The sequence below is a fragment of the Convolutriloba macropyga genome, chromosome 5 (genome assembly GCF_964194025.1).
Source record: "Convolutriloba macropyga chromosome 5, txConMacr16.3, whole genome shotgun sequence".
NCBI classification, from domain to species: domain Eukaryota; kingdom Metazoa; phylum Xenacoelomorpha; order Acoela; family Convolutidae; genus Convolutriloba; species Convolutriloba macropyga.
In genome coordinates, this window is record NC_134472.1 from 57314160 (window position 1) to 57421029 (window position 106870).

General features: G+C 34.1%; 3 protein-coding genes across 4 annotated transcripts in view; 2 read left to right on the top strand and 1 right to left on the bottom strand.

The window, feature by feature from the left end:
• LOC142339497 (uncharacterized) overlaps positions 1-4260 on the bottom strand; it is a 67058-nt gene extending 62798 nt beyond the window's left edge. For both annotated transcript variants that reach the window (XM_075389560.1, XM_075389558.1), the window contains exon 1: positions 3625-4260. The gene's annotated coding sequence lies outside the window, so the exon portion shown is untranslated. The remainder of the gene's footprint in view (positions 1-3624) is intronic.
• A 7700-nt stretch (positions 4261-11960) lies between these two features.
• LOC142340428 (uncharacterized) lies at positions 11961-41971 on the top strand. Its single transcript, XM_075391003.1, has 5 exons — positions 11961-12096; positions 20837-21248; positions 36313-37070; positions 38212-38405; positions 41488-41971. The coding sequence occupies exons 1-5, from the start codon at positions 12042-12044 to the stop codon at positions 41848-41850; spliced, it is 1782 nt and encodes a 593-aa protein (XP_075247118.1). The 5' UTR covers positions 11961-12041; the 3' UTR covers positions 41851-41971.
• Positions 41972-64200: 22229 nt separating this feature from the next.
• On the top strand, positions 64201-69152 carry LOC142339498 (uncharacterized). Its single transcript, XM_075389562.1, has 2 exons — positions 64201-64658; positions 68401-69152. Exons 1-2 carry the CDS (start codon positions 64364-64366, stop codon positions 68802-68804), a joined length of 699 nt encoding a protein of 232 aa, XP_075245677.1. The 5' UTR covers positions 64201-64363; the 3' UTR covers positions 68805-69152.
• Positions 69153-106870: the final 37718 nt, after the last annotated feature.

Sequence of the window (106870 nt, forward strand, 5' to 3'; positions counted from 1 at the left end):
GAAAATCCAAAGCGACATCACAAATGCATTGAAGACTTTGTTTTCATAGGCGACGAGCCAACTGATATAATTGCTGATGTCATTTAATAGTTCAATTTTGTTTTGTTGTGTTTTTTGTTCCGACCCGTCCTGAGGGGGGGGGGGAATGTATACTCAAAGGGGTTTCTTTTTGTTCAGTAAATTTTGACCGCTCGATATTTTAATTGTAGAGAGTTGTGAGTGATATCATTGAAAGCCCTTCCAGCGTAGAACATGGAATTAAAAAGATTTTTTGAATTTCGATTTCTAGAGCGAGTTATCGTGGTATAATTTTTCGTGAGTATTAGACCGAATTGCGTTAATTTCATTCACCTTTTCCAGAATTTTTGCCTAACATTTCGACAATCTTGCAAAAATTTGCTCGAGTTTTTGACAATAGTGTTGTTGATTTATTATTAAAGTAAAAAAATTACAATTGAAAATTTCGATATAATTATGTTGGCAAAAATTTCGGCTAAATTCTTCGAGTTTCTGCATCAAAAGTTCCCGAATTAATCTTCTTTAGTCCACTTCTTTAGATCAACAAATTTGTTGTTAGTACACACCCAAAAACAATACACACAATCTCTGTAAACTACAAAAGGAACTATTCTTACTTCCACTTCCACTGAGAGTAGTCTCGGCATAAATATTTGACCTTTTTGCTAACTTTAATATATGATCATCAAAAACGCAGCATTCATTTTTTGATCTCTTAACTAACAAGTTAACAAAAACAGTTCGAATTTTAATCATTTGGTCTTTTTTCAAATTTTTTTTTACTTTGCTATCTCATGTTAATTAAAAAAAGAACAGTTCAAACCACATCTCACTGTTGATAGATCCAATTGGCTTCCTGAGAAGTTCGAAATTAAGTTATCTAGTTTCTTTACCGAAAGATTAAGGTCGTTTTTACTATGAAAGTGCTTGATTTTTAAATAAACAATGGCTTATTGAACTTTGCCAATATTTTTTGCCTAAATTGGTTAACTTATAGCTTAGTGACAGCAAAAGTAATGAACGCTTCTTCTTCCTCTTCTTTCTACCAAGATAAAGTTTATTTTTTTTGCGGTTTTCCACCTTACGGTTTTCTGGCCTTGATAATAATAGATTTCACATTTTTCTTTAATTTTTAGGCATTAGCCCATTTTACACGTTTTTTCTAAAATTGATTTTTTTTCTCAAATTCTCAAATTCTCAAATTCTTACAGTATCACACTATTGACAGTTAACATATAACATTATTGGCGTTCAAAACAAAACGCAATTGAACATGTAAAAATGTTTAAAGGCAGAAATTACGGTTTTAACGTCTTAGCAACCCCTTTCTCGAAGAATTTAATCAATTTTTTTACATTTGTCTCTAACTGTCGTTTTTGATTTGTCTTTTTAGTCGCATGAAAATTCCTGCAAAATTACAAAATGTTTTCAAAAGTAAAAATAAAATACCTAAAATTCATTTTTTTGTTCTTTTTTGTCAATTTGTTACCTAGTCTCGTTAATTACAGGTCACATATAACATATTTGCACTCAAAAAAAGATGCAAGTGTTCAGAATGTAATGTGTTCAAAGAATTTGTTATGAATTTACTGGCTTCGACGAAGTTTATTGGCAAAAAAAATAAACTATTTTTTTTGTGTTTATTTGACGTTCCTTTTGTAAAAGTAAGACACTTTCAGAATGATTGCAGGTGCGGGTCTCAAGCGATTCATTTGGCCAAAAAAAACGAATATATTTAATTTTCTCCATTTGGAGCTAATGGCTTTCAAGACTTGGAAAAGAACTGTTTTCGAAAAAAAAGTATTACCTAAATTTGACCATTTTTTCTCATTTTTTTTCGGTGTACTTGTTACCTCTTCTCTCTAATGAAAGGTCTTATACCACATTATTGACGTTCGAAGAAGATTTAATTCAAATGGTTTGAGGAGCAAAAGTTGGCTTTACGGCTCCGATAGCGTTTTCTTCCAAGTTCCAATTGAAGTTTGGTTGTTGTCTCTTTCTGTTGTTCTTTTTGTAACCGCATAAAATTTAATTAATGGCAGTTCTTAATATGCCTTCCTATAGAGAAGTTTAAAATCATAATTATGTTGGATGTTTTAATTTGTAAAAAAATGGTTTTCATTACTTTGAAATCGATTGTATTCAAAATATAATCCTACTTTTTTTAACTATGATGTTTTTTTGTTCTTTTTGCCTCTTTGTTACCGAGCCTTATTATGGAGTGGTTCCATGTCTTTTCTAGTAAAGTGCAAGTCATTTCGCTCAGTTTCATTTTCATCTGACGCTATTTTGACCTTCTTCATAGGTTTTTTTAAAAAAAAATGGACAAAAAGTCTTGGATCTAATTTATATTTGTTATTATTGTTGTTTGATTTTGTTGTTCGACTTGACTTGCTTTCTTAATAATAGGCTGATCTCATTAATATATTGTGGCATTTTTTACCTCACTGAGTTATTTGTGTTAGATGCAATCATTTTGTTCATTAATTTTTTTTGAAAAATACTTTTTTTTGGGGGTCTTCCATCGGTTCCCATATGGTAGACATTTATGCTAAAGATGCAGATGAGGGGGGTCGGAACTTTATGTTGGAACGCACATTAGCAAACCTCCTTGTTTGTCCGAAAATTACATCATCGTATCTGCATCGTCAAATGGATATCGAGAGTGACCTAATTCGAGAGAGGGAGAGAGAGTTCAGTTTTTTTTTCTGTTTTTCCTAACTCTTAATGTTAACTTGTCCCGTTTCAGATGTTGATCCGCTTTTGTATCTTATTTTCAGGCCTTACATGTCTTTTGTTTTGCGTGACGTTTGATAAAAATTTCTGCTATGCAGCTTGTTTGATCTCACAACTCTTTCTTGAGGAGAACAGTGATTTAGAACATTCCAAATAGATTGTTTAACCCCATTTCTCATTAAATATTTTCTATCAGATAGAAAAAAACTTCAGGAACGCTTTTGTACTCTCTTCAAAACCAAACATTCAATTATAAATTTAAAGGAAAGCGCTCTGATTTGATTAAAAAACCAATATACTATGAGAGGATGAAAGTAACTTTGATTTCAATTTTTTTTATCTGTTTCGAAAATGAGCGTGACAACAATGTTTATAATGTTAAAACAAAATTCCGTTAACATTAATAATGATAATTAACCATTTAACAGATCCCATTGTCACTTTAAATCTGAAAAATTGACGAATAGTTTTAAAATTTAGGTGTATCTAAAGTACTCCTTCCATTTCTCCTTAATTAAAACATAACATTGCACATCGATAACATCGTACGCGAACGCTTCCTCGTTGCTCATCATGTTTCTAATAAATAAATTTTGTGACTGCGGCGGTCATTTTCTTCAAAAAAATTTAACACGCTGTCATGCTTGTGGAGCATTTGCTTTAGTGATAAGCTAATCTACAAAACATGGTCAACATATGAAGGCTTAAGCTTTCAAAGCTCTTTTATTTAAAAAAATGTGGCTCTCGTTTTCGAAAATTGTTTTTGCTATCACAATATCGAAAAATTTGCGCTTAATGTTTTGCTTCATCACAAAATCATAAGAGAAAAAACATTACTCATAAAACTATATTTTCAACGCACAATCTTACCTGATTATGGCGAGCTTCCTCAATAACCTTATGACGTAATAAAATGCACGCAGCAAAACGTACAAGCGCCTTTCCCCAGAACTGAAGCAAATTGTTGCGTGAACAACAAACAATTAGGCTGAATTATTTCAAGAATGCTGTGGAAAATAGTGAATGGGTTGAATTGATTTGATCTGAAGAGAAAGAGGAAATCTATTTATTTAATGAATGGTCAAAAAGGCACAATGGTCTTGCCAAGCACGGACATACAACACTATGCGCGATTTAAAAACGCAATGAGCGTTAAAAGGGGAGTGAGCTAGCTAGAGGCTTTCCACGTATTGTTGTTTGTGGTCTGATGCGTTGAAACGTTGTTTACTCGTAAACAAAAAGGGTGTAAATTTATTGAAGGTTTAAAACAAAACATAGCATGGCCATTCCGAAATTAGTGAGCGCTAAAGAGGCATGATTTTGAATTTAGTCACGAAAAATAAAAGATAAAACACAAGAGCCGCAATGTCCATTTTGGGATCTGACTTTTTGTTTTTTTTCTGAAAAAAATGACAAAAAGAAAACAAAAACAAGTGAAACAAAACAATAAACTGTGAACAAGAACTATCAAGTAAAATAGAAACGGTTTACATGCAGAGGCTGCAACTAAATGCTTAAAATGATGTTTTTATAAATGTATAAAAAGCGATGAAAGCGAGTTAAAGAGCCATAAATTGTCAATTGTATGGCTTTTATTCATCAGTTGGCCAGCCTAATCTGGACATAATGTACAAAGGTATACACGTTTGGCTAATTAATATTTGAGTGACACCTCTTGTTAACATAATGGCTCTATCTAGCAGCTTTGTTCATCAAATTTTAATTCTTGAACCAATAACAGGCCAACTGTACATGAAACAATCAACAAATAAGAAGTATAAACGAATTCGTGATATTCGTATCATTAATGAAAAATATTTTCCGCTCGGTTTTAACTGACAGATCTTGTCAATCATTCGACCAATAACAGGTCTAGAATTGAATCTTTTGTGTTTGTGAGTTTAAGTGGATTAAAAGAGGCGCCGATCTGTACATTGTCAAAACATTGAGGAGTTTTTTTATTCGCCAGGAGCTTGATTTTGTTCTAATAACGATATATGACTTTCTGTATCTTCTAACAACTAGAAACAGTCGTCGGCATGCGATGCGGTCATCACTTTTTTCAAATCTTTCAAAAATTAATTTAACCAATTTTTGAAAGCTATAAGCGATAAGCTGCTGACCATTTTAGACGAAATTCGTCACATTTCTCAGTCATGTGAAAATGGGTTTTCTCTTATACCACAGTCAATCAAGCAACGCTGTTAATGAGCCTTTCGCAAATAAAGTTCTGACCCGTTGTATATCAAACAACTTATCAACTGTTAAAGCATGAAATCTTTTAAACTTAAATGAATATCCCGCAATTACAATTGAATATCCTAAGTTTTATTTGAAATTGTTGTTCTAGTACAACAAGAGCGGGTCGATCAGTCACCGTAGATTCAATGTCTCTTTTCTGTGTTAATTGATGCTGCATCTTTTTAAAATAACAATAACAGCAAGTAATTTCAAAAATTCAGCAAGGTACTACGATTTTTAGTCAGTTGAACAACTAACATTTCTCAAGTCTTCCCCCTCAAACCCCTAAAATCTTACCCCGCGAAATTTAAAAGCTGCTCAGCAGCAACATTTTTATGAGACATTTTTATTTTCTTAGTGAGCATTGGCGGCAATTGAACAACAAGTTACGCAGAGGAAAAGAGCAGGAAAATCAGCTGCTTCAGTGTCTTCAATACTTTGAACTAGAAATACTTACCGTATTATCAATACTAAAGTAGCCTCAAAACAACTTCTGTACACCGAGTCTGTAAAATATTAATTCCCAAAATAAAAACCAACATTCTGCTAACGCGAGGACTCACATATAAATACTTTTAAAACTGTACTGGCTTGAAAAAAATGATTTCTGGCAAAATTTCGAAATTTAAGAAAAAAACATTAATTGAAAAAACAAATTTTCTCCAGATTTAAAACAAAATACATCAAGAATTGTTTCAATAAATTTTAATCCCATTTTTTTCCAAAATGAGAAAAAAATAAGGTTCACAAATTTAAGTAACAACTTAAATGTACTCTTCGTTAGAAATTCGAGATAAAAACCCGCCGTTGAACCTTCTTTGAAACTATAGAAAAGATCATAAATGGTTCTTGGAAACCAAACATAAGGCCATAAATGGTTCCATGAAGGGCTAAAATTTCTTGTATGTTCCTGCTATGGTTTCTAAAAACCATAATAGATTTTATTTTCGGTTTCAAAAAGTCCATACAAGATTGATAAGAAGCGAGTGGCAAACAGGTGGAACCATTAATTTCATTTATTGTCTTACTTATGGTTTCCAAGAACCATTTATGGTCGGCCAGACATATAGTATCCAAGAACCAGTTATGGTCAGACATATAGTATCCAAGAACCAGGTATGGTCTTTCATATAGTCTCCAAGAACCATTTATGGTGTTACATATGGTTTCCAATACCCATTTATGGCCAGACATATTATATCCATCAAATCAAAGTTTCAATTTTTTTTGTTACTGTCGTGGTGTTTTGCTCATGCTTTCGGAATTTTTCAAAAAAATGATACGCCTTTTCAGTCCAAGATTCTGAAAACTTACAGTCTCTATGCAGTTAATATCATTTCTTAACAATCTTTGTTTGAAAAGAATCGAGGTAGAACGGAAAGAAGCAATGATGTTGCCTAGTCAACAAAATTTTCTTACTAAAACATCCAAATTATTTTTAGTGTTTCGTCTGAAATCTCCTTTAGGTGTTGTAAGAAGTTTTTTGGAGTCAAAAAATGAAGTTGCAGAAAAAGTTTCTTAATCTTGTATGGGCAATAAATTTGTCTGGTCCTGGATATGGTATCCAATACACCATAATTTTTTTCATGAGTAATTTTTGGATCTCCATTTTTTCGTCTGAAACCTGCATAGGTTGTGAAAAGCATTTTCGAGTCGAAAATTGAGGTTGCACAAAAAAAGGTTTAATGAACATGGATGGGCCATAAAAGTCTATGATCTTGGATATAGTATCAAAGACACCACAGAAAAAAATTTTCGTTGAAGATCATCTAAAGCGTGATTATTTTAATCTGAAGCTGTTCTCAAGGCCCTTAGCAAAAATGAAAAAACAAATAAATTAAAGTTCCTAAGTGCCGAAGAACATCATATTGATCTTCAGGAAGTGATAACACATAGCTACAAAGATTTTGTCTTTGTTTTTCACTATTATTATGTTTTTAGAAATGTGCATAACAATCGTGTTGGAGTAAAAATGTTGGAGTGAAGCTAGAAAATGAATGACAATAGAGATAAGCTAAGGGTTAGACCCATTTGGTTGCAAAAAATTTAGTATTACATTTTAGAGAATTATTTTAATATATAGACTGCATAAACCTCTATATATACCACTAAATTAGTTATCAGCAAATATTTGTTTCAGAGTTTGAGGAAGGAAAGTAATTTATCAATTAAAAAATAGAAAAATAGTGATCAAATTGGGATATATCCGTTTTATGAGCTGGTTTGTAGTAATTATTCTTTAGTTTCTTTTTATATTTGCCCCAATCTTAAAATCATCTGAAATGCCACCGAAAACAGGCCCGAAAAAAGAAGCTCTTGTTTTTGCTCTCAAACAATATTTCAATAACTTTGGAAAATTTTAACGGGAACAACATTTTAAGACATCTCAGTTTGGCGGTTTAGAACAAACTAATTTGAAGTGTTGGGAAGGCATTCATTTGCGTAATTTACTGGCAGAGCATTTTTTCACAAGCTGACATGGCGATACTCCGTTTTGACAAAGCCGACTCCTGAATTTTTTATTTTTAAATTAAACTAAACCTTTCTTGTTTCATAAATCTGAATGAGCATCATTTGTTTTAAATAATACATAAATTAAAATGAAAATATTGTTTAATTAGCCACCAAAAATACCTGCAGAATTTTGAAATGTCTATTTTTAATCTATGCCAACTTTTAGGCTTGAAAACAATAGATTACTGCTGGACTTAAGATGGGCCTTTAAATAAATGGACTTGGTTTATATTTTGCCGTGTACAGACGTGAAGTTGGTCACGGGTGCAGTTAAACATTGGTTACGGGTACAGTTAAACGGTTACAGTTGGTTACAGGTTCAGTTAAACGTTTAAAGTCTTCTAGGTTTTCACTTTTTTTATAGAACGAACGAACAAACTGCTTGTGTTTAGGAGGTGAGATCAATCAATAATTGGTTTCCCTACAAATATTGACAATTTGAATAAGTCTAAATTCAAGAACGAATTAAACATTTAAGAAAAATCATTGAACTATCATTCATCTATATATCCTCGGCGCTGAATTTTTATGACTTCTGTAATCGTTGACCACATGGCTAGCAGTAATGTTTTTAAAACGTGGTCTAATTTTTAATGTAACAAATTTGTAGCAGAAGTATGTGTGAATTACTTGACGAAATTAGTTATTAGCAAATATTTGAGTTTGAGGAAGGAAAGTAATTTATCAATTAAAAAATAGAAAAATAGTGATCAAATTGGGATATCTCCGTTTTATGAGCTGGTTTGTAGTTATTATTCTTTAGTTTCTTTTTATATTTGCTCCAATCTTAAAATCATCTGAAATGTCACCGAAAACAGGCCCAAAAAAAAGCTCTTGTTTTTGCTCTCAAGCAATATTTCAATAACTTTGGAAAATTTTAACGGGAACAACAATTTAAGACATCTCAGTTTGGCGGTTTAGAACAAACTAATTTGAAGTGTTGGGAAGGCATTCATTTGCGTAATTTACTGGCAGAGCATTTTTTCACATGCTGACATGGCGATACTCCGTTTTGACAAAGCCGACTCCTGAATTTCTTATTTTTAAATTACACTAAACCTTTCTTGTTTCATAAATCTGAATGAACATCATTTGTTTTAAATATTACATAAATTAAAATGAAAATATTGTTTAATTAGCCACCAAAAATAACTGCAGACTTTTACAAAAAACTGATGAAGAACAAAACAATTGTTTTCACAGTTAATCAGGAAAAATTTAATCACCGGATTTCTAAAAAATTCTCATTTTTTAATGTCAGCAAAAAACGTTTGCAAATTTGCTAAAGGTGATCATTACAGGACAGGAATATGGGAAAATGGTTTGAATTCCAGTGGGGCTCCAATTTTTTCGTCGTTTTGTTCTTACATAAAATTAACGATGAAAAAACGATCATTTCTCACATAAAAGAAACGACGAAATAACGAACAAAACGGCGATTACCACGTAAGGGCTTTGATCGTTTTTGTCTAAGGAAAACGATTAAAAAACGACGATTACTTACAAGTGAAAAATAAAATTCCTCAATACCGGAATCAGCAGAAAAATTGCCCTACAATGACAGTTGTAATAATTTTGCAAAAACAGTCAAATCCAATTTCGTTTTGAGTTTTTTTTTAATTTTTTAAAAATAGAAATGAATAATAATTGAACTGATAGAAAATAGTGTAAATTTTTATTGAAAACGTTAATTCATTTGAATTTCTCATTTTGCCTATTTTATTTTGGAAACTGAGACTCATTTCAAACATACTGGCGAAGAGTAAAGAAAATGCATCACATTATTGAATGCCATGTAGACTACCTACAAACAGAAGTTCTTATCAATTATTGGTCAACTTCACCAGTAGCAAAAAAAAAGTTAGAGAAAGAAAGGCACTGCTAGCAGTATAACTTGCTTCATCTTCCTTTGTTGCTATCGAAAACGCAACATATGATACTGAACATAGTTTTAGTTAAGATGTTCCCATTAGTGATGCAAAAGTTCTCATTTCTGTTAAGAATATGCACCGTTTTGTAGTTATTGCTCCATAATGAGTGTTGATTGGATGAGCATCATGTAATAGCCACGTCAATTTTCTTTGATTTTTTTTTGATGAAAACAAAATTACAAGGAAAAAAACTGCTATAAAACGTCTGAAAATTGGCTTTTGAGAACGATTTAATAATTTTTCAATGCAGAGGGCTCATTTCGGCTCTTTTTGATCTCTGAAATGCGTTTATTTTTGTGTCAAGTCTTATTGACGATTGGATAGAGGATATATTCATAATTTTTGAAGGTTCCTTCTAGAAAAATATTGAAGTTCCCGAAATAGCCTATGTTCATGCAATTCTTGAAGGTTGAGACAGATAACTTCATCTCTTCCATTTTCTTGATTCAATGCTATGCCCCTCTTCTTTACTTGGTACAGCGATGACACAGTACCATAAAGTTAGACAGAATACTGAAATTTCCCAAAAAATTATTTTTAATGGGAACCATCTTGATATGTCTATTTTAAATCTATGCCAACTTTTCCCAGGTTGAGGTGCCATCCGGAAACAAGTCCAACGCACACGGTGTGTTCCCAGACCAAAATTACAGGGTCTGGGATTTGGTTCCAGCGCACAATAGTATGATCAGAGGTCACTTCGGTCTGGGGATGGTATGATCAGAGGTCACTTCGGTCTGAGGATAGTATGATCAGAGGTCACTTCGGTCTGGGGATGGTATGATCAGAGGTGACTTTGGTCGGGGGATGGTATGATCAGAAGTCATTTCAGGATGGGAATGGTCTGATCAGAGGCGGATTGAAGCGCACATTAGTCTGATCAGAGACCATTTCGAGCGGATTTTTTTTTTATTTTTTTGTTTTTTACAGAAATATGTCGGCTCTGTCAAGAGGCAACAAAAATCAGCATTCTGATCACCGACAGATCTAGAGTCTGATGTCTTTGATCAGAACCAAAGGGGTCCAGCTGATTGAACATATCAGTCCCCTTACAAGGAAATTTTGTTTAACTGTAGAATACGATGTTTTATATGGAAAACTGTCTAAATTTATCCATTGAGTTGGAAATATGCACTAATGTATACTAAATGATTTTTTACTCAGCAGTTGGGTTATCTTTTCTTTAGCAATAATACTTTTAGAATGGTCTTTTCTTTAGATGAATACAATAATGCAAACATCATTTTGTATGAAATGAATATATTATAACAAAATTCGTGCGGTGAGGTGATTTCGAGCGCACAATAGTCTTTTCAGGAGTAACTTTTGAGCGCACAATAGTCTGATCAGAAGTGATTTTGAGCGCACAACCGTCTGGACAATGGTCTGGGCTTTGACTGGGCCATGGTCGCACAATCGTCTGGACAATGGTCTGGTTATGGTCTGATCAGAGGTCCTTTCCGTCTGGGAAGGTCTGATCAGAGACAGTTTCGAGCGCACTTAGAGCGCACACGGTGTTTCGAGCGCACTTTAGTCTGATCAGAGGATACTTTGGTCTGGGAGGGTCTGATCAGAGGTAAGATCAATCAATAATTGGTTTCCCTACAAATATTGACATTTTGAATAAGTCTAAATTCAAGAACGAATTAAACATTTAAGAAAAATGATTGAACTATCATTCATCTATATATCCTCGGCGGCGAATTTTTATGACATCTGTATTCGTTGACCACATAGCTAGCAGTAATGTTTTTAAAACGTGGTCTATTTATTAATGTAACAAATTTGTAGCAGAAGTATGTGTGAAGTACTTGACGAACAATTCAAGTCAAACTTTTGGAGAGTAGGCCTTGAGAGAGTATGTTGGAGGACTCTTGATGATGAAACTTGGTTTCTCAAATGAAGACAAGCAGAATGTCATCAAAAGATGCACAATTTGGCCTGCAGATAATATGTTTACAAAATATGACGCCGAATAAAAGAGCGAGCCAGTAATGCAATTAATATTAATATGGCAAAAACATAGGATCTTCTTCCAGCTTAGCGGTTACAAAAATCCCCCCGTGTATCTGCAGTTTTTTGCATAGTAATCTGTTATTTAACAATTCCTATTCTTAATTATTAAGTGGGGGTCATAAGTAATTATAAGGGTGAAGATGGTTTGAAACAAAATAGATCCGAAATACTTTATCAATGAAAATGATGAGTGCCCTAGCAGAAGTACTGCCTTTTTTCTACTAGCGTCATTCCGCTGAACTTGAAATCTGCTCGAATTAATCCTATTCCATTTGACAGACACCGTTTTGATCTATTCTTATGTGCAGGGTGCGTCGCAGAGAACATCATTAAATTCACCATTGTGATTTCTGTTAAATTGTCAAGCATAAATGTGATGTTGGTCAAACAAACTTGTTTTGAAGTCAAGAATGACATTGTCCTAAATTAAAGTTAGCCATAGACGTCCTCTGTCGCAAGTGACATTAAACAATAGCTAGCTCCACTCGAGACTAATATTTCTAATCAAAGTCGGTCAATTTGGAGTTGCATTTGAAATTAAATTTGAAATTGCTTTTATCTCAGTCTGGATAAAACGTTAAAAGCATGTTGTTTCGTCGAATGGTATACATTTTGGCGCATTTCTTCCGATTCAAAACAGGTACACGTAAAATTTTATTGATTTTATTGTTCGGACCTCACTTGCGGGGGGGGGGGGGGGGGGGGGACTAGGGGACTATATGGCCAACTATTATTTTTTTCAGTTAATTTTCCCAATCGATATATTCATTGTAGAACGTTTCGAGTGGTATCATCAGAAAACCCTCCAAGCGCAAAATTCGAAACGTAAAATAATTTTCAATATTTTTGGAGGAGTTATCGATGTTTTAAGATTTTGTGAACATTTGGTACTTGAAGTAATTTTTGCTTAGTTTAAGACCTCGCTGAACCAAATTGTTGTTTTGAAATTAAATTTTACGCTTAAAAACCGAACAATTAAATGTTCCTAATAGGTGAGCAGCAACAAAAAAGAAAGTTTTGGTCTCATTGGGGAGCTTTACAATCAAAAAGATTCGAATTCCATTGGAGAGCTGGTACTATAAGACCAACCCCATAGAGGTTTCAATGAGACCCAATGAACATAATTGTTGTTTTCATGGATTATCTCAAGGACCTTATGCCTTCAGCAGTATGTTTTTGTATTTTTTTTTAAATTTAGATTTTCAACTTCATTTTTCTGCACTTGGTTTTCCTATGACTTAAACTGACAAGTCAAACTTCTAGTTGGCAAACTAAGAAATACCAAGTGAACTTCTCGATGCTTTGAGTTGTTATGACTTCTATAGGTTTTATGACTTTGACATCTAATAGGAGTTATGACATCTAATAGATATTAAATTTTTCAGAGAGGCAATTTTTAAAATCTACCATTTTTTAAAGCTACTTCTGAGCTGAATTTAGGTAAATCTAGGGCAATCCCACGCTTATTAAATCAACTCCACTCATTATTTTTAATAGTTTTTATTAATGGTTGTTTTCTTTGTTTTCGATATTGGTTTTGTGACTTTGATTCTACGAGTTTTAAAAAAAATTTTCAGCTTTTATGAATTTTTGTTGTTAATTATGGTTCCTGATTCAATTCTTGTCAGATTATGACAAAGTTGACAGTTCCATTAGCTTTAAAAAATGCTCGACACAACATATTTTAAATTTCTCAACAAATAGCTTATAGTTTTGATGGACGTCTTCTTCTTGCACTTCTCCGTTGATTTTTTTGTTTTCTGTCTGTAATAATCTCTCTTTTTTAAAGAAAATCCTGAGCCCAACAACAGATTAATGGCAGCTCTCATTGACGTTCTAGCTTCCTATAAAGGTAACGGTGAACATAGAAAAAGCTAACCGTTGAAGATCAATAGTTTTAAGTACTTTGATACTACGAGTTTTCTTGAAGATTTTGTCATTTTTGTATAACTAATCGTATTTGTTAAACTTTTTTGAATTAACATTATGAGAAAAGTATTAGACTCTATTATTGGCGGCAACATTTGGAACAAATGATGAAAAGTTTTAACTGAATATCTTTTTTGAATGGCTTCAAAATTTTTCTCTCGCATTTTTATTGATTTTATGTTTTATAGTAAGAACTTTTCTGAAAATGACAAACCTCAAAAAAATTCCATTGAGTTTTGAATGAACTTAATCTTTGTTCAAAGTGTATAGCTGATGGTTCTAGTGAATTTGATTTGATTTTTTTTTTCAAATATAAAGAAAATTTTTGAAAACGTTTGAACACTTTTTGTTTTTCCTTTTGTCAACATGTTACTCAGTCTCATGACTGAGAGTTTTATGCACTTTCCAGCGATGCAAAATCCAATTTGTAGCTTTTCTTTTGATACCTGTATTTTTAATCGATGTTTTATGCAAGTGACACTATGCGTTATCCTAAAAGTTTTGTGAGCGGTCAATATATCTACTTCATTTTGTAGTCTTTTATTCCCTGCAGCAAAATTTCGTATCGGTTTTCAAATGAGACCCAAGTTAACATGTAAACTTTCTGAGTTGAATATTAACTAAACTGATATAAACATCCAATGAAAAATTTATATATTAGGTTAATTGCTAAGGATTTTAATTGCTTCAATACTTTTCTTGTGCGTTTTTCTTTTTGTCCTTTTGTTACCTAGTCCAATTAAAAACAGGTTCCATTTGCGTTTCGCAATGACAAGTGAACGTTTAATTTTTAGCATTTATCTAATGCTAATTTTATTTTGTCACCAAATTCATTTGATATTACGTATAGATTTTGCCGTAAATAACTTTTTTTGTTGTTTGTTTTGTCTCTTAGTTTTATTGAGGGCAGTTCTCATGGACGGACACTCTTACGCGGCATGAATTTAATTATGTCATTCAGCAGTTTGTATTTGTCAACGGTTTTTAAACTCCTGGTTTCGACCATATTTTTTTTAGACAAATTAATCCAAAAATTTGAATGAGCGAGGTCTCAACATTATGCGCGGACGCAAATTTCCAAGCCTTCCCGTTGAAAGGTATATACCACTCCACTCATCTTTACTCAGTCTTCCACTTCAATGTGCTCAGATTTACTACCCAGGCTAAGGTCACAGGCCAAAGTGACCTCTGATCTGATCATTACAGAACGAGGTGATCTCTGACCAGATCATTCAAGACCAAACTGACCTCTGGTCAGACCATTCCAGACCAAATTGACCTCCAATGAGCCAGACAATCCCAATACTAAAAGGTCTCCAGTCAGACTCAACGACCATTGTCCAGATTTTTGTGCGTTCGATCGGAGATCAAGAGCCCCTTTTGCACAAGAAGATGACTTTATCAAAGGGCGCTTTGGTGTGGGACCTCAATTTGGGTAGGGAGGCCGATAAATGAGCTTTATTTTGCGTTCCGAGTCTGCTTCTTTGGTTATGTTTAGACGCAAAGCTGGACGTTTTTAGCCATAATGCTCACACTAAAAGCACATCCACAAATGTTTAATCTCTCGAGGCAGTTGTGAGGGTAGGAAATTTGAATTTCAGTGATATTAGCTATCAGTGACAAATAAACGTTTCTCCAAAAAGGTTTAACATTCGAATTTGAATCACATAGCTCCAGAATTTCAAAATAACAATTCTGTAAGAACTGATTGTTGAAAACCCGAGTTCTTGAAAGGTTTCTGAAGGATTCCAGAATTGAAAGTGTTATCATAAAATTTTCACTGGGTCCGAGTACTTCCTGATAAATGTGGCTCTGAGCGGTCAAATGAGACAAGGAAACTTGGCTATGAGTGTAAACCATGGTTTCCAATGCGAACGATGGTCATTTGAAGATATTCAGAAAAAAGACATTTGACAATTTAAAAAATGAAAATAGCATGGATAACGAAAAACTATGTTCAAATAGTTTACCTGATAAAAAAATAAAGTGTACTGTTAAATTTAGGAAAAGCAATAAAAACAACACAATCAACACATCAAAACACTCCAACATAAGTGGCATATTTAAGATAATAATTTAAGATAACCCAATGAACCAAAACCTGATACACCTTGATAAGAAACATGCTAAATCTTGCCAAGATCTTGATATGGTACTTGCCTTGAAGATATTAAGATTTGTACAAACTTTTAAGATCTTTGCTTGGGTACCAAGTCATAATATCTTGGCAAGAGAACCAAGAATGATTAATCATGAAATGGCACGATATACCAAGTTGTAAAAATTAAAAATCACCTTTAAACAAGATTTAGCACGAAAAAATGCATCAAGAATTATTATGATTTCTCGGAAAAATCTGCTCTTGTTACTTTAGTAACCAACAATTGAGCCTAATTTTTCCAGTGTAATGAAATTTTTAAGTGGATGCAAGCTCGCTTTGTGTATAATACACAAACACAACTTCTACAGCATCTCCAACTAATACTAAACACAGAAAATTGATATGTAAAATGTTATTTAAATAACACAACTTTTCTAGCAGTTTTCCGATTCCTACCGATTTTTTTTAATTAATCACAGTTGATACAGTTGTTACAGCAGGGGAGAACTACAAAAAATAGCAACAACAAAGAAAAACAAAAAAAAGTTATAGCACACTTTCTAATTCTCGAGAATTGAAGACTTTAGAGAGAATTTTTAGACAAAAAGATAATAGTTTAGTTAGAATTTTCCATTTCAAAATATTAGTTATTCAGCCTATTTCAATTGGGAGTTCTTTTAAGCTCATATAAAAGGCCAAAAACAATCCAACAATGTAAAATAGTAGCAAAACACGTTTCCAAATTCTAAAAACAGATTTCGCTAAAAAAAACTTGTAAGCAAAATCCGATTAATTCGTTCAAGTATTTTGAAAGGACAAATAAAGCCGATTCTGAAGTTGAAATTTGAGTTAGGTCCGCAATTAAAATAAACCTAATTCGATTTTTGCGCACAAGTGAAATCCAAACGTCCGCTATCTTCTGAGGTCGGAAGAATTGTTGGCAGTGAATCCCGATAACTTGTCCTATAAATTGGCCATAGAGCCATAGAGACAAGGAATCAGTCATTAAGCAGAATTAACTTTCCATCAAGTTAAACTAGTGTTTCACATATTTTATGTGCAATTGTAAATTGAAACTAGAATGAAGTGAGATTGAAATTTATCTTGAAAGATATTCAAAATATTAAATTAAAATCAGAACAAAGATAGATAAAATGGTAAATCTCAATTTTAAAAAAGACAGAAAATGTATATTCAAATCAAAAAGTGAGGTAAAATGTTAAGGAAAAAAATGTAATGATATTTTTCAATCGGACGATTAAATGACAAGATCAAATTTGACATATATTCTATTTGAACACATGCGGAGTGGAACTTCGTCTTTCTGGAGGTTTAACTTATCAAAATCTCCAAACTCAGGAACTTTATGAAAATTTATATTTTTCAGAATTTTCAATATTAATATTTCAAGCCCTGAGGTCTCCTTTTGAACTCACGTTCAAAGTTTAAAATCCAGTGCAGGGTTTTCAACTGACGTGCGACTCGCGATTTCGAAACCAAAACCTTTATCTCTGAGGGAGATCCGATTTAGCTAAAAAAAATTCGCTGTACCTCATTGTGCCAATTCAAGCCGGCCAGCGTTGCGTTTTGAACTGAGACTTAAAAAGATATTTAAAAAATTAGTAGTAATAAAAATCATCAAGTTACTTTTGTGATTTTTTAGACGTAAAACTAAAAAGATGGAAAAACCTTTAAAAACGGAAAACAAATCGATTGCTAAAACAATTTTAAACAATCCGAATACCTTAAGCGTTGTATCAAAAACTCAAATTCAATGTTTGGCTAAAAATTAAAAATAATTGACAATAGAATCACCTTTAGTTAACCGTGGAAAGTCAATGATTTTGAAGACTCAAAACAAAATCTTATATCTTATAGTATTTGCAAATCTCTTACATTTTTTATACATAAAAAGTGATACATCAAAAATAATTGTGCAAAATTTCTTATATAACTAACAAAATTATTGTTCCGACCCCTCTTGAGGGGGAGAGGAACTATATACTCAAATGGGGTTTTTTTGTTCAGTCAATTTTGGCCGATCGATATATTCATTGTAGAGAGTTGAGACTGGAATCATTAGAAAGCTTGTCCAGCGTAGAATATGGAAATAAAAAGATTTTTTTGATTTTCCTTTTTAACAGGGAGATATCGAGGTTTAAATTTTCGAGAAAATAGAGTGAATTCCGTTGATTTCATTCACCATTTTTCGGAATCTTTGACGAAAATTTCGCCAATTTTGATAAAATTTAATAACATTTTTCATGAAATGTTGTTGATTTTACGTTTAAAGACAAAATAATTTGTCGGCTATTTTCATTGATTTTTTTGTCACAAATTCCGGCTAGAAATTTCACAAAATTCAGACTTTTTCATCAAAAACAGCACGAAATAAGTTTCTTTAGTCCACTTTGATTAAATTTGCAGGAAGCGCACACCCAAAAACCGCCAACACAATATATTGTAGAATCAAAAGGGGGCTATTTCTACTTCAACTTCAGTTGAGAGTGCTCTGTAAATAAAACTTTGCCGTTTTTTGCTAACTTTATTCGTTGATTATCAAAAACGCAGCATTTACTTCTGATTATTTAAAAAACAAAATATCTATATCAACGACATTCCAAAAATTAAATATTCCTAATAGAAAATTAATACTAGCAGGACTAGTTCTGTACCAATCCTGGACCGTTACAAAACGAAAATAATTCGGATTGTCATCAGTCGGTTTTCTATAAAAAAAAAGTTCGATCTCTTTTATATTAATTAAAATATTTGATTTTTATATAAAAAATGGCGTATTGAACTTTGCCTCCATTTTTCTCCTACTTTGGTCAACTTGTAGCTTAGTGTCGGCATTCAAAGAGTGCTCTTTCTTTCTGCTGAAATCAAATTTAGTCTTTATTGCGGTTTTACGCTTGAATTTATGGTGTTCTGGCTTTGATACTACTAGATTTCACAAATTTTTTTTAAATTTTCAGGTATTTGCCCATTTTTCATGTTTTCTAATTTTGTCAATTTATCACGTTATTTTCGTTTCATATATCACATTTTTCGCGTTTAAAATAACGCACAATTGATAATATTTAAATCCTTTTATATATAGATTGTGGTTGTTTCGACAATACTTTCCCGAAGAATTTAATTGAATTTTTTAATTTTGTCTTTAACTGTCGTTTTTACTTTGTCTTTTTAGTCGCATTTAAATTCCTGTACAATGACCCGGTTTGATTGGATTTTCCTGGAAGAGTAGATGAGCCGATGTTCTGATATTAGAAGGTAGATTATGGCTTTCATGACTTTGAAAACAATTGTTTTCGAAAATGAAAAAAAAAAAACATTTCAACTTGACAATTTGTTCTTTTATTGTCTGTTTGTTACCTCTCCTCGTTAGTTAAAGGTTAAATATGACATTTTTTGTCAAGGGAAGATGTCAAAAGGGATTGGTGTCACAAAATCTAATGTTTTTAAAGAATTCGTTTTGAATTTACTGGCTTCGACACGGGTTTTTCACAAAAAAAGTAAATTAATTTTTGATTTTTGTCATATTTGACGTTCTTTTTGTAGACGTAAGACATGTTCTGGTTATTTGCAGGTCTCAAGGGCTTCTTTTGGAAGAATAAATGAACCTAATCATCTTTTTCATTCTGTAAGTAATGGCTTTCATGTCTTTGGAAATAAATTTTTTTCGAAAGAAAACAAGTGTTACATAATTTTGCATTTTTTTCTTTTTTGTCTAATTGTTGCTCATTTTCATTAAAGAGCGGCCAAATAATACAGTATCGGTGTTCGAAGAAGGTGCAATGGAACATATTTTGGGGGCCAAAGTAAGGCTTTACGGCTTCCAACGCATTTTCTGGCAAGTTTTAATTGATTTTTAGTTTGTTGTCTATTTGTTGTTCTTTTTGTAACTGCATAAAAAATTGAAAACCAAGAGTTCTTAATTCCCTTCTATAGAAGCATCGGTAATTGTAAACCTATGGGATATTTTAGTTGATTCCTAATGGTTTTCATTACTTTGAATTTAATTGTTTTTTTAAATTCAGCGAATTTTCTAACTTAAAAGTTTCTGTTCTTTTTTGTCTAATTGCTACCAAGCTTTATTATGAACTGGAGAATAACCATTTTTTTCTGATGAATTACAAGTTATTTTGTTTATTTTCAGTTTTATCTGACGCTATTTTGTCTTTGTTTTTAGGTTTTGTTGTTTAAAACGGACATAAATTTTTTGATGTAATTAATGTTTGTTGTTGTTGTTTGATTTTGCCGTTCGTGTTCGCTCGCTTTCTTAATATCGGCATATCTCATCAATCTAATGCATCATTTTTTACTCCACTGAGTTATTTGCTTTGGAGGCTATCTTTTCGTTCATACACCAGTTTTTTTTTAATAATACTTGAATTTTTTGTGTTTTTCTATCTGTTCCTCATTTGGTAGACAATTATACCGAAATTGTGGATGAGCGGGGTCGGAACCTTATGTGCGATCGCACATTACCATGCCGCCTTGTTTCTGTAAAACTTGAGTTCTTTTTCCATATAATTGAGACAAAGTATGAATTGTGCTGTAAAATTTTGTGTGAAGAACTTTCTTTCAATTTTTTGTTTCACTATAACGTTTGGTTGCTATGAAGTTGAAAAAGAATTGGATTGTGCAAAACATGACTATTAACTCCAATTAACTATCCAATTAAATTGATTTTTGTTAGCTTAACTTATTAAAAAATATATTAAAAGATGACTCAAATCGAGATGGCTCTCTCATTGTATGTTATCAAAGGTCACAGCCTTTCCTTTTGACCATTGTCTTATGGTACCAATAAAAACCCAGAATTTGAAAATCGAAACGTAGGAATCTGGAGGAACTAAAATTATTTTAAAAAAGCACTTTCTAATTGATGGCTACAATTGAAAATCTCTTTTAGGATCGTGACAGTAGAAAAATAAATGTTTGTTTGGGATATAGATTGTTGCTCGGAATCGGTAGTTGAGATGTTCGCTTATCAAAAGACCATAGGCGACCAATTAGGGACATTGAAAATTTATACACAACCAAAATAGGGTTTAAAAGCCTTAAATTAAGGCAGACCGAAAAACTACGTGCTACACTTCGGAGGGAATGAGAAAAGATAATAAATTAGCCCATGAAATGGTAATAAATTAGCCCAAACTGACTATGACACTATGATCTGCCTGTTTTTGTCTAATTTGTTGGCATAGTCTCAAAAGTGGTGGAACTATACCTGACAATTTTTATATACCATTAAAAGAATGAAAAGAATCAATTGACTGGTACAATCTACCGGGGAAATGGAAACAGTTCTAGGTACTGACAAGTGCTTCTGCATTTTCAGCTTCAACTTCGAATGATTTGACGTGGATGAGCCAACTTGACGATGATAAATATATCTCCCAAGTGACTATTCCAGGCACTCACGACACAGCTGCCAACTTCAGAAACTCACACCTGTGCACCATCTTCTGCTGGTGTCAAAATCTGTCAATTCCAGAACAACTGGATTCCGGAGTCCGGTTTCTTGACATCCGACTGAACCACTACCACAACATGCTCCGGATAACACATGAGTTCATCTATCTCAACATGAATTTTTCGCATGTGTTGGATGAAATTGGTGAGTTTTTCAAAAAGGGACCGAAAGAGACAATTGTGATGAGGTATCGCGAAGAGTATAAGGACATTGATTGCAATAGAAGCTTCTCAGATACACTTCAGACGTATTTGGACAAATATTCAGGGCTCTTTTGGTTCTTTTTAGTTTTGTCGAAATTTTTGTACAGGATTTTGGGTTCTTTGTGCCAGGATTTTGTTTTTTCCCGATGTACAGAAACCCATTCTTATAGTGAGCATAAAGCGTATATCCCTCTCCCTACGCACACAATTCCCCCCCCCACATTTATAATTGGTTAACATTTAAGCCATTTTATAGATTTATCATTGGCATGTAAAAAAGTCAAGAGTGAAGTTTTGGAATTCTTATATTTATGACTATACAATGTTGAAAATGACGTTAGCATTTTGAAAAAATAAGTGATTAACTTGTTCGTTGTTATTGGCCGCAAAAAATGGTTCCATTGATTAAAATTTTCCTGCTCCTCCCCTTCCAAAAATTGCTTGTTTCGGAGGAGGAGGAGCGCGAACATATTTCATGAACATGGCTAGGGTGGGGCATCCATGAGCTAGGGGTGGGCAAAAGATCCCATATTCATTCTGGGTTTTTGTGAACAACAGTAAAAAATGCTTCAATTAGCTCCAATTAATTTAAATTGGAAAACAAAATTTCTGGAGAGTCATCTTATTAATAAGTCCTAATTTGCGATTGGTCTTCTTAACCCGCAATTGGTAATGCTAGAGCCTTTAATGCCCTTATTTAAAAATTCGAATTTCTTTCAATCAAATTCAAACTTTGTTAAGAGCAATTGCTGAAAAGAGTAACAAATTCAATTAGTTTACTCGAGGGAAGTAATTCTTGTGGCCATAACAACAGTTGCATAATTTATCGATGGATTATTTTTCATAAAATGTTGTTGCTACATTCTCAATCCAGAGCTGTCAGTTTTCTCGGATTTGTGATCTAGTCTCCGCGTTAGTTAATCGGTAGGTTGTGCTATTTTTGTTTTCACATTAAGTACTGTAAGTAATTTAATCGGCCTCATAGTGGCGTAATTCATTAACAGTAAAATTTGATAGAACAGCTTGCCGTAGGGTTGTAATTGCTCTCTACAATTTACTCAAAGACTAAGAGATTGACATATTCTCGATTGCGGCAACCAAACACAAAAAACATAGGCGCATTTTTTACAAACTTCAGTAAAAGTGGCAACTGTGCAAATTGTAACCGCACAATAATCAAGTACAACAAACCAAAACTGAATCAGTTGGCCAGATATCACATAGTGATTTTGTTTGGTAGTAAGCAAGGGAGATTGGCGAATCTGGCAACACAGTTTATTGGCTACAAAGATGCATTTCTATAGCAAAGCATCGGCAATTTTTTATACAGGTTTCATTTAGAAATGTTGAAACTAACATGAAAAACAAATGCGTTGTTACATGGTATTTAAAAATTTCGCAGGGTCTACATCTAAATTACAAAAAAATGCTATTGTTGGAGCTTAGCTTGTGTAGGAAAGAAAAAATCATTATACAAAACTGAAAGAGGATAGCTCAATTGTAAGTGGCTTTTATCTTGATCACTTTAATTTCGACATTTTTTTGTGTCATAGCAACAATATACGTCAAAGTAGTAACTTTAATTAAAATTAAAATTATATTCTCTTGATAAAAGGAAAAACTGAGAGGAAAACAGCAAAAAGAACTCCTCTAAACAACAATAGCCTCAAAAAAGTGCTCTCTTCCTAAAACTCAGCATAACTTTTGCAAAAATAAACGAGCTTTAGCTGTAAATAACGTGTTTCTGTGTCTTGTACTCTATAAGATCTAGGTTAACGTTTATGTGTTCTGTGTTATTAAATCTTCTTTAGCAGTAATTTATATTTTACTGTGTCCAGTATCTAAAAGTTACTTGAGCTGCAGATCAACTATACTACTCCCATTTTCTGTTGCTTCCTAACTTCTTCAATTTCATGAAAACGAAGAGTGAATTTTGATTCGAATTAGGGTTTGAAAGACGTTTGCTTAAACTTACGTCTTTGTCTTCAATTTGTTTCCTTAACAGAATGAAATGATATAGAAAAAAAAAGATCTATTGTGTGAAAAGCTTCAAAACCCAGTCCCAATGGATGCAAAAAGAATATAAGAAAATAACAATAACGGAAAGACATAGCGGAGCTACAGTTAACAAATCGAAATTTGGAAGCTAATTTTTCGGTCAGATTTGGAACAGCTAAAACAAACTGGGTGGTGTGAGTGCTTTTGTGGTCATCACAAATGATTGTGAGAACAGCCGTTGTTTTTGGTCCACCTGCCCAGACAGTGCCTTAAAAATGCTGTCCAATGTAACGAGGCGCTTTTTAAGTCACCTTTGTTCCTGTACGAGACAAGACCATCACTAAGGCATCTAACTCTAGTATAAATTGCATATTGAATTGAAACAATCACAGAATTGTAGCTACCTGGAAAATCAGAAGAAGGTCTTCTTTGGGTAACTTTGAGTGGCCCCACGCGAAAGGTGCGGTGTAATTTAAGAAGTCATTGGACCAGCAAATTCACAACAGTATTTTGACAGATGTAAGCAATCAACAATCGCTTTCAAAAGCTCCTTAAAAAGGAAATGAATTGAATTGATTTTGTTTGGTGATCATAAAACCTATCAAAAAAGCTATTCAACGACTTAATTGAAGAGACAAAGAAGTTTTTCAAATCATCAAAGCCATTAAACTTTTCAGACCAATGAAAGAAGAACCCTCTACAAATAACCGATAAGGAAATCTCTGTCGATCAATGGGGAAGGTGAATAAGAGCTTTTTTAACGGGTTAAAAATGCTCCAGCGAAATTTCAAAGAAAGCAGGGAAACTTGCTTTTTTGGAGAATGGAGTTCCCCTTCAGGAAAATGGAGTTCGAAATGAAGCGAAAAATGTCTGAGCTAGAGCTGCAAAGTGAGTACAAACATTTAACCAATTAAAACCACCAAAATATTGAGCTCGAACTGAGGAGATGATCCTGCACCAAAATTACGCAGTCGCTCCCCATTCAAACACAAATAATCAAAAAGCCGAGATGTATCTTCACTGACTGCCGAATCAGACAAACCTGAGAAAACATACAACTACCTATGAAAGCGTTCTTGAAATGAACCAGAGAAAGCTTAACCGCGGGTATCATTTGATGCCAAGTTGTCATGCAAATCAACTTACCGATCCTAAAATAGAGAGCCTTTCAGTTTAACAAACTCTTGCACGACAATAACAGTGGAAGGCATTTCACTAAAAAAACTTAAGCTGAGCATTTTTGATAGAAATCACTGGATTGACCAGATTAATCAGTAATGCTATTTGCTGCCGTGCTTCGACGTAACGTTATTGGAATTGAGGAGTAATGCCCCTTGAAAACGCTCTTATGTGGTTAGTTCAAACCAATCATATCGGCCATGAGTTATTCGGGGTCATTATGCACTCCAACTTGTTCACTTCTACACTACTAGAATAAAAAATTGTCCGCTTAAATCAGATAGTTGACGCTCAACTTTAGAGCTTACGTCAACAACAGCCAATAAAATCCAATGATTCGCTTGATTTAATTATTTACTCAGTTAGATTGAGCAACTTCGTTAATGTTTTAGAGTGGAAAATTGATGACGGCGATCAATAATCAAACGCTACAATTCACCTTGCAAAGATAATCAGCCACCAAATATCGAAGAAACACTTGATCTGTTTATTCTTAAAAAATGTTACAAATGCATTTGTGCATGAAGGGCTATTGGCGTTTTAAAGAAAGCGCAAACAAGAATACAATCCAATACAAAAAAGAAAAGTTGTCGAAGCCATGGAGCATTGAAGCATTTCGAATGCCAAAGAACCTTTATAGCACAAAACGTTCATTGTCCACTAGCTCAAGGCACTCATATTATTTGAACTCTCAAGTGCACTCAGTGTTTGAACTAGTATTTGAAAGAATATGAAAGTCGCTTATTGGTAAGCAGCAGTGAGAAGACAATGCATATGTTATGGATGCCTGGGAAAGGATCATGTTATCATAGATTGCAGAGTCAACGCATGCAGTTTTATGGGACGAACGAAAAAGCAAAATCGATGGCATTACACATAACCAAACGGATGAGTGCAATCACGCATTCAACGTAGGTGCAGCAGCAGTAAGCCACATTAACGAAAACAAAAGTTTCCTCCAGATATTAATGTCTATATTGAGAGAATGAAGTTGACGTGATACATATATTTTTATTGATGGGGGATCAAATATATCATTGACTGATCAAAACAGAAATTGCTAGCCCCAGGCACTGAGGTGGCGCCTAAACTAGCTGTCATACAAGGAACTAAGGGTCTGAAAACAAAAAGCATTCCTCTAAAAATGAGGGCTTTGCATTTAAAAACAATTAATTCGCTTTATTCGTTTGACAATAATTAGTATAATTGGTAACTACATGCTATGAAAACAACAAACTGAAACGAAGTTACCACCGCTGGAATTTCCTCCCAAACATCAACTTTCATTTAATGGAAAATGGCATTATTTCAGATCAACATGCGTATAAACAACATGGACAATTGGACTACAGAATAAGAACACAAAGTGAAGATTTCGCTGTCATTAAAGCATTAGGATCTGCATTCAGTGGACCCATGAAAGGCAAGAGAAAAAGACGATTGTGATTTTCCCCGAACCGAGGACTGGAAAATGGACGAAAATGACCAACCTTAGTGAGACAAAGTAAATTATGCATGCTTCCGGAACAAACGCATTTATGCAGCCAAGAAAGAACTAAAGCAATGAAGAGTTTCGGAAGTACGACAAAATTAACACGCGAAGGATATCAGTTTGGAATGTTTTTAAGTTATCCAGCCGACACCAGCAAACAACCAGAGCTCAAACTTCGGTCAGAATTAGTTATTGGAGAGAAGAATTCAAAATTCTCAAGACCTAAGATCCTGCATCGACAGTTCAAATTCACAGGCGTAGAAAAAAATTATGCATTTTGTGAACAAATCAAAATTCGGAAGTAGTTTTGAGATGGAATCGTATTTACCGCACCATCTATTGCTATAACAGAACAAACGAAACAAACCTGTCGTGTTCGTAACACAGCATCAAAAATAAAGATTCCTCCCTAAACGACAAGCAAATATCGGGTCGTGATTAATTATATGGGATGATTGGAACAAATCTAATAATTCGTGAAGGATCAATAGCCTTGGCGGCCGATAGCGAATCAAAGCTTCTCCAACAGCCAGTTCTCGAACAAGACAGGTGATTCTTCAAATCATTGACCAGTGAAAAAAAGTACAAGTAACAGCGCCACATTATTTGAAGCAAACTTTTAACCAAGGTTCGCTAACTGTCTAAAATCTTCGCATCAACAATGCAGAGTAATGTTTGATCGCAGCAGAAGCATTTCACAACAACTTCTACATGAAGTCAATCAAATCTTTAGACCTTTAGAAACATCAAGAGAAGCTGTTGAAGAGTTCAATAAGCAACAAAATCTTCTCTCAAAGCACTTATTTGAGTTGAGTAAATAGATAGTATAGTCATCAATGATGAAGTGTACGCAGCAATCCGCAACTCCTAATATCATTGTGCAAAAGGAAACATGTTGATTATTAGACAAATAAAGCGGAATAATCTGTATCTTTGATCCAATAGAATGATGCTTACGATAGTCTTAAGGTGTGCTGATATTTCACCATATAAAATGACACTCCCTTAGCCAAATGAAAGTCATGTCTTGATATCGTCAGTATTTGAGGCAATCAGATTATTTGCTCTATTCAATGTTCACTTGAGACGACTTCTGGAGAACATCTGGACTAAAAAGGACAGCCGTGGGACAACGAAGTTGCCTTCAGTAAGGGAGCAGAAATCTTAAACTGGATGGAACATTTTTCTATTGTACAAATTTTTTATTGCATATTTTCCATTGATATAATCTTGTTGTCAAATTTTTCTGGTCCAACAGTCACAAGAACAATTTTCATCAGAATACTGAACATGTGAAAAGTCTTGCTAAGAAAAGTTTCCTAATTATTGGCGTAAGAAAAACCTTGCCCTCAACTTGCCAAAAGTGCGCAGCCAATCTACCTGCAAAATATGAATTGGAATGTTTTGAAACATTAAAAATGAGCGAAAAATAAAAATCCGATTGTGTTTTTGTTCCAATGTGTGACAGTACAAGCCGTACATATAACGCCATTATGCAGTCCACAGATCGTAAAAACAAAGCAATAAAAATCGTGGACAACAATGTTCATTTCGTTTGCGCAAAAAGGAGTTCAAAATTTATGTCGCAGCATGAAACAAAAAGAAGATCGAGCAACATTGGGTACAGCAAGAGACCAGATATTACTTCAATTCTACCGCCAGGGACGCTTTTCTTGGGAATACTGTGAGAACGATTGGTCATGAGTTTTAGGAAACCAATGTTTGCAGTGTAAGGGAGCCAAATAATTGCGGAAGATGCTGTTTCGACCGCAATGTGTATTGTTAAACAAACATGAATACAGGACATTTGATATCAACCCGCTCAGATATAAACAGCTTGGACTCTTTTACCCGGAACTTTTTTTAACCACAATCTATCTTCCATACTTAATCACAACAAACTCCGCTTTGATTTGGGAAACTTCGAAAAAAGTGACAATTTTTAACAATTATCACAAGCAGAAATCTCAAACCAACGAAAATCGCAGAGAGACATATCTCGTTTGGTTGACCAAAGACAGTGAAAAACGAGGTTATTACAATCTAGATCAAGTTAACAAAAACCAGTGAACATTTTGACGCAGTTATTCAATCTGCAACGAGTTAAACAAAAAATGGGGTAAAAAGCATGTTACTATGTCTTTTACAATAAAATTTTTTAGCGGAAAAAATTGTTTCTGGATCTTATTAAAAAATTTTCCTTGCAAAAAATTTTTTCTATCGTGTCTCTGTATCTGCAAATAAGTTTCGCTATATTTCAACTGTTGCTATCCGCAGCTTATGGCGTTGCGCCTCCACTATTTTTCTCCCAGTGGTGTTGAATTGTTATACAGAAAGAGATCCCGCACTGTGTGATCTGTAGCATACCTAGTCTAAATTTATATCGTTAAATAACTGATTTTAGCAAAATATCATAAATTGATTTTGTAATGCAACATTAAAGACAGCAGATTAACAGTTATAACAGCGGAAAAAGGAACCGTGTTATCCGGTATTGTTTGCAAGCGCTAAAACAGACGGCGTGTTGTAAATTTTTTGGTACGAAACATTGAGGGAGCAGCAATTACAGCTATGTTACAGCAACCTCAATCCTAAAGCAACCCCTTAAGAAAACCTGCAAAAATTTTTGAACGTAAGTCAGACTCTTGTTACAATCTGATGTTTTTAGTGGCAGGCCCTCTTCAAAGAAATTTAGTGTCGTGAAACTGAAATAAATTTCTCACCATTATATCCTATTCAGACAAAAACAAAAAACATCCACTTTTTATATTTCTCCCCTGCATGAAATTCATTCAACGTAATATATCGAATTTTTCCAAAAATTAGTAAGCAACAAACAAAAACGTATTCTTATGTTAAACAGCGTTCATCTGTCGTCTTGAAACTCAACCGTAAGGATCATTGCTGAAACTCTTTAATAACAAACTAAGGCGACTTGTTCGAAACTATGAGTAGCAAAGAATGTTTTGTTGGCGCCTATTCAAACCATCCACAAGAACCATCAGAGAGCATAAAAAATTGAAAATGAAAAAACTTGGAATATTTCAAAACTCAAAAATGGTCAAAACTTAAAAATTTTACAAGTTGAGAACGAAAATTTGCACCCCCCACAATTTTTGGAAGGAAAAATTGAGGAACCCCAGGTTAGAGCACGCGGTTAGGGTGACTTCCGGGCTACATATGGACGCAACGGACGCTATTGCATCAGACCCACGAGTGTGGATATAAGCACTTGTATGGTGCAAACTGGCCTTCTTGATACTTTGGTATTTATTGTTAATTTTCTTAAGTTGTTTATTTTGTGATACTTCAGTTGATCAAAAAAATGAAATACCGTACATTTGAAGCATTTAGAACTCCGGAATAACAATCCGTGCTTATGTCAACAAAAGAAAATATTGCAGTAATTTGACATTTGCTATATAAACAATGATCTAAATAACTTTTTTGATTAACCAATCAGAAACAAGCAGCAATGTTGTTCTAAACGGTATTTGTTTGATTGTTTACTTCAACCGTATTATTTGAATAGCGAAACCAGATTGTATTTGGAACCATTAGATTTTGTTACAAAGAGCAGTTGGCTCTCAGATTGGACTAAAGTTTGATTCTTTAACAACCTTGGTCTTTTTTGCTAAGCTTTGCTTGATCTTAAGATTTTGCGAGTTTTAAGATACTTGAGCTTACTTAACGAGTTAGTAACATTACTAACATTGGGTAAAGGACTTTCTTAACTTCAATCAACAAAATTAAAGTCAAAGTCCTTTAAACGTACGAGCGACTAATTATTTCTACGATATCATTATACAATTGGATTTAGTGAAAAATCAGGCCGGAGTAAATTTTCAGAACCAGGCTGTGATATATAGGATGAGATTCTTGAGCAGCTGCAACATGTTTCAACATACATATGAAGTTTGTCAACACGGTTTCTTTGTTTTGAGAGTGAAAATGAATTTGACTATCTGTTTGCGAAGCTCAAATTGTAACAATTATTCCGCGGTAAGCTTGAATACGATATCTGAAACTGTAACACCCGCATGTGATCACAATCATTTTGAAATTTATAACAATCTTTCACAGAAACTTGCGCATCAACTTGAGCAATAGGTCGCAAACGATTTCATCTGAAATGAATATTGACAGTAACTTGCGAAACAAATGGCTGGGATCACATCAAATGCAAGAAATAGCAAATGATTAACGGAATACATATGATCTGGATGATTACTTAAAAACTCGGAAAAAAAACAAAAAATAAAAATGTTAAAGTTACTGCTAGGACTAGTCAGGTTCTCTAAGTTATATCTAACTCATAAATATATCTACGTCTAAGTTATAAGTTTTACGATTCCGACTGTATCTGGATTCAGCTGATAATTTATGACAAAACAAGTTACCCAAAAACATGAAATCATCCAATTTGACAAATATTCTCTTTTTGTCTCTAATTTATTTTCAAATTAATTTTATCTCATGTCTATCTTTAAGGTTTGGACGTTTCCCAAGTTAGAACAATTCAAATCGAAAAATTTTTCTTGTCAAAGATTAGGTGATAGTCGGAAAAAGGGGAGCAAATTTAAAGTTTGAAATCATTCTCACTGAATTAGTTAAAGTGTTGTATGTTAATTGACTCACTAGTGAATTCACTTTGATAATTTAATAAACATTGCATTCAAATGGAGAAAATGAGTTTAAGTCAACTAAGCAGCAGCTGAGAAAATTATAGAGTTGAGGGAGATATAATTTCTCTGGGCTCTTTTCCTAAAATGATTATTTTTGGTGTGCTTTCAGTTTGAAATTTCCCGTATTTAATCAATTCAGCTAGCTTTGGATCAAATAGAACTTCGAGAAAAATAACTTTGACACGCCTCTGACATTTTTTTTAGTTTTAGAGTTTCAGGCTCTGAGCAGAAGACACTTGGATTGTCTACAAAGAGAATAACTTCGGATTACTTTGCATTCAGAAAGTCATTAAAGAAAAAACAATAGCGAGGAAGGAAAAGCCACTTGTTGTATTAAGCCCATAAAGCTACGTTTAGTGGGAAGAATCCGAGTTAAATGCTTTAAAAAAACTATGTTTTTAATGTTCTGCACACATAGGTTTTTGCTCACTTTGCACTACTTTATTTTTGAAGCAAAAATAGCATATCAATTTTTATCAGCTTATTGTTCCGACCTTCTTGAGGGGGGAGGAATTATATACTCAAATGGGTTTTTTGTTCAGTCAACTTTGGCCGATCGATATATTCACCGTAGAGAGTTGAGACTGGTATAATTAGAAAGCTTGTCCAGCGTAGAATATGGAATTAAAAAGATTTTTTTATTTTAGTTTTATACAGGGAGTTATCGAGATTTAAACTTTAGAGAAGGTAGGATAAATTCCGTTGATTTTATTCACATTTTCCGGAATTTTCGCCAATTTTTACTAAAATTTTGCCAATTTTGCTAAAAAATTGTTAATTTGTTTTGAAAAAGTGTTTATTGATATTATTTTTAAACACAAAAAAAATTCTTGGCTACTTTTTGATTTTTTTGTCAAAAATTCTGGCTAAATATCTCAAAATCCTCAGTACTTCATCAAAAACAGCACGAAACAAGTTACTTTAGTCCCCTTTGATTAAATTTACAGAAAGAATCCGAGTTAAATGCTTTTAAAAAACTATGTTTTTGCTGTTCTGCACACATACGTTTTTGCTCACTTTGAACTACTTTATTTTTGAAGCAAAAAAATAGCATATCAATTTTTATCAGCTTATTGTTCCGACCTTCTTGAGGGGGGAGGAACTATATACTCAAATGGGTTTTTTGTTCAGTCAACTTTGGCCGATCGATATATTCACTGTAGAGAGTTGAGACTGGTATAATAAGAAAGATTGTCCTGCGTATAATATGGAATTAAAAAGATTTTTTTTATTTTAGTTTTATACAGTGAGTTATCGAGATTTAAACTTTAGAGAAGGTAGGATGAATCCCGTTGAATTTATTCACATTTTCCGGAATTTTCGCCAATTTTTACTAAAATTTTGCCAATTTTGCTAAAAAATTGTTAATTTGTTTAAAAAAAGTGTTCATTGATATTATTTTTAAACACAAAAAAACATTCTTGGCTATTTTTTATTTTTTTTTGTCAAAAATTCTGGCTAAATATCTCAAAATCCTCAGTACTTCATCAAAAACAGCACGAAACAAGTTACTTTAGTCCCTTTTGATTAAATATACAGAAAGTACACTCCTCAAAGTCACTAACACTTTCTTTGTAGACTCAAAAGGGGCTATTTGTACTTCAACTTCCTTTGCGAGTGCTCCGTAATTACAACTTTGCTGTTATTAGCTAACTTTATTCGTTGATTATCAAACATGCGGCAATTAATATCGATTTTCTAACCAACAAAATATCTATATCTATAACACTCGAACAATTTAGTGTTCCTAATTGACAAACAACATTAGCATGGTTAGTTTTGGACCAATCTTGGACTGTTACAATCCGAAAATAATTGGGATTGTAATCAGTCGGTCTTTTTATAAAAAAAATCGATCTTTGTTATATTGATTTAAAATAAGAAAGTTTCAAATCAAAGCTCACTCATAATAGGTCTAAACGATTCCCAATTAGCTTCAAATTTGTCTGTCTAATTCATTACTCGAAAGCTTATGGTCGTTTTGACTACTAGATTTAAAGTTTTCTTTTATTTTTAGGTATTTGTCCATTTTTCACAATTTCTAATTTTGTCTCATTATTACGCTATTGACAGTTCTTATATCTCATTATTGATGTTCAAAAACGGGCACTATTGACATTTTTATAATCATTAAAGATATAGATTAAGGTTTTAACAGCTCCGACACTACTTTCTCAAAGAATTTAATTGAATTTTTCTTTTTACTTTGTCTTTTTAGTTGTATGGAATTTCATGTACAGTGACACGGTTTCATTGGCCTTTCAAACAATTGATTTGGAAAAAGGAAAAACACGTTTCAACTTCACAATTATGTTCCTTTTTTTTCTGTTAACTAGTCTCGATAACTACAGGCTAAATATGACAATATTGTTGTCCAGAAAAGCTGTCAAAAGGCATTGGTGTCACAAAATTTAATGTTTTTTGAGAACTCGTTACGAATTTAATTTCTTCGAATCGGGTTTTCCACAAAAAAAAACAATATAATTTTTATTTTGGTCGTATTTGACGTGGTTTTTGTAGACTTAGGACATATTCGGGATAATTGCAGGTCACAAATGCTTCCTTTGGAAGATTAAACGAACGTTTTTAATTATTTCATTTCGTAATTATTGGCTTTCATCTCTTTGGAAACAATTTTATTTTCAAAAAAAACACGTATTACATAATTTCGCCTTTATCTTTTTGTATACTTGTTACCTAGTTTCTTTAATGAGAGGTCACATAATACTTTATCGGTGTTCGACGAAGCTTCAATCAATCTTGAGGGCCAAAGTATGGCTTTACGGCTTCGAAAGCTTTTTCTGGCAAGTTTTAACTGATTTTTTGTTTGTTGTCAATTTGTTGTTCCTTTTGTAACCGCATAAAAAATTGAATACCGACAGTTGTTAATTCCCTTCTATAAAGTATTGAAAATCGTAAACCCTTGGGATTTTATTTTGATTTCCAATGGTTTCCATTACTTTGAAATTGTTTTTTTTTTAATAAGCTCTTTTTCCCACCTGTTTTCATCTGTTTTCAACTGTTATTGTTTTTTACTGTCTAATTGTTAGCAAGTCTTTTTTTACTGGTCAGTTTTAGCTGACACTACTTTGACTTTGTTATTAAGTTTTGTTTTTAAAACGCACATCTATTTATTCCACATTTGGTAGGCAATTATGCCAAAATTGTGCATGAGCGGGGTCGGAACTTTATGTGCGATCGCACATTACCGAGCATCCTTGTTGTTCTTACGTAGAGCAAATTTTCAAATGTTTTTGGTGAGAATCAAGCAATTCTTTTGGTCAATTGTCCTGTACAAAATCAATGACTTTGCGTTTTGGGGCAACATTCGCTGGTCTAAATTCATTTGCCAAAAATCTCGGATATGGTGAAGTGGCTACCGAGACGAGAAAGATTGGGGCCCTTTTTTCGTTCTTTCTCTCTTATTCTTAGTGGGCAGTCTGACCGTCCTTTTTAGATTGCAAAACTGAACCAATTGGAACAGATACGTCAACTGGTCAATAATTATTTTTAGGCGAACCTTTTATGTATACCATATGGACTGCATTTTGTATGAAACCACCTGTTATTGAAAGTTCATTTTCAGGCGTTAAAAAGTTGAAGCTCGTTTAAAATTATATGCATGTTGATTATACACAGCCGAATGCTTATAAAACTTATTTCAAATTTCTTTCTTTTGTTCTGCGACTGGTTTCTCACCACCTTGTTGAACAAAAAAAAAACAAAATTAATTTCACCGCAATCAGAAAATCCTCTCTTACTGAAAGATAATCGCCGCTGGAAGATAATCCTCGGCGGACACAAGTAGGTTGACGTTTGATCCTTTTACATCAAGGAAATGTTGAAATGCTCCAAGAGTGTGCGCGCGATCTGGGTCTGATAAGAGGTCACTTAGGGATGGCACCTCAACCTGGGTAGTTTTTGTCGAGTTAACTTAATGTAGTCTGTGTACAGGTTTCACTTTTACAAATTGATAATGATTGACCATGATTTAAAAAAAAAACTATTTGTTTGCTAGCAAAGAGCAATCTCAAGAGATGAATACAAATTCAAAACCAAAATCTGAAATAATAACCACTGAAACAAAATTTTTAACATTATAGCCAAATAATAACACGGAAATCAGTTTTTTTATTATAAACGATCGTTTTGGTTCGTCATTCTTCACAGTGTACATAGAAGAACAAGTAAATTAGATAAGCTACTGTAGATTTAGGTATAGTTTTGCAGTTTTGGAGTTTTCTTAGAAGGCGTGTGTGCTTTTGCAATCCATCATTCCTTTAGTGCAATGTTGATTACCTCTCCATTCATGTGCTTTTCCCAGAACATGACCATTGCTTGAATATATTGATCAGATCGCAACTCTACCCAAGAGTCGAATAGTTGGTTTCTCCATATCAATATAAAATCATGCTTCTCAGTGTTAAATTGAAGAAGGATATCTTTGATCACGTAATTGTAAAATTCATCGAATAAATTCAACGAAAGACGTGCTCCTGCAACGTGATGTATTCTGTTGTTCTCATGCACGTATAAGAAGGTCTTGAGATACACATATTCCAAGAGCCTCACGCCTTTCATCTGTGTGTGCAGCACCTTCAAAAAGATTGTACGTGCCTCTGGTATGTCTTCAGAACCCATTGCTTCATTTTATCCAACGTCAGCCAAAAAGAAAATGAAAGGTCGTTTGCACCAATACTGAAAATTCACACTTTTTTGCTGTAGATCCGCGAAATTGGCCGACTCGAGTTTTTGTTACGCCCGATTTCCCTAATGTTGATTATCGTCCTGCAACCAAGGCCTCGTTAATCAATTAGTAGGTTTCTTTTTGTTGCACTCTAGGGTGGCAGCGGTCAATAAATCGAAAGGAAAGTTAATCGAAAAGGCTAAATTTGGCAAGAATTGGGACAGTAGCAAACTTTAATTAAAATCTGTATTTAGAAACTGCTAAAACCGTATTTACGGCCAAATTTTAATGAGCCATGAAACTATCACAATCGAACAAATGAACAAATTATCATGGCCGACTAAGTTATGAGCAACCATCGAGTATTCTTTAATACTTATCTCAACTTATCGACTTATCGACCCTATTATTTTGCTTTCGATCTACAATCCCAGCCCCAGTCTAGATCTTTGCTGAAAGCACTTGCAACAATTCAGAGAATGCTGGACGTTGATTAATAGTCTTTAGGAATTGATTGCATCAGAGTTAAATTGAAGTACAGGACTAAGAATATTCCGCCAAACAGCCGGCCTAGTTTGCGTATATCAGTTTCTTTCCGTAAAATTAATTAGGGGACAGTTTGAGCAATTAGATCGAACAGACTTGCGGATCAATTAGTCAACTTCTCATCGTTCGAGTTGGCAGAAAGCGCTATTTACAGCCTGCTTACTTGGTGCTAGGAAAATTGGCCGACAGGGCGTTTAGCCGACAAGGAAAAAATGAGAAATTTAGCCGACAGTGTTATCATAATTGGTAATAAAAGTCCACAATTGGTCCATAATTCAGTAGTTCGGTTTTGATAGATTCATATCAAGTCCCACGGGCCGCTGAGGCATGGCCATGGCCAGCGAGGCATGGCCAGATGCGGTTAAATACGACGAATAGACCTTCGTTAAACTAGTTGATGAAAAAACTGTGGTATATTTGTCCGCTTACGAAACAGTGTTTTAAATTGGCCAATCACAGCTTTAGAATAAGCTTTATTACTCATTTTACTTAATTTGTTGGTTACACACACAGCAGGATATCTGCTGTATTGAAAACTGGTGTATTGAAAGTGACATTAAATTAAATTCTGACAAAGTAACAGAACTGGAGATTTTTAAAGGCGAATACCAACTAGTAGTAAACGATCGGATTGTCCAGAAAGTACGGTCTCAGAAGGACCTTGGAATCATTGTAAAGGAAAATCTCTCCTGGAACGACCACGCAGAGGAGAGGTGCAAGAAAGCTACTGGTGCATTCTTCCAAATTAAGAAAAACCTTAGATTGAAAACCAGTCAGTTCTTAAAACTAAGTGCCTACTGCGGGTATGTCATGCCCATTCTCTCATATGGAAGTGAAGTCCTTCTTCTAAACAATGCTGCTACGAAAATGATTGAATCTGTACAAAGAAGAGCAACAGCGTGGATACTTTCCGACTCTAAAAGTAGCTACAAAAAGCGATTAGAGACTCTAAAGATTCTACCGGTATCCTTATATTTCGAGATGAATGATCTACTACTCCTCTCTTCCATTGTTACGGGAAAAGTAGATATCAACTGGCAGAAGTACATATCGTTCTCAGATTCGCGAACCAGGTCGTCTACTAAAACTCTCAAAATTAATGCAAATGAAAATCTCAAGACTCGGCAAAAGGCGGACTTTTGGTATAGGACATCAACCCTTGCAAACCTGCTTAGTACCAGTGTTGACTTATTTCACGACACAGAAACTCTGAAAACCCGACTATCAGACATCTACTGGGAATATTTTCTGGAATACTACAACGAACTGACTTCTTGCACTTGGCATATCAGATGTGGATGTCCTATTGGTACTTGTTTTGTACAGAAACGACTTAAAACTACTCAAACTGTGACTATTTGAATTGATATGGGTCTAAAGAACACGTGAGTTTACTCTAAAGTCCATATTATTATTATTAATATTTTTTTTGGCCATGCCTCAGCGGCCCGTGGGACTTGATATGAATCTATCACAACCGAATAAATTATTACGGCCGAACATAATTAAGTCGAAGCTTCTAATAACACTACTTAAATTATATAGTTCCGATTTCGGTCATTTTTACGCCGTCTTGATGAAATCTGTCGGACAATTGGCTTGTCTTCTAATTTGTGTGTCGGCTAATACCCCTAGCCCCGTAGGCCATGCCTCAGTGGCCTGTGGGGCTTAATATGAATCTATCACAACAGAACATGTTATTTTCATAATAACAATTGTGTGTTCTCAAATCTGATTAATGTCTCGTTTTCGGCGAATATTCTCTTCGGCTAGTTTTCCTTTTGGCCCAATTTCCTAGCACCCTCAGAAATAACAACAGACCGCAGTGTTAATAATTATAATTATTTCAGGCAAAACTCACTAGTAACATGTAACATGGCCGCTGTATGGCCCACAGTAGAAATTTGGCAGAGAATTAATATAAAATACGATACTAAATTGATTTTTAAGCTCTGATTGGCAAATTTGAAACGGTATTTCGTAAGCGGGCAAATATAAGGCAGCATAAGACCAATAATGACCAACTATAAGACCAATAGTGAAAATCTCGGCTAAATTTCTAAAAATTCATAAAATTATTTTCTAAAAAATTCTTTTATATGAAAAAGTGCTAAAAGTTATGTTGGTAATTCGCTTAAAATGCACTGAAATTTAAAAGTTACTACACATTTTCCAAAATTCGGCTCATTTCAGCGCATTTCTGGCATAAAATCAGAGCATTTCGTACATGAAATGCGCTGAAACAGCGTTGAAATCTGGATCAGATTTTGCGCTAAATCAGTTTAATCGATGTAAGGGTTGCGATACAAACTATAATTCTGAGTTCAACCTAATGGGTTGAGGTTAATACGGGTTCCTTAAGAACAAAAATTTGGAGTTGTGATGAAGTGTTAAATCTTAAAATAATTCTCACCATGAAACAAAAAGAGCCCTTGTTTGAATCATAACAGATCTCTTCTACTTTGGGGCTGTTGTTCCTCAGTTGAAAGACGTGCGCGGTAAGATCATTCTTATCAACACTGGTGGAGGTCTATGTAATAATGGGTCCCAGGGTCTGTGCAAACGAAGTGACACAAACCCATTAGGTGCCTGGACAGATGAGACAGATGCAGATGTCTGGACTCCCGACTGCAACCCGAGGAAGGCTAGAGAAAATAATTTTCGCTCAATTTAAGAACCGTACTTTTTCTTACTAAATTGAAAGGTGCTTCGCTGACTGCTCTACCACTATCATCCACGACCACAGTAATTTTCTGGACCAAAAATGATAGTTTTAAAACATATGAAAATCGTCGGAATGTTCGATGAGTGCAACCAAAGCCCTTACGTTTTCTCTTCCGTATAATTGGCATGTTCGTTATCTACACATAGGAAGTTACCTGTACGTTTCAATTAAAACGTAGGAAATCTTCGTGAGGTTCGGTTTTAAACGTAGGAAACTGAAGGTATAATTGGCTTTAAACGAGAAGAAGCCATAGGGGAAAACCACTTATATACTTGATTTCTCATTATATATCAAAAGAAATTATCTTCCATTTTTCTTTTCATTTCAACTATTATTCAATCTATACTAAGTTTTTAACAACTTGAATGAGTAAATCGATTCAAAAATTTTGGTTTTTATCTCGATTAAAAAAAACCAAAATATTGTTCAGTATTTGCTTTTTTGCCGGATAACCCCATTTGTAAATTTGCAGATTCAAAAATTGGACAAATAGTATTATAGGCCGGAAACCTGTATCACCATGAGTGGTTCTGATGTGAAATGCAGATGACTCAATCGTGTTGTGAGAACTGTAGCCCAGAGCTGTGTGAGCTGCAATTGATCCGACGTTGTGTGATCAACAAACTGTTCCAGCTCAGTGTCGTGTGAACTGCAAGTGGTTGGGTTTTGAGCTTCAACCATTTGCAATTCATACAACTCTAACGCCAAACTGGCTACAGTTCCACAACACGTTTGAATCAACTGCATTTTACATTTTAACATTGACAAAATCGCCCAAAGTGATAAACCATAGGGCCTGTGACAATGTTCATCGAATGTTAAAATTTAAATATCTACAAATGTGCCATATCCGACAGAAAAGACAAAAACTAAACAAGCTGTAAAATGACATTAGTTCGAACATTGCTTTTGTGTTGCTTTACAGTTCAAAATAAGAAAATCGAATACCATTGAAACTTTTGTTGAGCAACACATATCAAGCAATCTATCTCAAAAAGTAAAAAAAAAACATTTTGAATTTGGAAACTTTAAATTTTCAATTGGTGGCTACGCTGAATGAATCTTCTCAAATTCCAAAAACAGGGGAAAGAGTCATACTTAAAAAAGTTAAGAAAACATTATATATACCTCCCATCTAAGAATTGTTTTAAATTGCGTTTATGTTTAAGTTTCAGAAAATCAACTTTGGAAAATTTTGTTCTTAAACCATATGTGATGAATAAGTTAAGAACTCCATTGAGAGTTTGTTGGTTCATGCAAACGTTTTTTGCACATGGAAAATGATTTTTAGGAAAAAACTAACGAGAAACGGTTCTACTTCTTTTCACCTCTATTCATTTAACCCCCTATCATTTAACCCCGATTTATTCACCCCTCTATCATTTAGCACCTCTAGCATTTCACCCCTCTATCATTTCATCCCGCCAATTAGCAGTCGACATTAAAAGCATGTTTTGTCATAATTAAGTGGATAAATTAATCCCACGTTCGATTCTGATAGTTCCATATCAAGTCCCACGGGCCGCTGAGGCATAGCCATGGCCCGCGAGGCATGGCCAAATGAGTATATTGCTAATTTAATAATCCTGATTTTCTTGAAAGATTAAAATTGGGGTGAAATGATAGAGGAGTTAAAAGACATAGGGGTTAAGTGATACAGGGGTGAATAAATCGGGGTTAAATGATAGGGGGTTAAATGAATAGGGATGAAAAAGCGGGACACCAAGAAAAACATGGTTCTAGCAAAAGATTGGTTTTTGATTAGTTTTTTTGAAAAATAAAAATGAATTTCGAACTGTGAAAAATGATAGTTTTGGTTCCAGTGGACAGTTAACTTAGAATTTTTTGGCTATTTCGGATTGTGAACAATAAAAATTTTGGCTCGTGTGTGCCTTGAACTTGAATTGGTTCGGCTATTCCCAACTGTGAGCCATCACAATTTCACTTCTAATGCCTCGTGAATTTGAACTGATTTGGCTAATTCTAATATACGAAAAGATGAAACAATAGTAATATAAAATATAAAATTCGGCTGCACTTTTTTTGTTTTTAAAGACATCGATTAAGTCCTAGATTTCATTGAATTCGAATTGAAAAGGCAACTATTTAACTGGTGGCTATGATTAATTCGGTTCCGATTAATTGAGTACTTGTATTCGCCAGTCTCTCATTTACCCGCTTTTCGCTTATTATTTATAATCACCTGTAGTATCATCTACTGTTGTCTTTTTAAAATAACTAATGAAATCTTTTAGAGGGCTACGAAGACCATCGCATGCTCAAAGAGTATTGAACAAATCTTGAAAAAAATGTAATTTATTTATAGTGAAGATCCATTACGGGTTCTTCGATCTTCTGGGCCGCGGTCTTTTTGCAAAATCTCCGAAAGCAATTACTTTAAAATTTTGATTGCGTGAGATCTAATAGAATATATTTACAGATAAACTTTCCTCTGAATAATACTTTTATCTTGTAAGATTTGATATGACATCTTTAAATTAAACATTCCTCTCACTAGAAACTTTATTGCGTACGATATCTGATAGGATGTTTTGTTACTTGCTTCATCGTGAAACTGACCAAATCATGATTTAAGATGCTCAAAATTGGAGTTTCAAAAATAAACAGCCTGCTTAGTGCAATCAGTTTTAAAAACTTTTTCCCTTAATGACTTGTGTCGTCAGTCTGTCATCTTTTTTGGTATTTTTGAGGAGAAAAATTTGTGTAAAAGCAAGCACAAAAAGATTTTCAAGTTTGAATTAACCGTTTTAGGAGTCTTGTAATTTAAGCAACGGCTACATTGTTGTGAGCGAAGCCCAAATATTCTATCATTATTTTGTAACTCAATATAAAGTGCATTTTACTTATTTGGCAAAAATCAGTCTATTAGTTGTCTAGACTCTAAACAGAGCCACCTCGTGACGCACAACCTCGGTCACCTCAGTTTGGTCACCACCCTCAAAAATATGAGTTTTTCCCCATATTTCAATTAACTGTTTAGAAAGGCTCATGTGACGAATACATAGCATCCCTCGAAGCAAACATGATGGCTGCCAACGAATCCTCTTCAAATCCTCCGAACGAACAGCTTTTTTACTTCACATACACAAGTGCCAACAATGGACACAAATTGGCGGGTCCAGTTGCTTACGCAAGGAAGGTCAACCCAGACATTGAACAGTTTCTGGGATCTCTAGAAGCTCCTATGAGCTTGGGATGTGTCAACATGGATTTCATGAATATCGATTTGGCCAGATTGATCTATAATATGAACTTCTTTTCAGTTGATTCTTGGACGCAAAATGTAGTTCAGGAAATGCAAGCCGTGATTGCTAGAATGAAAAGTTTAAAAGAACTACTTTAGAAATACTGCAATGATAATCATTCTTTGATTTACCACATCTAAGACACTAATTTGAAGCGTAAACAAAAAAATGTTGAGAAAAGACAGGGTTTTCAAACGTTCCGTTTAACTCAATTACTGGTCTGGGAAAAATGATCAATGTGATTTCAGGAACTTCTCAAGTAAAAATTTGTGAGCGCAACCCGTTTTTAAAGTTCGACGCGTATGAGAGCAAGCGTTGAGCAATCAAACGAGGCTCAAATAATTTAAATGACAGTCCAGTAATTTCCCACCACCACGAATAACCCCCTATTCGGATTTTTTGTTTTTGTTCATTCTTTTATTTGCGTTTCCTCTGCACAGAAATTCTAAACATCATAACAATATATCTAATCAACTTGAAAGATAATATAAAAAGTACAAAATTACTTCAGATTTTAAATTTTACAGGGAAACAGTTTTTCAACATTAAAATTTATTGCAATTTTGTATATATATATTAATGAAATTAGATGACCTAACGGTTAAGCAGTTCACCGTTTTGGAATACAATCTTTTGAAGTCCTCCAATCAATTCGTTTGAGCAACGAAAGAGTGAACCTTTAAATTTGCCGAGAATATTAAAGAACTCAAACATTGACATAAAACCGCTGTTTAAGTCATGATTAATGTTGTAATTAAAACTGTTACTGTGGACTGTTAATGTAAAAAAAATGTCTTCAGGAAGATATATTACTCGGGCCCATCATTAGATAACTTTTAGATTTTCCAATTTCACTAAACTTTTGCAAAATTAAAAAGCGTCTGTGTTGCAGAGTAAGCTGCTCTCTACAAAAATATTTTAATGCTGAAATGAAACGAGAGAACATTTATAAAACAAATTCCATAAAAATTAATGAAAAATTTTATCGTCCATCTTTTTAACTTCGATCCGTTAAATAGAACTCTTTCTGAAATTTTTGGCTCAGGCCAATTTGATTAACTGAAAAACTAAATGTTTTCACAAAATGACAAACAATACAGCACAAAAAGAGATGATTTAAAACTACCATCTAAGTTAATTTCATTCTAATTTGAGTTTTCAATTAAACAAGGAGGCTCGGTATTGTGCGATTGCACATAAGGTTCCGACCCCACTCATCCACAATTTTGGCATAATTGTGTACCAAATGAGGAACAGATAGAAAAACCCAAAATATAACTTAAACAAAACTTAAAAACAAAGTCAAAATAGCGTCAGATAAAACTGACGCTAAACTAAATAACTTGTAATTTTTCAGAAAAGATAAGGGACCAGTCCATAATAAGGCTTGGTAACAATTAGACAATAATGAACAGAAACAGTAAAATTGAAAAATTTGTTATTTTTTAAAAAAAATTATTAATTTTAAAGTACTGAAAACCATTAGAAATCAACTAAAATATCTCATAGGTTTACAACTATCAATGCTTCTAAAAAAGGAATTAAGTACTGTCGGTATTCAATTTTTTATGCGGTTACAAAAGGAATAACAAATAGACAATAAACAAAAAATCAATTAAAACTTGCCAGAAAACATTTTTGAAGCCGTAAAGCTGTCTTCGGCCTCAAAATATTAATTGCATCTTCTTCGAACACTGATAATGTTTTATGTGACATCTCAATAAGAAACTAAGTGACAATTTGACGAAAAAGAAGAAAGTCATAATTAGGTAAAAGTTGTATATTTTTTTCGAAAAAAATTATTTCGAAAGACATCAAAGCCATTAATTACAAAATGGAATATTTAAATAGGCTCGTTTATTCTTCTAAAAGAAGCCATGGAGACCTGCAATTATCCAGAATATGTCCTACATCTACGAAAAGAACGTCAAAGATGACAAAAAATTGAAAATTAATTTACTTCTTTTGTGATAAACGCGCGTCCAAACCAGTAAATTAGATTTTGTGGCGCCAATCTTGTCTCACACTTTCCCTTGAGAACAGAAATTTCATATTTGGGGTGTAAATAACGAGATTCGGTAACAAACAGGCAATAAAATGAACATAGTTGCGAAGCTACAGTGTTTTTTTTTGGGAAACAATTGTTTTCAAAGTCATGAAAAACGTCAGCTATCTACTAATATCAGAATATCGGCTCATGTATTTTTCCATGAAAATCCATATAAACTGGGTCATAGCACAGGAAATTTCATCCGAAAAAAAACACAAAGTAAAACCGACAGTTTAAGACAAAATTTAAAAAATTAAACTAAATCCTTCCAGAAAGTAGTGTGAAAGCCATTAAAACCGTAATCTATATCTTTAGGGATTTTAAAAACATCAATTTTGATTTTTTTGAACGACAATATTGTCAAATAGTACCTTTCAATGACGTGATAAAGTCACAAAACTAGAAAACATGAAAATTGTGTAAATACATAAAAGTAAAAAAAAAATGTGAAAACTAGTATTATCAAAGCCAGAAATTCAACTTAAGCGCTAAAACCTAAATAAAGATTGAACTCAAATTCCGTTTAAAAAAAGCATTTTTCATTGCTGACACTAAGCTATAAATTGGCCAAATCAGGAAAAAAATTGGAGGCAAAGTTCAATAAGACATTTTTTAAATAAAAATCAAAAATTTTTAAACGTCATAACGACCGTAAGCTTTCAAGTAATCAACTATAAACATTAATTTGGAGATAATTATAAAGTCCACTGGATTTATCACTATTGAACCTTGATTTGAAATGTTCTGTTATTTAATTATTAAAAAATATCGTCTTTTTTTTAATAAAGAGCCTACTGATTACAATCCTTTTTTTAGATTGTAACCATCCAAGATAGGTCCAAAACTAGCCTTGCTAATGCTGCGCGTCTATTAAGAACACTTAATTTTTCGAATGTCATAGATATAGATTTTTTGCTTGTTAAGAAATCAAAATGAATGCCGCGTTTTTGATTTTCAACGAGTAAAGTTAGCAAAAAACGGCAAAGTTTTAATTACAGAGCACTCTCAACAGAAATTGAAGTAGAAATAGCCCCCTTTTGATTCTACAACAGATTGTGTTGGCGGTTTTTGGGTGTGCGCTTTCTGCAAATTTAATCAAAGTGGACTAAAGAAACTTATTTTGTGCTGTTTTTGATGAAAAAGTCTGAATTTTTAAAATTTTTGCAAGAATTTTTGACATAAAAAAAATAAAATAAAATTTTCTGACAAAAGTTTTCGTCTTTGAAAACAAAATCATCAACACTTTCTTTAAAAATTTTAACAAATTTTAGCAAAATTGGCAAAATTTCTGTCGAAAATTCCGCAAAATGTGAACAACATCAAGGGAATTCAGTCTATTTTCTCTAAAACTTTAATCTTCGATAACTCCCTGTAAAAAACGAAAATAAAAAAAACTTTTTTTAATTCCATAATCTACGCTGGACAAGCTTTCTAATGATATCAGTCTCAACTCTCTACGATGATTATATCGATCGGCCAAAATTATCTGAACAAAAAAAACCCATTTGAGTATATAGTTCCTCCCCCCTCAAGAGGGGTCGTAACAAAAATGTGCGTAAAAGTTGGAAAAATCAAGTTATAGCAGTATAAGAGGAGTCAGTGTCTATTTTAAAAAAGATGAGAGTGTCAATGCAGCGAACAGCAGCATCGACTTTTAGCTCCATTTTTTTAAAACCCATATTGTCATCTGTTTTCATCCAGTTTTTTTATTTCCGCGTGCCAATTATATAAAATTTAGAAATTTTCCAGCAACACTTGTCATTTATGTAAACATATTTACAGTTATGTGCCGTTAAATTTATGCTTGGGTATGTGTGCCTCCTAAACGCTTGAATTTTACAATTTGTATGAGCTAACAAAAATATAAGTGCTGTGGGTAGAACGGAAGCGACAAGCTGGCTTTTTTCCTTACGTAAACGATATTCTCTCCAAAGTTAGTCAGTTTCAAAGATAGAGGATCAAAATATTTGTTGTCATGTCACAGAGTAATCCAAAGAAATGACAGGTGCAAAGTTAACAGAACAGATAATATTAAAAACGCTTTTTCGTCAAAAGCAATTTTTAAAAAAAAAATCAGTCGCCCAGGAAGTTGTTAAACAAATAAGCAAATTTGTGAATATTTGGCAAAATAAAAAAAAGACAATTTCTACAAAATTTTTAATTTTAACTTAAAGGGTTAAAAAAGGTTAAACAAAAAAAGGGGTTGAAAATTCATTTCTTTGCATAGACAACAATCATGACGTTAGATCCAGAAGATTCTTTATGATAGAGCAAAATGTTAGTGGAATAGAAGCAGTTTGATGTTAGTAGAACTCTACTAATTTATCCCCCATCTTTGCCGTTTTTCACCACTTCGTTTTTTTGGCTAATATTGCAAATATCTGAAATAAGAGAACATATTACACATTAATATTGTATATCAAGAACATAAAATTTGAGCACGAATAATAGAAGCTACTGTGTTGATATTGGAGATAAAAGCAAAAAGTTGAATTTTCAGTCAAAATTTATATTCAGTGCTTGCAAAGATCGCATCAATTTGCTGCACCAGGATCTCAGTTTACAAAATAAAAATTCTTTTTGGTTTTTTTCCGGAAAAAGATTAGTTAAATATAAAACCGTACTTAACAATAATTGGTAACTCTCAGGAAATGCGTTTCGGCCTGTGTTGATTGAGACTACGCCAGATTTTGAGAAAAAAGAGAAAATAGTGGCAAAGTTCAAAAATTTATCCACATTCTTTTAAAATAAAGTATTCAATCATAAGAAACCTTAGATAGCAACTAAAAGTATTGTCTAGGTTCTCCTAAACAGGCCAATGGAATCTTTGATTGTCGAGATTAAGTCATTGGATTACAAAATGCATAACAAATGAAAGCAAAACATAAGAAGTCCAGTAGATTTTACAAAAAATACTTAGTCAAAATGAAAAAACCATGAGCCTAACTCTGAATTAATAATATATGTTTGTTTGGCCTCAGTTTTTTTGTAAATAGTAGCTGCTAATAATTGATCCCCGATTAGAAATTTTGTCAGTAATTAACATAAAAATTATAAATGTGAAAACATTTTAGGAAACTTTTTCAATGTAAGGATCCATGGTGAGATCAAAATCAGACTTGATAATGCTGCAACATTTCCAACTGTTTTCGGTCAAGAGACCTCGTTCCTTTTCTATGACAAGTCTGTAGATGCTGTTCCTTGGTTGAAACTGTTTTTTGGGCAATTTTTGTAGGCTTGCCAGTGAAAATTGGAATTTTCGAAGCGTTAAAGCTTGGTAAACATTGAAAGAATAAAGAAGCTTAACCATTTTTATAATGTAAGTGGAGACAATAGGAATTACATTTTTTAGAAGTTAAATATTCGCACTTTTTTGTGTCAGTTGCCTAAATCAAAATTTACTTCAAAAAAACTAACGAGTAAAAGGCAGAAATTGTGCTTTAAAAACCTTTTTGTTTCATTGTGTTTTTTCGCTTATTTTAGTCCTATTTTTGTGACCATCGTAAAATTTTGATTGCATTCTTTAGTTTTCTATTTACTGCATTTTTTATATCTCCTGGGATAAAAACAATACTTTTTAATTAACATAGAAAAATCATGAGCAACCCATCACTGATTAATCAAAATATCTAAAGTGAGTGCGCACGAAATGCATCACCGCTCACGTCATTCTGAGGTCCCAAACAGAAACAAGCTTGTCCAGACCGTCTCAGAGGGACAAGTCTGATAGCAGTCTTTTGTGCACTCATGTCCAGATATTCGTGCGTTCATGTCCAGACTTTGTGTGTTTAAGTTCAAACGTTTTTCGATGTCTCCTACTATGTAATTTTGAACGCACGACGCACCCCTCGGGTGTTCATCTTCGGTCGGGGCATACCTGCTTCCGCTTGGGACCTCAATCTGGGCGATGATCAAACAATCCAATCATGGAGTATTTAAAATTTTGTTTTTTGCTTTTCTGCCGCTTCATCAATTGTTGTTTTTAATTAAAAATAATTGCTTATAAATATTCCAATGTTTTCCTCCATTGATTCATAAAACTTTGTTTGTTCCTTTTTTCCTAATCAATTAATTTGTCAATTTCTTTTGATACAGATTTTTCCGAATTTGACTCGGGTTTTTCAGTCGTTTACGCCCAAAATTTCGATTGAGATTGCAAAATTGAACAATCAAGGGTTCATTTTGTTTCGTAAGGTGACTCAAGTAGGCAAGCAGCTAGTCGCTTAAAATCACGTTCAGCAAACTTGCAAAATTCAATGCGATGAAAAATTATAATACCATCGAGTGAGATGAACCCTTGGAACTGGTTCATACTCTGCGAACATCTCAACCTCGGAAACTGACCAGTCGAAATTACAAACATAGAACTAAATGACGCTGAAGTAAATTTAACAATGTCTATTCTATTATTACATCTAAAGTACGCTCTTTTATATTTCTAGTATTCCGTCTAAAATATAATTTCAAAAAATCATCCAATTTTTTACATAGACTGTTTTATTGTTTACCTAAAATTTTCTAATCAAAATATCCAAAGATTGTAATTTAAAACATCAAATTCCAAATTATTTTTTATTTTCGATAAACTGTAATTCTTTTGCTGCCTCTCATTCTTATGTCAAGTCAGAATATGGTGAAATTGGGGGAAAAGTATCCCTCCCAAATGGTGAAATTGGTGAAATGGTGAAAGGATACTCCAAAGCTCTATTGACAATCAATTCAGAAATTAAACATCCTTCTGTCCACACGGTAACTCACCAACAACTTGCAGTTAATTAGAGCACTTCCAATCTGAGACGGTATCTTTTATTGAACTCAGTTTGAAAAACTCGCTTTTGTTTCAAATTAGATACTTCTTTTCAGAAACCGGACTAATTGCGCCGAAAAATGTCACCTACTTCACTTTCTTTACTCTAGTCCAGACCAAATGATCATCTCGTAAATTTCTGGCAGAAAAATGGTTACTTTGCCAGATCTGCCAGAAAACAGCTATCTTGCAAGATTTGTAGGAAAAAAGGTCCCATCGTTAAAAAAGTTCAAAACAATCGAAGAATGTTATTGAAAAGGTAAACAAAATTCTCGAGACTTTATTTTTGTATGTATACAATGTAGTTATACAATGAATCAAAAGGAAGATGTGCGAATTTTGGTTAAAAACGTACTTCACTTTGAAAATTTTATCTAAATATGCTGACCAGTAGGAAAAAAATAATTCTGTAGATAGGAAAACTGGAATTATAAGGAAAAGTTGGAGGAACAGTTTTTCATTTACGATTTGATTATTGTACCTGTCAGGGTTGAGATAAAGCGAAGCGAGTTGAATTTAAGACGCCGCCATCAATTAATGAGGTATCGAAAAATGTACTTTAATAGTTTTGGTCAACATATGCAAATTGAAGAACATCTCAAACAACCGATTTGTTTGTCAACATCTGTTGAAATTTGTCATTATTTGTGCTCTGAAACGTATAGCTTGCAGAAAAGATACTAGCAGATAATTTCGTATAGCAATTTTAGGGAGAAATATAATTTGAAAAATCATCTAACTACATCCTTTTGAAATACGTAATTCAGATCAAATGTCGGCATTTTTAAAAACTTCTTCTCTTTGTTCTACTCTATCTTTTTTTATTTTGTAGATTTTAAATGAACGGCTAAAAAAATGAAAAAAACTATTGCTGGGCGGAAAAGAAACGCCGAACACATTTTAATCTTTGAAACTGGTTCATTTTCCTACTTAAATTTTAAAAAAAACTGAAAAGAAAGTAAAAATCTTCAACGATTTTACTTAATTCTCTATTCTGTTAGTTGTAACTATTGGACCAGCTAACTATTCTATTCAAACCAAATCTATTTTAGTTAAAATCTTTGCCAATTTATCAGTATTACGACTGTTGGGTACTCTTGTAGTGCTAAAGGCAACCAACCTAATTTTTTTTCGTTGAACTTTAAATTTAGTCATTTTGTATAGAATAAATGTCAAAAAATCTAATAACCTCCGTATTCTGCTAGATCACATAAACCGATCTGGTTCCGTTTTTTGACTCCGTATTTTTTTGATGACCAGTTTTTGTAGCAATGGCTGTTCTAAAAAACTGATGAAGATTCTTATATTGTGACTTTCATAGTATAATATAAAGTTAACCCAGTTTATCACACAAACAAAACACAAGAAATTTAATCACATAGGAGCTGTATCATAAACAAATTTTTGCTGGGTAAGTTCTGAGAGGACATTTTAAGCGATGAAAATTTCTCCGAACATATTAACCAGGTTGAACAAAATATCGACTACTAATTTATTTAATATTTACAAGTAGATAACATGCAAAACTTTTAAAATACTAAACAGCTAAAATATCAGTCGATTTGCATCAAAACATATTTTTTTAACTCCGATAAATTGCGTATTTGGTCACCGCAGATACCTCTGCGTAATTGCTATAATGGTTGTAGAAAAAGTTGTCAAGTCGGATCTTTTTCGCATCTCTTTTTTCAATTGTGACTTCAACTGGTCTGCCCTCCATCTGTTGCTTCCAAACCAGAATCAATGCAATAACATCGAAATCGTCCTGCAGCTCAAAAATTGTATCCAGCTATTCGCTTTTCCATTTAACCTTGAATTGGTGAGTTGGGGATAAATTCAATTGGGATATCATTGAACAATCCGCTGCGCTCTGCTGACAATCCGAATGATGATATAGGATAGTTTTTTTGGGAGCTTTTCTGTTTCTGCTGGTATCATAATTTGTTATGACTTTTTGATATAATAGCACATATAGTCTTGACGTTCTTTTATTTTTGGCGCTAAGCATCAAAATTATTTAAAACCTTAAATAGTTCATTTTGTTATTTGTTAATATTACTAAATTTCCTTTATAAAATGCAAATCTTTTGATTGTTCATGCCTCATAATTTGTTGTTTGATTCGTTGTCTGTTCATGAATTCAATTTCCTGATCTTTACCGCAACATTAGTTTATTCTTTTCTGTTTATAACTAAGTTTATGATCAAATTGCTGGTGAAAATCTGCATTCATTTTAATTTCATTCTTTTGAACTCTAATGCAATGTTCAGTTGACTCTCTTTTGAAAGTAACATTTTGCCGACCAACTCAAGCATTAATAAGTCAATCATTAGAATTTCGTCTTTCGCTGAGCGAATTACTAGATTTAAATAGCGACGTATATTTGCGGAGCGAATACTACCAAAAAGTTGCTTCGGAACTAAATAATTCTATCAAATAGATATTTATGCGATTTCGAACCGCGAAATCACCCAAAAAACAGTACAATACAATATTGGATTTTACGCTGAATTTTTTATGTGGAGCATGACATCTATCAACCAATTAGTTCATGCGTAACCTTTTGCTTTCAAAAAATGAGACTTCAGTGGTTCTAAATTATTCCCGGAACAAAATGTTTATCAAGGTCGGGGCATAGTTGCTTCCACCTGGGACCTCAATCTGGGTGATGATCAAATAATCCAATTGTGGAGTATTTAAAATTTTAAACGATGAGCCTTTTTTGCTGCTACGATGCAAAAATCGCGAGAGGGATTCCGCTCAAATTCACGTTGAGCAAACTTGCAAACTCTGTACGATTTAGAGGATAATACCATCGAATAAGATGGAGTCTTCGCACTGGTTCAATTTCTGTGAAATTGCTGAAAGGATACTCCAAAGATCTTTGGACAATCAAGTCCGAAATTAAACATCCTTCTGTCCACGCCGTACCTCAACCTGCAGGCTATTAGAACAACAATCTGCAGTTGATTAAAGCACTTCTCGTCTGAGCCGGTATCCTAACTAACTGAGATTGAATTAAATGAGTTCAAACTCTTATTGAACACAGTTTGAAAAACTCGCCTTTGCTTTAAAATAGATAATTCTTTTCAGAAACCAGACTAATTGCGTCGTAAATTTGTATATTGTTATCTACTTCACTAGTTTTTTTACTCTAGTCCAAAACAAATGATCATTTTGGAAATTTTTCTGGAAGAAAAAAAGTTACTTTGCGAGATCTGCCAGAAAATAGCTATCTTGCAAGATTTGCACGAAAATGGACCCATCGTTAAAAAAGGAGCCATTTTTTTCGGGGCATGCTTGCTTCCGCCTTGGACCCCAATTCTGATGATCAAACAGTCCAATCATGGAGTTTTTAAAGTTTTGTCTTTTACTTTTCTGTGGTTGCCTCAATTGTTGTTTTTCAAAAAATTAATTACTTTTCAATAATCCATTGTTTTCCTTCATTGATTCATAAGACTTTGTTTGTTCTCCTGTCCCGATCAATTAATTTGACAATTTGTTGTGATACGGATTTTTCTGAATTTGACTCGGTTTTCATACTCGTTTACCCCAGACTATCGATTAAGAATGCAAAATTGAACAATCAAGTGTTTATTTTGTTTCTTAAGGTGACTCAAATAGGAAAACAAATTGTTTTCATGATGAGCCTTGTTTATTGCTACGATTAAAACATTGCGAGAAAGTTTTCGCTCAAAATAGCGTTGAGCAAACTGCAAAATTCAATGCGATGAAAAAGTATAATACCATCGAGTGAGATGAAGCCTTCGAACTGGTTCATGTTCTTCGAACATCTCAACCTCGGAAACTGACCAGTCGAAATTACAAACTTAGAACAAAGTAAACTTAAGTAAACTTAACAATGTCTATTCTATTTTTACATCCAAAGTACGCACTTTTATATTTCTAGTATTCCGTCTAAAATATAGTTTCAAAAAATCATCCAATTTTTTACATAAATGTTTTATTGTTTACCTAAAATTTTCTAATCAAAATATCCAAAGATTGTAATTTAAAACATCAAATTCCAAATTATTTTTTATTTTCGATAAACTGTAATTCTTTTGCTGCCTCTCATTCTTATGTCAAGTCAGAATATGGTGAAATTGGGGGAAAAGTATCCCTCCCAAATGGTGAAATTGGTGAAATGGTGAAAGGATACTCCAAAGCTCTATTGACAATCAATTCAGAAATTAAACATCCTTCTGTCCACACGGTAACTCACCAACAACTTGCAGTTAATTAGAGCACTTCCAATCTGAGACGGTATCTTTTACTGAACTCAGTTTGAAAAACTCGCTTTTCTTTCAAATTAGATACTTCTTTTCAGAAACCGGACTAATTGCGCCGTAAAATGTCACCTACTTCACTAATTCTTTACTCTAGTCCAGACCAAATGATCATCTCGTAAATTTCTGGCAGAAAAATGGTTACGTTGCCAGATCTGCCAGAAAACAGCTATTTTGCTAGATTTGTAGGAAAAAAGGTCCCATCGTTAAAAAAGTTCAAAACAATCGAAGAATGTTATTGAAAAGGTAAAAAAAACTCTCGAGACTTTATTTTTGTATGTATACAATGTAGTTATACAATGAATCAAAAGAAAAATGTGCGAATTTTGGTTAAAAACGTAATTCACTTTGGAAATTTTATCTAAATATGCTGACCAGTAGGAGAAAAATAATTCTGTAGATAGGAAAACTGGAATTATAAGGAAAAATTGGTGGAACAGTTTTTCATTTACGATTTGATTATTGTACCTGACAGGGTTGAGATAAAGCGAAGCGAGTTGAGTTTAAGACGCCGCCATCAATTAATGAGGTATCGAAAAATGTACTTTAATAGTTTTGGTCAACATATGCAAATTGAAGAACATCTCAAACAACCGATTTGTTTGTCAACATCTGTTGAAATTTGTCATTATTTGTGCTCTGAAACGTATAGCTTGCAGAAAAGATACTAGCAGATAATTTCGTATAGCAATTTTAGGGAGAAATTTAATTTGAAAAATCATCAAACTACATCCTTTTGAAATACGTAATTCAGATCAAATGTCGGCATTTTTAAAAACTTCTTCTCTTTGTTCTACTCTATCTTTTTTTATTTTGTAGATTTTAAATGAACGGCTAAAAAAATGAAAAAAAACTATTGCTGGGCGGAAAAGAAACGCCGAACACATTTTAATCTTTGAAACTGGTTCATTTTTCTTATTAAATTTAAAAAAAAACTAAAAAAAAGTAAAAATCTTCAACGATTTTACTTAATTCTCTATTCTGTTAGTTGTAACTATTGGACCAGCTAACTATTCTATTCAAACCAAATCTATTTTAGTTAAAATCTTTGCCAATTTATCAGTATTACGACTGTTGGGTACTCTTGTAGTGCTAAAGGCAACCAACCTAATTTTTTTTCGTTGAACTTTAAATTTAGTCATTTTGTATAGAATAAATGTCAAAAAATCTAATAATCTCCGTATTCTGCTAGATCACATAAACCGATCTGGTTCCGTTTTTTGACTCCGTATTTTTTTGAAGACCAGTTTTTGTAGCAATGGCTGTTCTAAAAAACTAATGAAGATTCTTATATTGTGACTTTCATAGTATAATATAAAGTTAACCCAGTATATCACACAAACAAAACAGAAGAAATTTAATCACATAGGAGCTGTATCATAAACAAATTTTTGCTGGGTAAGTTCTGAGAGGACATTTTAAGCGATGAAAATTTCTCCGAACATATTAACCAGGTTGAACAAAATATCGACTACTAATTTATTTAATATTTACATGTAGATAACATGCAAAACTTTTAAAATACTAAACAGCTAAAATATCAGTCGGTTTGCATCAAAACATATTTTTTTAAATCCGAAAAATTGCGTATTTGGTCACCGCAGATACCTCTGCGTAATTGCTATAATGGTTGCAGAAAAAGTTGTCAAGTCGGATCTTTTTCGCATCTCTTTTTTCAATTGTGACTTCAACTGGTCTGCCCTCCATCTGTTGCTTCCAAACCAGAATCAATGCAAAAACATCGAAATCGTCCTGCAGCTCAAAAATTGTATCCAGCTATTCGCTTTTCCATTTAACCTTGAATTGGTGAGTTGGGGATAAATTCAATTGGGATATCATTGAACAATCCGCTGCGCTCTGCTGACAATCCGAATGATGATATAGGATAGTTTTTTTGGGAGCTTTTCTGTTTCTGCTGGTATCATAATTTGTTATGAGTTTTTGATATAATAGCACATATAGTCTTGACGTTCTTTAATTTTTGGCGCTAAGCATCAAAATTATTTAAAACCTTAAATAGTTCATTTTGTTATTTGTTAATATTACTAAATTTCCTTTATAAAATGCAAATCTTTTGATTGTTCATGCCTCATAATTTGTTGTTTGATTCGTTGTCTGTTCATGAATTCAATTTCCTGATCTTTACCGCAACATTAGTTTATTCTTTTCTGTTTATAACTAAGTTTATGATCAAATTGCTGGTGAAAATCTGCATTCATTTTAATTTCATTCTTTTGAACTCTAATGCAATGTTCAGTTGACTCTCTTTTGAAAGTAACAATTTGCCGAGCAACTCAAGCATTAATAAGTCAATCATTAGAATTTCGTCTTTCGCTGAGCGAATTACTAGATTTAAATAGCGACGTATATTTGCGGAGCGAATACTACCAAAAAGTTGCTTCGGAACTAAATAATTCTATCAAATAGATATTTATGCGATTTCGCACCGCGAAATCACCCAAAAAACAGTACAATACAATATTGGATTTTACGCTGAATATTTTATGTGGAGGTTGACATCTATCAACCAATTAGTTCATGCGTAACCTTTTGCTTTCAAAAATGAGACTTCAGTGGATCTAAATTATTCGCGGAACAAAATGTTTATCAAGTAGAACAAAAATCTTTACCGACAAAATATTTACTAATTATACGTAAATAACATGCCAAAATTCTCAGATAGCAAGCTAGAAATTGCTGTTGATTCGTAATAAAAAGCGTATTTAGTCACCGTGAATACCTCAGCATGATCATGATAATTAATTCAATAATGGTTCTAGAAAATGTTAATAAGTCGGATCCCTTTAGCATCTCACTTTTCAATTGTGACCTCAACGGGTCTGCCCTCCATCTGTTGCTCCCAAAACAGAATCAATGCAATAACATCGAAATCGTCCTGCAGCTCAAAAATCGTATCCAGCGATTCGCTTTTCCATTTGACCTTGAACTGGTGAATTGGGGATAAGTTCATTTGGGATACCATCCGAGCTGTGATCGAGTCTATAACTTGTGACATGAATGCTTTCAGAATAGAGCGCTCTGCTGACGATCCGGGTGACGGTATCGGGTAGTCTTTTTCGGGATCTTTTCTCTTTTTTGTTGGTATCACAATTGTTATGATTTCTAAAGTTTAACTTTAATTTGTTGAAAATAGTCTCCTATTAACCAAATAAAAGCAAAACATCAACTGCAGGTAATAATTAAAAATACAAAAGCCTAACCACCCATAATAGAATGACAGATTCAACTTACTTGTTAATAATACATTGAACTTAATTTGGGAAAATTAAACCCAGGTCGAGGTTTGGATGAGTTTTTTTGGGTAATTTTACATCTATCATTTAATCCCATTAATTTATCCCTCTGTCACGCAGTCCCGATTTAAATTCCCTGTATGACTAGTAAACTTTAAATTCAAAGTTAGTGATACGTAGGGTTCTGGTGTGGAGAATTGTCAGAAAGATATAATATTGAAATTGGGGGGGGGGGGGGGGGGTGACTATGGGGGGGGGGGGGGGTGACTTCAAATTATCAACGATGTCTTCAAATTCTAGGTGCATATAAATACAGAACTATTTTTTCCTCTAAAATAGTTGTAATAAACAGAAAAGATTCCTTTTTCTTCAGGGTATGAATAGGTGAACACTTTCAGAGCAACTTTTGACAAGTAGCTCACTTTGAAAAAGATAATATTGCGCTTTTTGTCCTGAGTTGAAGCCATATTTACGTTGCTTTAAAGGGGAAGAATACAAGTATTTGTTCAATGTTAATATTGATCAGAAATAATTTTGAAGAATTATGCAAACAAAAAGTGCATTTTTTATTAAATGATGCGCTTGACGTTTCAATAATGAATCAAGGAAAAACGAAATAAATTTTTGATTATTTCGTGCTCTTTCATGTGTCAAAGTGAAAGCAAAATCGAAACAAGATGCATCCGTGCTTAAGAGGAATAGATTGGGAGTTTATGTTAGGTTTTCTGTTTATTGATAGACCGGACCGAATTCCAAATTAATATCAGTACCAGGTATGTCTAAATACAAGTCTTATTTGGTTTCACAGTACCATGCAAGTCTAATTAAAAGTCCTACAAGTCTTAGCTAAGACATGAATAACACTTCCAAGTTGATTCTCAAGACAAAATCAGCTTTTCAAAAATTTTTGATTAAAAATTTTGAATTGCAAAAAAATTTTGTAGCGTAGTCCGTTTTCGGAAATATTTTAGACCTATATTGGACAATTTTGGCTGTTTTTGCGTTTTGCAGTCCCATTTTCGCAATTCTTGACCTTATTTAGCCTCAGATTTAGACTGACAAAAGCTTGGATTTAAAATGCCAAGTTTAAAAAAATGGCGTTATCCTAGCTCAGAGTTAGCAATGAAATAAGACTTGTTTTAAAGTTTGAACAGTACTGCAATTAACTTGCCATTCGATTCGAGTGCACAAAATTTATTTTCGCACTCACAGTTTTCGTAACTCTTCAAACTAAAATTACATGGTGCACGACAAACAGCACGCATGCATTTTTTGTACCGTCGAAAAGTCAGAATCAGAATCGTTTGCTTTAATAAAGTACCATTTATTTATCTTCGAGATGAGAAAAGATTTTTGGTTCGCAGGACACTGGTTTTTGAGGTTTTTGAAGAAAAACGTACGTACACGTCAGGGTGACTTCCACTGGAATTGATTTGTTTGCTATACACTAATCTACATGTTGAGCCGGAAAAACATGCTTTTGTGAACAAAGATTTACTGAAGAATATTCCTTTATTTTATGAAAATAAATTAATTTGTAGTTAGTTTTTTTAATTTCTATATAAAACTAACAGATAACAAATTTAAAATCTTTTAGGTAGAATTAACGAAACTAAACAATTAATTGCAAGAAACTGACTCTATTTATCTCATGGTTATTAAAAGAAATGTAACGAGTCTTTGAGTGCAAAAATACACAATACTTGAATGAATTGAGAAACATCTAGGAACAATCTCTGCTACGCACGGACACGGATGAGCAATCTTGTTATTTTATTTGATTTTTTGTTGCGCGTGCTAATTTTGATAAATTATTTTTTGGCTTTTCCCTCTAGTTATTCCAATCCAAAAATTTTTTTTATTAAGTCAGTGCTCTGTTTCTGTGGTAAGTTTGGCAATTTTTTTCTACGAGTTTAGTGTGCAACATTGCATTTGCAAGAAGAATCGAGAGAACCTAAGAGTCCATTAGAGAATCTGGCTAGCTTTGTAATGTTTCAGCTGATTAGTGTGCTGCAAAAACTAAGAAGACTATAAAAGTTTTCAGCCCAAAATGTTGTTCTTAAGTATACTTTAGTATTACAGTGTTGTTTCTCAAGACATTAACAAAAAAAAACCATCAGAAAATATTCAAAATCATCATGGGTTAGAAGTAGAGTAGTCTTTAGAGTTCCAGCTAGCTTCGTAATCTCTCAGCTGCTTAGTGTGCTGCAAAGGCTAAAAAGGAAAATGAAGATTTTTGAGCCCAACATGTTGTTATTTTGTCATGTTTTTTAGTGTCCTCTGAGTTTTGTCATTTGATTTTGTCAGATGAGTTTTCGATTGAGGCTGATGACAGTTCATCAGCAAATATTTAATGTGATGACTTAGCTAAGAAATAAGACTTCTTAAAAAAATTTGAACAGTACTGAATTCGGCTTGCCATTCGATTCGGGTGCACAAAATTGAATTTTGCACTCAAATTGTTCGTATCTTTTAAACCTAAAATAAGATGATGCCTGACAGCTGCATGCATGCATTTTTTTGTACTGTCGAAAAGACCGAACATTTGGTTTTAATAAAAATGCCAAAAAATATTTTTGAGATGTGAAACAATTTTCTGTTCACAGGACACTGGTTTTTGAGTTTATTGAAGATAAACGTCCGTAAACGCCAGGGTGGCTTCCACTGGTACTGATTTGTTTGCTATACACTAATCCACATAGTGATCGGCAAAAACATGCTTTTGTGACCAAAGATTTACTGAAGAACAGTCTTTTTTTAAAATAAAATCAAGTAACTAGTTGTTAGTTTTTTTCATTGCTATATGAAACTTATACATAAATTTTAAAATTATTTACGAAAAATTGTACGAATCTAAACCATATTTTAGATGAAACTGATTCTAGTTATTTCATGGTTATTGAAAAAAAAGTAATGGCTCTATGAGTGCAGAAATACACAGTTCTTGAATGAATTGAGAAATATCTGGGAACAATCTGTGCTTAGCACAGACACGAAAAAGCTATCTTAATTTACTTGATTTTTTTACTCGTGATAATTTTGATACATTTTCTGTTGACTTTTTTGTTTAGCTATTTATTTCCAATTGTTTTTATTGAGTCAGTGCTCTGGTTTTTTGTAAATTTGGCAAATTTTCTCGATAAGTTTGAGGTTTCAAAAAGACATTCGCAAGAAGAACCGAGAGGACGTAAAAACGCATTAGAGTCCCTAGCTAGCTTCGTAATTTTTCAGCCAATTAGGTGCTGCAAAGGCTAAGAAAGTCTATTAAAGTTTTGAGCCTGAAATGCTGTTATTTTGTAATGTTTTCTATTGTCTTCTGAGTTTTATCGTTTGATTTTGTCAAATGGATGAAGTTGAGCACATTTCATAAGCTGCTTTATAGTTTCTTGCCTATAATTTATTATTACATTGTTGTTTCTGAAGACATTAACAACAAAAACCATCAGCAAATTTTTGATATTATGATGAGTTAGCAATGAAATAAGACTGATAAAAAAGCTTGAACAGTTGTTAAATTAGCCTGTCGTTCGATTCGGTGCACACATTTCATTTTCGCACTCACATGTTTTGAAACTTTTCAAACTAAAAATAGCTGGTGCCTGACAACAGCAAGAGTACATTTTTTGTACTGTCAAAAAGGCAGAATTGTTTTCTATAGGAAAACACCATATAATTATGTTAGAGATGAAAAAAGATTTTTAGTTCGCAGGACACTGGTTGTTGCTGTTTTTCAAAAAAAAGTATTGTACAAAACTCAGCAATTACTTGCGAGAAGCTGATTCTAGTTATTTCATGGTTTTTGAAAGAATTGTAATAATTCTATGAGCGCAAAAAAACACAATTCTTGAATGAATTGAGAAATATTTTGGACCAATGTGTGCTACGCACAGACACGGATGAGACTTCTTGTTATTTAGTTTGATTTTGTCGCGCATGCTAATTTTAATGCTAACATTTCAAATCCCATTTAAAAAAATTGAATGAAACAAATCTATTTTTTCGTCTAGATAAATTTTTCTAATGAATCAGTGCTCTGTTTTTTATAAGTTAAGCAATTTTTTTCGGTGAGTTTGATTTTTCAAAATGACATTAGCAAGAAGAACCGAGAGGACGTAAAAACGCATTAGAGTCACTAGCTAGCTTCGTAATTTTTCAGCCAATTAGTGTGCTGCAAATGCTAAGAAAGACTATGAAAATTTTGAGCCCAAAGTGTTGTTCTTGCTTATACGTTAGTATTACAATGTTGTTTCTGACGACATTAACAACAAAAACCATCAGCAAATATTCAATATTATGATGAATTAGCATTAGAGTAATCTTTAGGGTCCCAGCTAGCTTCGTGGTCTTTCAACTGTTTAGTATGCTACAAATGCTAAGAAAGACTGAGTTTTAAGCCCAAAGTTTTGTTGTTTTGTCTTGTTTTTTAACGTATTTTCAGTTTCGTCTTTTGACTTTGGCAGATGGTGTTTTAATTGAAGTTGATGACAGTTCATAAGGTGTCTTATGATTTCGTGCATATACTTTAGAATTACAATGCTGTTTCGGAAGACATTAACAACAGAAACCTTCTTTAGTATGACAATGCTGTTTCTGAAGACATTAAAAACAGAAACCTAAAGCAAATATTTAATATTTTTGCCAATTTAAAGTTTTTTTTACAACTTTGTTAACTTTGCTTGTCACGTAGATGTCAAACAGGTTTTTTTTTCTGGATGTTAAATTTTGTTCTTTTGAAATTGCAATGTTGAAAAGTATCTACATTTTAGGTGCTATTAATACCTTTTTTATCTAAGTTTGTGAACGCATTTGTATTTGTTTGTCTCGTGAAGTCTCGTAAATCAATCTGTTGTACAGGTGAAAAAGTTAACCTGGAAAAAATAAATATATTTTATTATTAAGGTCAGTTTTTGATTCCTCATTGCAGCCTCGTTCGCACCCACATTTGCATGGACTCAACAGTCAAACATTTTCTTGTTAAATTATTTTTCAGGATCCAGTGGAGAAACGATTTTTATTATTCTGATTCAAACTGTATATATCTCTTCTTCTTTGAAATGACAATCAACAGATACAACAATGTACAAATCATACACTGTGTGGAGTTGGTACTACAGAAAGTTGGTTTATAAACTGAGTACACAATTGATTGCTGTTAATGATTCATTAACGGATTGAATTGAAATGAAAAGAAGACACCCTAGACGAACTGGGACGGTTATCTGCTAAGATCTTGCAAGATTCTTGCGAAAAACGGTTATCTGCTAAGATCTTGTAAGAGTCTTGCAAATAACGGTTATCTGCTAAGACGCAAGATTGCAACGGTTATCTGGTAAGACACTTGCAAGATCCTTACCAGATACGCGTTTCATCTTTTTTTGGTTAAAGCACCCAAAAAAGCCTGTGTTTTCCACCCTGTCGAAAAACACAACAGAAAGAGAGGTTTCACCGCAAAAAAACTTTAAAACACGAAATGAGCTTCATAAAAAGTATTGCTGTTTGTCAGCAAGGCCAACATTCAAAATTTTTCTGCCTCTCAATTTAAAAAATCCGCGGTTATTTGTGGTCACCTTAAAGAAATTCTTTCCTAATATACTTACCAAAAAAGCAGATGCGATTTCATGACATCCTCACAAAAAAGCTGCAGATTTTTGCTTTTTTGGGGTAATGTGGATCAATTCGATCTGATGGAATCAAATACGTTAGTTGAAGAAGCAATTGGTACTCATCGCAAACTAGGTTTCTGTAAAAGAGTTTTTCATACCATTTTGTGCGATGTCAAGGTACCTAACGAAACCTAGCGAAAAGAATGGTTGGCCTAACTTTCCTAGAAAAAAAGTTAGTTTTTCATACGGAAATTTGCTATTATTTCAAATAAATAATTTTAAAAATAGGTCTTTTTCATCGGGTCAAGGAGTTGTTTAAAGTGAACCAAATTGATATCCCAGACTACCAGTACTATTTAGGTTGTAATGCGAAAAGAATGGTTGGCCTAACTGTCCTAGAAAAAAAGTTAGTTTTTCATACGGAAATTTGCTATTATTTCAAATAAATAATTTTAAAAATAGGTCTTTTTCATCGGGTAAAGAAGTTGTTTAAAGTGAACCAAATTGATATCCCAGACTACCAGTACTATTTAGGTTGTAATGCGAAAAGAATGGTTGGCCTAACTTTCCTAGAAAAAAGTTAGTTTTTCATACGGAAATTTGCTATTATTTCAAATAAATAATTTTAAAAATAGGTCTTTTTCATCGGGTCAAGGAGTTGTTTAAAGTGAACCAAATTGATATCCCAGACTACCAGTACTATTTAGGTTGTAATGCGAAAAGAATGGTTGGCCTAACTTTCATAGAAAAAAAAGTTCTTATTTCAATCGGAAATATCGACTTTTTCGCTTATTATATAATATTATTATTATATTATTAATATTATTATATATAATATTATTATATCCTTTCTTGCGACTCATTCAATCAAGGTTTTATTAATGTTTTAGCTTCTTTATGATGTATGTTGATGTGTAGTTTTGTCTCAGATTTTTGTTAGAAAAAAGAGCCAAAAAAAACTGGTACCTCTTTAGAAATCCTATAAAAAATCTCGAAATCGATTTATAGGTTTCTAATTGGTACACATAGTTACTGAGCTCACGAACCTTGCTTGCTGAGACAATGTTTTATGTGCTATATGTTGTTTAAGCCCCTTATGGGCGTTTTGAAGTATGTTTGGGGGTCATTTTTTACGTTTTAGAAAGCTTTTTATAGCTATGTTGGTCTTGCAAGAGCGTTGGTTTTCTGTCTGGAACCTTTCTGGAGCGACGGATGCCTGGCAAGAGTCTTACAAAGTCGACGGTTATCTGGTAAGAATCTTATAAGAACAACGGTTATCTGCTAAGAATCTTGCAAGATTAACGGTTATCTGATAAGAGTCTTGTAAGAGCCCTTACAAGATGACGCATAATCATACAAGAGTCTTGCAAGAATCTTGCAAGATCTTAGCAGATAACCGTCCCAATTTGACAAGGGCAAGGGAGCGTTGGCTACTCTTACAAGTACACGGTGGCCGCCGTATTGGCCGACAGGGCGCTTAGCGGACAACCAAAAAATGAGAAATTTGACCGACAATTTAAGTAAAATGAGCAATAAAACTTATTCTAAAGCTGTGATTGGCCAATTGAAAACACTATTTCGTAAGCGGACAAATATACCGCAGTTTTTTTATCAACTAGTGTAATGAAGGTCTATACGGTCGCCGGACCGTATTTAACCGCATGAGGCCATGCCTCGCGGGCCATAGCCATGCCTCAATGGCCCGTGACACTTGATATGAATCTGTCACAACCGAACTACTGATTAATGGAACAATGAGTCTTTTATGACCAATTATGATAAAACTGTCGGCTAAATTTCTCGTTTTTTCCTTGTCGGCTAAACGCACTGTCGGCCAATTTTCCTAGCACCTAAGTACACATTTTTTTGGTTTGATGAACACAAGAAGGCGCCCAGGATGTGTAGTGCGACCCAACTCCAATCAGACTGACTTGCGTCACCCACGGGAGGAGGGGGTAGTGAGTTGCTCTCTGGGGGTACTACGACTGACACTGGTTAATTGTCTCTTCTTAATTTTGGGGTCTGACCGTTTTCTCGCTTGGACCTCTCGGTTCTGACCAGACTTTCCAGACTCTGGATGGGTTTCTGATCGTTTCTGACTCTGGAAATGTTCAGACTATCCAGATCATACCACGAAGCAGTCCAGACTCTATACCACGCTATGATCAGACTTTCCAGACTGTAGTTAGTGCGCTGATCTTTGTTGGTCTGATCGGAACTGGCTTGGGTCGCGCTCCGCGTCCTGGGTGGTGAACGCACAAAAATCATTGGTCAAAGGCACTCAGTCTACATCTCATCCTCGGAAGCCATCATATTCATTATGTCAACATGTTTCGCCGTGAAAATAGTTCTCTTGACATTTGCATTGTCGTCATTCTAAAGTTCTTTCATTACCACTAAACTACAATAAATAGATGACGTCACATTCTCTAAATTCATCAAAGTACCTATTCATCAAACTGGCAAAATACCAACAAACTTATTTGGACTATTATATCAAAGACGTTTCATCAAAGAAAAGTTCATCACAGAAAAGTTTCAAAATTCGGGTTCACCGGCCCTTTTTAATATTGCACAAATCATTTACGAGTTTGACAAAAAAATCAAAATGCCACACAACGATGACCAACTACTTTTGGAATTACATTTCAACAGTGTGGTATTGATGGAACACATTTCAATAAAACAGGGCAATTATTTCAGTAGTATTAAGAGTGTTGTCTACGAAGCCTTCAAGAATTACAGTTCCTTCAAAAAACTAGTGCCCGCACCAGGTGATTGGAGTCGGGTTGTATTGGCTCGCGAAACGTTTTCAGACAAACTACAGCCCATTGAGACAGATAGACAAATGGATGCTCTGGTTACGTACTGGTTGAGGCGTTACTATTTGGGAGATGAAAATAGTAGTTACACCACTTTAGATATTAATGTATGGGATAAGGGCAGCTGGGAAGCACGCATATGAATGCAGTTTTAGAAGCTGGGGCCCAAGAAAAAGAAGAATTCAATTCATGAAAAAAACTGAAATGCAATAAAAAATGATTGATGATAATAATGATGATTCAACAATAGTTGAACTTAGTTCAGACCACTGAACAATATTTAGAGCCTACGTTGATTTTTCAAAACTTCTGGGCAGAAATCTTACATAATAATGCGCTGAAAAGTGCTGAAATGCGCTGAAACTTTGTAAGATTTGCGCTGATTTTTCAGCGTATTTCAGCACATTTCAGCGCATTATTATGTAAGGTTTTTGCGCTGAAACTTTCGAAAAATCAGCGCATTTCAGCGCATTTCTTACATATTTTTTGGAAAATTTCTCGACCCGGGCTATTATTTAGAGATCAATTATTAGGGCTCTTTTGCGAATCAACACAAACTATATAATGTAGAAACTTCATCGCCTATAAACCTACCTTATTCTCATGCTTTCTTTTATCTTCAGTAGAGAGAGAGAGAGAGAGAGAGAGAGAAAGAGAGAGGAGAAGGATAAAGAGAGCGATAGTGTGTGTGTGAGAGAGAGAGAGAGAGAAAGATAAAGAAACAAAGCAGAAAGAAAGAAGAGAACGCGAGAGATAGAGAGAGACAGAGAGCGAGATCCAGAGAGAGAGAGAGAGAAAGAGAGAGAGAAAGAGAGAGAGAGAGAGAGCAGGAGAGATGGATAGGGGATATGGAGCAAAAAGTATTAGAAAGGAAGAGAAGAAGGCAATACAAAGCAGAGCGAAGATGATCAGAAAGTCACTCTTTTTTGCAATAATTCTCCGTACCAACGTATTGCGGTTTACCTACCTAATCATAAATTATTTCTATAATTCATTTATCTTTAAATGTTTGCAAAATCTGGGCAAAAGTATTTATGCAGTAATCATACAATTAACTTTTCAAATCTCCCTTTGAGTTAAAAAAAATGGCTGATTACTGGGAGGTGAAACTTTCTTACCATTTGCGTACTATCTAAAATGGTTCAAAAGAACGTAAAATTATGTTCAGATGTTCTTTATAGACATCTCGACAATTGCATTTAAAAAAGCCAAAGTAACCGAATGTGTTAATAAGTAGATGAAACAAAAAATTACCTGGAAATCATTGCTTTCAGTTTATAACTTTGACAGAAAGTTAAAAGCAGCTAAAAATACATGCTTAAAACTGTAGCTGTCATTCCTATTGTTTCCTTACAATCTTAAACAGGTCGCAATTTATTTATGGTAATACCCAAAAGTTAAGGTTAATTTTTGTGCAGAGTTCTTTTAGTAGTCAACAAAATTTTTATAGTTCCTCTTGACTTTGAGTCTATCACTCATTTCTTCAAAATTGGAAATTTTTAAACAGCTATTTGATACCCGGTAGCTGAGTCAGCAGCAAAAATAACTGAAAAGGGTACATTTTCGCTGAAGCAAAAAATTACCGTCAAATATTTTCAAACTTTTACCGCTTGCAGTTAAATTGTTAAAAATGCAGAAAATGCTTTGAATGTGTTGAAACAGACAATTTGCCGGATTTAATCGCAATTCAGTTCATATTCTACAATCTTTAACCACAATTGTTTATCGCACATCTGTCATCCAAAGTTTACAAAAAGAGGAAAAGAAATCACATTTGGAACAATTGGAGACTATTGTACTGCTAGCCATGAAAACGGGATTCAGAGATCCGAAGTCAGATGATTTGTTATATATAGTAGGATATTTTTAGAAAGCAGTCAAAGAATTATTCCATTGGAAGTATCCTTTTTAGTTGCTGAATAAAAATTCATATTGTGATCAACGCAGAAAAGTTGAACAATTATGGGTTCTAAGGAATGCATTTAGTAGGTAAGGTGTTTCGTATCTCACTTCAGTGACTTCAACTAGTTTGCTCCCTTTATGTTGTTTCCGAAAATTCTGCAACAGCGTCGAAAACGTCCTGAAGTTCAAATATTGTAATCAGAATGCGGGAAGAAACTGCCTGAAGTTTTTCGGATCTCATCTGTTACTGTTTTCCATAATGATATATAAAGAAGAGCAAAAAAACCGGGCAACTCTTCCACACTATCTTGCCACCCTTCTGAAAAGTCACATTTTCATGAGCGTGACATGACTAAACTATCGTATCAACAAACTACATGTTACCATAATATGAACCTTAGCAGTTGAAAATTAAAATCGACAACGTCTCGACTATTACTTTTTCTCGATTTTGGACAGGGAACAGGTTGAGATATCGGACAATGAGAGCCTGGACAAGAAGCACCTAGCGTGACCTCTAATCAGACAACCAGATCAGCGACGCCTTATCAGAACGTCCCCGACTAAACTAATTTAGGATCGATACATTGCAAACCATCGGTGACTTCTTGCCAAAGGATTCTTTGACCAGTCTGAATTCATTTTATTTTCCAGACGCTAAAAAATTTCTCTAATATGGCTTAATTTAAATAAAATATACCATGTTTGACTGCTTGAGAAATCTAGTTGAGGTTGAGGGATTGACAAACAGTTTGTGCCTGGTCAACGGTTGTCCTCTTTAGCATTGTAGCAGTTTTTGAGTCATAGACTATGAAACAAAATTTTCTTCATTGTGAAAGAGGGCGATCATTGACCAGGCACCAACTGCTTGTAAACACCTCAACCTCAGCTAGATTTACTAACCAATCAAATTGTAATACCACAAACAGAGACACAAAAAATTACTGTATTGCGTTTTCCAAATATCGACCCAGAGAATCGAAACATGAACGCTCGCTTCAATTTGTTAGCATAAACTCTCATTTTTCGAACAATATGTTGATTTTTGAGAACGCTTGATTAGGGCATTTTTTGTTTGGTTGATATTTTATCACGTCATACCGTGAGCTAATCATTTCTTATTGCAGGCAAAAAATACACTTTGATCAGTTCAATTTTTCAATTAGTGGATTTGTTAGTGTAATAAATTTTCAATATTTTTGAAAGTTTTAATATTTATTTTTATTTTTGCATGAGTTGAGAAAGGATTCAAAACCGACCGCCCAGGCTAAATTAATGAAAAATATTGTTATCTGCGCTTATTCTGCGAAGTCTTCGAACAAAAAAATCCTTAGAATACTATGAAACCGCATCGATATAGCGTTTTACTATATGAATTGTATGAATCATAACTGGTTGGCAATGAGACTAGGGTCCGGGAAACTTGATTCCTGTCTCATTCATTGATAGGAGGCGAGCAAATGATGCGCAGCCTTTTAGATACGAAAAATTATATTTCGGTTCTTTTGTCATCCATTCAGTACAGTGACTACGTAAGAACAATTCCCTGTGAACTCAATAAGTTCGAGGGGATTTAAATTTTTGCTTCATTATACAATTGCTTGCTTCGGTATATTTTTTGCTTCAGTATATAATAAATTTTTGCTTCAGTATTTTTGCTTCAGTTAAATTAGTTAAAGAAATAGTACAGAGGTGAACAAGATGAGGTGATTGACACACGAGCACTTTGATCAGACCAACTTGGGTCGCGAGAAGTGTGTTCAAGCCAAGCAGACCCAAAAAGGGCGCTATAGTCAGGCCCATTTGGGTTACGCACAAGGTGTTCTCCGTCTCATAACCACGAGCATTAAGTGTTAGATGAACTTTATCAATTAATCATAATGTTTACTCGTCATAAGTTTGCTATGTTAATTTGACACAGTAGACAATCAACGATTTGTGTTGTGTTCCAAAATGGTATTCAATGAAGACAAGCTACTTCTTGAACTACATTACAGTGGTGTAATATTGTTCGAGCACATCTCAATAAAAGAAGGCAACTATTTCGCCAATCTCAAGAGAGTTATCTACGAGGCGTTTAAGAATTATGAAGACTTCAGGGCTTTGGTGCCCGAACCAGATGACTGGAGTCAAACAGTACTGGAGTTCAAAAGAGCCCAAAATGAACGAAGTCCGATTGGGTCAGACACACAGATGGATGCTTTGATTACTTACTGGGTCAGACGTCACTATTTGGGCGAGGAAAGAGGTTTCGTAACTGTAAAATTCAAAGTGTGGCACAAGAGATCGTGGGAAATTCATAGAAAAGAAGTAAGCTCTAAATGATACAAGAATGTCAACTTACGAGAACAAATCTTCAGAATGAGAATAAACAACGCTAAAAACTGATCTGTCATATAAAACTACACGCAGAAAATTTTGATGCAAATTTTGCCAGTGACAAAGAAAGCTGAGACTGCAGTGAATTCTTCTTATTATTGCGTTGGCCTATATTTGTTTACGATAGTACCGCAATTATAAGATAGTTTTGCAAATGAGAGGAAACTGTAAATTTTTGTTTGAAATTTGGTGGAAACAACGGTGTGGTATCTATGATATCTGTGGTACGGAAATACTGTAAACATTATGTTTGTTCATTTGCATCTCACTTGAATTAATCAGTTTACAATTTTATTCGCCCCGCGTACACATTCTTGTTGTCGTACAAAATGAGAAACTGTAGGATTGATTGATCGGCGATGCCAATTAGATTGAACTACAAGCGAGTGTGTAGCTGTGAATTCGCGGAGCGAATCAATGCTAAATTTTGTCGAGTGGAATTTAATTATTCTAGTTGCGAATTAAATCCCGATTTGGCGGAGCGAAAGCGCACTTCTATTTTGTACTAGTGTTTCGCTTAGCGAAATACAGTTTACTTTCAAATCTTATAGATTAGACTTTGGCGGAACGATTTCGAGAAAAGAATTTAGTCAACTGATTTGAATTATGAATTGCAGAAGAATGAAATTAAAAGAATTAAGATGGTTGAACAATAACTTATTCATATCATCAGACAACTTAAAGCGGCAAATCTTACAAGATTTATGAACAGACATTCAATCATGCAACAAATTGTAAACAAATTTTAACGACGTGAAATCTTAAGATTTGATCTTCAAAATCTAACTTTACAAATTGAACAAATTTTAAAGAGCGAAATGAACTAGATAAATGATAATGAATTAACTTAATTTAGCAACTCAAAACTAAAACTTTTTAAGATGAAGGTACTATTATACCACATTTCCCCCTTTGGAGAAGTAAATAATGAGAATTATTTAGCAGAAAATTAGTAAAATATGTACTTGTTAATTAATTAAAACCATAAAGTTTTGAGAGTTTAAATGAAGTTTTTGAGTAATGTTTATTTTGAGATATTTTCAGATTAGTCACTCTCGCTCTCATAATAACGTTCCGCCTCGCCAACTGTCATCGACACCTCAGGTCCTTCGTAGTTTGGTGAAACGTAGTATTGAACTGGAAAAGTGGGAGTTGGTGAGCATGGCGGCACTGTATAGTCCGATTCTACATGTTGGGATTGTGAGGCGGCCGTTTGAATCTGTGAGATTAGAGTTTTGTTTTCTATTTGTTGTTGTTTCAATTTCTGCCGTCTTTTTTGTTTTCCTGTTACACTTGAACCGGATGTCGTTGGGGGGCATGTTTGTGACGAAGCTGCCGATTCTTCAGTTTCAGTGACCGAAGTTGATGCTCGTGTTCGTTTGGCGGGCATTAGAATAGCAGAGGCTTTACTAGCGGCTTTTCTTTTGGGTCGACTTGGCGGTTCTGCTATTACAATACTAGATGTGGGAAGGTCTGTTGGCGCTGCGGATTGAATATCTTGATCTGATTGTTGATTTGGCGGCGCGATTGATACATGTCGCTTTGGCTTAATTGGCATCTTTACTCGTAGTGCCCGTGTTACGTTAGAGTGGATGGACGACACAGTGCTGATATCATCAGCGATTCGACGGTGCTTCATTTTCTTTCCTCCCTCGATTTTTCTTCGCAACTCTTTTGCATGATTGTTAATAAGCTCCTCCGTAGTTTTACCTGTTGGAATCTTTGGTCTCCTCTTGGCATATGCTTGAAGTTCTGTCCCCCTCTCTGCTTTTGTCCCAAATTTAGCCAAGTTGGAGTTCCGGATTGTGACTTCTCGTTTGCCTGGCTCTTTTATGACGGACGTATGTTCATCTGTTTTAATTACAGAGGAACCGGGGGCCAATACTTCATAGAGTCCATCTAGACTCTTCTTCGACCTTTTAGTCCTTGGTTTTTTCTTTGCCAGTTTTAACTCTAAGGAAGTCTCTGTCCTCGGTAGTGGTTGACACACATCCGGATGTAGGATGAAGCGGGACTCTTTATTAGGATCTTCTTGTTGTCGTTTTTCCGCATCTTTACACAAGTGAAATTTGCTGTCCTCCACTTCTGTGTCACTCCTTTCTTCATTCGTCCAATTCTCATCTTTAATTAGTTGATCCCATCTAACTGACTCCAGATCTAAATATTTATTTAGAATGTTATTGTATGTTAGACTTTTTGGGTCTGGCTTTGTTGTTATGTTACTTAAAGGCGTATTTGCTTTTCGACCAAAATGTGCTTCAAATGGAGATATGTTTATCGTCTTTTGACGACAGATTCGCAGTTGATATATTATTGAATTTATTGAAGCTTTTATATTAAATTGATTTCGTGCCGCCGTTTTAATACATGCGAGACGATTCTTGATTGTTTGAATTAGCCTCTCCACTAAGCCAATAGCTCTGTGATCGTGTATTGGTGCTTCAATTAGCTCTATATTATTTTGATTACAGAATGTTTTAATTCGCTGGCCCGTTTGACATCTAGCTTGATCTAGTCTAATTGCACGAGGTATACCGTGTAATAAAACGTATTTTTGAAGGAATTTCAAAATGTTATCTGCATTCGCGTTTTCAAATACCTCAGCTGATGGAAATTTCGAAAATCGGTCAATACATGCAAGAAAGTAGACTTCTTGATTTTTCTCATTATATATGGGTCCGCCAAAATCAATTTGAATTTCTTCATTAGGAACTTTACATAGCTTTAATGGTGCCCATTTTTTAATTGGTATTATAGATTTTAAATTTTTACCGATTTTCACACACGGGTTGCACTTCGCCGTCTTTGTGGCCAAATTACGATGCATATATGGCCACCACGCGTGCGATGCCATGTCTGTCATGCCCCATGTACCCGGATGCGTGGCGTGGATTGCGTCCACATAGGCGTCCTTTATTGTGTGCGGGAGTGCTATTCTATCGTCAATACATACACACCCACTCTTCACATGGAGATCTTTCCAGTAACTGTGTATATATGGCGAGATCTGCTTACAACGATCCTCGTTACCTGTGAGGATACAGTCACGAATTTCTTTAAGTATCGCGTCTTTTGTCGTTAGACTCGCCATTAGGGAGCTGGAAAATATTTTCGATAACGCGAAATTAAACGAGTCTAGATATAACTCGTCGGCTGAAGTGGAAGTGCCTGTTGTGTCTGTTGTCGGTGTTGTTGGGGTACTGGGTGCGGCTGGGACAATTGGAGCGGTTGATGCAATTGAGGGCCCTGCATCCGCGAAGCGAACTCTTGATGGAGTGGATTGCTTAACAGACATGAGCGTTTCTTCGTCGGAATTCGGCTGGGACATCATGTAAACTTGTCTAAATTTTTGGGCTATTCGCTGGAAATTGTTTAAATTACTATGCGACTGATCAGCTGAGCGATTGTAGGCAGAAAGCGAGTTTGGAATGTTGGCTATTTCAATTTTGGGTTTGGTATTTGCATTAATTGGGCTTAATTCGCTAATTGAATTGTCATTTAGCATAATATTAGAATGTTCTGGATTTCGCGGTGCCAATTCACTACCAAATTTGTTAATGGAATTTAGATTATTCTCGTCGCATTTTGTGGGTGGATTTCGCGCTGCGAAATCAACGTAATTTTCAGTATTTATTAGAAAGCGTTTCGCGCCGCGCTTAATTACGTCCAATTTTGCTACTATGAATTGTTCATCGTATGTTGATATTTTAGCAGCTTGTTGATGTGGGTCGCGAGAAATGTAATCCACTAAGCCCATTTTTGAGCCAGGAAGATGGTCAATTGAAAAATCAAATGGCAATAATCGGTCCACCCAACGTGTTAATCTGCTATTGTATGACTTATTAGATCTATTTTCTCGCATTATTGATAAGAGGGCTCTATGATCAGTGATGACGGTGAATGGTTTTCCGTAGAGATAGTATTTAAAATGTTCGATAGACCAAACCACCCCTAGGAGTTCGAGTTCGTTAACACTGTATCTATCTTCTACTGAATTAAGAAATCGCGATGCGAATGCTACAGTGTGCCAACCATTTGGCGTTCGTTGCTCCAATGCACATCCTAATCCTTTACGTGAAGCATCGCATTTAATTCGTGTTTCTAACTCTGGATTGAAATGTTTATTTTCCGTTGTTTCCGCAATTTTTTCTTTAATTAGGCAAAAGTGTTTTTCGTGCTCGTCCGTCCAAATGAACTTAGTGTTTTTCTTTAACAATGGTCTAAGGGGGTAACATAGTTGAGACAGGTTCGGAATGAATTTTCCTAAGTGATGAACTGATCCCATAAACGATCTAAGTTTTTTGAGGTTAGTTGGTGCTGCTAATTTTTCAATTGCGTCTGTTTTACTTGAGAGAGGTGTTACACCTGACTGTGTAATGTTGTGACCTAGCCATTCAATTTTGTCTTTAGCAAAATGACATTTTGCCAAATTAATTCGCAGATTTTCTTGGTCAAGTCTTATCAAGCATTTTCGTACCAAATCCAAGTGTTTTTCGATTCTTCCTCTGCTTACTATTAATATGTCGTCCAAAAAACAGAATGTATTTTCCAAACCCGCAAGAGTACAGTCAATAGCTTTTTGAAATTCTGCTGGCATATCTGTTAATCCGTAAAATCCCGTTTTAAATCGATATGTTCCTGTCATATCTCCACTAACAATATTAAAGTTACAATGGCGGGCCGTATCGTTATGTAAATTGAGTTGGCTGTACGCGTACTGCAGATCAAGCGTTGTAAAATATGCGGTCTCTTGCGGCGCCGATGACAGTGTTTGCGAAATAGTTTGAATTAGTGAGTCAATGTTCGGCATTTGGTACTTGTTTTTATGAATCGCTTTGTTGAGAATTTTTGAATCCAGTGCTATTTTTATTGACTGATCCTTTTTCACAGTGATGACTATTGGGGATATGAAGAATTGATCCGAACAATTGTTTAATTTTTCTATGTGTCCTTCATTAAGCAGTTTTTCTAACTCAATTTTTACTTTTGGTTGGAGGTGTATTGGTACTTTTCTTCCTTTTTGATGTACAACTCGATAGTTTCTGTGAAATTTGGAGTTTACTGTATGATTTTTTGATTTGCCAATTCGTGATAATAGTTCAGGAAACTCTTTTGCTAATGATTTTTTTATTACACACGTTTGATCCACGTTGTTAACTTCGATTTTTAGGCAAGGTTTTTGAGTGATTGTAATGCCTAATTGGTCAAAAAGGTCTCTTCCTAATATTGGTCTAAATCCGTCAGGTACTACTGTAATTCTTGCTTTCGAGATATACCAGTCGTTGCATTTTACAGGAGTTTTCAATGTTCCAAGTGGTTGAACTATATCATTCGAAAAAGACTTCAATTCTTGTGGCTTTTTCTCTGACCATTGGGATTGGATACAGTTGAACATTATTTCTTTTGCTAATGACATGTTTATTATGGTACATCCACTACCGGAATCAAGTAGTAAGTCACAATTTGTGTTACCAATAATGATTGATAAATTTTGCAAAGTTATATTCGGTGAATCAACGTTTTCGATAGTAGCGACATAGTTATCGTCAGAGGAATCGTAGTCTGAGTGGGTTTCCTCATTATAGTTTATGTAGTTAACATTTTGGTTTTCTTGACTTGAATTTTGATTTGAAGTTTCTACATTTTCTACTGTGTTAATACGATTATTTTGTTGATTTGTTCTCGAATTATTAATTCGTCGACGACATACTTTTGCGAAATGATTTTGCAAACCACAATAATTACATTTCTTACCCATGGCGGGGCAAACCTGACGATGTGTTGGTGTCCAACTTTGGCCACAGCCGCGACATTGTCCAATGGAGGTGCGATTTGTTGTTATCCTTGTCGATTGATTACCACGCACACCCGCGCCACGAAATCGACTATTCTGTTGTATCGCGTTTACTGCGTTGCCATTTCCACCATTGTTGGATGAAATCCGTTGTTGATTTTGGTTGCCCATTTCCATGTTCACTGCAATACTGAGAGCTCGTTCTGGTTCTACCGTATCTCGAAGTAGCTCTCGTTGGATGTCGTCGTCTAACATGTTTGTAATGAAGATATCCCTTATTATGGCCTCCTCGCGGTTTTCAAAATCGCAGTTTTCTGCTAGCTCCTTTAGAACACTGTAGAATTGCTCAACTGATTCGCCCTTCTTTTGTTTTCTGGAAAAGAAGACATATCTATCGAATGTAATGTTTCTTGGGCGAATGAAGGCGATCTCCATCATCTCCCAAAGTTTGAGGGTTGACAAATCATAGATATTGTCATGTGGGAATTTTTGTGTTAGCAGACGTCGTCCTTCCGTGCCTATACTTAAGTATAACAGAGAGACGCATTTTTGTTCACACAAGTTCCATGGTCGTTCACCACAAAGTATTCCTGCCTCAATTATTTTCTGACATTTGAGCTCCCACTGCAATTTCAATTGATTGTTTCGAATTCGTCTATCTCTTTCTGTTTCCTCTGTCGCATCTTCGATTGATGCCTCATATTTCGGTTCTGCCGGCAAACGAACTTCTGTCGGTTTAGGTTGCAACAATATATCAATTGTGATGTTTTCCCGAGCGAGAATCGCTAATTTCACTTGTATTCTCCATTTCTCCCATCTGATTGGTGGGTCTGAAGTCGGTCGTTCCCAAAATGGCTCTATCGATAGGGGTGTTTTTCGGGATTCGCGAGCTGGCTGCGCCATGTCGTACAAAATGAGAAACTGTAGGATTGATTGATCGGCGATGCCAATTAGATTGAACTACAAGCGAGTGTGTAGCTGTGAATTCGCGGAGCGAATCAATGCTAAATTTTGTCGAGTGGAATTTAATTATTCTAGTTGCGAATTAAATCCCGATTTGGCGGAGCGAAAGCGCACTTCTATTTTGTACTAGTGTTTCGCTTAGCGAAATACAGTTTACTTTCAAATCTTATAGATTAGACTTTGGCGGAACGATTTCGAGAAAAGAATTTAGTCAACTGATTTGAATTATGAATTGCAGAAGAATGAAATTAAAAGAATTAAGATGGTTGAACAATAACTTATTCATATCATCAGACAACTTAAAGCGGCAAATCTTACAAGATTTATGAACAGACATTCAATCATGCAACAAATTGTAAACAAATTTTAACGACGTGAAATCTTAAGATTTGATCTTCAAAATCTAACTTTACAAATTGAACAAATTTTAAAGAGCGAAATGAACTAGATAAATGATAATGAATTAACTTAATTTAGCAACTCAAAACTAAAACTTTTTAAGATGAAGGTACTATTATACCACACTTGTTCATGTTCATTTAATACTCCCGCTGACTCAATAAGGATTTTATTGATTTGTTGATACTTGTGTTCATCAAGCAACCACATTTTTCGTTTTGCTTCTTCAGGATAAGTCGCGCAATTCAATGTTATGATCTCGAGTCTTGTTCAACTCACATTAAGTATCTAGTGAACTGAGAATAATTCTTGAGTTTCGCATTGGAACTTCTTTTTTGTAATTTCGATAAGCATTGGCATCTCGAATACAACTATACATTCCGGCCTCAAACAAAGTGCAGCCAGCACTGCGTGATTCTGGCAAATCGCCCTTCGGAGTAGATTCTTTCTAGAAAGCTGCTTCATTATCCTTATTCAGACTTGGCGTGGAAGAGCGTCGTTTTTTTCTTAGTAACAATCTACGAGGAACTGTTAGTGAAATGACAGCTAAACAATTTTGCAATGCAAAGGACGAGGCGTTTACAAAACTAGGAAATATCACATTAGACCGCTGTCAATTTTTAGCAAAAAAAGGAACATCAGTGAAAATTTTGAAAATAAATGTCAGATATTTGTGATCTTGGAGAGAGAGGGAAGAACCACCTAAAGCGTTCGAAAAGGCTATCAACTATGAGATGGGCTTTCATCATCAGATCAAATTGTCAGAGCGGGCCAATTACAAATTTCACTGATCCCACTCGCGTTGCGATAACATGTTATCAGCATACCCGTACCTAACTCAAAAGCAAATTCAGTACTGAATCAGAGTAAAATTCAGAAATTATCAGTACTGATTCAGACTCTGATTCAGGTCACATTTCGCTCTGAATTCCTCTGATTCAGAGTCTGATACAGACTCTGATTCAGACTCTGATTCAGACTCTGATTTTTGTCTGAATCAGACTCTGATTCAGACTCTGATTTTTCTCTGATTCAGACTCTGATTCAGACTCTGATTTTTCTCTGATTCAGACTCTGATTCAGACTCAGATCTTCTCTGAAATAGGGAGAATTCATAACTATGTTCATGAGCCAAGCTAGGTTTTACCATTGCTTTCGCTCTCAGGTCCTTAAAATATACAAATTCATACAATACCTGTAGAAATTGAAGAAAATTAGAAAATAGGTTGTCGGAAATCTCCTCAAGTCAAGTTAAAGACTGACTTTTTGAGATTTTCCAGTATGTTCTGTGTGGTTTAAACCCTCCTCCTTTTTCATTCCGGGCTGGGGACCGGCAGTGGCGGAGTTACTGAAATAACCTCTAGGAAAACTGGTATAGCATGGTAAAAAAACCAAGCTTGAACAATTTTCCAAAACAAAATAAACAAAATAATGACAACGTTTTTTCAAATAAACACATTCTGACCAAATCTTTTACTGATTCATAGTTCGCATAGCCCACACAACTGGTTTTAAATCAAAAACTCCGGAAAAAAGCACTATATCACAATACCAATAAAACCTATTTTAAAACTGATTATAGAGAACATTGCAACTTCTTTATATAATGTTAACTTTTTGAAATAAATACATTCTGACCAAATCTTTTGCAGATTCACAGTTCACAAAACCCATACAACTGGTTCTAAACCAAAAATCCCGGAAAATTGCATTATTTCACAATGCCAACGAGACCTAATTTTAAAACGGATTATAGAGAAAATTGCAACTTCTTTAAATAAGTACAACTTTTTTTCACATAGGCACATTCTGACCAAATCTTTTGCAGATTCATAGTTCAGATATCCCATACAAATGGTTCTAAAGCAAAAATCCCGGAAAATTGCATAATTTCACAATGCCAACGAGACCTAATTTTAAAACGGATTATAGAGAAAATTGCAACTTCTTTAAATAAGTACAACTTTTTTTCACATAGGCACATTCTGACCAAATCTTTTGCAGATTCATAGTTCAGATATCCCATACAAATGGTTCTAAAGCAAAAATACCCGAAAAAACCAATATTTCACAATACCAAGAAAACCTATTTTTAAAAATGATTATAGAGAAAATTGCAACTTCTTTAAATAAGTACAACTTTTTTTCAAATAGGCACATTCTGACCAAATCTTTTACTGATTCATAGTTCGCATAGCCCACACAACTGGTTTTAAATCAAAAACTCCGGAAAATAGCACTATATCACAAAACCAATAAAACCTATTTTAAAACTGATTATAGAGAAAATTGCAACTTCTTTATATAATGTTAACTTTTTTCAAATAAATACATTCTGACCAAATCTTTTGCAGATTCACAGTTCACATAGCCCATACCACTGGTTCTCAACAAAAAATGCCGGAAAAAAGCTAAATTTCACAGTACCAATAAAACCTATTTTAAAAATGATTATAGAGAAAATTGCAACTTCTCTAAATAATGACAACTTTTTTTCAAATAAACACATTCTGACAATTTCTTTTGCAGATTCACAGTTCACATAGTCTATTCAGTTGCTTCTATACCAAAAATCCCGGAAAATTGCATTATTTCACAATACCAATAAGACCTACCTTTAAAACAGATTATAGGAAAAATTGCAACTTCTTTAAATAATGACAACTTTTCTTCAAATAAACGTATTCTGTCAATTTCTTTTGCCAATTCACAGTTCACATAGTCCATTCAGTTGATTCTATGCCAAAAATCCCGGAAAAATTAATTATTTCACAATACCAATAAGACCTAATTTTACTAAAAGACCTAACTGAATATAGAGAAAATTGCAACTTCTTTATATAATGACAACTTTTTTTCAAATAAGCGTATTCTGGCCATTTATTTTGCAGATTCACAGTTCACATAGTCCATTCAGTTGATTATGCCAAAAATCCCGGAAAATTAAATTATTTCACAATACCAATAAGACCTAATTTTACTAAAAGACCTAACTGATTATAGAGAAAATTGCAACTTTATATAATGACAACTTTTTTCAAATAAACGTATTCTAGTCGTTTCTTTTGCAGTTTCACAGTTCACATAGCTCATAAAACTAGTTCTAAACCAAAAATACAGGAAAATAGCAATATTTCACAACACAAATAAACCTACTTCAAAAATGACTATAGAGAAAATTGCAACTTCCTTACATAATTACAACTTCTTTCAAATAAATGCATACTGACCAAATCTTTTACTGATTCACAGTCCTCATGGCCCATGCAGTTGCTACTACACCAAAAATCCCAGAAAAAAGAAAAGCAATATTTCACAATTCCAATAAAACCTTTTTTAAAACTGGTTATAGAGAAAATTGCAACTTCTTTAAATAATGACAACTTTTTTTCAAATAAAGGCATTCTGGCCAATTCTTTGTCAGATTCACAGTTCACATAGTCCTTTCAGTTGCGTCTATACCAAAAATCTGACAAAAAAGCAATATTTCACAGAACCAATAAGACCTATTTCAAAACTGACTATAGAGAAAATTATAACTTGCTTACATAATGACAACTTTTTTCAAATAAGCAGATTCTGACCAAATCGTTTGCAGATTCACAGTCCTCATAGTCCATACAACTGGTTCTAAATCAAAAATACCGGAAAATAGCACTATCACAATACAAATAAAACCTATTTTAAAACAGATTATAATTTTAATTATAGAGAAAATTGCAACTTCTTTAAATAATGACAACTTTCTTTCAAATAAGCACATTCTGACCAAATCTTTTGCAGATTCATAGTTCACATAGCCCACAAAACTGTTTCTAGATCAAAAATACCGGAAAATAGCACTATATCACAATACCAGTAAAACCTATTTTAAAACTGATTATAGAGAAAATTGCAACTTCTTTAAATAATGACAACTTTTTTTCAAATAAACGCATTCTGACCATTTCTTTTGCAGATTCAAAGTTCACATAGCCCATACAACTAGTTCTAAACCAAAAATTCCGGAAAACAGTAAAATTTCACAGTACCATTAAAACCTATTTTAAAACTGATTATAATTATAGAGAGAAATGCAACTTCTTTAAATAATGACAACTTTTTTTCAAATAAGCACATTCTGACCAAATCTTTTGCAGATTAGCAGTCCTCATAGTCCATTCAGTTGCTTCTATAGCAAAAATAACGGAAAATAGCAATATTTCACAATACTAATAAAACCTATTTTAAAACTGATTATAGAGAAAATTGCAGCTTCTTTAAATAAGGACAGTTTTTTTTTCAAATAAACATATTCCGGGCATTTCAATTGCAGATTCATAGTTGAAATAGTGCAATCAGTTGCTCCTATACCAAAAATTCCGAAAACTTGCATTATTTCGCAATACCAATAAGACCTAATTTTAAAACGGATTATAGAGAAAATTGCAACTTTCTCCAAATAGAGACAACTTTTTAAAAAAAAAACGTATTCTGACCAAATCTTTTGCAGATTCACAGTTCACATAACCCATACAACTGGTTCTAGATCAAAAATACCGGAAAATAGCAGTATATCACAATACCAATAAAACCTATTTTAAAACTGATTATAGAGAAAATTGCAACTTCTTTATATAATGTTAACTTTTTTCAAATAAGCACAATCTGACCAAATATTTTGCAGATTCACAGTTCACATAGCCCATACAACTAGTTCTAAACCAAAAATGCCGGAAAAAAGCAATATTTCACAATACCAGTAAAACCTATTATAAAAACTGATTATAGAGAAAATTGCAACTTCTTTAAATAATGACAACTTTTTTTCAAAAAAACGTATTCTGACCAAATCTTTTGCAGATTCACAGTTCACATAGCCCATACAACTGTTACTAAATCAAAAATACCGGAAAATAGCAGTATATCACAATACCAATAAAACCTATTTTAAAACTGATTATAGAGAAAATTGCAACTTCTTTATATAATGTTAACTTTTTTTCAAATAAGCACAATCTGGCCAAATCTTTTGCAGATTCACAGTTCACATAGCCCATACAACTAGTTCTAAACCAAAAATTCCGGAAAAAAGCAATATTTCACAATACCAGTAACACCTATTATAAAAACTGATTATAGAGAAAATTGCAACTTCTTTAAATAATGACAACTTTTTTTCAAAAAAACGTATTCTGACCAAATCTTTTGCAGATTCACAGTCCACATAGTCCATACAACTGGTTCTAAACCAAAAACACCGGAAAAAAGCAATATGTCACAATACTAATAAACCCTATTTTAAAACTCATTATAGAGAAAAGTGCAACTTATTTAAATAATGTCAACGTCTTTTTCGAATAAACGTATTCTGGCCAAATCTTTCACAGATTCACAGTTCACATAGCCCATAAAACTGGTTCTAAACCAAAAATGGCGGAAAACTGTAATATTTCACAGTACAATGAAAACCTATTTAAAAAATGATTATAGAGAAAAGTGCAACTCCTTCAAATAATGACAACTTTCTTCAAATGAACGCATTTTGACCAAACTTTTTGCAGTATAATAGCTTAAATAGCCCATTCTAGACCCGAAACCGGGTAATAGACCCGAAATCCCTGAAAAAATAAAGATTTCACTATGCCACAACGACCTATTTTTAAACTGATTATCGGAAAATAACAAATTTTCTTCGTATAAACACATTTAGACCAAATCCTTTGCATATTCATATTTTATTAAACTTAAAACCAGAGCAAAAATCAGGCGAAAGTAAAGTTTAAATTTGAAGATTAAGATTTAATCTACAACGGCTTTACATACTTATCAGCGAACACATTTTTTGTAAAATTTATCTCCTTTTTTGGTTTTTTCGTTTGTTTAATGTCCTCCAACGACGCCTCAAAAGCAGGCGCCACACAAGGTCCCAGCTCGCCCACAACAATTCCACACTGGGGGCGATGTTTCATTTCTTCAAAAGTATACTGGCAGTCCGCGGGAGTCAAAAAATTGACCCAACCTTCAAATTTTCCAAGTTTTTTGTTTTTGTTTTTTGCATTTAAAAAACAAACGCTATACACCCGAGGATATAGCTTCTTCAACTCAAACTTGGCTGGTCCGAACGCTTTTTTTTCGTTTGGCTCAAAATTGCGGAACTTGAAAGAGATTGGATGATGAAATGGATTCTCTTTGCCACTTTTCTTTTTTGTCCGTACAGGTTGACGATTTTTATGCTGAAACAGTTTCTATATTGACTAAACTCTCATTCAGAAAAACTTGTTTCTCAGATTCACAATTTACATAGCCCATACAACTGGTTGTAAACCAAAAATAGCGGAAAATAGCATTTTTACACTACCAATAAACCTATTTTAAAAATGACTATAGAGAAAATTGCAACTTCCTTACATAATTACAACTTCTTTCAAATAAACGCGAGCTGACCAAATCTTTTACTGATTCACAGTCCTAATGGCCCATTCAGTTGCTACTAAACCAAAAACCCCAGAAAAAAGAAAAGCAATATTTCACAATACCAATAAAACCTGTTTTAAAACTAATTATAGAGAAAATTGCCACTTCTTCAAATAATGACAACTTTTTTTCAAATAAACAAATTCTGACCAAATCTTTTGCAGATTCACAGTCCACATAGCCCATACAACTGGTTCTAAACCAAAAATACCGGAAAACTGCAATATTTCACAGTACAATGAAAATCTATTTTAAAACTGATTATAGAGAAAATTGCCACTTCTTCAAAAAATGACAACTTTTTTTCAAATAAACACATTCTGACCAAATCTTTTGCAGATTCACAGTCCACAAAGCCCATACAACTGGTTCTAAACCAATAATACCGGAGAACTGCAATATTTCACATTACAATTAAAATCTATTTTAAAACCGATTATAGAGAAAAGTGCAACTTCTTTAATTAATGACAACTTTTTTTCCAATAAACGCATTCTGACAATTTCTTTTGTAGATTCACAGTTCACATAGCCCATACAACTGTTACTAAATCAAAAATACCGGAAAATAGCCGTATATCACAATACGAATAAAACCTATTTTAAAACTGATTATAATTTTAGAGAGAATTGCTACTTCTTTAAATAATGACAACTTTTTTTCAAATAAACACATTCTCGCCGTTTCTTTTGCAGATTCACAGTTTACATAGCCCATACAACTATTTCTAAACCAAAAAGGCTTGAAAGAAGCAAAATTTCACAGTACCAATAAAACCCATTTTAAAACTGATTATAATTAGAGAAAATTGCAACTTCTTTAAATAATGACCACTTTTTTTTCAAATAAGCACATTCTGACCAAATCTTTTGCAGATTCACAATTCACATAGTCAATTCAGTTGATTCTATGCCAAAAACCCCGGAAAACTGCATTATTTCACAATACCAATAAGACCTAATTTTAAAACGGATTATAGAGAAAATTGCAACTTCTCTAAATGAGAACTTTTTTTAAATAAACACATTCTGACAATTTATTTTGCAGATTCACAATTCACATAGACAATTGAGTTGATTCTATGCGAAAATCCCGGAAAACTGCCTTATTTCACAATACCAATAAGACCTAATTTTAAAACGGATTATAGAGAAAATTGCAACTTCTGTAAATAACGACAACTTTTTTTTAAATAAACGCATTCTGACCAAATCTTTTGCAGATTCACAGTTCACATAGCCCATAAAGTTAGTTCTAGATCAAAAATACCGGAAAATAGCACTATATCACAATACCAATAAAACCTATTTTAAAACTGATTATAGAGAAAATTGCAACTTTCTATATAATGTTAACTTTTTTTCAAATAAACACAATCTGGCCAAATGTTTTGCAGATTCACAGTTCACATAGCCCATAAAACTAGTTCTAAACCAAAAATCCCGAAAAATAGCAATATTTCACAGTACCAATAAAACCTATTTTAAAACTGATTATAGAGAAAATTATAACTTGCTTGCATAATGACAACTTTTTTTCAAATAAGCACATTCTGACCAAATCTTTTGCAGATTCGCAGTCCACATAGCCCATAAAACTGCTTCTAAACCAGAAATCCCGAAAAATAGCAATATTTCACAGTACCAATAAAACCTATTTAAAAACTGATTATAGAGAAAATTATAACTTGCTTGCATAATGACAACTTTTTTTCAAATAAGCACATTCTGACCAAATCTTTTGCAGATTCACAGTTTAAATAGCCCATAAAACTGGTTCCAGGTCAAAACACCGGAAAATAGCACTATATCACAATACCAATAAAACCTATTTTAAAACTGATTATAGAGAAAATTGCAACTTACTATATAATGTTAACTTTTTTTTCAAATAAACACAATCTGGCCAAATCTTTTGCAGATTAACAGTCCACATAGCCCATACAACTAGTTCTAAACCAAAAATCCCGACAAATAGCAATATTTCACAGTACCAATAAAACCTATTTTAAAACTGATTATAGAGAAAATTATAACTTGCTTGCATAATGACAACTTTTTTTCAAATAAGCACATTCTGACCAAATCTTTTGCAGATTCACAGTTTACATAGCCCCTAAAACTGGTTCCAGGTCAAAACACCGGAAAATAGCACTATATCATAATACCAATAAAACCGATTTTAAAACTGATTATAGAGAAAATTGCAACTTCTTTATATATTGACAACTTTTTTTCAAATAAGAGTATTCTGGCCATTTATTTTAAAGATTCACAGTTCACAAAGCCCATACAACTGGTTCTGAACCAAAAATACCGGAAAATAGCAATATTTCACAATACCAATAAACATACTTTAAAACTGATTAAAATTATAGAGAAAACTGCAGCTTCTTTTAATAATGACAACTTTTTTTTCAAATCAGCACATTCTGACCAAATCTTTTGCAGATTCATAGTTCACATAGTCCATTCAGTTGATCCTATGCCAAAAATCCCGGAAAATTGAATTATTTCACAATACCAATAAGACCTAATTTTACTAAATGACCTAACTGATTATAGAGAAAATTGCAACTTCTTTAAATAATGACAACTTTTTTTTCAAATAAGCGTATTCTGGCCATTTATTTTACAGATTCACAGTTCACATAGTCCATACAACTGGTTGTAAATCAAAAATGCCGGAAAACTGCAATATTTCACAGTACCAAATAAACCTATTTTAAAACTGATTATATAGAAAATCGCAACTTCTTCATATAATGACAGCTTTCTAACCATTTCTATCCTTTTAAACGCATTCTTACCTAACTTTTTGTAGATTCACAGTACATAGACTCAAAAACTGATCTTAGACCAAAAATACCGGAAAAAAGCAATATATCACTATACCACCACGACCTATTTTAAAACTGATTGATTATAGAGAAAATTGCAAGTTCTTTACATAATGTCAACTTTTTTTTCAAATGAACACATTCTGACCAAATCTTTTGAAAGTCACAGTACTCAAGGCCCATCTCAAAAATGCAATATTTCACTATACCACTACGACCTATTATAAAACCCAATCTTTACTAAAAAATTTAAATTACATTCAGCAACAAGATAAAAAATGAAACGAAGAGTAGCAAAACAAAAAATGTCAAGTTTGTTAAGAATGTTCGAAAACAGAACAAAGTTTCATGACAAGAGACTCCGCGTTTCTCATGTTGGGCAGTCGTACCCGAAAAACTTTCCGCAATGTCTCTAAATCGGCAAAAACTTCTTCAGTTGTTGACCTGACACGAAATAGATAGCCTTTAACAATGCCTAACTCTTCAATAATTTGGTACTTCTGAATAACCGCTTTAACGCTTCCATGATAAGGCTCACCAGGTATTGACACAAAATACATTATTTGACCAAAGGCTTTCTCAGAGTTCAAAGAAAATGCAACAAAACTGTTGCAGTCTCCTGACATTGGTGCGCGCGAAAAACTAGGCGAATCGAAATAAACGTTTCCAAAATATTGCCGATTGAAGAAGGAAGCATTAGGATAACAAGCTCTCCCCTCAAGCAAAGAATCCATTTCTCTCATTGCATGATCGAGATGTTCTCTTTCCAAAATCTCAGTGCCTAACAATTGATTCCATAAATCAGAAATTTGTTCGTTTTCAATATTTAAGTCATGGAAACGTTGTAATTGCAAAAATCTGCGACAAATGACTTCAAGTTCATGATGAGAGCCGGTGAATACTTGACTCAGAATTCTATTTGCAGACTCAAAGCTCATTGCAGAGCATGTGAACAGCGGTCCGAATCGCCTCACTTGATCACCTAAATGACGAAGTGAATGCATATTGATTGTTTCAATTCTTGCATTTCCGCCGAAGGTGTCAACAACGTTTTCGCAGAACTGTTTGAGCAAGCTTTCAGCCAATTTTACATTGCCTGAAGAACTGTTTTCCATTAGAAGTCGCAGACTATACACGAGAATGGACATCTGTTCGTATAAAGAATTCTCAATGGTTTCAAAAAAACAATTGGACCTACATAGAAAAGCCAATTGAAAACTTCATTGGCTTTGAACAGAGGTAACTCATCCAGACATCGAATTTTTCTTGAGTAGGCGATCATTTCACGTGGGCATGCCAGGTTTTGAACTCTTTCGTCTATTTTTTGCTTAACACCAAAACTCATGCTCTTCGCAATCAATTTTAAAAAATCAGGGAAAACACCCAACAAAACGCAGTGCATGTAATCGATGGGAGCAGCTAATGGCAAACCATTTATAATTGACGAAAATGCACTACGCCCTTTTATACCAGCAACATTTCTGAAAAGACCGGAACGGCCATATTCAGCAATTTCAACGTACTTGTCGTTAGTTTCTGGTTCCCGAATTTCAGCCTGTTGATTATGTGGATAATAGGAGTGGGTTCGACCAATCGTAGTACCTTCAGCGAAACAGTAATGGCAACCATAGTAACCGTTGAATTGGAACATATTAAGAATGTGGGGTTTTGCGACTAAGTCTGACACAAGCAGGACTGTTTTAAGTTTGACAGTGATTTCCAAATTGTCCGAGTCAAGAATCTCAATATCTGACACCAATTCAGCACGAAGATGCGGCACAATATCATCCCAGTTTGGCGTTTCCGCTCCTACATAAAGCGCAGCTAAAATAATATTGTTTCTACTCATCCGTAGTTTTGGAGGCAGGTCAGCTATTTGTAACCAGACGGGCCATAGCTCTTTCTTAAAAGTAGACTTTTTAATGCTAACTCCATCCGCTGACAGTATGAGACTCAGACTTATTGACTTGTTTTCATCAATTTCCGCAATGGGCGCTATTGATTCGTTCAGGTCATTTTCCTTATTTTCTTTACGAAATGTCGAATAATTCAAAATGTGAGACAAATTCCGGCCAACGATTTGAGAAATTTGGTTGCGAAAATTTAATACACAGAAAGCATAAGATTCCACTTTTGTCTTTGTTCTTACGGCAGATTCAAAGTTCTCCTTTACTTTCCGCACAAACGCGTGACCAGAGGGGAGGCAGTTATCCTGAGGTAGCAAAGCTTTAATCGAGGAATGCAACAGAACAGACCCTTCATCAGTTAGATGCAGCTTCGAGCAAAGCAACTCAATCAGAGAGCGGGCATCTGAGGACCTTATAAGGCTTCCAGTGTAAATTTTTGGGTCATGGCAATCAATTTCAAAACTGCTCCCATCTAAACAAAACGAACTCTTACTTATCGTTGACACTGGGCACCCAAGAGGTAGTGCAAAAGCAACAGGAGATGATGCTCTAGGGGCCAAAATGTTGGCAACATTAGAGCTAGATTCATCGTTTGCGGAAGAATCTTCCGTTTCCGTGGGACTTATGTTACAATCGGAGATAAAAGTTTCATTGGAAACGCTTTCGCTGTTCACATTTTCTTCGAAGAGATTATGCTCTTCTTCGAAGAGATTATGCCCTGCTTCGAAACTTTGATCGGGGCCAGTTTCTTCTACTGGATCATCGAAGAGAGCTTTAAACATTTCAGCACGGAGTCTTGGTCTCATTCCTCTTCTCTTAGGTGCATTAAAAACTGTACTGTGCGCGTCTTTGATTTCATAAAAAATTTCTTCAACAGTTACAAAGATCAAGGAATTCAAAACTGTGGAAAAATATTTCTCAGCTTCGGAAATTATGCGCTCGCAAGTTTGACAGCGACAAGTGTTCTTCTCAAAAAACTCATCACCATATTTAACAAGCACTTCAGAGCCTGGGTAAAGTGTCTTCTTAACTTTGAGTTGAACAACGCCATCACTACTTGAGAAATCATACTCGCAGTTGGGGTTGCAGTCTGAATTAACAAAACGCATAGGCCCAACTAGCAACAATTGATCACCCGTTCTCGAGGATCGCATTACTGACCATTCTGTTATTCCGTCACGTACAGGTCTAACGAAGCCAAGCGGTTTTCCACGAAGAACAGTTTTAGTTTTCATCATCTGTTTTCCATGATAAACAAGGCAATACCCACCATAATTATCATTTTCAATCACAAAATTTGGAGAAAGACTCTCGTATGCTTTGCACATCACTTCGTAAGTCTTTTTCCAGTCAAGGTTATCTGACACACGTTGATCGAAAATTCTTTTTGAAAGCGGCCGCACGAGTTCTTCTGCAATACGAAATCCTTTTTCCACGTAAACCTTTACAGCATAAAGATCACACTGCGCCAAAACAGGCCAATCAATTTTCTTAGGTAGCATACCGGTCTGGAAACGCAAAAAAAATCGAACACTAGACAGAAAGTCATCCAAAGCAGTCGGATGTTCGCAAAGATTATAACTGCTTCAGCGCGTAAACAGTGTTTGCTGACATTTTGAGAACCTGCAGAGCAACGTCTTAGCTTTAAAAAAACCATCAACAAGTTATGAAAAAAACTATGTTGAACAAAAATGAACATAAATACGGAAGCAATTTCAAGGCAGGATATACGTGAAATTGAAACACAAAGGAACTGTATACAGTGAATAAACAACATATTGAAACAAACAACGTATATACGTATATTAAAATCAACAGGAAAAGCTTTATACAAAACAAAATAAATCATAACGGAAGATAAAGTTTACACGAATAATAGAAAAGATGGAACAATCAAATATTATGAACCGGTTACAGCACAGAAGCGAAGCGACAAAATTACAGAAGTAGATGTGACGAAGTAACAGAAAGTAACAAATGTGACAAAGGTAACAGAAATTAGATGTGACAAAAGTAACAGAAAGATGATTAAGTGCTGGCCACAAAAGTCAAGCGAAAGTAAAACGTTTGACTCCATCTTGAAATATAATGGCAAAATCTCAAGCAATAGGTCAGCCACTGTGGATTTCAGCAATTAAATTTGTTGCTTTCAGTTATTGTAACTATCGCTGGCTTCCTCGTCCTCTCTATTGCCTTCATCAGTAGGTGTCTCCTCATCTCCTTCATCGGTCCCTGTGTTGCTTCTTCTTTCAGAAGAACGAAACTCATTGCCCACGTTGTTTACACTTGTCTTCGCCATGTTATAGACTCCTAGCCAATTGACTCCGTATCTTTTTTCGAACAGTTCTGAAATATTTATTAAGAATTCTTCATTGCAGCCCTTTGACCAAAAATGTACCAGTCGTTAAGAGGAGAAAGTCAACAAAAAATTCAGCAAATGTTTCAGATATGTAACCTTTCAGTTGGGCTTTTCTTGTCGGAGTGAAGTCTGTTCTCGATTGAGGACCTGCTCTTGAGTTCGACGTGCCCTTCCTCGGAGACAACATGTGCTGCTTCAACTCATCCTTAGTCCACAAAACTTTCGCAGCGTTTCTAGCAAGACTTTGCGGAGTTGAACCCCTAACTTTCATTAGGTCCTTGCCAACATTGGGACCCCTGAGGATCGATATTTGTGGAGCTTCTGATTGCTGAATAACAGGTCCCGGCATAACAACTCCCAGTCTTGCTATTTGTGAACTCTAAAACAAAAAAAGTTTTGCGATTAAGTATAATTTACAAGTTCAACGCAATATCAACGCAAGCAGAAAATCAAAGATGTTACAAAGAAGCAAACTTACCATGAACTTCATTTGATTGGAGAACTGCTGCAATTGATTGTAATTCCGGTTCTCCAATGCTCGAACGCAAGCATTTAGTTCCTTTACTGTATTATTGAGAAGGTTTATAGTGTCTATTTGCCGTTCAGTTGCTTGAAGTTGTTTTCTCGATATTTCGTCCTGCCGACTTTTCTCAACCATTTCCTTTAGCTCCTCTGGTCTAATTGTTTTACCTCTTTTTGGTTTTTTTGGCTGCCATGGTGTTGAATTGGCTCGTTGTGATGAAGTAGGTGCGTTCTAGACAAACAAAAATCAGGAGCAAACACTTGAGCTATTTTTAATACACAAAATGCAACATTTACTTCAAGCATTAAATTGGTTTCAGCCGGAATCTTTAATTAAGCTAATTCTCAAAAACACTACCTCATCAACAGGAATATCGCTGAGCTCCAGATTGAGATTTGCAGCCTCGACAACATCTTGATCAGTAGACGTTGTGAGCAGCCGTTCTACTTCATCGCCATCGAATTCTTGAAGGTCGTCCTCATCTTGCTCCACCTCCACATCTGCCAACGGAGCACCAGCTTCAGTAAAATTCAGCTTCTTCGTTACTGGCCTTTGCGGCTCTTGAGTGAGACCCACTTCATTTTCGCCAAAAACTGTCATTTCTGGATCATCGGGAATATTGAGCGATGCGTTAAAGTTGGGATCATTCTTTTTCTTCTGCAGATTCAAGCACAGATCCCTCTCCGCGTCTTGAATATATTGCTGACGCCCCATGCGTTTAATAACAGGCCTCCAGATATAAGTTCCCGTAAGTGGATTGATCCTACTATCTCGGAAATCGATATAATCTCCCGCCTGCGAAAAAAAATGCTAACAATAACTTTTGAAATTGCCTAGAAAAAAAAGTGTTTCATCAGCACCCTGCAGACAACATTTTGATCTTGAAAACTCTATCATGAAAACCATTTTTAAAGCTTCTAAGCGCACTTTTACCTGGAGACTAAGGCGCTGACTCATGGGAGCCTTTATATGGCTATGAGTTGCTCGAATCGCAGCGCATGATTCGTTGTGGAAATGTATCAGCCACCACCGGTTTTTGAGTTTGTTCTTGGCATTTTCATCAACAAGCATAGCTGACCGACGATCGGCCTCACTTAGTCCTCTTGTTTCTCTTAGCATTCTCGGCGAAAGCTCCGCCTGCAGGAACAACAAGAACGTAAAGTCCCACTGTAAAGAAGCCTTGAAGAAAAACGAATGCAGAAATTGTTGTTTAGTTCAAATGAAAAAATAGAAGCTGTATACGCATCAAACTTTAAACTTCTCCCAATAACTTTTGTCAGGGACTAAAGAAAGAATTTTTACTTCTTTGCACTATACCTCAAATTGTCAATAAGGACTGGGTATCCAGAAGGGAGCAAACAACAAATAAAAACTAAATTAACCTGGTCCGCAACGTCTTGGCTGCTTCCAACAGGAAATGAAGGATGCCGGTTTTCCTTTTCGTTATCAAGCCGATTTGCTTTTTTGTCTTGGCGCGTTGAGTCGCGGCTTGAGGTCGTAACACTACCTGCATTTTCAAAACCTTCTAGGCCACGACAGTTGATCTTTGCGACAGAAGTCCCAGAAGAGTGAGGAACAGATGAGCTCTCTTCTGATCTTTTAGTTGCTTTCCCTGTTTTAGCATTCATATTCGAATAGCAGTGCGAAATATTCAAGAAATCTGAAAAGCAAACAATTTTTAGGTCAAATCAGCTGATCGCAATTTTGGTCTCAAAAAGCACGTTTTCTAAAACTCATATTCTGCAGAAACTGAACGTCAATATTAAGAAACCATGCCTTTGTTTCAAAAGCCTAAGTAGAAAGCAGATGTGCACGTAAGCAAAAAATTTCTTTCGACTTTTTCCCCCGAGAAGGAGAGTTTATTCATGGAACTGCATTTTTTTTTTCAAAACCCATAATCATGAGCAAAAATCTCAATTCGACCAATTTTCCCGCTGATATAGCATAATCTTTTGCAGTTTTACAGTTCACATGGCCCATACAGCTGGTCTTTAACCAAAAATCTCGTAAAACAGTAAATACTTCACAATACACTTAAGACCTAATATAAAACAAACTGCTTAGAGAAAATTGCAACTTCTTCAAGTAATGACAACTTTTTTTTCAAATGAACACATTCAGACCCATTCGTTTGCAGATTCATTCTTTAAATAGCCCAGAATTCGACCAAAAAACTCAGAAAAAAACGATATTTCACTATACCACTACGACCTATTTTAAAAAAATTTATAGAGAAAAGTGCCACACCTTCAAATAATGACAATTTTTTCCAAATAAACACATTCTGACCAAATCTTTTGCAGAGTCACAGTCATCATAGTCCATTTAGTTGCTTCTATACCAAAAATCCCGGAAAATTGCATTATTTCACAATACCAATAAGACCTAACTTTAAAACGGATTATAGGGAAAATTGCAACTTCTTTAAATAAAGACAACTTTTTTCAAATAAACATATTCTGTCCATTTCTTTTTCGGATTCACAGTTCACATAGCCTATACAAGTAGTTCTAAACCAAAAACACCGGAAAATAGCAATATTTAACAATACCAATAAACATACTTTAAAACTGATTAAAATTATAGAGAAAATTGCAACTTCTTTAAATAAAGACAACTTTTTTTCAAATAGACACATTCTGACCAAATCTTTTACTGATTCACAGTTCCGATAGCCTACAAAACTGGTTTTAAATCAAAAATTCCTGAAAATAGCACTATATCACAATACCAATAAAACCTATTTTAAAACTGATTTTAGAGAAAATTGCAACTTCTTTATATAATGTTAACTTTTTGAAATAAATACATTCTGACCAAATCTTTTGCAGATTCACAGTTCACAAAACCCATACAACTGGTTCTAAACCAAAAATCCCGGAAAATTGCATTATTTCACAATGCCAACATGACATAATTTTAAAACGGATTATAGAGAAAATTGCAACTTCTTTAAATAAAGACAACTTTTTTTTCAAATAGGCACATTCTGACAAAATCTTTCTCTGATTCACAGTTCGCATAGCCCACACAACTGGTTTTAAATCAAAAATTCCGGAAAATAGCACTATACCACAATACCAATAAAACCTATTTTAAAACTGATTATAGAGAAAATTGCAACTTCTTTATATAATGTTAACTTTTTTTCAAATAAATACATTCTGACCAAATCTTTTGCAGATTCACAGTTAACATAGCCCATACAACTGGTTCTAAACCAAAAATGCCGGAAAATAGCACTATATCACAATACCAACAAAACCTATTTTAAAAAATGAATATAGAGAAAATTGCAACTTGCGTACATAATGACAACTTTTTTTCAAATAAGCACATTCTGACCAAATCTTTTGCAGATTCACAGTTCAGATATCCCTTACAACTGGTTCTAAAGCAAAATTACCCGAAAAAACCAATATTTCACAATACCAAGAAAACCTATTTTTAAAAATAATTATAGAGAAAAAGCAACTTCTTTAAATAAAGACAACTTTTTTCAAATAGGCACATTCTGACCAAATCTTTTACTGATTCAGAGTTCGCATAGCCCACAAAACTGGTTTTAAATCAAAAATTCCGGAAAATAGCACTATATCACACTACCAATGAAACCTAATTTAAAACTGATTATAGAGAAAATTATAACTTCCCTATTCAATGACAATTTTTTATCAAATAAACGTATTCTGACCAATTCTTTTGCAGATTCACAGTTGACATAGCCTATTCAGCTGATTCTATACGAAAAATCCCGGAAAATTGAACTATTTCACAATACCAATTAAGACCTAATTTTAAAAACTGATAATATAGAAAATTGCAACTTCTTTAAATAATGACAACTTTTTTTCAAATGAACGCATTCTGACCATTTCTTTTGCAGATTAACAGTTCACATAGTCCATTGAGTTGCTTCTATACCAAAAATCCCGGAAAATTGCATTATTTCACAATACCAATTAAGACCTAATTTTAAAAAGTGATAATAAAGAAAATTGCAACTTCTTTAAATAATGACAACTTTTTTTCACATAAACACATTCTGACCATTTTTTTTGCAGATTAACAGTTCACATATTCCATTCAGTTGCTTCTATACCAAAAATCCCGGAAAATTGCATTATTTCACAATACCAATTAAGACCAATTTTAAAAACTGATAGAGAAAATTGCAACTTCTTTAAATAATGACAACTTTTTTTCACATAAACGCATTCTGACCATTTCTTTTGCAGTTTCACAGTTGACATAGTTCATTGAGTTGATTCTATACTAAAAATCCCGGAAAAATGAATTATTTCACAATACCAATAAGACCTAATTTTACTAAAAGACCTAACTGAATATAGAGAAAATTGCAACTTCTTTATATAATGACAACTTTTTTTCAAATAAGCGTATTCTGACCATTTCTTTTGCAGTTTCACAGTTGACATAGTTCATTGAGTTGATTCTATACTAAAATGACCGGAAAACTGAATTATTTCACAATACCAATAAGACCTAATTTTACTGCAAGGCCTAACTGATTATAGAGAAAATTGCGACTTCTTTAAATAATGACAACTTTTTTTCAAATAAACACATTCTGACCAAATCTTTTGTAGATTCACAGTCCACATAGCCCATAAAACTGCTTCTAAACCAAAAATCCCGAAAAATAGCAATATTTCACAGTACCAATAAAACCTATTTTAAAACTGATTATAGAGAAAATTATAACTTGCTTGCATAATGACAACTTTTTTTCAAATAAGCACATTCTGACCAAATCTTTTGCAGATTCGCAGTCCACATAGCCCATAAAACTGCTTCTAAACCAGAAATCCCGAAAAATAGCAATATTTCACAGTACCAATAAAACCTATTTAAAAACTGATTATAGAGAAAATTATAACTTGCTTGCATAATGACAACTTTTTTTCAAATAAGCACATTCCGACTAAATCTTTTGCAGATTCACAGTGCACATAGACCATTCAGTTGCTTCTATACCAAAAATCCCGGAAAAAAGCAATATTTCACAATACCTATGAAATATTTTAAAACTGATTATAATTATAGAGAAAATTGCAACTTCTTTAAATAATGACAACTTTTTTTCAAATAAACGTATTCTGGCCTTTTCTTTTGCAGATTCACAGTTCGCATAACCCACACAACTGTTTTTAAATCAAAAATTCCGGAAAATAGCACTATATCACAATACTAATAAAACCTATTTTAAAACTGATTATAGAGAAAACTGCAACTTCTTTATAAATTGACAACTTTTTTTCAAATAAGAGTATTCTGGCCATTTATTTTACAGATTCACAGTTCACATAGCCCATACAACTGGTTCCAGATCAAAAATACCGGAAAATAGCACTATATCACAATACCAATAAAACCTATTTTAAAACTGATTATAGAGAAAATTGCAACTTCTTTAAATAAGGACAGTTTTTTTTTCAAATAAACATATTCCGGGCATTTCAATTGCAGATTCACAGTTGAAATAGTGCAATCAGTTGCTCCTATACCAAAAATTCCGAAAACTTGCATTATTTCGCAATGCCAATAAGACCTAATTTTAAAACGGATTATAGAGAAAATTGCAACTTTCTCCAAATAGAGACAACTTTTTTCAAAAAAAAACGTATTCTGACCAAATCTTTTGCAGATTCACAGTTCACATAACCCATACAACTGGTTCTAGATCAAAAATACCGGAAAATAGCAGTATATCACAATACCAATAAAACCTATTTTAAAACTGATTATAGAGAAAATTGCAACTTCTTTATATAATGTTAACTTTTTTCAAATAAGCACAATCTGACCAAATATTTTGCAGATTCACAGTTCACATAGCCCATACAACTAGTTCTAAACCAAAAATGCCGGAAAAAAGCAATATTTCACAATACCAGTAAAACCTATTATAAAAACTGATTATAGAGAAAATTGCAACTTCTTTATATAATGACTTTTTTCAAATAAGCGTATTCTGGCCATCTATTTTGCAGATTAACAGTTCGCATAGTCCATTTAGTTGAATCTATACAAAAAATCCCGGAAAATTGAATTATTTCACAATACCAATTAAGACCTAATTTTAAAAACTGATAATAGAGAAAATTGCAACTTCTTTAAATAATGACAACTTTTTTTTAAATAAACACATTCTGACCATTTCTTTTGAAGTTTCACAGTTGACATAGTGCATTCAGTTGCTTCTTTACCAAAAATTCCGGAAAATTGCATTCTTTCACAATACCAGTAAAACCTATTTTAAAACTGATTATAGAGAAAAGTGCAACTTATTTAAATAATGACAACTTTTTTTGAAAAAACGTATTCTGGCCAAATCTTTCGCAGATTCACAGTTCACATAGCCCATTAAACTGGTTCTAAACCAAAAATGCCGGAAAAGTGCAATATTTCACAGTGCAATGAAAACCTAATTTAAAACTGATTATAGAGAAAAGTGCAACATATTTAAATAATGACAACTTTTTTTTCGAATAAACGTATTCTGACCAAATCTTTTGCAGATTCACAGTTCACATAGCCCATAAAACTGCTTCTAAACCAAAAATGCCGGAAAACTGTAATATTTCACAGTACAATGAAAACCTATTTTAAAACTGATTATAGAGAAAAGTGCAACTCCTTCAAATAATGACAACTTTCTTCAAATGCACGCATTTTGACGAAACTTTTTGCAGTATAATAGCTTAAATAGCCCATTCTAGACCCGACACCAGGTAATAGACCCGAAATCCCTGAAAAAAATAAAGATTTCACTATACCACAACGACCTATTTTTAAACTGATTAACGAGAAAATGTAATTATGTAATTTATGTAATGTTAACTTTTTTCGAATAAATACATTCTGACCAAATCTTTTGCAGATTCACAGTTCACATAGCCCATACCACTGGTTCTTAACCAAAAATGCCGGAAAAAAGCAAAATTTCACAGTACCAATAAAACCTATTTTAAAAATGATTATAGAGAAAATTGCAACTTCTTTAAATAATGACAACTTTTTTCAAATAAACACATTCTGGCCGTTTCTTTCGCAGATTCACAGTTCACATAGCCCATACAACTAGTTCTAAACCAAAAATGCCGGAAAAAAGCAATATTTCACAATACCAGTAAAACCTATTATAAAAACTGATTATAGAGAAAATTGCAACTTCTTTAAATAATGACAACTTTTTTTCAAAAAAACGTATTCTGACCAAATCTTTTGCAGATTCACAGTTCACATAGCCCATACAACTGTTACTAAATCAAAAATACCGGAAAATAGCAGTATATCACAATACCAATAAAACCTATTTTAAAACTGATTATAGAGAAAATTGCAACTTCTTTATATAATGTTAACTTTTTTTCAAATAAGCACAATCTGGCCAAATCTTTTGCAGATTCACAGTTCACATAGCCCATACAACTAGTTCTAAACCAAAAATGCCGGAAAAAAGCAATATTTCACAATACCAGTAACACCTATTATAAAAACTGATTATAGAGAAAATTGCAACTTCTTTAAATAATGACAACTTTTTTTCAAAAAAACGTATTCTGACCAAATCTTTTGCAGATTCACAGTCCACATGGTCCATACAACTGGTTCTAAACCAAAAATGCCGGAAAAAAAGCAATATTTCACAATACCAGTAAAACCTATTATAAAAACTGATTATAGAGAAAATTGCAACTTCTTTAAATAATGACAACTTTTTTTCAAAAAAACGTATTCTGACCAAATCTTTTGCAGATTCACACTTCACATAGCCCATACAACTGTTACTAAATCAAAAATACCGGAAAATAGCAGTATATCACAATACCAAAAAAACCTATTTTAAAACTGATTATAGAGAAAATTGCAACTTCTTTATATAATGTTAACTTTTTTTCAAATAAGCACAATCTGGCCAAATCTTTTGCAGATTCACAGTTCACATAGCCCATACAACTAGTTCTAAACCAAAAATGCCGGAAAAAAGCAATATTTCACAATACCAGTAACACCTATTATAAAAACTGATTATAGAGAAAATTGCAACTTCTTTAAATAATGACAACTTTTTTTCAAAAAAACGTATTCTGACCAAATCTTTTGCAGATTCACAGTCCACATAGTCCATACAACTGGTTCTAAACCAATAATACCGGAGAACTGCAATATTTCACAGTACAATGAAAATCTATTTTGAAACCGATTATAGAGAAAAGTGCAACTTCTTTAATTAATGACAACTTTTTCTTCAAATAAACGCATTCTGACAATTTCTTTGGTAGATTCACAGTTTACATAGCCCACACAACGGTTACTAAATCAAAAATACCGCAAAATAGCAGTATATCACAATACCAATAAAACCTATTTTAAAACTGATTATGGAGAAAATTGCAACTTCTTTATATAATGTTATCTTTTTTTCAAATAAACCGAATTTGACCAAAACTTTTGCAGATTCACAGTTCACAAAGCCCATACAACTAGTTCTAAACCAAAAAGCCCGAAAAATTGCATTAATTCACAACACCAATAAGACCAAACTTTAAAACGGATTATAGAGAAAATTGCAACTCCTTTAAATAATGACAACTTTTTTTCATATAAACGTATTCTGACCTAATCTTTTGCAGATTCACAGTTCATAAAAACCTATACATAACCACATACCTTACTTAGTTTTTTTACATGACTACACAAAAGTCCATTAATGCTACCGAGAAAATGCAGGGGTCTCCCGCGCTATAACTCGGCAGCATTGCTGCGTACATGCATTTACATGACAAAACATAAAAACTGACCTTTTCCGGAAGCTCGTAGTCAAATATTTCAATCGACTCTGAACGGTAATATGAGAGTCGTTCATTAGTTCGGGGAATTTTGAATCCCTTTAACCAATCGGCCATAATTAAAGACCTATCTGAAAAGGACATCAATTATCAACTTCAGTATCAAAGTTATACCACGACTCGCACAAAAACGCCGGCAAAACTCGTCCGCACAGACACTACATCCCCAACATGAGATGCACAAAAAGCCCAGCGGGGGGGAAACCGACTAACCGGTGTCTCAACGGGACAGGGGGGGAGTGCACCTCATGTGGGCGAAACGCCCTCACCTTAGTAGTAGTAGTAGTTGTAGTAGTACTATAACCACATTATAATCACTATAACCACTCATTATAACCAGTGACTTATAACCACTCAAGCCACACATACTGTCAATGTGACCCACGACAAACAGTTATCAAATTCAGAGGTCAGAAAGTGACCAGACCTATGGCGATCATCCGCTTCTGGGGTCAAAATGGGGTCAAGTTTACCAAGTAATTTCTCGAAAACGACCGAACAAAAACAAACGCCGTTAGAATATTTTTTAGCACTGCTTGAGATACGCATCATATTAAAAAAATGAGCCCAATCGGTGCATTTTTCAATGAGTTATAGCAAAAATAAGGTACCGTACCAAATGGCCCCAGAAGAGAGATACGCCACCATTCAGAGCTAAAATTGACCTTCTGAACTACCAAAAACGCCCTGTAAAACATATATGGGAAGAATCCTCATTATCAGAGGAGTCTACAGAATCAATTCTCGGGGCGAATACAGCCATATAGCAGCTTAACACATGGTCATCAATATAGTGCTTCTCTCCTCAGGGGGTCCATCTGGGGTCAAGTTTCCCGGCCAATTTCTCAAAAACGGCTGAACAAAAACAAACACCCTTAGTACCGTTTGTAGCACTGCTTGAGATACGCATCATATTAAAAAATGAACCCAATCCGTGCACTCTTCAAGGAGTTATAGCAAAAAGAAGGTACCGTACCAAATGACCTTAGAGGAGAGATGCACCACATTCAGAGCTAAAATTGACCTTCTGAACTACATAAAATGACCTGTAAAATATATATGGCCACAATCACCATTATAAAACGAATCTAACGAACTAACTATCGAGTCTAAAATAGCAAGTTTTGATGGTCTAACATGTACATACCCGAAATGTACCGGACACGAATAGGTCAAAATGGAGGTATGTGTCCTGGCCAATTTCTCGAAAACGGCTGAAAGAAACAAAACGCCATTTACAGTGATTCAAGTACGGCTCACGCTGAGTGCAAATCAACAAACAGATCAAAAATCGGTGCACTCTACGAGGAGAAATTCCAACATAAAGGTACCGTACCAAAAGACTAAATAGGACAAGTACGTGTCACGTTTCGCTAAAATTGACCACCTGGACTACGTAAAACTACATACAAAATATATATGGGGAGACTCCCCACTAACTGGGGATTCTAAAACACTAACACTTGTTGGGTAAATCGCGTGTTTTGTTGTACCGAAATTTGGGTCACCCAGTATAGCCCGAAAATTCGACCTATTTCAACTTTGAACAATAATAACTTTTTGATTAGGCCGATTTGGGAAACCAACCAAATACTGCAAGCAAGAGGGGTTAAGTGCTAACAAAATGCGACCATTCCCGTTTAATTTGGTCCAGCACTTTAGGAGATATTAACAGAATACTGTTCTGTACCCCAATTTTTGGGCTAAAATCGAAGCCCAAAATCTCCGGAACTGACGTAAAACAACGTGAAACAGCGTTGCCGGCGTATTTCTGGATGTAATTCTGGTCCACTTCGGCGTTGTAGGTCACGGCAAACCTTAATGGTGAGGTGGGAAAAAATTTCCCACCTCGCCATGAAGGTTATGGTGTTTTGTGTGTTTTGACATAAAACAACATCCACAGAAATTTGATGAAATCGTGAAAAAAGAAAATTTGTTGAGTTAACCCCATTAATCGAATTAATTAGCTTCTTTATCTTAAATACTAACCAGAAAACACAAAAAGTCAGCCGGAAAACGTGTTTAATTGCAAAAAACACCACTCAGCCATTAAACTTCTGAAAAAATTTGTTTTTCGTGGTTCGATCCTTACAGAGAAAAAATAGCCCTTTAAACTGATCAAAACCATGCAAAAAAATAAACTGAGATACTTTTCACTATCAGAGGAACCTAATAAACTCATATATGTAGGGTTACTTTGTTCTTTTGGGTACCGAATTTTGTGTGATACCAACATGAACTAATATTTCAACTTTTTTTTTTGAAAATTGACCTTGTATAACTTTTTTACTGTACAGGTTATAAACACCACTCGACCGGACAAGTAAGCAGATTTAGGGGTCAACAAAACAAGCTCATGATTGTTCAATTTGGTACAGTAGTTTTGAAGAAATGATCAAACATTTGAGCCATACCTCATTTTTTGGGTTCCTGAGTAACCCAATTAATTCGCAAATTCTTGCAAAAACAACTTGAACCAGTGATCAGACGAATAATGATACAAAAATACAAGTAAATGTAGAGACGAAAGCACTAAAAGCGAACGCCAACAGTTGAGGTGCATACTTCATGTGATAGTTTTTAAAAAAAATTGGTTCAACTAATCTATACATAATTGTTTCATTTTTCGAATTTTTCCTGCTTCAGTTTTTTTTCAAATCCCTAGATTTATCGAAAAGTTCCCCAAGCTCCCTGTTAACTCTGGGCAGATGACATGGTATCTCCAATTAACACAGCTCGAACTAGTGTCGTATCTGAATTACATAATTTTCCAAAAAAAATTCTGTTTCGAAAAGTTTTGCTAACCAGAGCAAATTATAATGCCGTCCTACTTGTACTCAATTGCCCAGAAACGTCATTTCTCGGTAAACTAAGAGCTCAGTTTGTCAATCGTTTAATCGTTTGACCATGTTTTTCGTTTTAGTGGTAGTTCAGAATGCTTCGATATGCTTTTCTTGGCATAGAACATAAAATATTTAGTTTTGGAGTTCTTGAACGAATTCCGATGGTCTTTCAATTACACCATCAAAACGTGTAAAAGAGCGGTGCATTATGTGTATAGTGATACTCCCCATTAATTGGGCAATCTAAAACACTATAGTTTATAGTGTTGACCCCAAAAATTTCAACTTGTCTACGTCACCGCAGAAATAGCCGAAAATGACCCAAAATCGAGGCTCGGCGCACACAGATCAAAATTGACCCATTAAACTCCATAAAACCATATTGAAAATATACATGGGTATACTCCCTACTATCTGAGGAATCTAAGGAATCTATAGATGTAGAGTTAATCGGCTATTTTGGGGTACCGGTTTTTGAGTCCGCCAAGATGACCTAAAATACCGACTTTTTGCAAATTTGACAAAAAATAACTTTTTAACCCTCCTGGTTACAGATACCATGTAAAAGGACAAACAAGAACAGTTCATTGGCAACAAAATGCGACCTTGCCCTTCGAATTTGGTCAAATACTTTAGAAGATATTACAAAAACACATATTAATACCCCATGTTTTGGGCTGCAAGCGATGCAGCAAATCACCGATACTGACGTGAAACAACGTGACACAACATTGTCAGTAAATTTTTGGGTGTAATTTTGGTTCATCTCAGTCTTTTTGGTCACAGCCAGTCTTCATGGAGAGGTGGGAAAAAATTCCCACCTCGTCATGAAGGCTAAGATGTTTTGTATGTTTTGGCAAAATATGACATTCGTCAAACTTTGATGAAAAATTCAAAAATAAAAAGTTGTCGTCAAAGACTCGTAACAATCATGTTTGACCTATGCAAACAATAAATTTTAATAATGGTGTGCTTATTTTACTGATTTTATTTGTTGACATGGACACGAATTATTACCTTATGAATGAATGAATGTCATGAACTAAACTTTTTTTTGTAAATTTTGAAGTGTAAAAAACTTTGTTGTTTGTGTGGGTAGAAATTTCTTCAGGTTTTTCTACGGCTATTACTAGTTGGATACTGCATATTAAGTCTAATATCCGACGAATCAAATTTCAAAAAAAAATTGAGTTTTGTGGAATTCTGTGACAAAGATTTTTCCCCTTATTTTACGATTCGTTTTCCACTTTCGACTATAGAATTCAGTCAAAATTTTTGTGAATATATTTACTTATATCGTCGAAAAGGTTTACTTTTTGTGATGAGTATTCATATAAAAATTGTTTGAAAAATCGAAAAATTCTTTGTTGCAAATGCAAATTACTTAAATAAAGACAACTTTTATTCTCATATGTGTTTTTTGCCGTTTTTGCAGATTAGATACGGAGTGGCCATACGGTTAAGTTTATATAAAAATCAAGAAAATCAAATAATTTACTTTAACAGACTTTCTATATAAGACTTTTTATATAAGTGATTATAAAGAAAGTCGCAAAATATTTTTCTATAATGACAGTTTTTTCTCTCAAAGGAACACAATCTGACCAAAAACTTTGTGTGTTCTTGGTTTGCATAGAGTCTCTAATTGCATCATAGAACCAGGTGCTCAGATATGCAGCAGATGTTGTAAAAAATGATCAGAATCATAGTTAATTTTTATATTCTAAAAAGTGCAAAAAAACTCAAGATGCTTACTTTTATCACTGCTATTGTTGCAAAGACCTATTTCGGAGCCAGTTTTTTGACCAATTTTGTTTGTTTTGCTGCTTTAAAAAATTTCTGATTTTTTTTCTGAATCAGAGTTGATTCAGAAATTGTTATTCTGATTTTGCTCTGATTCAGAGATTTTCAGAGAAAGTTGATTCTGAATTTTTCTCTGAATCAGAGAAATTCAGAATTCGTTCTGAATTATCTCTGATTCAGTACTGAAAACCTAAATTTCTCTGAATTTGTTCTGATTCAGTACTGATGATCTCTGAAGGTTAGGTACGGGTAAACAATGACAAACAGAAATCAACTCAGGCATTTTGTAATTGGGGCCAAGACTGCAATTTTGATCCCAAAAGTATGCCTAGCTCAGTGTTAAACTTGTTTAAATTTGTCTTCAAAACCATCTCGAGAAAGTGTGAAGAAAACCTAGTTCAATCCCAAAACAAAGGAAAAACAAAAGACTTTTGAAAGAGAAGATACACCATCCACAAAAAAACAAGTTAAGAAAAATCATGATTTTTGTCTCCAGTATGATTCGATTTATTCATCTTCCGATGACGATTCTCTTGCCACAATCTCAAGTGAGATAAATACTATTGAACCAACTGACAAAAGTGATCATTAGTAATACGACAATTGCAAAGTGACAATTGATAAAGTGACAGTGAATCATAAAGTGACAATTGGTATTATGGAAACTGTTGTAACCGTGGATCAGCGGATCGTGGGTACAATCATGAACGCCTGGCCCAGCGTATCGTTTCTTCAGATGAGTTTTCGCTGTAGATTCGCGATGCGAATGCAACAATTTTAGGAACCTATTTAGTTACACCGATACAAACGGTCCAACATTTTTATAACAACAAACTGCTGCAAAAGCTTTTGACGATTCAATTGTCGAGTGTTCTTTGAAAAAAAGATTCGTAAAGATTTTCCAGGTCGCGTAACTCTTTTTGGTAAGTCCAAGAATTTTACAATTCGTACCAAACTTCACAAACATATCACACTTACGCACCAAATAGTAAAAGGGCATACGAATATCAATTGTCAAAAATTGACAATTTAATCGAATTAAAAACTCCAAAAATCAAATTAAAAGACTCATCACATACAAAATATTTCACCACACTGGATGTGAAATACGCTTACACTCAGTTAGATTTACAACATGAGTCATGATGCTATAGCAATTTCAGTTTATTTGAGTGATATCAATGGAGTGATATATAAAATAGTTTCTTTTGACCCTCGATAGAGCCAAGACTTACATCAATGGTAATGTAAGTCTTGGCTCTATCGAGGGTCAAAAGAAACTAGTTTATAGTTTAATAGTTTTAAAAAAGAATTGGATAATGGTTCTCTTAGAATCAATACAGCAAAAGGTCATATCGCGAAAATGGAGATATGGTATCATTTGGAGCTAAATTATCATTTTACTCAAACAAAAATTAACCTCTCTAATTCAAAACTAGGCAATATTAAATTTGAACCCACCTAACAATATAACAACATTACGTTCCTTTTGAGGCGCTGAAAGCCATTTAGCGTAAACTATTCCCAATTTAGCGTCTCGTTGTTGTCCAGTTCGTCCCTTATTATAGAAAGTATATGATTTTATTAGGAAACCAGAACATGATCTTCACTTTGACCAAATTAAACAACAAGAAGCAAACGCAACTGAAAATTCACACTATAATCCCAGGTTAGAAACGCGTGTCAAGTGCAAAGCTTCTCATGCCCGACTTCGTGCCGGTTTAGAGTAGCTAACTGTTGATGCCTTTAAAATATTATTATTTGCATCGCGTTTCATTAACCCAAATGACGAACGTTATTGTAAAATTAACATGAGTTATTGATAATAGCTTGGTCCGTCGCGTATTTCAGGTATTATCACTTAAGTAAAATCATCAAGTTATCATAGAGCACTCTTATGAGTCATGAAAGAACACCGTTCAAATAAGTCTTTTTGATAATAGTTTAATACGATTGATAGACTTCTGCCATTTGATTTCCAAATTAATCACTTTCCCGATGCTAAAAGGGGCTTTTAGATTACATTTCTCGTCAGTCGTATCGAAAAGCAGTTATGGCAATTTTTCGGAACCATTTTTGGCATTCGCAGCTCAATTGCAAGCTTAGTTTCAAATACCCACAATATCTCACACACGTTAACACGTCACCTTAGATGCCGCAATTAACAAGTCAACAATTAACACTACACTAAATTGCTCTAAACAAGTAACTACCATTCCCTCCAATCTTAATAACCGCACTGCCGATTTTAATTTTCCTTTATCACTCAGGAAACACCTTGCTTAAACTATTCCTTACAATAGCAACACAAAATCAAACACAACTGACAGACACAAACAAAATTTCAGCTAACCGTTCCCCTCGGTTTATAATCCAATCAACTCTTGCACCGGTTTCATGCAAATTGACAGGCTCCTCGGGTGGTGGGAGTCATTCAATTGATATCAGACTAATTCATGATCCAGTCCAACTTGAACCTGTGTTGAAAACTGTTGAAAGAAGTACGTGAAGCGATTATCAACGACAATGATGAAGTTCTGTGTAAGATAATCAATCCTTATGTACACAGCTTTTGATGTGACGCGCATGTTAAAGTGGGTTGTAATCGCATTGACAATCGCGTTGAGATTCCCAACGCTATTCTCGAAGACGTAAAAGAGTTGTTCGATGTCTTTCGTCCTGGTAGTTGGGAAAGAAACATTTTGCCAATACGCATTGTGGCCGTACTTGCACCGCGAAATCGTTTACCGCAGCCAAATGTGTCAATGTCAATCAAGAGAGATTGGTGAGAATTGAAAAAAAAAAACACTTTTTTCAGCATCAAAATGGCAACATCATTAAAATCTTTTTGAACCCAATGGAGGGATCCAAATCGATTTTGGTGGTCCGACTTTAAGTGCAAAAATGTTGGAAATATCTTTTGGCAAGCATAAAATGTTATTCTAAACACTCGTCTGCAGAGGTCTTTGATCAAGCTAGAGGTAAAACAAACTAACTTTTGCGAGGCCGCTGCTAACGATTACAAGGCTATTGGTCTGGCATAGCGAATGATACAAACTGTCCAAATGTCGCCTTTCGTGCATCAGAGTAGCTACAGTAGATATTGATTTGAGTGTCAAGAATGCATTTGAATCAAAAGTTGATCAATTGAGGATATTTAAACAAATTACGACGATCACCCGGCAAACTTTGGAAGAAGTCCAAATACTACCATGAATAACATCAGAACGAAGCCGCAAAGTTAAAATAC

Excerpts from the sequence above, each read along its gene's own strand:
- LOC142340428 (XM_075391003.1), top strand. The coding sequence starts at position 12,042 with ATGTTGTTTCGTCGAATGGTATACATTTTGGCGCATTTCTTCCGATTC. Across the intron at positions 21,249-36,312 it reads AAATATTCAGGGCTCTTTTG|TGACATTAAATTAAATTCTG; the intron begins GTTCTTTTTAGT and ends GTGTATTGAAAG. Across the intron at positions 37,071-38,211 it reads CAGATGTGGATGTCCTATTG|ATCTCTTCTACTTTGGGGCT; the intron begins GTACTTGTTTTG and ends GAATCATAACAG.
- LOC142339498 (XM_075389562.1), top strand. The coding sequence starts at position 64,364 with ATGCCACACAACGATGACCAACTACTTTTGGAATTACATTTCAACAGT. Across the intron at positions 64,659-68,400 it reads CTATTTGGGAGATGAAAATA|TAGACAATCAACGATTTGTG; the intron begins GTAGTTACACCA and ends AATTTGACACAG.